This window comes from Phacochoerus africanus, chromosome 11, assembly GCF_016906955.1.
Source record: "Phacochoerus africanus isolate WHEZ1 chromosome 11, ROS_Pafr_v1, whole genome shotgun sequence".
Lineage (NCBI taxonomy): Eukaryota > Metazoa > Chordata > Mammalia > Artiodactyla > Suidae > Phacochoerus > Phacochoerus africanus.
Genome location: NC_062554.1, coordinates 120076758 through 120182517, shown reverse-complemented (window position 1 = coordinate 120182517; position 105760 = coordinate 120076758). Strand labels below are relative to the sequence as shown.

Below are 105760 nucleotides of genomic sequence, written 5' to 3'. Positions count from 1 at the left end.
GTGATGGTTTCTGCCATATTGGAGTTAGTTTTCCTGAGTCTCTCCCATGTATACATTTTATTAAGCTTTTGGTTTTTTCCTCTTAATCTTATGTCCATTTAATTATCAGGCCAGCCAAAGACCTCAGAAGGGGAAAAGGAACATTTTTCCTCCCAGCCCTGTTAAGCATAGGTTTATACACCTGTTTCACAGCAGGTCAGTCCTTTTCTCCCACCCATTTGTGGTTTGTCTAGGAAGTCTTGTTTCAGTCTTTGGAGGAGAACCTCCCATTGTTATCATCTCCCTCTTTGTATCACTTGGAACATTTTCCACACCTGAGGCTATGGCATTTGCCAAGGAAGTCATCTTAGATAAGAGCCTAAGAGCTGGAGGTGGACTGCCTGGGTTGAATTCTCCTCCACTGACTAGCTTTGTGACTTAATACAAGATATTTAGGGCCTAAATTAGAGCCTTAATTTTCTCATTCATTAAATGGTGATTAAATTGGTCCAGATCAGTGTTAAGGATTCCATGAGGTATCAGCTATAGAGTGCTTAGTATGGGTTATAGCTACCTGGTCCATTTTCAAATGTCTCCTGAAACAAGCCTCAACCAACCAGGGTTCCAGACTGGAGGGAAAGGCCCGGCTTGGGCTTTGAGTGTGGTGCCAAAACTGACAGCAGTTTTACAATTCTTAGGACACCTAAAGTTCTAATGTCTTGAATACTTTATAAAGATTAATTCATTTGATTCTCAAAATCCTATGAGGTGAGTACAGTTAGGCTTTCATAAAAACGGAAACCAAAGTTAAAACAAGCTAGTAGCTTTCCTGTGGTCTCACAGTGGTAAGTGGCTGAGCCGAGGCCCTTGGCTGGGGAGTCTGGCTCCAGAGAAGTGTTTGGAACCCCTGCAGCCTGCTGTTGTCTTGGTTTCCAAGGTGTGAGGTTCAGACCTGATGTTTATAGTATTAAACATGGCTGGCCAGTGCTAAAAACATGTCAGCTGTTCTGTGGCTCTGAGACCTAAAGCTATAGAATGTACCATTCATCTTTTTTTTTTTTTTTTTTAGGGCCCCACCCTTGGCATCCTTAACCCTCTGAGCAAGGCCAGGGACTGAACCTGCCTCCTCATGGATACTGGTCAGAGTCATTGAGGCTGAGCCACCATGGGAACTCCTAGAATGTACCATTTAAAGTATGTATTCATTCACAGTGTGGAGGGCTGGGTGTGTTAAAGGATTAGGTGGCTGCATAGGGTTGCTGAGACAGCAAGCCAGCAGCTCCTGTTTTATTGTGAGGTTAGGTCAGATTTACTTCTGTCCATGGGTTGTGTGATACTAAGTCCCTTTAGTTCATTTGAGTATTGATTGGGTATCTAATGTGGCTCAGGCTAGGTCCTCCCTCACCTTGAGGCAGTAATTTGAGTAAATGAATGTAATAAAGTGTTAAATGGGAGAGAAGCAGAAATGTTCCATTTTACCGAGGCTAGAGGCAAGCAGTTAGGAGGGCTTTCCATGAAAGGGAGGGCCACCTGAAGTGGTGCCACTTAGAAAAGAGCTGTGTGTAATTTCACAAGAGAAGCAAGAGAAGGGGGAAAAACATGTGTACCTTTCTGTGTTAGCGAGAGGCACAATGTCCACATTTATATGTGGCCATTCAGACCTCAAGGATGCCTGGTTTTCTTTTGAAAACTGGGAGAATGGGAGTGCTGGTTTCACATGTAAGGGCGATATGCTGTGGGTGCCTCTGCAGTAAGAGGTTGAAACACCCCAGCTCAGCTGAAGTGCTCGCAAAGCAAAATGCAGAGCTGGCAGCCCAGGCAACCTCCCTGTCAGCTCTCTGGGGGTGGCGCACACCCCCCGCCTCCACCAGTCCTCGTCTGTGTTACCTGGCATTTGAAATTTTGCTGAGTGAGCATGATTACTAGGTCTGAGTAAGAAAGTAAGGAAGCCGAGGTTTTAGAAAAATACAAAATTTTAATCTTTACTTATGACACAATGAAGGATTTAGATGTGCAGAGCAGAATCAGCATTAGCCTACACTGACTTGATTTAAAGTAAGTTTCCTCTGTGCACTCTCTCCTTCAGCCTTAGGCTCTTTGCTGACCTCACACAGCTTGCCTCTGGGAATAACAACTTGAAAGCTAACCCATCCAAGCCTGCAGACTTGATGTCTACTGCCAGCCACTGGTAAGCAGACCTTCATTTTTCTTTTCCCCGTCACCGAGGATACGCAGCCTCAGGCCCAACACCCAAGTCCAGGCAACCCAAGTCTAGGCAAGAGCTGATGAGCTAATAAATCCTTGGGATTCATCTCTCATGTGGCTTTCTCCAACCACCTGGGCCACATTTTGGAATGTGGCTCTCTAAGGCACCAAGTGATTTTAAGAGTTGGCTCTGCCTCTGATGTAAGGCCTCCCTTTTACACACCACTTGTGTACTTGTGACTGCTGGATGCTAGCCTGCCCCTCCCACCCCTTGCATCCTGGACTGTGCGCTAACAGGCCCTAGGGTCCTCTTAGGGGAAGGAAGGCAGCTTCAGGAAGTTTTCATCTAGCCTCAAGGCAGGAAATAGTTAATTCTCTGGGCAATAGATTTGCATCCCTGAGAAGAGAAGAGCTGTTCCTCCTTGGGGACATACACCATCATCTTGGCGATTTCATCCAGGGCCTCCTCCGTGTACAGGAGCTCCTGGCTCAGGAAGGCATCGCGGGCACACAGCCTCACGTGACGGTACTCCAGCGGCAGGAAGGGGATGAGGAAGTCCATGAGGTTCTCCTTCACAAGGCGGCTGTGCCCGAAGCCACTGTCTGAAATCAAGACCCAAGTTACAGGGAGTCTGACTGGGGTTGCACGGTGTCCTCCACCCTAAGGCCTGGGCAAGGTCTGATCTCATATGCCAACTCCAGGAGGGCAGTTGGACGTTGTGTTGGGAACTCGGCAGTGCGTCTCCTTTTAGGGAGAGGGCTGTGTTGAACTGGACGTGGGCTGCAGTGAAGCCGGAGTGACCCCACCTACGAGAGGAGGCTGAACCACCATGTTTCTCGAAGTGAGACTCTCTTGCTCGGGGTCCACGCACTCCGCAGACCACTGTCTGCATTGCCAGGGCAACTGCTCCCTTTCGAAGTATCTTTAGAAAAGGACTCTGGCTTTCCTGGCACTTTTCTCACACCTGCCTGAATTGGACAGCAAGAGGACGATACGGCAGATTCTGTGTCATGAGTCCCCCGGCTACCTCCTGAGCACAGCTTCCAGCGCACACACGTCACCCCCCACCTCCCCTCTCATCAGGGGCTTATCTTCGGCGAGGCTGGCCGTCTCCTACCTGTGGACTCCACAATCTCAGCCTGCAGGTGGGGCTCCAAATTTTCCATCCTGATGTCTTCCCGGGACTGTCCACCTTTAAGCAGATCCAGGACCACCTCATTGATGACACTGCCCCCAAGGTTACTGAAAGAGATTAAGTCCTTGTTAAGAGATTCTGTTTTTTGTTTAATTGAAGTAGAGGTGATTTACAGTATTGGGTTTCAGGTATATAGCAAAGTGATTCAGTTACATATATTTTTCAGATTGTTTTCCATTATAGGTTATTATAAGATATTGAATATTATCCCATGTTATACAGTAAATTTTGGTGGCTTATATATTAGTGGTGTGTATCTGTTAATCTCATACTCTTACTTTGCCCCCCTACCTTTCTCCCTTGGTAGCGATAACTTAGTTTTCCATATCTGTGGGTCTGTTTTGTTCATGGATTCTTTTTTTTTTTTTTTTTTGGGTCTTTTCTAGGGCCGCCCCTGCAGCGTATGGAGGTTCCCAGATTAGGAATCTAATCGGAGCTGTAGCCACCGGCCTGCGCCAGAGCCACAGCAACGCAGGATCCTTAACCCACAACCTCATGGTTCCTAGTCGGATTCATTAACCACTAAGCCATGACGGGAACTCCTCCTTTTTTATTCTACATATACTATTTGTCTTTCCTACTTCTCTAGGTCTATCCAGCAAATGAAAATATTTCATTCTTTTTTATGGCTAACATGCCACTGAGATGTGTACCCCATCTTCTTAAGCCACTTGTCTGTTGATGAACATGTGGGTTGCTTTCATGTCTTGGCTTTTGTATAGTGTGCTGCTGTGGATGTTGGGGTGTGTGTATCTTTTCAAATTAGAATTTTCATCTTTTTAGGATACATGCCTAGGAGTGGGATTGCTAGATCATAGGTAACTCTAGCTTTTTAAGGAAACTCCATGCTGTTTTCCATAGTGGCTGCACCAATTTATGTTCCCACCAACAATGCAGGAGGGTTCCCTTTCCTCCACACCCTCTCCAGCATTTATTATTTATAGACTTTTTGATAATGGCCATTATGACTAGTGTGAGGTGATAGCTCATTGTAGTTTTGATTTCTTTTTAGCTTTCATTTCTGTTAGTGGTGTTGAACATCTTTTCATTTACCTGTTGGCTCTCTGTGTGTCTTTGGAGAAATGTCTAGTTAGGTCTTTGGCTCATTTTTTGATTGGGTTCATTTTTTGTTACTGAGTTGTATGAGCTGTTTGTATGTTTCGGAACTTAATCCTTTATTGGTTGCATTGTTTACAAATATTTTCTTCCCTTCCATAGGTTGTCTTTTTGTTTTATTGATGGTTTCCTTTGCTGTGCAAAAAAGCTTTTGCATTTGATTAGGTGCCATTTGTTTATTTTTTAGCCATGCCCACAGCATGTGAAAGTTCCCAGGCCAGGGATCAAAGCCGTACCACAGTGGTGACCCAAGCCACAGCAGTGACAACGTGGGACCCTTAACCTGCTGAGCCACCAGGAAAGTTGTCCATTTGTTTATTTTTGCTTTTATTTTTTTTGCCTTGGGAGACTGATCCAAAAAAACACTGGTACAATTTATGTCAGAGGATGTATTGCCTATGCTTTCTTCTAGGAGTTTTACAGTGTCATGTCTTAGGTTTTATTATTTCTATATTTACTTTCTAAATGGATAGTCTGACCACTGAAGCCAACTGCATAGGTGAGTGGAAGAATGGAGGTTGAGAGACCTGTGCCTCCCCTCCTCCAGGAAATCTTGTCACAACACAAAAGTCTGTATGGAAAATACACTGTCCTGCCTTGCCATCCATCCTCCCTGTCTCAATCCCTTTCGACAAACACCGAGACTGTGCTCAGTGCAGAAAGCACAAAAAATGGCACGATGTTGTTCTTTTGACTTCAGTGTGGAAGGAGAGGCCCATGTAGTGTGATTCTGGACAGTGTGGCAAGGAGGCAGGAGACTCCAGAGAGAGGGCGTGGCTTCTGAGCAAATGCAGACCTCGTAGTGACCCTCAGACAGAAGGCAGGGAAGGGCATGTGTCCAGGTGCGGACCATCAGGGAGCTTGTGGGGTTCAGGGGCTGGAGAAACACAGGGCGAAAGGTAGGCTGAGGCTGGCCTCAGGCTTTTGTCAGCCATGCACGTGGGTTTTAGCTTATGCGCAATGGAGAACTGCTGGAGTTTCACTTAGGAGTATAGGGTAGTAGGGTGGCCTGATCAGCTTTACTTCCAAAGCAGATCATTTTTGGGCCACAGTGGTTGGACTGAAGAGAAAGCCAGCCAGAGAGCTTTTTACAACAGTCCTTGTTTAGAGGTGATGCAGGCAATGGAGGAGGAGTTGCAATCAGTGGAGGAGGCACAGTTGACTGGGCCAAGTGAGGGAAAGGAGGTCAACGAAGAAAACAAGTGTCATCCTTGAATGGCCTACAGCCCTCGGCAGAAGTAGCATTCAGAAGGGTGGAGATGCCCGCTTGGATTAACACACGTTTAAGTGTCATGTACTTGCCAATCACCTTGCCAGGGGTTGTGGTTTCCCTGGACAACTGGAATTATGGGTCTCAATCACAGGAGCTGAGAAGCTGGGAAGGCAGAAGCAGGGCCAGCAGCACCTGCTCCCGCCCCCGCGTATTCTTCTCCACTTTTCCCGCACCCATCTCCCCTCCCAGACCTTCTGCCAGCTCCTTAAATTAGCCATGCTCTCCCCTGCTTTCCCCTCAGGCCCAGCAGAGAGAGGAGTCTAACGACGGCAGGGGGCAAGCGAGGAGTGGGGTCCAGGCTCTCCGTGCTCACCACACTGGCTGGCTCTCTGACAGCAGGTACGTTAACTCAGCTGTGAGTACCCTGCTGGCCAGGCTTGGGACAGGAGGAGGAGCTGGGTGGTTCTCTCCCGCCTGCCTCCAGTGATGGGCAAGGAGAGGCAGGGCAGGCGTTCTTCCAGCCCCGTGAGCCAATCTTCCTTCCTATAGGGGCCCCTGTGCCCCTCAGCTAGATTTTAGTGATGCCCTGAGCCCCCAGATGGAGAGCCTGGCAGAGACAAGGGTAGTCCCCACCCCTTGTGCTCTGCTCCAGTTCGGCTGCTTTGCCAGACTTCCCCTGACACCTGCCTGCACGTGAGAAAGTTGCTTATGACATTTCCTCTGCTTCTCGAAGCTGCTGCCTTCCCCCCTCTGCTGCAGGGAGGCCTGCCAGGCAGGTCACCTGTGTACACACAAGACCACAGTTGCATCAGCTGAGGCAAGACCTGCCCACAGCCAGGGGACTGCCCCATCCTGCAATCCTCCCGGGAGGCAAAGGTGGTGTACATGTGCCTGGCCTGCAGGGCAGGCATCCAGGGTGAAGGGGAGAGGAGGAGGACTCGCTTCCTCAGCCCTGACACGAAGCTTCCGGAGAGCAGGTGCTTAGCGCCTCTCGGGTAGTCAAGGTTTATGAAATGTGTCTTGTGTGTGTCTTTTGTCCTTTTAGGGCTGCACCCATGGCATACGGAGGTTCCCAGGCTAGGGGTTGAATCAGAGCTGTAGCTGCCAGCCTACACCAGATCCGAGCCGCGTCTGCGACCTACACCACAGCTCACGGCAAGGCCAGGTCCTTAACCCACTGAGCGAGGCCAGGGATCGAACCCACAACCTCATGGTTTCTAGTCAGATTCGTTTCCGCTGCGCCACGATGGGAACTCCCAAGGTGTATTAAATGTTTTTTGAAGAAATGGCCATCTCTGCATGCTTGACTACACTATCTCCACCTCCCTTCTGAAGTTCTCTTCTTTGGTCCCACAGCCAACGTCTCCCTTCTTCTTGTATGTTATGGGCTTTATCTCACCCCTCGATCCATCACCTGGGTCCCTTTTCTATTCACCACTCACACCCCTGGGCTTGAGCTCCTCAGGCACAAACATTCCACCTTGAGCCAGAGGCTGCCTTCCTATGCGCCTCAATGCCCTTGCACCTCCTCCCAGCTCCCCTGCTGACTGGGAGGTCTGAAGGGACCAAGGGGCCGAAGGCATCTCTAGAGATGAGCCTCTCCCCTGGCTCTGGGACAGGACAGCATGTAATCTCACCAGCCCTACGAATGCCCCGGAAGGGCGCCTCAACGATCTCTCCAGACTGTGATAACAAACCACAACCTTCACTGCTAAGTCTGCCCTACAGAACAGATACAAACATGACTCAATCGTAATCTCTCTGGGCCTTAATGTCCTTCTTTGTAAAATGAGAGAACTGAATCAGAAGTCCGCCTTAGGGCCCCTTAGATGCACTGGTCCGTCAACACACTGACATTCCCACCAGCACGTTCTATGTGCTGGGGTACAAGGCCTTTGATTCTATGAACAATTTACATTGGTATAGTTCTTTGAATCTTTTCTCTACATTTTTCCCCTGACAAGAGCTCGAAAAGAACAGACATTAATTGTGCTTTTTGTCTTACAGCTTCTATGGGAAGAGGACAGCAGCCCTGATCACCTGAGTTCTGGGTCCTGTCTTGCACCATGACTCCCTCCGTTCGGTGGGGCCTTCTCTACTTGGTGGCAATAGGTGAAAGTCGTCAGTGTTAGTTTTCTGGTACCCAGCCAGGGATGCTGAATTCCTCAGGCTCAGATGAAGCACTGGTTCTGAGGGGTGGGGCACCACCACTTTGCAGGGTGAAGGGAGCAGCAAAGCCACTACCACTTTACTTCAAAGAGCAGGTTTAGGATTTTTTTCAGGGTTGCATTGCTGGCCTTACACGAGTGATTTTTCCACACCATCCTTTGAATCAGCTGTGCTTTTCTTTCAAACGTGAGTCCTCACACCACAGGGGAGGTTGCCGTAGAAATCAAGTTCAGAGGCCCTGTCTTCTCCCCCTGAAAGAATACCTGAAAACTCGGGTTGAGCGGTGCTGCTTTCTGGATGCCCAGGGCAGCAGCTCTGAGACCCTGTCAGCCTGTCAAGAACCCCTGCTCTTACAGGTCCAGCCCAGGCTCTATCAGACCCACTGGAGGCCAGGTCCTTGGTCCCTGTCCTGAGGGTACGTGCCCCTCTCCAGGGGGCTCAGAGGCTCCTCCAGGCCAACGCGGCCTCTGCATGCCATGCCAGGGCAGCTTCCGCCTGGTGGCTCTCTACCCCGGCCCTGCCTCCACCCCGCTGTCTGTCTGCTCTCTGGGACTGCCTGGTCTTGCTTGGACAGTGCACAGAGACCAGGTCACTGGGGGAAAAGGCAGGGCCTGGGGAAAGGGGAACAAGGGCCCTGCTGGAGGGTCAATGAGCAAACTACTACAAAGGCAAATGTTTGCCTAGAGACAGCAGGGTCACCGGGGTCACATTAGGAAATTCTGGCACCTGCGAGGGTGAGGTTTTCCAAGCTGAGAACTGGTGGGAAAGGTGACACCACAGCACCTTACGCTGCAGCCACAAGGCAGAGGTGGGCTGGGCCGGGTTAGAGGAAAGAGGCAGCAGATAGGGCAAGGACATCTGAGATAGCCAGGTACCAGGATTCCTTCCATTCCATGGGAAGACTGTGTCTGCAGGAATGGTTCTGAGGGTCACTGCCCCCACCCCCTGCCAGGGCTTGGGTGAAGAAGCCTTGGGGAGCCCAGATGATTCCTTGTTTGGCCGCCTCTGCATTTTGGAGCCCCTACCTCATTCTCTGCAATAGGAAGAGATTTCTAATTCTGGGCTGCCTCAGAAGGTGAAAAGTAATACGGAGCTGGGGAGGAGAGTTGTTACTTCAAAGAATTTACTGAGGGTTCAAATCACATCAAAATATCTTTCTCTGCTTTTCTCTTACAATCACCCTCTGGGGCTCCACTTCCCACCTTTGCAATGCAACCATAGTGTCCTGTTAGTCTGACTAATAGACCAGGAAGGACTTGCCCCGAACACACCAAAATCCTAACCCAACCACAGTTCAAACCTGTTACACCTTGTTCTTGTGGGTCCACAGTGAAACAAGATCTGCTCTCCACAGCTTGCTCCTTCACACTCACCAAGCCTGGATGAAAAACCAGAACCCTTACTTCTCACAGGGTGTACCCTAAAGCTGGAGAAGACCCCTTAGCATATACTGGCCTGTGGGAAGGGTGCAATGGAGAGGAGGGAACAACTGATTTGGCTTCCACTGAGTGCAAAAAGCTGCTTGTGAAGCATTCAAGTTGGGACAGCATGGGACCCCAACTTGACTTCACACAGATCTTGAGCAAGACTTGCCTTTTAGGGCTGCCATAAAAAGATAAGGCTGGACAAGTTGATGTCAAAATTCACTTTTTAAAAAGCTATTTTCAGAGCCTGTGGCACACAGTCAAGCCGAACAGGAAATGTAGTGCAGTGATTAGTTAAGTGATCAGTCCTGCAGGGTAGGGTTGCAGATCTCAGCATAGGAGCCAGAGAACTTTTCATTCAACACATTATACCCTGAATTCCAGGCCAGGGACTTCCTCTCATGAGCAGTGAAGAAAAAGACCTTTCAAGCCTAGAGAAAAGAACTGGCCATGCTGGACTTAGTGGGAAATTATCCTCCAACTGGGTACACCTTAGGGATTGATTTTTTTTTTCTGTCTTTTTGCCATTTATTGGGCTGCTTCCGTGGCATATGGAGGTTTCCAGGGTAGGGGTCGAATCGGAGCTGTAGCCACCGGCCTGCACCAGAGCCACAGCAACGCAGGATCCGAGCCACGTCTGCAACCTACACCACAGCTCACGGCAACGCCGCCAGATCGTTAACCCACTGAGCAAGGGCAGGGATTGAACCCGCAACCCCATGGTTCCTAGTCGGATTCGTTAACTACTGCACCACGACGGGAACTCCACCTTGGGAATTTTTAAGGGTGGTCTGTAATTTTCAACCAATGTGTTGCCTTGAAAACTTAATGTCCTTCTAAGAGGGGATTTCCCAGTGTGTGAGTTACATTTCAAACTTTATCAGAAAGCTTTCACAATCAAAGCAGTAATGATACAGGAATGAAAACATAAGTGGAACAGAATAGAAACGTGTGCATATATATATATATATATATATATATATGTATAGTCAATTTATGACAAAAGAGCTAAGAAGATGCAATGGGGAGAGGAGAGTTTCTTCGATAAATGGTATTGGGAAACTACATGCAAAATAATGAAACTAGACCACACCCGAAAATTAACTCAAAATGGATTAAAGACTTGAGCTGAAGACGCAAAACCACTAACCTAGAAGAAAACATAGGCAGTAGGATCATTGACACTGGTCTTTGCAATTAGTTTTTGGGTTTGACACCAAAAACAAAGGCAATGAAAGCAAAAATAGTAACTGGAATGACATCCAAAAAGCTTTTGCACAGCAAAGAAAACCATTAACAAAACAAAAAGGCAACCCTACTGAATGGGAGAAAATATTAGCAAATCACATATCTGTTAAGGGATCGAAAATAAAAATCACATAAAACACATCTAAACAATATCTGAATAGACATTTTTTCCAAAGAAGTCATACAAGTGGCCAACAACTACATGAAGAGGTGCTCACCATCACTAATCACAAGGCAAAGGCAAATTAAAACCATAATGAGCTACCACTTCATACCCGCCAGAATGGCTATCATCACAAAGACAGGAAATAACCAGTATTGGTGAGAATGTGGAGAAAAGGGAACCCTTGTGCATGGTTGGTGGGAATCTAAATTGGTGCAACCACTATGGAAAAGAATATGGAGGTTCCTCCAAAAAAATTAAAAATAGAACTACCATATGATCCAACAATTCCCCTTTGTTATTTATCCAAAGGTAATGAAAAACACTAAAAGATATCTGTACCCCCCTGTTCACTACAGCAGTATTCACAAAATAGCCAAGATAAAAAACAACCTAAGTGTTCAACAGATGAAAAGATAAAGAATGTGAAGGGTTTCCCTTCATGGTGCAGTAGAAATAAATCCCTGGCCTTGCTTAGTGGGTTAAGGATCTATAAAGCTTTTGGTGTCTCTATTGAATCTCAATGAGAGCCTTGCTGGGTACAGTATTCTTGGTTGTAGGTTTTTTCCCTTTCATCACTTTAAATATATTGTGCCACTTCGTTCTGGCCTGCACAGTTCCTGCCGAAAAATCAATTGATAACTTTGTGAGGATTCTCTTGTATGTTATTTGTTGCTTTTGCCTTGTTCCTTTTAATATTTTTGTCTTTAATCTTGGCCTGTTTAATATATGTTTGATTAATATAGCTAAGAGAATTTAGCACCACCAAACCAACTTTTACAAAAAATGCTAGAGGAACAGTTCTAGGAAGAAAGGAAAAGGCCACAACTAGAAACAAGAAAACTATGAAGGGGAAGGCTCATTGGCAAAGACAAACATATAGTAAAGGTAGGAAATCATCCGGAGACAAATATGCTATCAAGACTAGCTATCGTGAGGAGAGTACAAAAGCAGGATATTAGAAATGCACTTTAAAAGACCAGCAACTTAAAACAATCTTTTATATATTTATAGACAGCTATATGAAAACCTCATAAAAACTGCAAACCAAAAAGGTACAATAGATACACACAAAAGAAAAAACAATCTAAACACAACAGTAAAGAGATCAAAAGAGGAAAGGAAGGAAAAAAAAAAGACCTATAAAAACAAATCCAAAACAATTAACAAACGTCAGTAAGGACATACATATTGATAAGTACCTTAAATGTAAATGGATTAAAATGTTCAGTCTTTAGACCTAGACTGGCTGAATGGGTACAAAAACAAGAACTATATATATATACTATACAAGAGACCCACTTCAGATCTAGGCACACAGAGACTGAGTAGGAGATAGAAAAAGGTATCCCATGCAAATGGAAATCAAAAGAAAGCTCAAGAAGCAATTCTCAGATAAAATAGACTTTAAAGACTGATATAAGAGACAAAAAACACTACATAATAATCAAGGGAGCAATCCAAGAAGAAGATGAAACAATTGTAAATAATATAGGAGCACCTCAATATGTAAGGTAAATGCTAACAGCCATAGAAGTAACACAATAGTAGTGGGGGAACTTTAATATAACACCCCATTGACATCAATGGGCAGATCATCCAGACAGAAAATCAATAAGGAAATGCAGGTGTGAAATGACACTTTGGGCCAGATGGGCTTAACTGATACTTATAGAACATTCCATATGAAAGTAGCAGAATACACATTCTTCTCAAATGCACATGGAATAGTCTCCAGAATAGATCACATCCTAGGCCACAAAGCAAGCCTTGGTACATCTAAGAAAACTGGAATCATATCAAGTACCTTTTCTGACTACAATGCTATGACATTAGAAACCAACTACAAGGAAAAACAAACAAACAAAAAAACCCTGTAAAAAACACCAAAAGGTGGAGGATAAACAATATGCTCCTAGACAACCAATGGAGAAATTAAAGAGGAAATCAGAAAACATCTAGAGACAAATGAAAACAAAACATGATGATCCAAAACCTGAAGTTTAGATACAGGAGTCTATATATATATACAAGACTGTTTTATACAGTGTGTATATATATATATATATATATGACTATGTATGTGTATATATATATATGACTATGTGTATATATATATATGGCTATGTATGTGTGTATTTATATATATATGACTATGTATGTGTGTATATATATATATGACTATGTATGTGTATATATATGTATATATATATACACAAGACTGTTTATATATATATATACAAGACTGTTTTAAGTTTCTAGCGATACAAGCCCACCTCAGAAAACTAGAAAAAAGCTCAAACTAACCAACCTAAACTTACATGTAAAGCAACTAGAGAAAGAACAAACAGAATAAAAAATTAGTAGAAGGAAAGAAATCAGAAATATCAGAGCAGAAATAAATGAAGTAGAGACAAAGAAAACAATAGAAAAGATCAATGAAGTTAAAGGCTGGTTCTCTGAAAAAATAAAATGGATAAACCTTCAGCTAGAGTCATCAAAACAAAAAAACGGGGGCAAGGGGGAGGGCTCAAATCAATAAAATTAGAAATGAAAAAAGAAGTCACAACTAACACCATGGAAATACAAAGGATCATAAGAGACTACTATGAGCAACTATATGTCAATAAAATGGACAACCTAGAAGAAATGGACAAATTCTTAGAAGGGTACAACCCTTCCCAGACCAAACCAGGAAGAAACAGAAAATATGAGCACAAGAACTGAAATTGAAACTATGATTAAAAAACTTCCAACAAACAAAAGTCCAGGACCAGAAGGCTTCACAGGCAAATTCTATCAAACATTTTAGAAAATGCTTCCTTCTGAAATGCTTCCAGAAAGTTTCAGAGGAAGGAACACTCCCAAACTCATTCTATGAGGCCACCATCACTTTGATACCAAAACCAGACAAAGACACAACAAAAAAAGAAAATTACAAGCCAATATCATTGATGAACTGAGATGCAAAAATCCTCAACAAAACACAAGCAAATCAAATCCACCATGGATCATAAACCATGATCAAGTGGGATTTATCCCAGGAACACAAGATTCTTCAATATCCACAAATCAATCAGTAATACACCACATTAACAAATTGAAGAATAAACAACCATTATGATCATCTTAATAGATGCAGAAAAAGCTTTTAACAAAAATTCCAACACCCATTTATGATAAAAACTCTCCAGAAAGTGGGCAGAAAGCGACCCTGCCTCAACATGATAATGGTCATATATGACAAACCCGCAGCTAATATATTCAAAAGTGAAAGGCTTAAAGCATTTTCTCTAAGATAGATACAAAACAAGGATGTCCATGCTCACCACTTTTATTGAACAAAGTGTTGGAAGTCCTAGACATGGCAATCAGAAAAGAAAAATATGAGAATCCAAATTGGAAAAGAAATAAAACTGTTACTGTTTGCAGACAACATGATACTATACCTAGAAAATCCTAAAGATGCTACCAGTAAACAGAGCTCATCAATGCATTCAGTAAAGCTGCAGGATACCAAATTAATACACAGAAATTGCTTGCATTTGTATACACTAACAACAAAAATCAGAAAGAGAAATCAAGGAGACAATCCCATTTACCACTGCATCAAAAACAATAAAATACCTAGGAATAAACCCTACCAAAAAACAGGTGCTCTGAAAACTATAAGATACCAATGACAGAAATCAAAGATGACACAAACAAATGTAAAGATATACCATGCTCTTAGGAAGGGATTAAGAAAGCAGAGTAGAAGGACTAGAGGTCACCTTTCATTAAAACATCAAAATTACAACCATTTGCTGAATAACTTTCAACCAAATAGACTACAAACTATCAAAAAAAGATATCCTACTTCAGAAGACAAAGAGGAGGCCACATCAAGATGGTAGGAGGGTCGATTATGCGATATAACCAACTCCATACCCACTGAGTGGGTGGCCCACAGACTGGAAAGTAACTATCACAGAGACTCACCTATGGGGTGAGAGTTCTGAGCCCCACATCAGGTTCCCATGTCTGGGGATCTGGCATTGGGAGGAGTCCCTGGAGCACTTGACACTGAGGGACAGTGGAGCTTATGCACAGGAGCTCTAGAGGACAGGGGGAAACAGAGACTCCATTCTATTTACTTATTTATTTAGTCTTTTTAGGGCTGCATTCTTGGCATATGGAGGTTCCTAGGCTAGGGGTTGAACTGGAGCTGTAGCCACAGGCCTATGCCACAGCCATAGCAAAGCCAGATCCGAGCCACATCTGGGACCTACACCACAGCTCATGGCAATGCCGATCCTTAACCCAGGGTGAGGCCAGGGATCAAACATGCATTCTAATACTAGTCAGATTCATTTCCATTGAGCAATGACAGGAACTTCCTGGAGGCTCCATTCTTGAAAGGCACACACAGGCTTTCATATGCACTGCACTGGGTCCCAGGGCAAAGCAGAGACTCCACAGGAATTTGGGTCAGACCTGACTGCAGTTCTGGAGGATTTCCTGGGAAAAGAGGGGGTGACTGTAGCTCGTTGTGGGGGAAGGACACTGGAGGCAAAGTTCTTGGGAATAATCGTCCGCATGTGCTCCTCTGGACATGTGCTCCTCTGGACGTTGCCATTTTGGAAAAATCTGGCTGCACCCATCAGGGCTGAGAGGCCCCAGGTCAAACAATAATCTGGGTGGGAACAAAGCAAACAGGCTGCCTAAAGACCCCCCAGGGGTCTCTAAGAGACAAAGCCCCACCCAGCAGAAGGATAAAGTCAGCTCCACCTACCAGTGGGCAGGCACCAGTCCCTCCCATCAGGAAGCCACCGCAAGCCCATGTACCAACTTCAGCCACAAGGGAGGCAGACATCACAAGCAAGCGAGGCTAAAACTCTATTGTCTGCAAAAAGGGGACCACAGCAAAGCTCTGTACAAAATGAAAAGGCAAAGAATTATGACTCAGAAAAGGGAGCAAGAAAAGACCCCAGAAAAACAGCTAAGTGATCTGGAGATTATCAACCTCCATGAAGAAGACTTTAGACTAATGATAGTAAAGATGATTCATTATCTTGGAAATGAATTGGAGGCAAAGATTGATAAATTACAAGAAACACTGAGTAAAGAAATAGAAGATTTAAGGATTAAGCAAGCAGAGATGCAAAATGCAGTAATTGAAATAAAAAATTCACTAGAAGAAACCAACGGCAGAATAGGAGTCAGAAGAACAAATAAGTAAGGTGGAAGACAGACAAGTGGAAATCACTGATGGGGAATAGAAAAGAGAAAAAAGATTGAAAAGAAATGAAGACAAAGCTGAAACAATGTTAAATGCACCAACATGCCAAGGGGTGCCAAAAAGAGAAGAGAGAAAGAGCCAAAGAAAATAGGTGAAGAGATAACCAAAAGCATCACTAACATGGAAAAGAAATCACTCACTCAAATCCAGGAAGCACAACGAGTAGCATATAAATCAAGGAGGAACACTGCGAGACACATATTAATCAAACTGACCAAAATTAAAGACAAAGAGAAAAATACTGAAAGTGGCTGGGGAAAAAGAAACAACATACATGGGAACCCTGATAAGGTTATTGGCAGATTTTTCAGCAGAAACTCTGCAGGCCAGAAGGGAGTGGCACCATATACTTGAAATGATGAAAGGAAAAAACCTCCAACCAAGATTCTCTACCCAGCAAGGCTCTCATTCAGATCTGAAGGAGAAATCAAAAGCTTTATGGACAAGCAAAAGCTAAGATAATTCAGCACCACTAAACCAGCCTTACAACAAATACTAAAGGAACCTCTCTAGGTGGAAAAGAAAAGGTCACAACTAGAAACAAAAATATTACAGGAGTTCCCATCATGGCTCAGTGGTTAACGAATCCGATTAGGAACCATGAGGTTGTGGGTTTGATTCCTGGCTTCGCTCAGTGGGTTAAGGATCTGGCATTGCCATGAGGTGTGGTGTAGGTTGCAGACATGGCTTGATCTGGTGTTGCTGTGGCTGTGGTGTAGGCCGGTAGCTACAGCTCCAATTAGACCACTAGCCTGGGAACCTCCATATGCCACAGGTATGGCCCTAGAAAAGACAAAAAAAAAAAAAAGGAAGAAAAATATTGCAAATGACATAGCTCACTGGTAAAGGAACACATATAAGTAAAGGTAGGAAATCATCTACACACAAATATGCTACCAAAGTCAGAAATCATGAAAAGAAGAGAGTACAAATGCAGGGCACTGGAGATGTACTTGCAATTAAGAGACCAACAACTTAAAACAGTCTTGTGTGTGTGTGTATATATATATATATATATATATATATATATATACACACACACATACAGTCTTGTATGTATATATACTGTATAAAACAGTCTTGTATATATATATAGACTCCTGTATCTAAACTTCAGGGTAACTGCAAACCAAAAATCTACAGTAGATACACACACAAATAAGAAAAATGCAATCCAAATACAACTCTAAAATTAGTCATCAAACCACGAGAAGAGAACAAGAGAAGAAGGGAAGAAAAAAGACCAACAAAAACAAATCCAAAACAGTTAATAAAATGGCAGTAAGAACATACATATCAATAATTACCTTAAATGTAAATGGACTAAATGCCTCAAGCTTAAGACACAGCCTGGCTGAATGGATACAAAAACAAGACCCATGTATATGCTGTCTTCAAGAGACGCATTTCAGTTCTAGGGAAACATACAAATTGAAAGTGAGAGGATGGAAGAAAATATTCCATGCAACTGGAAATCAAAAGAAAGCTGGAATAGCAATACTCATATCAGACAAAATAGACTTTAAAATTAAGAATATAAGAGACTTGCCGTGGGAGCGGCCCAAGAAATAGCAACAACAACAACAACAACAAAAAAAGAATATAAGAGACAAAGCAGGACATTGCATAATGATCAAAGGATCCATCCAAGAAGAAGATACAACAATTGCAAATATATATGCATCCAACATAGGATCACCTCAATATATAAGGCAATTGCTAACAACCTTAAAAGGAGGAATTGATAATAACACAAATAATAGTGGGGGACTTTAACAGCCCACTTACAGCAATGGACAGATCATCCAGACAGAAAATAAAACAAGGAAACACATACATGCAAAAATCCTTAACAAAATACTAGCAAACCAAATCCGACAATACATTAAAAGGATTGTATACCATGATGAAGTAGGATTTATCCCAGGGATGCAAGGGTTCTTCAATATCCATAAATCAATCAGTGTGATATACCACACTAACAAACTGAAGAATAAAAACCATATGATCTCAACAGATGCAAAAATAGCTTTTGACAAAATCCAACATCGATTTCTGATAAAAACCCTCCAGAAAGTGGGTACAGAGGGAACCTACCTCAACATAATAAAGGCCATATATCACAAACCCACAGCTAACATCATTCTCAATGGTGAAAAGCTGAAAGAATATCTGCTGAGATCAGGAACAAGACAAGGATGTCCACTCTCACCACTTCTATTTGACATAGTTTTGGAAATCCTACCCACGGCAATCAGAGAAGAAAAAGAAATAAAAGGAATCCAAATTGGAAAGGAAGAAGCAAAACTATCACTGTTTGCAGATGACATGATACTATACCTAGAAAATTCTAAAGACACTCCTAGAAAAGTGTTAGAGCTCATCAATGAATTTGGCAAAGCTGAAGGGTACAAAATTAATACACAGAAATCAACAGCATTTCTATATACTAACAATGAAAGATCAGAAAGAGAAATTAGGGAAACAATCCCATTCACCATGGCATCAAAAAGAATAAAATAACTAGGAAATAAACCTACCTACAGAGACAAAAGACCTGTACTCTGAAAACTGTAAGCCACTGATGAAAGAAATCAAAGATGACACAAACAGATGGAAAGATATACCACACTCTTGGACTGGAAGAGTGAATATGATGGGGTTGATTCAAATGACTATACCACCCAAGGCAATCTACAGATTCAATGCAACCCCTATCAAATTACCAAGGACTTTTTTCATAGAACTAAAACAAAATATTTTAAAGTTTGTTTGGAAGCATAAAAGACCCAGAATAGCCAAAGCCATCCTGAGAAAGAAAAATGGAGCTGAAGGAATCAGGTTCCCTAACTTCAGACAGTACTACAAAGCTGCAGTCATCAAAACAGTATGGTACTGGCACAGAAACAGAAATATGGAACAGGATAGAAAACCCAGAGATAAACCCGCACACCTATAGTCAACTAACCTAAGATAAAGGAGGCAAGGATGCACAATGGAGAAAAGACAGTCCCTTCAATAACTGCAGCTGGAAAAACTGAACAGCTACTTGTAAAAAAATGAAATTAGGAGTTCCCATCGTGGCGCAGCAGAAACCAATCTGCTAGGAACCATGAGGTTGTGGGTTGGATCCCTGGCCTTGCTCAGTGGGTTAAGGATCCCGTGTTGCTATGGCTGTGATGTAGGCCAGCAGCAATAGCTTCAATTAGACCCCTAGACTGGGAACCTCCATATGTCGCGGGTAGAGCCCTAAAAGGACAAAAGACAAAAATAAAATAAATAAATAAAAGAATGAAAATAGAACACTTCCTAACACCATACACAAAAATAAACTCAAAATGGATTAAAGACCTAAATATAAGACTGGATACTATAAAAGTCTTGGAGGAAAACATAGGCTGAACACTTTGTGACAAAACCACAGCAGTATCTTCTCAGATCCACCTCCTAGAGTAATGACAATAAAAATAAAAATAAATGGGACCTAATTAAACTCCAAAGTTTTTGTACAGCAAAGGAAACTCTAACAAAAGGACAACCCACAGAATGGGAGAAAATATTTGCAAATGAAACGACTGACAAGGGATTAATCTTCAAAATGTATAAACACTTCCTGCAGCTCAATACCAATAAAAAACAACCCCATCAAAAAAAGGGCCCAAGATCTAAACAGACAATCCTCCAAAGACAGAGAGGTGGCCAAAAAACACATGAAAAGATGTTCAACACCACTAATTATTAGAGAAATGCTAATCAACAAAATTGTACCAGCTTATACCAGCCAGAATGGCCATCATCAGGAAGTCTGCAAACACTAAATGCTGGAGAGGGCATGGAGAAAAGGGAACCCTATTACACTTTTGGTGGGAATGCAAATTGGTGCAACCACTATGGAAAACAGTATGGAGATCCTTAAGAAACTAAAAACAGAATTACCATTTGATCCAGCAATCCCACTTCTGGGCATCTATCTGGAGAAAACTATGACTTGAAAAGATACATGTACTCCAGTGTTCATTGCAGCCCTATACACAATAGCCAAGACATAGGAGCAATGTAAATGTCCATCGACAGAGGAGTGGATAAAGAAGATGTAGTATGTATACATGATGGGATATTCAGCCATAAAAGGGAATGAAACAATGGCATCTGCAGCAACATGGATGGACTTAGAAATTATCATGCCAAGAAGTTACTCAGACAGTGAGACGCCAACATCATATATATGCTATCGCTTACATGTGGGATCTAAAAAAAAAAAGGATACAATGAGCTTCTCAGAAGAACAGAAACTGACTCACAAACTCTGAAAAACTTATGGCTTCCAAAGGAGACAGGTTGGTGGGGGGAGGGATGGGATGGGGCTTTGGGATGGAAATGCTGTAAAAGTGGGTTGTGATGATCGTTGTACAACTATTAATGTAATAAAAGTCATTCATTTAAAAAATTAAATGATTAAAAATATATATTATACTCTTAGACTGGAAGAATCAATATTGTCAAAATGATTATAGCACCCAAAGCAAACTTCAGATTCAATGCAATCCCTATCAAATGACCAATGGGATTTTTCACAGAACTGGAATTAAAATTTTTTAAATTTGTATGGAAACACAAAAGACTTCAAATAGCCAAAGCAATCCTGAGAAAGAAAAATGGGGAGTTCCTGTCATGGCACAGAGGAAACGAATCTGACTAGGAACCATGAGGTTGAGGGTTTGATCCCTGGCCTTGCTCAGTGGGTTAAGGATCTGGCATTGCCATGAGCTGTGGTGTAGGTTGCAGATGCTGCTTGGATCCTGCGTTGCTGTGGCGTAGGCTGGTGGGCTACAGCTCTGATTAGACCCCTAGCCTGGGAACTTCCACATGCTGTGGGTGTGGCCCTAAATAGACAAAAAAAAAAAAAAAAAAAGAAGAAGAAAAAGAAAAATGGAGCTGGAGGAATCAAGTTCCCTGACCTTAGATTATACTATAAAACCACAGTCATCAAACCAGTATGGTACTGGCACAAAAAGAGAAATATAGATGAGTGGAACAGGATGGAAAGCCCAGAGATAAACCATCTATGGTCAATTAATTTACAACAAAGGAGGCAGGAATATACAATGGAGAAAAGACAGTCTCTTCAATAAGTGGAGAAAACTGGACAGCTACATGTAAAGGAATGAAATTAGAACATTCTCTAACACCATACACAAAAATAATCTCAAAATGGATTAAAGACCTAAATATAAGACCAGATACTATAAAATCCTTAGTGGAAAATATTCGCAGAACACTCTTTTGACGTAATAGCCACCATTGGAGGTTCCTTAAAAGATTAAAAACAGAACTGCCAAAAAAAAAAAAGAAAAAGAAAAAGAAAAAGCAGTGAGTTGTGGTGTAGGTCGAAGACATGGCTTGGATCCCGTGTTGCTGTGGCTGTGGCATAGGCCAGCAGCTATGGCTCCGATTAGACCCCTAGCCTGGGAACCTCCATTTGCCATGGGTGTGGCCCTTAAAAAAAAAATGACAGAAAGACAAAAAATAAATAAATAAATAAAAACAGAACTGCCATATGATCCACCATTTCCACTCCTAGGCATACATCCGGAGAAAATCCTAATTTGAAAAGACACATGCACCTCAGTGTTCAACGTGGTGCTATTTTCAATAGCCAAGACACGGAAGCAACCTAAATGTCTATCAACAGGAATTGATAAATATGTGGTACATATACACAGAGGAATAATACTCAGCCATAAAAAAGAATGAAATGCCATTTGCAGCAACATACATGGAGGGACCTAGACATTATCCTATTAAATGAAGTCAGACAAAAACAATTACCTATGATATCACTAATGGAATCTTAAAACGTGATACAAATGAACTTATTCACAAAACAGAAACAGACTCACAGACTTAGAAAACAAGCTTACGGTTACCAAAGGGGAGAGACGTCGTCGTTTCATTTGGAAGGATAAATTAGGAGTTTGGGATTAGCATACACACACTACTACACATAAAATAATCAACAAGGACCTATTGGATAGCACAGGGAACACTCCTCAATATTCTGTAATAACTGTTTGCGAAAAGAATCTGAAGAGTGGATGTATGTATAAGCGAATCACTTGGCTATACACCTGAAACTATGCAACACTGTTAAGTCAAATACACTCCAATATAAAATGCAAATTAAACTGGAAAAATTAAGATTAAAAAAGAATGTTGTATATATATTTGGATACTATTCAGCCATAAAAAAAAAGTTAATCTTGCCATTTGCAACAACATGAATGGACCTTGAAGGCATTATATTAAGTTAAACAGGTCAAAGACAAGTAAGACACACAGTGTATAATCTCACTTATATGTCGAATCTTAAAAAACAAAACCAAACCAAAAATCCCAACTGGTAGGTACAGAGAATAGATTGGGTGCTTATTAGAGGGGAGGGGGGGGGCATGGGAAAAATGGGAAAAGGGGTCAAAAGGTACAAACTTCAAGTATCAAGTCATGGTGACGTAATATTCAACACGGTGGCTTTAGGAAATTACACTGTATTGCACATGTGGGAGCTGTAACTATGTATGTGACAGATGTTAACTAGACCTATTGTGATCCTCTCACAATAGAAACAAAATTATGCACACCTGAAACTAATACATGTCAGTTACACCTCAACTTAAAAAAACCCACATTGCCCTTCTAAGAGGGGACTCAGGAAGTTTCCTCAGGAGGCTACGTACTAACTGAGCCTCCCCACCCTAAGAGAACCACGGAAGAAGCTAGATGCGGGACAGCTGGTCTTCCCCAGGCTGGTCCTGGGAGTGAGTTAGGCGGACTGTGCTGGGGAGAGTGGGAAGCGGGTGTCAGAGTCCCTCACAAGTGCTTGGCAGAATCAGGGCAGGAGCAGGGAGACCTAAGACTCCCCACCTCTGCTGCCACCCAAGCAGCTGGGCTTCTGTCTCCTCTCCTGGAGTTTGTGTTGGTTTCCCTTGTGGACAAGGGTAGGTAGCCTAGGACAGCGTGGTCTCCCCCACCCCAGCTTACAGGCTGATTAAGAGCCCCCAGGACTGGCACCCACAGGGCCTGGGCAGGGCTTTTCCTCCCCTCACCCAGCTCTCCTGACTTGTTCCTCCGTCCTCACCTGAGAAAAAGAAAGATGCTTCTGGGGGACTTGGCCCTGTGGTTCTCCAGGGTCTGGCGGCCCAGCTGTGGCCCGAGGACCTCCAGCAGTTCCGGGTGCAGCTTCTCGGCCTCATCTAAAATGAACAGGGTCTGGTGGCAGCGCTCCTGCGTCTTCCTGATCTGGCCCGTCAGCTGCTCCTGCAGGGAATACAGGCAGCTGCTGGGGAGCAGCGGGAGGAGCCTGCCAGCCCCAAGGGCCCCCGATGAGGGGAGGCGTGGTTTCTCCAGAGCCTCTGCAGTGGATCACTTGGGGCTGGGTTCCGCCCTAGAACTGCCAGATCCAACCCCTGGGGGTGGAGTGAGGGCATCTGCCTTCCCGAGCTTCCCAGGTGATTCTCCAGCACCTTAAGGTTTGAAAGCCAACCAGGTGGAGCCAGCCTGGGGAGAGGGAGCGGGCCTGGCTGCCCTTGGGAAATGGCCACACCTGCTCCCTTCCTTTCTGGATGCGGTTCCACCCTAGAACGGACTGCTCATTCACCCTCCCCAGGGGCAAGAGTCAGGCTCTCACACGGGGTGACAAGCAGAGACAGGCCGGAGTGCCCTGAGGCAGCCAGTCCCGTCTTGAACTCCCAGGAGGAGAACACCCACGGGCGCCAGGCTAGGCTGGGGAGGACTTGTCTGGGACCCAGCTAATGCCAAACTGGAGTTCCCCATCCCAGGCAGGACAGTAAGCCCTCGACTGAAAAGAGGCTGCTTGGCAGGGTTCCCCCAGAGATCAGAGCCAGCTCCTGCCCCGGGTGGGGATTTGTGGAGAGCTTGCTCCCGCTGCCACCTCCAGCCACCTGGATTCTGACCTCAGCCCCCGCCCCCTGAGTGTGTGTGAGAGGATGTGCGGAGGGTGGGAGAGTGTGTACATGTCGGTCTTCCGAGTGGGGAAGCTGAGCTTCACAGCAGCTTTACTGCAAAGCCAGGCTGTTCTCTCGGGGGAGGCCTGTCTGACCAGATGCCTGCCCTTAGGAGCATTTGGCTGCCCCTGCCCTCCAAGGCCACACCAGAACTGCCAGGTGACTCGGGCAGTCTGCCCTCAAAGGCTTACATAATCTTCCCAAGTTAACACACTCCAAATATTGGAGCTGAAGGCCAAAGACAGACTCTGTCACCTCTGTCATGCTGCAGTGGGGCTTGGTCATCGTCTGGCTACATGTCTGATTGAACGAAACCCAGAAGAGTGTGGACTGGGAATCTGGGGTTGATGGATGCAGACTATTGCCTTTGGAACGGATTAGCAATGAGATCCTGTGTGTAGCACTGGGAACTATGTCTAGTCCCCTATGACGGAGCCGGATAATGGGAGAAAAAAGAATCTATACATGTATGTGTGACTGGGTCACCATGCTGTACCGCAGAGAATTGACAGAACACTGTAAACCAGCTATAATGGAAAAAAATAAGAATCATTATATATAGATAAAAAAAAAAAGAAAAATGAACACACGGATCCTCTGGTCCAGCTGGTGTCTGGCCCCCCTGTGCAGCCGGCAAGGACACAGCCCGGCAGTTTGGGACCTGTGCTTTCCTCCACACGTCCATGGCCTCATCTGGGTGTCGCGGATGCCTCTGCGGGTTACAGGTCCCTCCTCCTCCCCACACCCAGGGCTGGCCTGGGCCGCCCTCCCACCCAGAGGCCTGGGCCCGGGGCTGCACAAGCCTGTGTGAGGCCCAGCCCCACGCAGCCGGCCTCACCTTGTACTGGTCCACATACTTGGGGTGAGGGAAGTGCAGCGTGGCTATGAACACCTGGACGCAGTTGCTCCTCAGCCCATCCCGGAACAGGTTCTCCGCCAGCAGCCGAGCCACGAAGTTCTTGCCTGTGCCAGACGAGCCATGGAACGACAGAGCCAGGGCCTTGTCTGGCTGGGGCAGCTCTAGGTAGCCCCTTACTGCCGCCAAGACCAGCTCCTGGGCCAGGTGCTGGCCGTGCAGTCGCACGCGCAGGTCGGCCTCTAGGCCTAGGGGTGGGAACGAGGCCATTGTGAGAAGGGCCCACAAGCACTGTCCCCTCCAGGCTCCGCGATGGCCGAGAGATGGAGCAGTGAACATCTATCTCTGAGGTGAGAGCCATCCTGTTTGGTGGCCTCCAGACAAGAAGCCACCAGGCAGAACTTGCAATGGAAGAGATTCAGGGCTATTTGCTGAAGAGTTTGAGAAATCAAGACTGACATTAGGGAGAGAATGGAATCACTGCTCCGCCCCTTTTTGTCTTTTTAGGGCCGCACCTGCAGCATATGGAGGTTCCCAGGCTAGGGGTCTGATTGAAGCTGTAGCCACTAGCCTATGCCAGCACCACAGCAACGTGGGATTGAGCCACGTCTGCGACCTACACCATAGCTCAGGGCAATGACAGATCCTTAACCCACTGAGCAAGGCCAGGGATTGAACCCACAACCTCATGGTTCCTAATCAGATTCGTTAACTGCTGAGCCACGACGGGAACTCCTCATGTTATAATTTTCTTTTTCTTTTGGTCTTTTGCTTTTTTGAGGGCCGCACCTGCGGCATATGGAAGTTCTCAGGCTAGGGGTCTAATTGGAGCTGTAGCTGCCAACCTACGCCACAGCCACAGCCACACCAGATCTGAGTTGCATCTGAGACCTACACCACAGCTCATGCGATGCCTGATCCTTACCTCACTGAGCAAGACAAGGGATCGAATCTGCAACCTCATGGTTCACAGTAGGATTCGTTTCCGCTGCGCCACAACGGTAACTCCCTCATTTTACCATTTCAATTCAATCCAGCAAACACCTGCTGAAGGCAGCTAGTGTGTTCAAAGCCCTCTGCTAGGCCTTCCTTCCTCTCAGCTGTGAGGTTGCAGGGTTTGGATCATGGCCTCTGGGAGCCATGGTGGAGACAGGGAGGCTGCCAGCTGTGGGCAGAAAGAGGTGGGGGCCCTTCACCCTGACATTTCCCTGAATTGCTTCCCCTCCCTGAAGATTCCTGGCCCTTAGGGCCGTAAGATCCTACCCGTGAAGTTGTTGATGATCCTACAGTCCCCACTGTCGCAACAGTCCTGGAAGCTGCAGTACCACGTGGTCAGGATATCCAGGTACTGCTGGCCCAGCAGGGGAAGACTCCAGCCTGGAAAAGGAGGAGCTGTGAGACAGGGGCGGTGCCCAGAGTTGAGGAGAGGGAACACTACCTCCCTACCACCGCCCAGGCTCTTCCGTACTCCTGAGCGGTGCCTCAGCAGGGAGGGTGCAAGAGTGGGCGCCTCCAGCTCTGAGGAACTGGGTGGATGGTCTTGCTACAGATGCAGCTCTAGCTGCAGCAAAAGCTCAATTTACCCAACAAATCAGCCTTAAGCACTTTGTCCAGAAGTATAAGAAACCCAGGCCCTGCTGGTCCGGCAGGGAGACAAACAGTAACTGGTGATTATCCTTCTTCCTACTTGCTTTGGATTCCAGAATCATCTGATTATGGCCAACCCCAAGTGTCTCAATACTTTTATCAAATGTCAAGTTTGAATATACCTATCAGTAACAAAAACCAGAAACAAAAAAACCATTCACTGGAAAGACTAAAACAAAAGACTAAACAAAAACCATTCACTTGGAATTTAGAAGGCTTTGAATTTAAATGAGAGATATTTCTAGCACCATTACAGGGGGACCATTACAGCATTCCTATTCCAGGACCTAGAATTAACGACATAGATTGCAAAGGCGCCTCAGAGATCACCGAGTCCACGACAGTGATGTGACAACACTGCCACACCATTTGTCAGAGACAGAAATCAGAACTCGGTGCGGCGGACTCATAACCCAGGCCCCGGCTCCATAAGCAGCAGAGGAGGAGGAGGGGGAGGTATTTGAAGGGTGTCTGCAACCAGGAACTTTCCTTAAAGCCATGGAGAAGGTGGGCAAGAGCAGCAATTTGGAATGATGCTGCCGGGCCCTCAGTCTGGCCGGAACAGCAGCGCCGCAGGCTAAGGCGCCGGCCTGCGTCCTAGGGCAGGCGCGAGGCTCTGAACTGCACCCCGAAGCACTGTGCCCCGCGCTTCTGCCCGCGCGCCCCCGCCTTCCTGAGCCAGCGGGTCTTACCCAGGGGCCGCGCGGGCGCTTCCTCATCCTTCCCACAGGCCTCGGGCCACAGGCGGCAGCTGAAGAGGGCCCAGTAGCGTCTGGAGAGGGCGCCGGCCGCCCTCAGATGCTCCCGCAAGCGCTGGAAGGCCTTCCAGGCCCGACCCGAGTCCGCCTCTGCCGCCTCGTCCCTCGACCTCGCGTGGTCGCCGTGTCCCCGCGCGCGCGGGGGCGGCGGCAGCAGTAGAAGCAGCAGGAGCCAGAGCCAGAGGCAGAACGGATGCCGCCGGCCGCAAAGCATGGCCAGCCCTGCTGCCGCTCCCCTCCGCCGCCTGGCCCTCTCGGCCCTTTCGAGCCCGGGGCGGGCGGGCGGGCGCCGGCACTTCCGAGGCCCTGATTGGCTGGGGATTGGCGTTGCCCTGGGAACCGCAGGCAGCTGAACTCGCCTCCCACGTGACCTAGGGCGAACCTGGCGTCCGCCGGGAACCGAAACCGACTGGTGCCCGGGAGGGCATCCAGAGGCCGACTGTGGGTTCCGCCACCCAGCGGGGTCTCGCTGCCAGGCAGCAGTCTATCTGGACGACTGTGGTTGCGAAGAAGTCGAAGTCAGGCCTTGAGATGGCCACTGTCAATCACCCGTTGGTTTCGGGGTCTCTGGTGGCCCATCTGAAGCCCACCAAATTAGGGCACCCATTTTGCCTTGTTTCCTTGGCCGCAGATCATCTTCCGGTCAACCTGTTAGCAGAAACTAGGCAACCATCTCACCCTGGAGCTTGAGTTGCTGGGGAAGTCAGCCCTGGGCCTGGCTCCTCTACAAAGGGAAATGAGAGAAGCAAATGATCAGCGGGTTTCTGCTACAGCTGGGAGTCTATCAAAAGCAAGAGGAAGCTGGTGGGCTGCAGTCTGGAGGTATTTGGGTTTTAGAAACGCCCAGAATCATGGGAAAGTCCCAAGGTTTCATGTCAGTGTAACCATAGCCCTTTAAAAACAAGTTAGCTGAGTACTGGGTGCACTTCCTTGGCTAAATTTGCAGCATTGAAGTGCTTATGAAGGTGAGCAGCCTCTCAGATACCACTGGCAAGACCTGAGGGCCTTTTTCCAGGGACTCCCTTCTCCATAACATGTAAGGAGATTGCGAGATTTCTGAAGAGCTTATTGCATTTTTCAAGATCACCTGAAGCCACTGGCCTAAGCACCACCTTGTCCTAGGAAGAAACTTCTGTCTAGAAATCCTGAGACTTGACTAATTTCATAGGCTCAGTGGCCTTGAGGCTGGGCTCTCCTAGCACCACATCATGTCTCACAAATGTCACAGCCAAATTGATTTGTATGTTCACTCCAGTATTTTTTTTTTTTTTTGTCTTTTCTAGGGCCGCACCTGTGGCACATGGAGATTCCCAGGCTAGGGGTCTAATCGGAGCTGTGGCCATTGGCCTATGCCAGAGCCACAGCAACACAGGATCTGAGCTGCATCTGCGACCTACACCACAGCTCACACAACGCCAGATCCTTCACCCACTGAGTGAGGCCAGGAACCCGAAACCTCATGGTTCCTAGTTGGATTCTTTAACCGCTGAGCCACGATGGGAACTCCTCCAGTCTCTTAGATTACACTCAGTGCCGGCCAGGTCTGCTCCATCCTCAAGAGCTCACCAAATGTGCTCCTGCCTTGCATTCAAACAGCTATAGAGAGCAGATAAGCACCTGTGTGAGAATACCAACAGTTAAATTGAAAAGTAACATTATATCATGTCTTAGCCATTCCGAATAATGGCAGAATTGAACCCAAACCTTCCATAGAGCAGAGGCCACCACACCAGTGCTGTGTTATATGCAATGACACTCATGAAACCCTTCAAAGGACAGTTAACAAGGAACACACAATTATGCTTATTTGGAAATTGAAGCTATTAACTCATTCAGTAAATGCTGTTTGAGCATGAATGGCAGTCTAGTATAGTGAGTAAGCGAATGGCCCCTACTACTTTTTATGTGTCACCTTGGGTGTTAAGTAACTGTCATTTGCCTCCGTTTCTCCACCTATAAAATGGGGATAATAGTCACTTCATAGGGATGCTGTAAGGGTTAACCTTTATTAGTGTATATGCCCCACCCTGGAGGAGACTCTGGATGGTTTATACAGGAGGCTTTGGAAGACTTTATTTACACTAGTGGACTGTACCGGTGAATTAATTTATGGTGATAAAACGACTAGTATTTACACTAGTTTCTTTAGGAAAATCCAAGTTTTAAGACTGTGGAAATAATTATCTACTTGTAACTTTTATGTAGGGCTAACTGCTAATATTTGAGATGTTTTGATTTGGATTTAACATGTCATAGTACATAAAGCAGGTGGCTTGGAAGTTCTTGGACAAATGATTTGATCTCAAGACATCTTTTTCCTAAAAGAATAAACATTTTCTTTTCACCAGAGTCAGTCCCACAAAGAAACAGTGGACACAAATACCAGTTTTTAGATAAGCCTCTATTTTCAAGAAATTGCTAATATTTCAGTTCTCAGCACTTGGAGGCTCCTGGTTGTAACGCTAGGAGCAAGATCTCATGGATGATGGGGACACCTAGAGGCTCTTATGAAAACTACAGGCAGCTAGGATTCCTTAGCAAGCAAACTCAGCACTGCTCAGGAATGCTCCAAGGACGGGAGGCTTTGGCATTGCCCTGGAGCTTGTTAGACAAACAGAAACTTAGGCCCCAAACTTAATCAAATATGCATTTTGGGAAGTTTCCGTGTGGTACAGTGGGTTAAGGATCTGGCATTGCCACAGCTGTGGTGTAGTTCAATCTCATCTGCCTTTAAAACAATTTTTGGGTAAAAAAAAAAAAAAAAGTCTTTCTCTCTAAATAAATTTGGCATGTAAAAAGCAAACTCTGGGAGTTCCTGTCGTGCCTCAGCAGTTAATGAACCAGACTAGTATCCATGAGGATGCGGCTTCAATCCCTGGCCTTGTTCAGTGGGTTTAAGGTTCCAGCATTGCCGTGAGCTGTGGTGTAGGCTGCAGATTTGGCTCGGATCTGGCATTGCTGTGGCTGTGGTGTAGGCCAGCAGCTGTAGCTTCGATTAGACCCCTAGCCTGGGAACCTCCATATGCCATGAATGCAGCCCTAAAAAGACCAAAAACAAACAAAAAAGCAAACTCTGAAAACACAAATGAATGTTTCACAGCTCGTCTATGTGCCAGCGGCTCCTTTAACATCCCTGAAATAGAGTCACTGAAGCTTCACGGTGGACTGAGAATTCCTCTCCAGAGACAGCACAGCTGATGAAAACCAGAGGAAAGCCCTGCAGGGATATTTCTGCTGACCCAGGTACTGAAAACAGAGCACAGGCCCAGGGGACCCTGTATCTCCTGAGCATCCAGCTTGGTATTCCTGGAGTGGGTTCTATGCACAGCCCATGTCAAGCCTGGGCCCATCTCCCCTTCCCTCAGTGTAGGTCCTGCCTGCCTCTCTCAACCTCCGGTGAGTCTTTCCTGCTCCTCACTTCCACTCTAATTTACCCAATGCCTGAAGCATCTGGTACCCCATAAGCAGTCTCTTCTGCTAGGACTATGGCTCTTCGAGGGAAGAGACAGTCATTGTCGTCTCGACGGCACCGGGCACCAGGCCCAAGTGTCTAATGAAGGATGTGACGTCATCCTCCTATTCCTTGGGACTTCCACAGCAGTCCACCTACAAAACCCACCCGTGCTAATAAGCCAGTGGTTAGGACCATTCTTGTCTGTTTTACAACATGAGCCCACGACACACCCTCCCTACTCCAGCTGCCTTTTCAGGCTTCAACTCCAGTCTTTCTGGTATGTTTGAGAAACAGATGAAGCCTTAAGGGCTCCCGGGAGTAGCATCCCCACAGGCCTTGTTTACTATAGGGAGTGTACCTACGTCCAGATGGACATTAATCTCTAACCCCCTGTGACTCAGTTTATGGGAAGAAAAGGACAAAGACACCAGGAGACTTAAGGGACATTTCCACCCCAAGACCCTATTGGACAAGAACTGATACAGGTAATTGAGCAAGGCCAATGGGAGAAAACCACGTCTTTCTGGACCCACGCTAGCACCCCCCCCCCCATCTTTAATGGATAAAAACTCCTATAGGACAACAGAGAAAGGAGGCTCTTCTCCCTGCTCCCAGCAGCCCTGGGAGCTATTTGCTTTCCTTTAATAAAGACTTTGCTGCGGGAGTTCCCATTGTGGCACAGCGGAAAATGGTGTAGGTTGCAGATTTGGCTTGGATCTGGCGTTGCTGTGGCTGTGGTCTAGGCCAGCAGCTGTAGCTCCAATTAGACCCCTAGCCTGGGACCCTCCATATGCCGGGGGTGCGACTCTAAAAAAACGAAAGACAAAAACAAAAACAAAAAAAAAACTTTGCTTGCTTGCTGCCTTAAAAAAAAAAAAAAAGAAAGAAATGAAGCCTGAAATCTCTCCTGGAAAAGGATCCTCTGAGGTGAGTCAGGGAGTAACATGTACTCACCGCAGCCTCCCTTTGGCATTCAAATACGAGTGACGAAAACTGGCACCAACAAAAATGCCACAAAGCAAGTAAAAATCTTGAGAGTTTAGTTGTCGGGTTAAGATTTATGATGCTACATTTCCATTTCAAAAGTTTAAAGTCTGGGAGTTCCCGCTGTGGTGCAAAAGATTAAGGATCCGGTGTGTTTGCAGTGCTCAGGTAGCAGCTGAGGTGTAGGTTTGATCCTTGGCCCAGAGACTTCCACAGGCCTCGGATGCAGCTAAAAAATAAATAAATAAATAAAAGTTTAAAGTGTGGGTGTCCTTAAGAATTATAATCAGGCAACTGGTCTTTTCTTCAAGGCCTCTATGGTACTGTTCTGACAAGTGATTTGGGATTCATAATTCTCATCTCTCAAGAAGCTGCAAGAATGGAGTTAACTATGAAAATAAACAAAAAGCACTGAAGAATTATCCTTTTGAAAATCTTGGTTCAGTCACAACCTGACAGGGGCCTTTTGAAGACTAGTGAGAAGTGTAAATTCTGTCGATTCTGCCAGACAATCGCTGTGGACGTTTATGTGGATGCGGAAGGTGTAATCTTCTGCCCCCAACGAACAGGAACTCGGAACTGAAAACAAGGGAAATATCCTGAACGGGGGATGGGGCGTGGGGTCGAGAATGAGAGGAAAAGATGATACATCAGTACTTACTAAAATCTTTATTCATTTTCTCTTTTCAGATTGGAAACCATAGAACACATTAGAAATTTGGGTGCATATCTGTCTCATTGGGTGTCTTACCAAGCACAGCCTCTATTTGTGCAACAGCTCTGAGAGGAAGTCCTTGGCAGATCAAAACAGAAGGTGGCGGTTCCCACGCCTCCCTTGTGAGCAAATAAATTAACTTCCCAGTAAGTTATTCCCAGTCCCCCCCCAACCCCAACATCTTGTACTTGTGAGTTAATATCTCAGGTTCCTTAAAAACCTGCCGCAGTATAGTACCCGGCCCCTGCCTTTCCCCCCAGACTGGAGGAGCTGCAGGGAGGGCAGCTGGCCTCACGAAGCCGGCCAGGGGCGCCCCCTGCCCCAGGCCCTGGCTAGTGCGGGAGGGGTCTGCGCAACGGATGATCTCTGCGTCGCTTAGGTCCGCTCTCAAAAGAGAGAACCTTGTACTAGCCTCGAGTGCTTCAGCAACAGAAGTCAGTGTTTCCCTGTGTCAAAATAAATACATTTTTTCTTGCTAGAACACGTAGCCGACTATATACATACATATACCCTGACTCATGTTTCCTGAAGCCCAAGCTCACCAGACGACTCCTACAAAGACAGCGCACCGACAGAGGCTCTTCCCCACCATCAGAGGTGTGGTCACGTACTGGTCAAACAGGAATACGGAGACCGTGGAGAAGGGAGGGCGCAGGACCATGGGGGATGGGAGAGGAAGGCCAAAAGCCTTTTTTCCTTTAATAAAAGGCAAGAAACGATGGAGTTCCTTAGAACACATTGCCTGCCTTCAGGTGACACTGAAATTTTGCCATGTATAAGATTCATCTTTCCTGGAGTTCCCGTCGTGGCGCAGCAGAAACGAATCCAACCAGGAACCATGAGGTTGCAGGTTCAATCCCTGGCCCCACCCAGTGGGTTAAGGATCTGGTGTTGCCGTGAGCTGCGGTGTAAGTCACAGACGTGGCTCCGATCTGGCATTGCTGTGGCTGTGGCATAGGCCGGCAGCTACAGCTCCAATTAGACCCCTAGCCTGGGAACCTCCATATGCTGAGGGTGTGGCCCTAAGAAAAGACAAGAGACCAAAATGAAAAAAGAAAAAAAGAGATTCATCTTTCCTAAAATAATATGTGATAGATGTACTTGAATCCTTCCATTTCCTTATTAAACTTCATTTGACACATTAATCCAGAGTGCACCTAGGGAGAAATGCCTTATTAATACATTACTGAGCAATATTCTCAGTAAATCAGATCCTGTCGATTAATCTGTCCTGCACAGGAAATTATTTACCAAGCCCATAGGAGAGCCTTGTATTAAAAAACAATTTTAGAATGCCACCTCTATACACATACTCCCCAGATTCTGGGATAAATATATTTAAGAAGTGGGAGAAGGAGGGCAGGGAATGGCAGTCGGTTCTGATTTTCCCAGTCTTATAATATTCAGACGGATCCACGTCTGCCTTTGGGTGTTAGCCAGGCACATCCAACTTAGGACTGACCAAAAACTCTTCCAACGACCTGTTTGATTATAATAGTTCTCGATTCTAAAAGATAAACCACAAAGAGAACAGTGTTACAAAACTTTTAAAAGAGATATCTACTACCTCTTTTTTGAAACAGAATTTAGTGTTTGTGAATTTTAGGGCGATAAGCTTATGGTTGGTTTTCTCCAAGATCTGCCCACACGTACTTTCCCAGCTTAATCCGATGCTGACTGAGAGCATAAATTTTATATTCTAAGCATCAGGTCACACCACCCTAGTAGCATAAGTCTCCCTTTAATCACTACGGAGCCGAACACCTTTTAAGATCACGAATTTTAAACTAGGGAAAGGGAATGAAGTTATCCACTTGCTGCAATGTTTTGAAAAAAAAGGATGAGACCTTTCCAAAGCAGCTTCCCCTCCTGCTTTTTTCCTTAGCAGAACATTCGGAATCAAGCTCTCAGATGGAGAACAGCTCTTACTCATTTCCCTGGGACACACTGAAGGGACCATGTGATTGAAAGAATTTAGTCAACTAGCATTCACCAAGGACAGCAGTGCCGACTTCCTTCCCGCTGTCCCTCCAGGCTCACTGACGCTGCGAGGTGAGCACCAGCCAAGGTATTCTCAAGTTCAAATGTGACTCTCCCTGGATGCACACGGTAAGTGGCTTTAAAACTGGAATCAGTGTCTCCTTTTTAACACTATTGCACTGTTTCAGGCTAATATCCATCTTCTTCAGTGCCTTTCTGAAAATTACCCAGTCCATTTTGTGTACATGTCCAAAGGAACAAAGTATCAAGTACCCCCACTTCATGGTACTTTAAAGTTCACACAAAGGACTCGGTTATCTTTCAATTTGAGAAAATTGGGGGATAAATTCTAAACTCCTTTTGAAAGGGTGGCTGCCTAAAACGGGTCTCGAATGGCTGGCAGTAAATTGGTTCCACCACACTGTTTAAGTCCTAGTCTCTGCTTGACTGAAGAACAAAACTGGGACAGGCCCCAGATAAGATGCAGGGGAGAAGCACTCAGCTCTGAGGACACATGAGTAAGCCCACCAGGCCTGCTCTCCTCTGCCCTGTATTTTTGCGCAACTGCTTACAGGTCAAAATCGCTTTGCCAGCAGAACTCAACCTGTCTTAGCAACTTGAAGTTTGAAAGTGCTAACAGGAGATGGAAGAACAAAACTACATCATGGGTTCAGAACTCTATAAACAAGATTAAGTGACAAAATCAGGGTTTGACATAAATCAAAATCTTAAGGCTCTTCCTCATAACCACCTAGATTTTAAGGCTCAGAAGGCTTAAAAATCTTTGTTTCCAGCCTTCCAAAGGCCCAGATCACAAGATAGGTCCAGCCACCAGCAGCATATGAACTAGTATCTATAGGAGCAAGCTGGCTTTTCTCACAAGAAGGGCACAAGTAAGACTGCCAATCTCTTGGAAATAGCAGCTTCAGTGACTGAACGCCTTGAAGACAGCAGAGGAACTTCATTTTAGAAACCGTATGGCAGACATCACAGGCAAGCTCTTACGCAAGGTGTTACTTCACTTTGTCTTGTTCATTTGAAAAGGACTTGCCTGCTTTGGGTTGTAAATGTATGTTCTCTAGGGACGATTTTTTGGATTAATTTGGACACAACCTTGAGAATGCAGATCTTGCTTAGGTGTAAGTCATGCTTGCTTTTACATATGTTAAGAACTTAACTACAGGGGAACAGTTTTTTCACCAATTTAATCACCCCCCTGATTCTACTAAGTGGGTCTCTTTTCTTCTCTCTTCCAAGACTCATCAAAAGCACTACCACCTGCTCAAGTGAAAGCCTGAATCTCTTTCCTGCTTTTGTCCTTCCCTCTAATTCTATCTGAAAAACAGGGTCCCTCCAACAGAGCATGCTACTCTGGCTCCACAGATGCCGGGGGCTATTCGCTGCCACTCCTCAGGGAGCAGTAAGATTCCCAGTTGGACTAGAGTCCTGGTAAAAAAGGACTCAAGAGATCACAAAGTGTTCTCTGAAGATCCCCAGGTGTGGAGAGAGGACTCTAAGGATGAACTCGAAATACACACCCCAGAGGCAGCCCGGGCATTCACCTGTGCAAGCATCACACCTCTACCTGTCCCTTGGCGTGAGAATTAAGACTGAGCAACTGTGCCGCCCACCGCTAGACCTGGCAAACGCTGAAGAAGTCGGAAGGTGGCGCGGCAGGTACAGGTCCATAGTCTGAAACTTGCAGCCTTTGCTTTAGCTTCTGCTATAGAAAAACACCAAAGAAATCCAGGGCCACCCTGTCCCCTATCATCAGAACGTGTTGCTGGCCATTTCCAATCCATCTCATGCCGCTGAGAACTGATTGTGCTGTTTCTCTATCTTTGTAAAAAGAAGTCTCACTTATTTTGTGTGGAGAGTCACAAGTGGGAGAGAGGCATCCTGTCCTCCACCAGCACCGTGTCCATCCCAAACTGGTCAGTGCACTGCTTCACGGTGGCCAGGACACTCAGGAGCCGCTGGTCCAAAGCGTCCAGGTGCGGATCGGAGAGCACTGGGGAGATGGGGTCGTGGGCCATGGCAGATTTTAAGGCAGACTTCAGCACACCATTCTTCAGGGAGTTCAGTCTGTTCCAGGTAGAAACCCGAATGCTGGAAGAAAAAAGAGTTGGGACAGGTTACATAAAACCTCTCACCGGCCAACCTGGCCAACGGAGTTTAAAGCCTGCTTGGTAATGATTTTACCAATGAAAGAGGACTTTTTGTTTATCGTAGAAGAAAAGAACTTACTTCCTTGTGGGTGATATGCCATTTCTAGATATGTATTAAAGACTGACTCTGCACAAGGCAGGCAACCTGTTCTGCAACCGTTTGAAGATGAATCTTTGGATAAAGCATGGAAGGGATGGTCAAACATGGAGGCAGTGTGGTTTCACTATTCTAAAAACTACTACTGGGAGATCCCGTTGTGGCTCAGTGGGTTAAGAACCTGACTAGTATCCATGAGGATGTGGGTTCAATCCCTGGCCTCACTCAGTGGGCTAAGGATCTGGTGTTGCCCTGAGCTGTGGCGTAGGTCACAGACACGGCTCAGATCCGGCATTGCTGCAGCTGCAGTGCAGGCCAGCACCTGTAGCTCTGAATCAACCCCTAGCCTGGGAACTTCCATAGGCTGCAGGTGCGGCCCCAAAAAGAAAAAAAAGAAATACTACAAGTGCCGAACATCAGAGTTCCCCATGTGACTAAGCTATCACTTGACTGCCTCTCAGCTCTGAATCCACTCTTCACATATGCCCTGTTAAAATGGACAGAAGTCCTTTAAGCATCTCTCCTCTTTACTTTCCCGGTAAAGGGCACTAGAGGGAGACTGCAGAAGGAAGGGGCTCTCCTGATGCGTCTGGCTGCTGCACGCTGGTCAGTGGTGTGCGAGGAGGTCACTAAATGAAGCTCTGCTCTGGCCACATTCCCAGAATGACGGGCCCTCTGTGATCTTGCTGCAGCGGCCTGGCTTGGTGATCACTTTCCAAAGGCCCTATTGATGTGGAAACCGCAAAGGCCACCCCTGTGCTGGTGCCCCAGTTCCCCCTGCAGGCCCACAAACCAGCCCTGCCTGCAGCCCAGGGGGTTTCGACAGGGCCGTGGCCCCCTCGGTAGCCATGACAGCAGCTGCTGACCGCCTGCACCGCCTGCACTCAGGAGGGCTGCTCAGCGCCTGCAAACTAGCATACTTCTCTGCTATCCACTGCGCTGACCTGCACTTCTGCGCTGAGATCCAAACCCCAGGCTCTGGGTGTGGGGTCCCCTTCCAAGTCTGCCCTTCCTTGGGTACTCGCCCCTCAGCCCTAGTTTTCTTTCACAGTCACTATTCCATCAAAGAGTTTAATAGTTCTTTATATTCAACTTGCCTGTTTAACTCACCATGTCTATCTCCTGACTGGACCGGACTGATAGAAATGACTATTAATACTGGGAGTTCCCGTCGTGGCTCAGTGGTTAACGAATCCGACTAGGAACCATGAGGTTGCGGGTTCGATCCCTGGCCTTGCTCAGTGGGTTAACGATCCGGTGTTGCCGTGAGCTGTGGTGTAGGTTGCAGATGTGGCTTGGATCCTGCATTGCTGTGGCTCTGGCGTAGGCTGGCGGCTACTGCTCCGATTCGACCCCTAGCCTGGGAACCTCCATATGCTGCGGGAGCGGCCCAAGAAATGGCGAAAAAAAAAGAAAAGAAATGACTATTAATACCAAAACATCTTCCTTCACAGATACAGGTTTTTTGTTTTGGGGGTTTTTTGGAACTTTTAAGGGCCATACCCACAGCATACGGAAGTTGGGGTTGAATAGATACTAGTTGAGTTCATTACCACTGAGCCACAATGGGAACTCCCAAATACAGGTTTTGATTGGATTGTATCATTGCTTCTCTGTATTACTGAAGATAATTAAGGGTTGCCTAGGTAAACACTTTCCTATAGAATACTGCTGTTATTAAAAAAAGAAAGGAGGAGTTCCCGTTGTGGTTCAGTGGTTAACAAGTCCGACTAGGAACCATGAGGTTGCGGGTTCAATCCCTGGCCTTGCTCAGTGGGTTAGGGATCTGGCACTGCCGTGAGCTGTGGTGTAGATCGCAGATGCGGCTCGGATCCTGCGTTGCTGTGGCTCTGGCGTAGGCCAGCAGCTACAACTCAGATTAGACCCCTAGCCTGGGAACCCCCATATGCCATGGGTGCAGCCCTAGAAAAAGACAAAGGAAAAAAAAAAAAACAAAGGAGAGGTAAAATGGACCAGTTGCCAGATGGGGCAGCCTGTGTGGTCAGTGGGTCTCTGAAGCTGGCCAGTAGGAAGCAGGACTCCTGGACATGCATTTCTGTGCAGCCAAGCAAGGTGGATGCCAGTTGATTCTTGGCGTCATGCTTTAAAATCAGACCAGCAACGATGATCTGGTATGGAACAGGAGCTCCTCACAGGCCAGTCTTTATTCTCCTTTTCTTGATTTACTTTTTAATTTCTTTGTTCTCTAATATATAACTTTTTTCTTTTTCTTTCCTTTTTTCTTTTTCTCTCCTTCTCTCTCTCCCTCCCTCTCTCTCCCTCCCTCCCTCTCTCTCTCCATCTCTCTCTGTCTTTCTTTTTTGTCTTTTTAGGGCCACACTCTCGGCATAGGGAGGTTCCCAGGCCAGGGGTCGAATCGGACCTGTAGCTGCCGGCCTACACCACAGCCACAGCCACACCAGATCCGAGCCGAGTCTGCAACCTACACCACAGCTCACTGCAACGCCAGATCCTTAACCCACTGAGTGAGGCCAGGGACAGAACCTGTGTCCTCATGGATGCTAGTCAGATTCGTTCCTGCTGAGCCATGATGGGAACTCCTCTAATATAGACTCTTAAAAATTAATTACTAAATACCTATGGAGAAAGTTACGTACGGCAATCAGGGGCACAGATGGTATTAGATTTTTTTTGGGGGGAGGTGAAAACTATATTCTGGTAGGAAAACAAACATGGATATACATTATTGAATAAACTGAAAATTTCTCTTCATACAAAACTTGAAATGTATTCTGAGTTTTGGGCTACCTGCTGTGGAAACCTTCTCCCGATCCCCTACCTCTCAGAATTTCCAAGGGGCTCTGGGTTGGAAAAGCATAAGAAGCACTGCTCAGGTATTAGGAACCAAGACCAAGAAAATTGATGTGCTGCTACCTGAGCCTGGAAAGGAAGGCAATGCGGGCAAATCTATTTGAATGAGTAACTTACATGCAGCACTGGTACAGAGGTGCAAGAATGCTTCTCTCATCCAGCGAGGGGTTCCCAAAGCTGAAAATGAAATTAAAGCTTGGTGAATTAGGTGGAAGCACCAGTTCCTCTCTTAGCATCAAAGCAAAAACAAACTCTTTAAGAAACCCAAATGTGATCCTAGATAATTTCATGCTCCCACAGATCAAATCATTTAAATTAAAAATAAACAGGGCACGACCAATTAGACACAGGATTCCTAACAGCCTGTACTGCAGCACTAAACAACAGACATACTCATTTACAAGGATCCTTTCTCCTGCCAGGATACTGCAAGGTGCTGAAGCGTAACCATGGTAACATGGTAACATCCACAGACCAAGGGAGGACCTGAAGACCCTCAAACCTGAGACGGTTTTAAGGGAGGGTAGAGAAATAAAGGCTATCCATATTGGCCTCCCGCAGATAAGCACATGGTCACTACCTGAGAAAAGGTCCTACTTGGTCTATGACAGAATTACCAGTCAGGAAAGATTTAGATTATCCTGTTTCCTACAAGAAAGTATATGGTCAGATTCAACCAGAGGCTGAGAAAACAGTGATTCAAAGCAGATGTAAAAATGCTGCTGGCAGTAATTCAGAGTCAGAAAAGGAGAATCGATTCTGGAAAAACTGCCAACCTTCTACTCTTTTCCTGGAAGCTCACCTTAATAGCTACAGGGTCTGGTAGCCCTCAGCAAAGTGCAGGCCCTCAAATAAAAAATGGCAAAGGCAATTATTTCATTGTGTATTTCCACACCACACGCGATCATTTTTACAAGCAAGGATAAAGATTTTTCAGTAACTGAAGATATAAATGAAAATGAAGTTACAGCACCGGCCACTACCTGCTTTGCTGGCAGAGGGACAGGCCGGGTGTGCTGGCCTCGTGCTTTCTGTAGCTGTCACCACCTTTCACGGAGCACAAGCGTTAACGAGGCTCAGTGGGAGATGGTAGCCTCATTAGCAAGTGTTGCCCGAGCACTGTCTGCTGAGGACCCATGTCTCAGCCTATTCTTAGCAACCAACCTTAGCAGTAGTGACCTAGAGCCTGGACAATTCTGGCTCCAAGGAAGTGTTCTAGTCAGCAAACATTTATTGTGCGTAACTAAACGCGTGGCACTGACCCAGGTACCATGAAGCATGCAGAGCATGAACTGAAAATACAATGTTCTCTCCAAACAGATCAGACCTAAATGAGGACATATTCCATTTATCCAAAATTAATATAACTGTCTTATTCAAGATAAAAGCAACCTCTTTATGTATAACCACTAAGCAACTGCTCTCCTTCCCATGATAGCAAAAAGTCTGCACCTAGACTGCCATAAAAATAGCCAAAATAGCCTATCAAGTAAATGAATTTAAACTGCAGGAACCTTTGGACAGAATAAACTTAACGATAACTAAATTTCATGTTCTGTTAACTCTCTATTTCTCAAGATTCTACACATCCTTGTTCAGAAAGAACGCTGTAAACAGAAGACCTTGGTTTCCAGTCGTCCACAAAGAGAATCACAGTGTCTTTAACTTCTTGGGAAGAAACCGACTTTTCCATTTTTTAACGTCCTCAGATCCCTGTGGGTGCAAGGAGTCTGAAGTGTGAACGAGCTGAAAGGATAGAAGCCAAAGGCAAAGTCCCCGGGGGGGGAACAGGAGGACTCCTTCTGTCACATCTATTCCGGAGGTTCCCAGGACACCCTAGAAGGCGTCCTTCTTGTCTACCCAAGACCCCTACCAGACCAGGAGAGCCCTGCTGGTCCTACCTTTTGGCATTATCGAGAAGGATGAGCATGCTCGCGCCTTCATCGTCTTGAAAACTCTCGTAGTGATGCCGGTCGGCGTTGCCAATCAGGTAATCAAAGACCGCCGTGTCAATGATGTCCAAGAGGCGCGGGCCAGAATCGTAAGGGGATGTTTTCTTCACCGCGTCGCAGTAGCTCTCATCATACTCCCACCTCGAGGCAAAGCAGCACCAGGTTGCTGACTGAGTGCCAGCACCGCAAGTGGCATTGTTTAAAACACAGAGCGAGTCCCTGACTAGCAGCTTTCCCCCTGACTCCCACAGTCCTTTTTGGTCTTGGACTGAACCCCTGGCGCCTATACAGGGTGGGCACCTGACCAGGCACAGCAGAGAGTGAGGCAGTGGCTCACAGGAGCATTTACCTGGCCAGTTTGCCCTCTCGGTAAGTCCTGCCCCATGGGTGTCGGTGTTTCTGTAGAGGCCACACATCCGGGAGCCACAGTGTGACGGACCCCTCCATTGTGTCTCCATCGGCACAGGCTGGCTCTGTTTCTCGGCAATAGTAACACTTCCCGTAGAAACAAGTATTATTTCCTAAAGGAGAGAAGAGAACCAAATACAAATACGTGTAGGGAAAAAGGGTGGCTCCAAATCCTCCCCAAACAACGTAGAAGACAGCAGCTCTCTGTGAAAACAAAGATCTTGAACTTACATCTTGAGTACTTATTTCCTGTATAGGTAATAGAAGCACACAGTGTAAAAAATTCAAAAGCCGCCCCTTCCCTGTGTCCTTTCTACCCACTTTCCCTCCCAGAAGTCAACCACTGTCACAAGGATCTTCCTGAACCTGTAAGTAAAGCAATGTTCCTGGCCACAACACCCAAGGAAGGGACACAGGACGTGGGCAGGACCAAGCCGTGGGCCAGGACTTTGGTTGCATGTGGGGTGATGAGTGGGGTCTAACAAATAAGTAAACACACTGAGATTCCTGGGAAGCAAGTTTCTCATAGATGGAGAAGGGGGTTTAACATATAAAAAGGGAGACGGCCAGAGTAAATCCTACAGGGTTGAATTAGAATTGGAGATAATTGGTTTGAACTGATGGTTTTAATACACACAGAGATATAGGTAAAAGTACAAATGGAGTTCCCACTGTGGCAGAGTGGGTTAAGAATCTGACTACAGTGGCTGTGATCGCTGCAGAGACTCAACCCCCAGCCTGGGGCAGTGGGTTAAAGGATCCGTCATTGCTGTAGCTGCAGCGTTGGTTGCAGGTGCAGCTCAAATTCAATCCCTGGCCTGGGAACTTCTACATGCCGTGGCTGTGGCCATAAAAAAAAAAAAAAGTACTGAAGTTCCCATCGTGGCTCAGTGGCTAATGAACTCGACTAGCATCCATGAGGAGAATGGTTCGATCCCTGGTCTCTGCAGTGGGTTAAGGATCTAGTGTTGCTGTGAGCTGTGGTGCAGGTTGGAGATGAGGCTCGGATCTGGTGTTGCTGTGGCTGTGGTGTAGACTGGAAACTATAGCTCTGATTCGACCCCTAACCTAGGAACCTCCATATGCCACAGGTTCGGCCCTAAAAAGACAAGAACGACAAAAAGGTACAGATGTGTGTGTGTGTGTGTGTATGTCTGTAGACACACACACACGTAGTTATACACACACATTTCCTACTCTGCCCCTTTGGAAAACCTGGAAACAGTGATACTCAGGTAGTAAGAAGCATACCTGGCACTCACATTAGTAATTTCTAAATACCATTTTATTTTCTATTTATTTATTTTTTGCCTTTTTCTAGGGCTGCACCCACGGCCTATGGAGGTTCCCAGGCTAGGGGTCTAATCGGAGCTGTAGCTGCCCACCTATACCACAGCCACAGCATCATGGGATCCGAGCCGTGTCTGCGACCTACACCATAGCTCACGGCAATGCCAGATCCCTAACCCACTGAGCAACGCAAGGGATCGAACCCGCAACCTCATGGTTCTCAGTCGGGTTCGTTAACCACTGCGCCACAACGGGAACTCCCTAAATACCATTTTAATACTATATTAAAAGGAACCCAGGCTCCTTGGACAGACAGATGACCCTAGGGCAGGGGCAGGGAAAAGTACAAGATAAGCCTGCATTATACAGCTATGCCAACTGTAAGGAAGCCCACAGAGAAGGGTGGGGACATTCCAAATGGCACAAGCGAAGTTTTGTACTGGTTCCCACTGGTCAAAACTGGGACAGTTTGAGCATCGACATAAATAATAGTTGTAACGAACTTTAACTCTGATAAATTAAGGGTCTGAGTGTTTACAGTGATATAAATAAACAAGGAAATAAAAGTGGGGCTGGGTGAGGGAAGTTCTACTCTTCAATAGTATGGCAACAAGTCAGTCTAGAAAGAATGATTGATAGAATTAGCAGACCACCAACTGGCAGCTATCACAGTAGTAACTGATTCAGGAAAGAAGTATCAATGAATGCTGAAACTGACGGGCAAGAGTTGATGAGGATAGAATATTTAGATAGCTCTGAGTATCTCCCCACAAGGTATTCGGTAATTACTTAGTAGTAGGTATAAGGTACCAGAGAAACCCTGCAGACACCCACCATCTGAATCAAGTGGTAAGTGTACATCAGCAGTCATGGGACCAATAGCACGTGCCTCCTGATACGATGCACTGAGGAGTGGGTAACAGCACTTGGCTGGCCTTGCCACCCCAAATTTTCAATCATTAGGAAACATCAGACAAACCTAAATTAAGAGATATTCTAGAAAGTAACTGGCCTGCACTCTTGAAAAGTGTCAAGGTCTTGAAAAAATAATAAGAGAAAGGAATTATTCCAGCATGACGGAGGCCAAAAAGGCGTGACAGTTGAATGGAACTGAATACAATATCCAAGAGTGAATCCTGGATGTACACAAGACTGTACATGGAAAAGTGGCAAAATCTGAATGGGGCTATGGATTAGAGAATGATAATGGATCAGTGTTAATCTCTTGATTTTGATGGCTGAGTGGTGTTGTGTACGAGAGAGTCCTGGCAGTTGGGATATATATTCCCCACAGCCTTAAGGGAGCATATATTGCTGTAGTGGGTATTCATGTCTGCAACTTGTTCTCCAAATGATTCAGAATTATTAATAACTGAGGGATCTGTGGATCATTTCTGCAACTTTTATGAAAAATCTAAAATTTTAAAATAAAAAGTTAAGGTAAATAATGTTTTCCTTGCCCTCCATCTCTATGAAATAGATCTATAAAATGAGCTACTTTCCTACACTTAGAAAACCGCACATAGTCTCTTATGTTCTTGCATACTGGTGTTTGTTTTTTGTCTTTTTTTTTAAGGGCCGCACCAGAGGCATATGGTTGGTTCCCAGGCTAGGGGTCTAATTGGAGCTACAGCTGCCGGCCTACACCACAGCCACAGCAATGCCAGATCTGAGCCGAATCTGTGACCTAAACCACAGCTTATGGCAACGCCAGATCCTTAACCCACTGAGCGACGCCAAGGATCGAACCTGCATCCTCATGGATACCAGTTAGATTCTTTTTTTTTTTTTTTGTCTTTTTAGGGCCGCACCAGGGCATGTGGAAGTTCCCAGGCTAGCGGATGAATCGGAACTGCAGCTGCTGGCCTACACCACAGCCACAGCAATATAGGATCCTAGCTGTGTCTGTGACCTACACCATAGCCCACAGCAACACCATATCCTCAACCCACTGAGCGAGGCCAGGGATCAAACCCACGTTCTCATGGATACCAGTCAGGTTCTTAACCTGCTGAGTCACAACAGGAACTCCTTCTGTCTTTTTTTTTTCTCCATGGCCACACCTGTGGCAACTCCATATTCTTTAACCCATTGTGCTGGGCTGGGAATTGAAGCCACACCTCTGCAGCAACCCAAGCTGCTGCAGTCAGGTTCTTAACCTTCTATGCCACATCAGGAACTCCCAGACTCTTTAATAAATGCTATTGATATAAGTGATAGCCATCTGGGAATAAAAAATGAACAATGGAGCCATACTTCATTCCACATACCAGAATAAATCCCAACTATAAAAAACTTAAATGTGAAAAATGAAACTATAAAAGTAATAAAAAAACAGAATTCTTTCATAATGTTGGGGTGAGCAAGGCTGGCTGGCTATGACTCAAAAACAGAAACTCTATCAGAAAAGATGGATCACTTACACTGAAACCAAAAAAAAATTCGGTAAGTTAAAAAGTACTGAAGTTCCCGTCGTGGCTCAGTAGTTAACGAATCCAACTAGGAACCATGAGGTTGCGGGTTTGATCCCTGGCCGTGCTTAGTGGGTTAAGGATCTGGCGTTGCCATGAGCTGTGGTGTAGGTTGCAGATATGGCTCAGATCCCAAGTTGCTGTGGCGTAGGCTGGCAGCTACAGTTCCAATTGGACCCCTAGCCTGGGAACCTCCATATGCCGCGGGTGCAGCCCTAAAAAGACAAAAAAAAAAAAATCACTAATAGAGATTACCATTGGGAGGAGGGAGAGGGAATGGATGGATGAGAGGAAAGCTTTTCTGTAGTCCTTTTGATGTTTTTTAAAAAATTGTGAGTTGTGGGGATGTATTATAGATTCAAAAAACATAAAAAATAAAACATAGCATTGCTTGGTATAGGAAACCCACTGCCTATGTGACAAAATCCAAACTTTTGAGTTGGGTAAATAAGACCCTTTACAACTGAAAGGAGTCTGGTATAAGCGTGGGATTGAAGGTCGGGTTTCTGGGGTCAAAATAGACTATAATCACTACACTGCACGACATGGGGCGTGTCTGTGAAATGGAGATAATACAATCGGTCCTCCGCCATCGGGTTGTCAAGAGTGAATGAGATAATCCCCAGGAAAGCTCAGCACTGTGCCTGACACATTGTTGGAGACCAATCAATGGCAGCTGCTGTGAATATCTGGTTCCAATCTATCTTTCTAGATGTCAAGATCCTGATTTTATAGCCACGAACCTGAGGCTCTGAATCTCTCGCAATTTCCTGCATATGTCAAACTTTCAAAACTGGTCAAATTTCCATGCTCTCCTTGGAAGAAACGCCACCTGTGATAATAAAATCTCTACCTCCAGCCCACATTTCTCTCCTAAGCTGCAGACATTAGCTCCTAAATGATGAGTCAACATTTTCTCCTGGATATTCCTGTCAAGGTAAGATTCTGGAGCCAATTTCACTGTGTGTGTGGGTTTCCCCTCACGACTGAGCAATTCTTAGACACCAGCTGGGTGTCCTGGGAGTCAACTTAATTCTGACACTCTCCACCCAGAGGTTCAGGGCCCAGCCCCATAAGACTGTCTGTCATTTCAGATGCCAACTGCAAGTGCAGGCTGTCACATGTGCTTCTGACAAACTGGCCATAAATCAGAGATTCCTATGAGTCCCTGCTGGGGTCTGATTAATTTACTAAGGTAAAGAATAGGAGTTCCTGTCATGGCGCAGTGGTTAACAAATCCGACTAGGAACCATGAGGTTGCGGGTTCGATCCCTGCCCTTGCTCAGTGGGTTAACGATCTGGCGTTGCCGTGAGCTGTGGTGTAGGTTGCAGACGTGGCTCGGATCCCGCATTGCTGTGGCTCTGGCGTAGGCCAGTGGCTGCAGCTCCATTTCGACCCCTAGCCTGGAAACCTCCATATGCCGCGGGAGAGGCCCAAGAAATAGCAAAAAGACAAAAAAAAAAAAAAGAAACACAATGGGGAGAGAACAGTCTCCTCAATAAACAGTGTTGGGAAAACTGGACAGTAATATGCAAAAGAAGGAAGCCGGACAATCATTTTGTGTATAACATACACAAAAATTAACTCAAAATGAACCAAAGACTAAAACTTAGGATCTCAAACTATAAAACTCCTAGAAGAAAACATAGGCAGTAGGATCCTTGACACTGGTCTTGGCAATTAGTTTTTGGATTTGACACCCAAAGTGAAGGCAATGAGAACACAAATATTAATAAGTGGGACTACATCAAACCAAAAAGGTTTTGCACAGCAAAGGAAACCATCAACCGAAAACAAAAAAGGTAACCTACTGAATGGGAGAAAATATTAGGAAATCATATATCTGCTAAGGGGTTAGTATCCAAAATATATAAAGAACTCATAAAATTCAAAAGCAAACAAAAATCTAATTTAAAAAATAGGCAAGGAGTTCCCGTGGCGGCACAGCAGAAACTAATTTGACTGGTATCCACGAGGATGCAGGTTGGATCCCTGGCCTTGCTCAGTGGGTCAGGGATCTGGCATTGCTGTGAGATGTGGTGTAGGTCACAGATGTGGCTTGGATCCCAAGTTGCTGTGGTTGTAGTGTAGGCTGGCAGCTGCAGCTCTGATGAGACACCTAGCCTGGGAACTTCCATATGTCGTAGGTGCAGCCCTAAAAAGCAAAAAAAAAAACCCCAAAAAACAAAACAAAACAAGAAAATAGGCAGAAGATCTGAGTAGACATTCTTCCAAAGACGACATGCAAGTGGCCAACAGGTACATGAAGAGGTGCTCCACATCACTAATCACGAAGGAAATGCAATCAAAACCACAGTGAGAGATCACTTCATACCTGCTAGAAGGGCCATCGTCAAAAAGACAGGAAATAACCAGTGCTGGTGAGGATTTGGAGAAAAGGGAACCCTTGTGCCTGGTTGGTGGGAATCTAAGTTGGTGCAACCACTATGGAAAACAGAATGGAGGTTTCTCAAAAAATTAAATGCAGAACTACCATAGGATCTAGCAATTCTACTTCTGGGTATTTACCTGAAGAAAACAAAAACACTAATTTGATAAGATATCGATAAAATATCTGCACCCCCATGTTCAGTGCAGCATTACTTACAATATCCAATATGGAAACAACCAAAGTACGCCATCAATGGATGAATGGATAAAGAAAAAGATGTGATATATCATGGAATATTATTCAATCATAAAAAGAATAAAATCTTGCCATCTGCAACAACACTGATGGCCCTTGAGGGCATTTTGCTAAGTGAAATAAGCCAGAGAAAGATAAATAATGTTAGGCTCTCACTTAAATGTGGTGTCTATACAAAAACAAAATCAAGTTTACGGATACTGAGAACAGATCGGGGGCTGCCAGAGATGGGGCAACGGGGGTGGGGGTGGGGTAGGAGAAATGGGTGAAGGGAGTCAAAAGATCCAAACTTCCAGTTATAAAATAAAGGTCATCAGGATGCAGTGTCCAGCATGGCAACCACAGTAAATAAAACTGCGTTGCATGTCTCAAAGTTGCTAAGTGAACAGATCTCCAAAGTTCTCCTCACACACACACAAATTCTGTACCTATATGTGGTGATGGTTGTTACCTAGACTTATTGTAGTGGTCATTTCAGGATATATACAAACATTAAATCATTACGCTGTACATCTGAAACTAAAATAATGTTGTATGTCAATTATCCCGCAAAAAACATTTGCTAGGGCAGCTCACAGGATTCAGGAAACCAGTTCACTCTTCAGATCACTGGTTTATTACATAGGATACCAGTCCACAGCCAGATGAAGAGATACATAGGGCGAGGTCCCAAACAAAGGAGCTTCTGTCCTTGTGGAGTTTGGGGCCCTGGCATGGTGGCATATGGCAATTTCTGGTTCACCAACTGGTAAGTTCCTTGAACCCTGTACGATTGGGATTTTTATAGAAGCTTCCCTTCCTCACAGGGGCATGATCAATTATTAACTCTATTTCTAGCCACTCTCCCCTCTCTGGAGAAAGGGCAAAGGTGTGGCATTGAAAGTTCCAAGCTTCTAATTATGGCTTGGTCATCCAGGAGCCTGCCCAGAGTCACCTGAAAAGATTAAGACATACTCCTAATGTTCTTAATACTTAAGAATTTACAAGGGTTTTAGGAGCTGTGTGTCAGGAACTGGAGGCAGAGACCAACATATCTATTTCTTATTATGTCACACAAGGAAACAAAATATCCAAAATTAAATGATTTTCCTCTGCTCCAACTCCCAAAGCCTGCTCCCCGTTCTGTACATTCCTAAAATAATAGCTTCCTTATCCACTTAGTCATCCAATCTAGAAACTGGGGAGTCATTCATAATTTTTCCTCCCTCTTGACTGTCTCACCCAGCCCAAATGTTCACCAAATTCTTTCCGTTTTCTAATTCCTGAGTATCTCTTAAATCGTTCTTTACCCACCTTGTTTCAGTTCTGACTCACTGCATATGAATTTACCACAACAGCCCCCAAGGACTCATCTCATCTCAGCCCTTCCCAATTCATCCTCCATAAGGCTGCTACAATTAGTTTTCCGCAATACAAATCAGATGTTTCTGCATTCAAACTCTTTCAATGGCTTCCTGATGCCTACCCTACGGAGAAAGTCTACATGAGCTCAGCTACCCAGTCTCCTGCGCTTGGCATGGTCTTCTCTCATCTCTTGTCACTGTTGTCTCTGCTCTGTCCTCCACCTGGGATAAACCCAGGGAACCTGTGGACTGGATAGAAACAAAACTACACTCTTATTTTCACTAATTTCTACCTTAAACTTAGCATTTCCTTTAAATATAATGGTAGGGAGGAAACTATAGTAGCAGCAATCATTACCTGTGACTTGAATCACCAGAAGAAATCAACAGATTTTTCATATCATATTAGCGTTGCTGCAGATATTACAAAGTATCATTTATATTCATGGTCTGAAATCATGGTAATTACTAGATCACTCTAAATCGTGTTATTTGATGCATTCAATAGGAAAGCAAGTGTTACTTTATCACAAATTTGCTTTCTGTAATTTTAAGTGAAAAATATAACATCGGTTTTATTCATAAGTCTATGTATTTTGTGTATTTAAAAACATTATTTTGAGAAAGAATCCAGAAGCTTCTCTAGACTGCCAAAGTAGTGTCTTGCACAAAAAAGAGTCCTTTTACAAATCTAGGATATTCTTTCCCACTGTATTTTCCGGCAGGGTTGCTATTCTCTTTTTAAGACTTGGTTGAAATTATCACCTTAGCCCTAATTTCTAGACCCTCTCCTCCTCCTCTCCACATGCCCACAGGCCCTCTGTTCACGTCTGATTCCTCAATTAGACAAAGCTCCTTGAAAGCAGGAAGGTGTCATTCGTTTTTGTATAGTTAACACCTAGTTCAGAGCCTGCCATCGAAAGGAAATAAAATTTTGTTCAATGAATAAACAAATATAAAAGAATATGAGCAGATCAACTATTTTAGAGTCTTAAAATCTACGTTTGCATCTTGGCTAACAATTAGTAGCTTTGTGACTTTGGGAAAGTCATTTAACTCTTTGAAGCTTCTTTCTCAGGTCTGAAATGTGGAGAAATCTCTCCTACTTATTGCACTCTTTTGTCAAGAGGATTAAATAACGTTAACTGCGAACGTGCTTTGTCAAGCTGCAAGGGCTACAGAAAATTTGGTGATTATTATACCAAGTTTATCTAGTAATACATTTTTAAAAACTGTGGTAAGGCCAGCCCATTATTTAAAACCTATCTCTAGCCAAATCCCTCTACCTGCCTGCTATGGACTGAATGTTCGTGCCCCCACCCCCCCGCCCCAATGCACCACCTCTGAATTCACATGTCGAAGCCTCAATATGGTGGTATTTAGAGATGGGACTTCTGGGAGAAGTTCTTATGATGGGACTAGTGCCTTTATAAGAAGGGACAGAGGAGAGATGGTTCCCCTTTCATTCTCCCTTTGCCATGTGAAGATACAAGAGGAAGATCACTGGCTGTGAACCACTAAAAAGGCTCTTACCAGAACCCAACCACGGTGGCACTCTGATCTTGGACTTCCAGAACTGTGAGAAGTAAATCCGTGTTGTTTAGGGAGCTCCCTGGTGGCCTAGTTCCCTGGGTTAAGGATCTGGCATGGTCACTGCCGTGGCTCAGATCATTGCTGTGGACGGGTTTGATCCCCGGCCCAGGAACTTCCACATGCTGTAGGTGTGGCCAAAAGAAATCCCTATTATTTAAGCCACACAGTCTATGGTCTCTTGTTAGAGCAGCCACACTAAGACATTGCCCTATGCTGCAGGGTGTACCCAGAAGCTCGCCCCTGAATGTATCACTCCCGCATACTTTCAGGTCTTTGTGCCCTCATTTCTATTACACTTCTTGTTATTCTGACCAATCTCTTCCCTCCTACTGATTCGTCAGTACTAAGTGTTAACAACCTCTACAAACCCTTTTCTGGCCTCTCCCTGCCACAAAACCTTGCACAATATATGAAAGTTAACCTTCTGTGAATCTCTAGAGAGCAGATCTATTCTTCTTAACATCCTCTCATCCATCAGGAATGCAAGTTTGCCTGAGCATAAAATCGGACAAGCAAAACTCATTAGAAAATATATGAAATAAATCAGTGACACTGTATGCTTTTGGTTATGTGTAAGAAGAGCAGAGCCCTAGCCTTATAAGTTTAAATTCTAAATGATGAATCTGTCACAAGTCCTTTAAATATTCAGTTTCCACCTCATTTTAAATGTAAATCCATTCACTCTATCAAAGGAAGGTGAAGTTCATGCTGCAATGTCTATGGCAACAGCTGTATGGATGCAGAGCACTGAGTCACTGAAGATGTTACCATGAGGAGGCTCAGACAAGTGACCACAGCACCTCTGAATTCCTCCCACTCTCAGAGTGTGACAGCAGAACAGAGGCCAGAGGGATGGCAGTCGGTTCCGCACACAATGAGTTACAGGCTAAGCCTTGCAGAGTAGAGGAGGCAGTGGTGATCCTCCAGGCCCAAGTGCAACCCTACAAGGGAATTTCTGACCTTCTCACTGACTTGCCTTAATGTTTGCTCAATTCTAAGGAGATAGGACACAATTCCCAAGAAAGTATAGGACTACGGAAAAACAAACAAACAAAAAAAAACAACCCTAGGGAGGAGTTCCCTTCGTGGTGCAGCAGAAACGAATCAGACTAGGAACCATAAAGTTGTGGGTTCGACTCCTGGCCTCCATTAGTGGGTTAAGGATCCAACGTTGCTGTGAGCTGTGGTGTGGGTCACAGACATGGCTCCGATCTGGCGTTGCTGTGGCTGGGACACAGGCCGGCAGTTGTAGCTCTGATTCGACCCCTAGCCTGGGAACCTCCATATGCCTCGGGTGCGGCCCTAAACTGCAAAAAAAAAAAAACAAAAACAAAAAACCACAAGGCAATGATACACAGGTGATAACAGATTTAGGCCAAAATTTAAGTCTGAGATTTAGCTGAAGATCAAGCAGAAGGAAATAAAGAATTACACCGTCGTAAATGTCTCATTTCCTACTTCACAGACACACAAAGTTCACATTAGGGAAAACTTTCCATTTCCTGCCATCTACCTTCGGATCTATTTTCCCCAGTAATGTGCAAGAACAAATTGCCGGATTTGCTTTTACATTCCCTTGAGTTCTTCAATACCTAAAAGTCATGAACCAGCTTGCTCAATGAGGCCCCCTTTGATTTATTAACTAGTCCCCTAGCTAGACATCCTCTATAACCTCTTACCTACGGTGAGGAAGGTGCTCAAGAGCTGCTCCGTGGCAACAGGCTTGATCTCTGTTCGCAGATTAACAAATCTGCCAACCACCAAGGGGGCTCGGCGGAAACCCAGAATCCTAGTTTGGAAGGTTGAACAGAAGAGAAAAATCTTTGGGGATATATTTTAAACAGGAGTCTTAAAAATCATGTTAGATGTGTAAAGGTATTGTTGACCACTAGTAAATATTTTTTAAAGGTACAGATATTTATGAATTTAATATTAAGATAATTTATTTAAGGCATATCTGGCACACTGTGAATAACTGTTAAATCTAGGGAGTGGGTACACAGGTTCATTATCCTATTCTATTTTTGTTAGGAATGTTTCATAATATGATTTTTATTTATCTAAAGAAAATTTTTCTTTGTCTTTTCTAGGGCTGCACCCGTGGCATATGGAAGTTCCCAGGCTAGGGGTCTAATCGGAGCTATAGCCGCTGGCCTACACCACAGCCACAGCAACGCCGGATCCTTAACCCACTGAGCAAGGGCAGGGATCGAACCCGCAACCTCATGGTTCCTAGTCAGATTCGTTAACCACTGAGCCATGACAGGAACTCCCCATAATAAAATTTTTAGATAAAATTTAATAATGCATTCAAAAAAACTGTGCCTAAACTCAGGTGAGTTCAAACCTTTGGATAAAACAGTACCTTGAGAGAAAGCTATACAGATTAATCTAAAAGGATAAACACACAAGACTTAAATATAGATACATTTGAAGGTATTTCTAGCGGTCTAAAGTGCAACCTTATCATTGAGCACCACCATTTTTTTTAAAAAAGAAAATTTTCTGCCTAAAAAAAAATACGCTCACTGAATAAAACTTGGAGGGCCAAGATTTGGAACAAAGAAAATTTTTTGAAGAAAATAAAAAAACATTCATAATTCTATAACCCATAAATTTGGCATATGACCATTTTTTCTTCACATATATACATATATATACATACACACACAAACTCACTCTTGTATGTATATACACAAACATAACTATATGCAGTTTTGTCTCCTGCTGTTCATATTGTATCATGAACCTTTTCTCTATTAGAAAGCCTTTAAAAATGGATGCAAAAAGCAATCCATTGTTTAGGGCTGCTTACTCTCTATCCCATTTTAGCAAAGTCATAAAAGCAAGAAGATAAACAGATCTGTCAAAATAACATAAAAATCAGACACCCTTCTGAGGCCAATGAAGATGGTTAAATCCTAATGTAATAGAGAAATAACAACCCAGAGCAAAAAAGTGTCAGGAGCCACAGGTGGGAAAGAAAGTGCAGAAGTATTTCTTCTCCCCACTGACCCTTGCCAGACCTATAAACAGCAGCCACTTAGTCCTTGGAACTCACATCCAGTGGTACCTGAGCTTGGCTCAGGCAGTTAACAAAAGGGTAGGGGGCCTGGCCAGAGAATATCTTTCAGACTTTGAGAGAGAGAGAAGAATTTTTAAATATAAGAGCCCCCCCAAAGCTCAAGTCATAAACCGAAACATTATTATAATTAACATCAAAAGTAATAATTTCTGGGAGTTCCCGTGTTGGCGCAGTGGTTAACGAATCCGACTAGGAACTGTGAGGTTGTGAGTTCGATCCCTGGCCTCGCTCAGTGGCTTAAGAATCCGGCGTTGCCATGAGCTATGGTGTAGGTCACAGATGCAGCTTGGATCTGGTGTTGCTGTGGCTCTGGCATAGGCTGGCAGCTACAGCTCTGATTAGACCCCTAGCCTGGGAACCTCCATATGCTGTGGGAGCAGCCCCAGAAAAGACAAAAAAAATAAATAAATAAAAATAAAATAAAACAGAATGACAATGAAATACCATTTTCCATAGATTAGATTAAAAAAATTAGTATGTTGGATAATATGAAATATTGGCTTGGATGTGGGAAAAAGATATTCATGCACAGCTAGTGTCTATCAACAGGGAAACAGGAAGGGGTTTGGGAATGAAGAAAAGAGAGACATAACTGAGGTCTTGGAAAGACTGATGCTAATGTGCCATTAAGTGTGGAGTAGGATTTATCCAACCCTTACCTGCTAGGCCTTAAAAGTGAAAATTCAGAGTTCCCGTGGTGGCTCAGTGGTTAATGAATCCGACTAGGAACCATGAGGTTGCAGGTTTGATCCCTGGCCTTGCTCAGTGGGTTAAGGATCTGACATTGCCGTGAGCTGTGGTGTAGGTTGCAGACGTGGCTCGGATCCCGAGTTGCTGTGGCTGTGGTGTAGGCTGGGTGGCTACGGCTCCGATTAGACCCCTAGTCTGGGAACCTCCACATGCTGCAGGGAGCGGCTCTAGAAAAGACCAAAAAAAAAAAAAAATTTCATGGTATTGTGAATGAATTTACTTAACTCTTCTCTTTCGTTGGATGTTTAGAATGCTTCCAGATTTTCACCACTGAATATGCTACTAGCTAAGATCTTGGTATATATATATCTACAAATTTCTGATCTTCTAGGGTACTTACCAGAGATATCTTAGATGTCTGCATAAAAGGGAAGTTATTCAAAGGGTATGAACATTAAGGTTTTTGATATATAATGCCAGAGTTCTTAAAAGACAGACTGGTCCAATTAACAATGACACAAGCAGCATATGAACGTCAGTTCACTCCTGCCAATGACGTTGTCTTTTTTCTAATCTTTGCCATTTTCAGCAGGAGAAAATAGTATCCCATTGTTTCTTGCTTTTCTTTTCTTTTCTTTTTTTTTGGTCTTTTTAAAGCCGCACCTGTGGCATATGGAGATTCCCAGGCTAGGGGTCAAATTGGAGCTACAGCTGCTGGCCTACACCACAGCCACAGCAATTCAGAATCCGAGACGCGTCTGCGACCTACATCACAGCTCATGGCAATGTCAGAGCCTTAACCTACTAAGCGAGGCCAGGGATTGAACCTGCATCCTCATGGATTCTAGTCAGGTTCGTTAACCACTGAGCCATGACAGGAACTCCCCCATAGTTTCAAATGGATTTTTTTTTTTATTACTGGTGAAGATGAACTCCTCTGCTGTATTTATTAATAGATAATTTTAATTTATTCAACTGTGTTCTCAGACAATTTTCTACCAGCATTTCAAGTATGCATAAGACTTTGCAAACATCTATATATTAAAGTTATTAGATGCTTAGAGTATATTAGAGTCAAGAAATTTTCTCCTAAGTTTGTATGCTTTTAAATTTTGATGTTTCTTGACAGATAATTTTTTTTTTTTTAGGGCCACACCCAAGGCATATGGAAGCTCCTGGGCTAGGGGTTGAATCAGAGCTGCAGCTGTCAGCCTATGCCACAGCCACAGCAATGTGGGATCTGGCCTGCAATCTATGCCATACTTCACGGCAATGAGAGATCCTTAACTGACTGAGTGAGGCTAGGGATCAAACCCGAGCCTTCATGGATACTAGCTGGGTTCATTACTGCTGAGCCACTATGGGAACTCCATTTAAAAAAAAAGTTTTTTTTATTTAGTTGAGTCTATTGAGTTATTTCTTTGTGATGTTTAAATTACTGCTTTTATGCTTAGAAAAATCCTTCCCGATCCAGAAAACAAAACAAAAAATCGCCTTGGGAGTTCCCATTGTGGTGCAGCAGAAACGAATCTGACTAGGAACCATGAGGCTGCAGGTTTGATCCCTGGCCTCGCTCACTGGGATAAGGATCCGTTTGGTTTTATCTACCAAGAACATCCTCACTCATGCTAATGAGGCGGGGCATACCAGAATAAAGTCACCTAAAAAAGTTGAGATAGTCACTTTAGTGTTCCTAGGGCCACCCAAATCATGGGGGACTCATACAAATTCAATGGAATTAACCAGCTATCTAAAATAGTCACATCGGAGTTCCTGTCGTGGCGCAGTGGTTAACGAATCCGACTAGGAGCCATGAGGGTGTGGGTTGGATCTCTGCCCCTGCTCAGTGCGCTAAGGATCCGGCGTTGCCATGAGCTGTGGTGTAGGTCACAGACGAGGCTCGGATCCCGTGTTGCTGTGGCTCTGGTGTAGGCTGGTGGCTACAGCTCTGATTAGACCCCTAGCCTGGGAACCTCCATATGCTGCGGGAGCAGCCCTAGAAAAAAGGCAAAAAGATAATAAAATAAAATAAAATATTGACACATCAAAGTTATTAGACTTCTTTTTTTTATTAGACTCTTTTAAAGGAGCCCACAAGTTCTCTCCAAGATATTTTTAAAAGGAAACAAAACAAATGCAACCCACTGGGATTACACATACCTGTCTAAATGAAAGGCGGCGACCTCTGCATTGTGTCTGTCATAACCAGCATATGGTTCCCCTTCTACCACATAGTCTCGGTTATACCTGCAGAGTGAATACAAGCACAGATGCAGTCGTGAATTAACATTCGTACCAAAGGTGACCGCACAAGAGACAGAATAGAAACTCTGCAAGCCTGATTTTGCTCTATAGAGATCTTCTCTGTCAACCCTGAGAAGAGTCGTGGATTAGCTTAAAAAACTGGTAGATGCAGTGGAGATGAAGTGGAGAAGACAACGAGAATTATACATCTACCTCTGCAATCACTGTATGACTAGAATACAGATGTTATTTCCACCCCTCTAAACTACTTTCTTTTTTTCTTTTCTTTTGTCTTTTTGCCATTTCTTGGGCTGCTCCTGCAGCACATGGAGGTTCCCAGGCTAGGGGTTGAATCGGAGCTGTAGCTGCCAGCCTACGCCAGAGCCTCAGCAAAGTGGGATCCGAGCCGTGTCTGCGACCTACACCTCAGCTCACGGCAATGCCGGATCCTTAACCCACTGAGCAAGGGCAGGGATTGAACCCGCAACCTCATGGTTCCTAGTCGGATTCGTTACCCACTGAGCCACGACGGGAACTTCATCCTCTAAACTACTTTCAATGTAGCTTAAGGAAGACTCCAAGGCACTTTTCTGGAAGGTAAGGACCATCTTTGCTTCTTCAGCACAGTGCGTTTAAACCCATAATTGGTGCTTAATAGATGTCTACCAAAATGTTTACTAGACTAAACTAATGAAGGAAAAACATGTAATTAAAAGGTCTGATTACGAGAATAGCTATGGCAAGGCTTATTAGATAAGTTTAAATTTCTGGGGGGGAAATGGTATGTCTCAGTTTTTGTTAATGAGTATGCAAATGTACATTTAAGCAAGTTATCTGAATAACTATTCTAAGTTTATGATGATGTAGTGGAAGGAATACTGGACTGGAATGAGAGCTAGTCATTATCTGCCTGAGTAACCTTGAGTAAAATCCTTCTCTTCTCTGGGTCTTAGATTCCTTATCTATAATATATAGGGGCTGGGCCAGGAGGCAGGTTCTAAGATGCCTTTCATCTCAGATTCCATTCTGATGACCTGACATCACACGGATGACGTAAACAAAGGATAATGAGGACTAATCATGTAAAAAGATACAATTTAAACCTGTTAACGGGAAGAAACAGACACTTCATTCACCTGTGACCACTACTGTTCACCTGTATTTCCTGAATCACAAGGAGACCTATCAGGTGTTACAAGGGAACGATAAGAAAGAGCGAAGTTGAGGGCGACATGAAGAGGAGCCACTCCACGAAGGACACTTGGATCTGCAACGCTGGAAAGCCCTTGAGCCAGTGGGAACTGGCACTACAAAAGGCAGTGACCTTCAACATAAAGGACCACGGAATATAAAGTGAAACCATGTCCACAAAACTCATTGTCAAGTCAAAGTGATGGAACATTTATGTTACAAGACAGCCATGCCTCACCACCTGGTTGAACAGCAGTTTCTTCCTGGCATGGTCCAGACACTCAAATGCAATTTGTTGCTTCTAGCGGCAAAGCATCACTTAGGCTGCCTAGGACTACGCTGGTTGCCTCCAAATTAAAAGTCTCAGTTTTGAAGGAGGACTGCAGCAAAAGGTGACACCATTCAAGCACTTCTCTCTCCACTACAGCTGTAGGCTGTCTGTAAAGCTGGAGAACAGTCCTTGAATACCTTAGTTCTTAGGACTCTGGTGGAGCCACAGGAAGATTGGTGGTGATATGCAGTCCACTCCTTTCAGTGAAACGTTAGAGAACCTTCCAGTACATGGAAAGGCTGCTCAGAGTGAAATGTAAAACCCTAGAAAAATCCAGGAACCTTGGGGAAGGGCTGGAGAAACAGGGAGGGAAGGAAAAGGGAAAGGAAGAAGAATCAACATGAAAGAACTGCACTGGAGTCTGAAGGTCTGATTCCTCGCTCATGCTTTGGTTATGTGAAATACGGGAAGCCAGACCTCTGGATCTCATCTTCCCCAGCAGTAAAAGGAGGAGTTGGACTAGTTCATCTCCAAGGTCCCTCTGGGCACTGCCTAAGGTCGTTCACTGACTTCTACCCACTGCCAGGCCCCTGCCGTCTTGTTCCTTTCCCATCATAACTGTAGCTTTTGCCTGTGAAAATCAAGTTACTTCCAAAATGGACACAGCCACATTGAAAAAAAAAAAAATCTCTTGTATAATAATGCAAAGCAAAATTTGCAAATAAAAGCAATACTGTATTCCTATTTATTTCAGGTACTGTACATATGTTCCATCTCTGACAGGAGGACATGGACAACCAGACCCCAGAAGTGCTGAAATCCAAGTGGCTATTAAAGAAAGGTGCATGTCTTGACTTAGCGGGAGGACTTGGATCCTCCTCCTGACAGAGTGATCCATCTTAAGTCACTGACAGAGCAGCAAAATTCATACAGTGACTGCCAATAAATCACTCCTATCCTCCTGGTGCGGGACATCAGAATGTGACCAGGGACATTAATTTGCACTTACACTAGGACTAACTAAATAGCCTCAGAGGCGCCCAGGGTCAGAATAGCAATTTGCTGGCTGTTTTGAGACTGGAGGCAATTTCTTCAAGCACTTAAACGTGCACCCACTTTCCCCAGCGTGTCATAGTACCAGGTGTAAGCAGCCAGGTCAGTGTGGGCAGTGGCTAAGAGTGCTGTCATTCACTGCAGGGCCTGGACAGCTTGCAGGGGTCTGGGAGGAGCACGCCTGGAGCTGGACGTAGCCAAGGGCTATTAAGGAGGTGGAGGTGGTATTTCTCCTCCACCACCTCCTGCTGTATTGCCAAGAATAAAGAGCTGGGTGTAGAGAAGACCAGATTGTGAGGGGCTTGGCCATTCGGCTGGGAAGGCTGGGTTTTGTCTCGTGGGCAATGGGAATCCCTGGATTTTTTTTTTGTTTTTGTCTTTTGTCTTTTTAGGGCTGCACCCGTGGCACATGGAGGTTCCCAGGCTAGGGGTCCAATCGGAGCTACAGATGCCAGCCTACACCATAGCCACAGCAATGCCAGATCCAAGTTGCATCTTCAACCTACACCACAGCTCATGGCAATGCTGGATTCTTAACCCACTGAGCGAGGCCAGGGATCAAACCTGCAACCTCATGGTTCCTACTGGGATTTGTTTCTGCTGCACCATGACAGGAAATCCCCTGGATGTTTTAAAGCTGGGGAGCAGCAGTGATACTATGGGTATTTGGGGGAAGAATGAAAGTGGTTTTCAGAGTTCCTGTAGTGGCTCAGTGACAATGAACCTGACTAGTACCCATGAGGACACAGGTTCGATCCCTGGCCTTGCTCAGTTGGTTAAGGATCAGGCATTACCAGGAGTTGTGGTGTAGGCTGCAGACATGCTCAGATCCTGCGTTGCTGTGGCTGTGGTGTAGGCCTGCTGCTACTGCTCCAGTTCGACTCCTAGCCTGGGAACCTCCATATGCTGTGGGTGTGGCCCTAAAAAGATACAAAAGAAAAGAAAAAGAAAATGGTTTTCAGGATGGTCTGCAAGAGGAAAGTAGTGGGAAGGCTGCAATGGTGGTTAAGACATAAAGGATGAAGCAACAGTGACTAAGGTTAGCTTATGCATCTGTTTGCTGCCACTTCCCCTCGTTACCAGTCTGGCCTCTTCCTCCCTCCACTCATACCTTGTCTGAACACCCGAGGCCTATCTGCAAAGCACTGGACTAATACCAATGCTACTGCTGCACACCAGCAGGAACATCTGCCTTCTAACGCTCCCTGCTGTCCCTTCTCACCCTCAATTCTCCAGGGTACAAATAGTGGGGATGGAGAGGATATCCCCTTATTTAACCACAAAACGCCTGCAACTCACCTCTTTTTATACGAATTTCATTTCTGTTTTTAGTTTGCCTTCTTTCCATCACCCTGCTTACGCTGCTGGTCTCTCAGGCCACAAACCAAGAGGCAAGGACCACGTTTCAAAGGGAATCTAGCAAATTTTTGATGATGGGTCATCTATGCCATCTCATTTTCAGGAAGGCAAACGAATTTAAGAGAATCACATGTGTGTGGCAGAACACCAGCTGCTCACACTCTGACACATCCAAACGCCGGCTCTGTTAGTAATTGCAGGGTGACCTTGTCAACTCAGTTACTCTAAGCCTTAGTTTCTTATTCTGGAAATAAGAACTGTAGCTGCCCACGGTTGTGATGAAGGTTAAAAGCATTAACAGATAAAAAAGTTCTTCATGTCTAGCAAATGGTATGGAGTCAACAGGAATTAGATCCAAGGCCCACATAACCATACTTTTTCCACATTACCCGCCAATCCGACTTTCTAGCCTCCAAAAGTCTACTGCATTCTAAAACTTCCCTAATGTCCACATCTTCCACGCCCCACACTCCCCAGTTCCAGGCAGACACAGGTCCTTTCCATTTCCGGGAACCTGATACATGAGCTCTTGAGTTGCCCAGTATCTACTGACACTTGGGTCATGAAGGGAGCTGAGGCAGCTACTCTGTTCGCAGGTGGATTTCGTATATATCCTCACCCCATATTTCTTCTCCCACTCCAGCAAGAGACCCAAAGGTATGTGTTATAAGTCTCTCAAAAGCTCCATTTGGGGAATGAAAAAAAATGCTTAGTACACAGAAAACTTTAGATATCACAAATTTTGAGAACACCCACTGGTAACTAATTCCTGTCAAAAGAATATAAATCATGTTAACCTTTTTCAAATTAATACACACCCAGAAAGCTTAAAAAAACCCAATTATGCTATAGAATTGCCACACAAATTATAACTGGATGAGGCCCTTAGAGAAGTCCAAAAGGATCACTGTCTACCAACATATGATCCAGCCCGCTCTCTAGTTCAGAGTTGGACTGAGGCAACTAAAAATGACCCAGCTCTTGGCTTAAAAACAGGTAAAAGAAACAACAACGAGGTACCACTACACATATTAGAAGGGCCAAAATCCAAAAAACTGACAACACCAAATGTTGCTGAGGATGCGGAATTACAAGAACTTTCATTCACTGCTGATGGGAATATAAAATGGTACAGTCGCTTTGGGAGATAATTTGGCAGTTTCTTACAAAATTAAACATACTCTTACCATACAATCCAGCAACTGTCCTCCTTGGTATTTACCCAAATGAGTGGAAAACTTCTATCGACACGAAAAACTGAACACGAATGTTTAGAGCAGCTTTATTCAGAATTGCCAAAACTTGGAAGCAACCAGGAAGACCTTCAGGAGGTGAATGGATGAATTCCACACAATGGAATATTAGTCAGCAATATTACAAAAAGAGCTAGCATGTCACAGGAAGACATGGAGGAACCATAAGACATGGAGAGAAGCCAGTCTAAAAAGGTTACAAAAGCTATGATGCCAACCATATGGCATTCTGGAAAAGGCAAAACTGGAGACAGTAAAAAGATAAGTGGTTGCCAGGGGCTGGGGGAGAAAGGGAAGGATGAAGAGGTGGAACACCGGGGATGCTTAGGGCAGGGGAGCTATTCTGTATGATACTATCATGGTGAGTACTTGTCATTACGAGTTTATTAAAACTCACAGAATGGGAGTCCCCGTTGTGGCGCAGTGGTTAACGAATCCGACTAGGAATCACGAGGGTGCGGGTTCGATCCCTAGCCTTGCTCAGTGGGTTAAGGATCTGGCGTTGCCATGAGCTGTGGTGTAGGTCACAGAAGAGGCTCAGATCCTGAGTTGCTATGGCTCTGGTGTAGGCTGGCGGCCACAGCTCCAATTAGACCCCTAGCCTGGGAACCTCCATATGCTGCAGGAAGCGGCCCTAGAAAAGGCAAAAAGACAAAAAACAAAAAACAAACAAAAAAACCTCACAGAATGTACAGCAGAAAGACTTAATGTAAACTATGGACTTTAGTTAATAAATTAATATTGGCTCATCAGCTGTGACAAATGTACCACACTGATGGAAGATGCAAATAATAGAGTGAGGAGGAGAGGGAAAGAGATATATTGGAACTTCCTGTACTTCCCCCTCAATTTTTCTATAAACCTAAAATTGCTCAAAAAAAAAAGGAAAAAGAAAAAAAAAGCCTATTAATGAAAACAAACTAAATCTCAAGTGAAAGAATCATACCTTTAACACTAAAAAGGACTTAAGGCACCCATGCAAACCCACTCCCCCCCTACAGCATCCCTGACATGTGGTTACCCAGTCTTTAATTGCATACTTTTGGTGACAAGTTGCTTATTGCCTACCCAGCTCATTCTGTATCACTAACATGTGGCACATAGTAGATATTTGATAAATTTAGAAATCAAGGCTAGCTCTAACTATAAAAAGTTCAGTCTAATATGGAACCAAAACACATTGCTATAAATTTCCTTTACTCAAAGAATCATGGAACATTAAGAGCTAAAAAAGACTCGACAGTCTTCTCGTCTCCCCTTCCCATTTTACTGAAGAGAACACCAAGAGAGGGAGACGAACTCTCCCGTTAATCTCGTTACACGAATCAACCACACAGCACGATAACTTCCAAGATGAAGACTTACCGCTTAGGTTTGAAGACAACTTTCTGTCCTCCTTCAAGTATCAGTAAGGCTTTCAGTTGTGTCCCTTTATAACCCACATCGGCTTTAATGATTTTCTTGGTGGCCATGGCATGCATGATTGCTCCCAGCTCTGGTGTCTCTTCGGGGTACACTTCCCGGGGAACCACCCACTGGGCTGCAATCTCCCAGGGAGACTGCAAGGTGTGGTCCAGCTTGGGCACCAGCTCCACTCGCAAGCCAGCCATCATTCGGTGAAAGGCCCTCTGGTCCTCCCGGTTGGCAGCTGATGTATCTAAGTTGTCTATCAGGAAAACTTTGGTGAAGATAAAGATGACAAGGAGGATGGCTAACAGCACGACTCGCTGCTTGAGCTTCATGTTGACCTCCTGTCCTCCTCCCCTGACCCACTCTCTCTCGCTTATCAAGGAGAGCAGGTGGTGCTGGTCAGCAAGGAGATTCCATGATTATACACTCTGGTCCATTTCTTCACTGAAGCGCCTCCCACAATTCCTGCAAGCCCAAGTATAAAGCACAGTTCAGTCAGAAATCCTGTCCTTCCACCCCTGAATCTTTTGCAAGCCTCAAATATATCACTCACCCTTTTAGCCTTGCTAAATAACCCTATGCCTGAGAAGACCCGATAATTTAAAATGAGGTCCAAGGAAGGACTGAAGAGGTAAGAACCAGGTATGACGAAAATTGAAAAGGAAATACTTCTGTTTTAGTAGAGTGCAGAGCCATCTAGGAGCCAGCTAGGAGAAAAAGCACAAAAAAGTAAAACACTAAGATAGGCGTAACTCCTATCCCAAGCCACCAGGATTTAGTAACTTTCCAGTTCTTATCTTCTCCAGATGTAAGTTTTATGACACATTACAAGACAGGAACTCCTAAAAACGACAAAGAGGGGAGAGAGGAGAGTAATAACTTCCTCTCCAAATCCAAACACCCAGCAATCCTGGACAAATTGTATCTGCTGCTCATGTATTTGAATACAACAAACACTCAGACACACACCTCTACTCGATCAGTCTTCCACTAATTATTTTTCAAAATTAAAATCCCTGTGAAATATGGAAAATCAAATCTGGATAAATTAAGTAAAGGAAAAACATATCCCTATGCCATCTGGCTATTAGTAGAACATGACCAGAAAACTAGTGAAATCTGGTACTACAGCAATACTACTAAGTCTAGGTTGGTCAAGCACATAACAAAGATATCGATGCCACAGACATAAAGACATGCTGCTTTTTTTTGTTTGTTTGTTTGTTTGCCTTTTCTGGGGCTGCTCCCACAGCATATGGAGGTTCCCAGGCTAGGGGTCTAACCGGAGCTGCAGCTGCCTGCCTATGCCAGAGCCACAGCAACGCAGGATCCGAGCTGCGTCTGTGACCCACACCACAGCTCACGGCAATGCTGGATCCTTAACCCACTGAGCAAGGCCAGGGATCGAACTCACAACCTCATGGTTCCTAGTTGGATTCGTTAACCACTGAACCACGATGGGAACTCCCGAGACATGCTGCTTCTTGTGTGGGGCCCACCACACTGTGGTGCAGTCTCAAGGTGAAATATGGCAAATGTAAGATTTCTGCAAGGGGGTCCAGACCATACAACTGTTTCATGTGTCTGCTGCCAGGCTGCTTTCCACTCCACAGGGCCATTTAAAAACATGCACGGGCTTGCTCTGCTATATGCCTACAGGCAGTACAGGACTGGGCTGAGACAAAGATGATAAAAAGATAACAGGGTTTTGCTTCACTCTCCAATTCATTCAACAACTCAAACCATTAATTGAAGAAATAAACCCAATACAAAAGATAGGATGAACCATTCAGGTTCCACCCAACCTGGGGACTGCTCCCTTAACAACGGCTGGAAACACAGCCAAAAACAGTCTACTAGAGCAACAGTGTATTCTAAGGGCTACAGCCAGCGAGAGCCGGCTCACATGCAGTTCATCCTTGGCGATTAACCATGCTTCCCATTCATTTTCATGAAGAAGGGAAACTGAGAGTCAAACTCAGATTCCAATTCTCTCCAGCCACCTGTGTTGTTGCATTAGCATCTCCCATGGAGCACATAACACTATTACTTGAAACACAGGCAATTCAAGTGCATCCAAAATGTAATCGTGATGGTTATCAAATTTGGTGTGAAAGTCAGTAAAACAGTTTCCTGTGATTACTGACAGCAGCATGCTAAGAGAGCAGATGTCAGAGATTTTTTTTGCTAGTTCCAACACGACCTAAACCACACAACTTTAATTATTTGTTCCACAGTACACATCTCTAGCTGCAGCGCTAAAAGGTAACACGGAAAACTCACTGTGTCAGCACTCCTTTCCTCCAGCACCTCCAGCTCCAACTCGCTCCAGCTGTGGTATGTTTCTGGCACAAAGGGGTCAGCTGAACAGCCTTCAGGATGAGAGGCTGGTTAACCTGGGAACGTCTAATGATGCTGCTCATTTCCCTGAGAATGAAGAAATTCCTCCCTCATGCCATATAAGCATATCATATCTAAACATTCAGCACAAAGGTTAGGTACAGTGAGAGCTTTTTTTTTTTTAAAATTACCAATGCACTAGGAAGTTCTAGCAGCTCCCAAAATTCAGACAAAGCAAACTGAGTTTGGGTGCTTTCAGAGTTGTGAAATTTCATCACCTTTTGACGGGCCTCCGAAGAACACATTCATCAGTGCAGGGCTGCAAATAATTCATCTGCTCAACTTAAGACAGAAATTTCTATCAAGTGAACGGAAGAGTTCAACTGTGACATCACTATTTACTCGCGCAGATTAAGAGTGAGGGCAAGTTTAAAGAACAGGCTGAACAAGTTTTCGTGTTTGTGATTAGTCGCCACGTCCTGGTAAGACGAGACTGCCATGTGGCACTGTTCTCCACAGCCACCTAACTTTCACTCTAACTTGCAAGGGCCTTCTCCAAAGCCATTGGTGGCCCCTCCCTACACTCTCCAGTAACCTCTTGAGACTGGCACTTAACTCCATTCTACCTTGTCCAGCATCTTCTTGTATAGGGGTCTTAATTCCCCTCTGAGAATCCTGGCTCCTTCGTAATCTCACTGTCTACACGGTACCTAGCAGTAGTGAGGGCAGATGCCTTATGCATCCACACGGAATGACCTACTACAAACAAGGCTTTGCCTCAGGACTCTGGGGTTCATCTCCTTCCGTATGCAGGATCAAATGAGTATATATCACCCGGCACCTTCATGATGGCTATCCTTTTTGGGGCAACCTACTCCTCTATCAACACTCTACTCTTCTTCTTTTTTTTTTTTTTTTTACTTTTCTAGGGCTGCTCCCACAGCATATGGAGGTTCCCAGGCTAGGGGTCCAATTGGAGCTGCAGCTGCCGGCCTACGCCAGAGCCACAGCAACTCGGGATCCGAGCCTCGTCTGTGACCTACACAGCACACGGCAACGCTGGATCCTTAAGCCACTAAGCGAGGCCAGGGATCAAACCCACAACCTCATGGTTCCTACTCGGATTCATTAACCACTGAGCCACAACGGGAACTCCAACAGTCTACTCCTCTCTCAACGCTCTACTCCATTTAGTTAGCAGTTTAAGAGTATAGTGTCTTTTTCTGAGTAAATATTGACAGTTCAGAAAGAGGCTTTCCTTTAGCTGGAAAGCTGCTCCTATTTCGGCCCTCAGGGCAAACACAAAAGACACTTAAGAAGTCAACAATGTAGAAGTCTTAGTGGAATTTCTACAAAAAGTCTGAGTTCGCAAGACTCCTACTAGAGAAAAACGTATTAATGTGTGATACAGTAGAACTGCATCCTTTAACCGCGGTAATCTCTTTTACTCTATACAGTGACCCCCTTCTCTCAGGTATGCTGCAGAGGGAAGGGTACCCAAGACAGAGCTTTTTTCCTTATTTGAGCAGCAGTACACTATACACTCCGTAAACTGGGTTTCTAAGGGGATCCCGCCTTTCAGGTACTTAGGAAATGAAAGAAAGATCACCGAGTACATCCCAAACTATTCTTGAAAACTTCTCTTGCATTCCCAGGAGTCTGCCTGTTTTATTTCATTTATTTCTCATGTCCTTGTGTAAATGCCTCCAATGGTGTAACACTGTCTAGCTGTATTATGGTCATTTATTTTAATGTTTATGTTATGGAGAAAAGAACCTACCTCAAAGAAGACATAGATTCAAGGTAATAACATAACACAAAAAATATTAAATATTAAAAAAGGCAGGGCAAATGGCAGCCTTCACACTAAAAGCTGGCATAAACTCCCAGACTGGAGTTCTGGAAGGTAGAACTTTATAAGGAATTTTCCTACTGAACCCTGGTTTCACTTTCAGCTCCCTCAGCTAAATGAGGCTTGCTATGGAAGCTAATATTTCATCATTCAGACACACACAAACTTCTACACATTTGGTGAGTATTCTATAGGGATAAACATGACCACAAATTGTTTTGGGAGAAGAGATATAGGTTCTACCAAAAAAAGAAGTCTTAATAAGAAGGCCTCTGTTCAACAATCTGGCTGATCTCTAGAGGAACATACACAGAAATACACATCAGTGCAAAGGTCTCAAAGTCACTGTGTGGTAACATTCAATGTATGTGGCCGCCAAGGAACATGAGAAGACCTGGCCCTAACACTTACTACCTTACCAGGGGCTCCCACAGGCTACCAGTGAGGTTCCAAGCCTCATTAGTAGCAGTGCCACCTTGACTCTCTCCCTCTGATCAAGTGACAACCTCACATGACTTCTGAGGTCACAGAGAAGAAATCTCAAGCTTTGCTCATTGCAACTAAAAGTGAAGTACCTATCCCTTTTTTGTGTTTCCAATTTAATGGTCAAATCAAGTTCTTACCAATGAAGGGAATGTAACATGCCTTGTGAGTGTCAGGTACCGGGAGGAAAATATTCTGTATGAACATTTCATGCGGAGGGCTGTTAACAAGGGAGATGGTGAAAGCGGCAGGCTTTATTATATAACCAGCATATGATCCTAGTTCTCATGCAGTCGCCTTGCCCTCAATCCCGAGTAGAAATTACAAGGACACTTTCACAAACTTCTTCTTTGGTAATTGTCAGTTTCAGCGAACCTCTGAAGGTTTGGTGAGTATAAGAGGTAAGACCTGAATTTAATTAGGAGTTTTTGGTTGACTGTCTACAAAGATACAGACACCAACAATTCCTCCCAATGGGAAGTGGAATCTATTTTTCCTTCCCTTGAATCTGGGCTGGCTTTGTAACTTGCTTTGATCAACAAAACGTTCTGGAAGTGGTTGTGTGCCGGGTACCTTGAGAGACCTAGCAGCTTCCATTTGGGACCAAGCCACTAGGAGAGGCAGCTCAGGCCAGACCACTGGCCAGCTCCTAGTTATTCCGGCCACCCCAGCTGAGTGCCAGGCACAGACATGAAGCCGTTAAGGGCACTCCAGTTCCAGCTGAGGTCCCAGGTAAATACAGCCACCCATGCGATACCAGCCTAGACGATGTGGGCAGAGGAACCAATCAGCTGGGCCCAGCTGATTGACATAATTATAAGAAATAACAAAACATGTAGTCTTAAGATATTATGTTTGGGGTTAATTTGTAAAATCCAACGTTCTCACATCTATTCTATCAATATCAAATACTTGGGCAACATTAAATTTAACCATTAAATATAACTACTGGATTACAAATAATTAAGGTCCCTTAAAGGTAACATAAGAAAAAACAGAATCTCAAAGGGGTCATTTATTAAAGTCCATTTACATACTTTAGAGCAACCGAGGCTAACCTCATACACTCATACAACTAAACACACCCAGTTTATAAAGCCTAACCTTTCTACTTCAGCCAAAGCATAAATTAATAACAAAAATTAGGAGTTCCCGTTGTGGCTCAGTGGTTAATGAATCCGACTAGGAACCATGAGATTTCGGGTTCGATCCCTCACCTTGCTCAGTGGGTTAAGGATCTGGCATTGCCATGAGCTGTGGTGTAGGTCACAGACGTGGCTTGGATCTGGTGTTGCTGTGGCTGTGGTATAGGCCAGCAGCTACAGCTCTGATTAGACCCCTAGCCTGGGAACCTCCATATGCTACAGGAGCAAAGAGAAAAGGCCTAGAAAAGGCAAAGAGACAAAAAAAAAAAAAAAAAAAAGCAAAAATTACAACACTTTGATACAAAAAAAAAAAATTAAAAACACACACACTTTCACCCTACAGTAAGTCTGCCTTCTATTTTAATTGGCAGTGACATAAGAGCACTGTGCTACATTATTCATAGCTGCCCCCTAGAAACAAACAGTCTCTCCTGATGGTTGGTGACAATTATTTTAAGTAAAACAAAGAACATTCAGAAATCTTTCCACTTAACACCATGCGCTTCTAGCCAGGAAGCCAAAACCTGCAATACCAAATGGCACTGGCCTCGAGTGTTCACGGCCTAAGTCCCTGTCATCCCCCCAACCAGCCCACTCCTGCTCTGCCGCCGCTTCCCGCCACAACGGCATATTGTCTCTCACCTTCAATTAAAATAAAAACGCCAAATAGTATCATTCATCAGTATTTACACACAATTTCCCTTTCCCTGCTAATTCTCCACTTCAGAAATAGCTTCTTGACTCGCCTTCTTTCTAAACATAAACTCTTCTGTAACAGAAGGTTAAGAATGTGTGCTCTGGATTCAGAATACCTGGGCCTAAACACCTGCTCACCTCGCTGGGCCTCAGTTTCCTCATGTGAAAAATGAAATAAGAACACTATCACCAAACTCATGGACCTGTTAAAAACGAAAGGTATTACCACGTGTGCTAAAATGAGTGCTTGGATAACTCACAGTAATTGCTTGTTGCTCACTAATTCCATACCAAGAAGCCAAAGATGATTTCCTGAGGAGAAAGAATGACACAGAAAATAACCCTCATTGGTTATGCTGTCTCCTGAGGACCGGATAAACATGTTGCCTTACTGAGTTCTAGTAGTCTTATGTACCTGAACCAAATCCTTTCCTAAAGTTGAGGAGTACCTAAGACGGTAAGCAAGTAGGCATCTCCAGAGTGGGTACCACATGACACAGAAGACTGGGAGGCCGTGTCACTGATGTGGCCAGTCTGTTTCTCTTCGCTGTGAAGTTTAATTCTACCATATTCAAAGCAAGTGAAACAGATGGAAAGCATGAACTTTTTCTATTTCACGAAGACGGCTGAAGAGAATGCTCTTCATGATATTCTTCAGTTTGGAAAATCAAACCTGTGTTTTAAAGATGGCAGGTTTGCATGTTCTAAAGCTTTTTTTTTTTTGGTCTTTTTTTTCTTTTTCTAGGGCCACTTCCATGGCATATGGAGGTTCCCAGTCTGGGAGTCTAATCAGAGCTGTAGCCACCCGCCTATGCCAGAGCCATAGCAATGCGGGATCCAAGCCGCATCTGCAACCTACACCACAGCTCACGGCAACGCCGGATCCTTAACCCACTGAGCAAGGGCAGAGATCGAACCCGCAACCTCATGGTTCCTAGTTGGATTCGTTAACCACTGCGCGAGGTCGGGAACTCCTCCTAAAGCTCTTAAGATAAGCCTTGGAGTAACTTAAGTTACAGGCACAGAAAATCAAATTTCCATACAGTCCAAACTGGTTCAAGTGTTATATCTGCCTTACTGTTTTCACTTCCATTTACTCACATATGTAAGCTTATACAATATTAAATCCCCCAAGTTCCCTGTGAAAGAAGCCCACCAAAGCGATCACGAGGCATTAATGAAGCATTAAGGCAGCCTTTCTTCCTGGGTGTGAGGGTAAAAATGAAACAGGCAATTAAAAGTGTTTGTTCCCTCTTTGAAAAAAATTCAATTCCTGCAACCTGCCCCATTTAAACCTTGATTTAGGGCAACCCTCTAACACTCTTCCTTGAAAGATGAAGAGAAAAAAATCTTTAGCTCATACTGCTCGTGAGATTTGTTCTAAAAAAGCATCAGAAGCAGTGCTCACCGATCTAGAAACTCTGAGGAAATGCTCGAGAATTTGCATTCTGTTTCCAATGGGCCAGGTATAATGCACCTTCTGACGTTCAAGGTACTTCACTGCTCAATTAACAGTATCGAACAACCATTTAAGGCTATGTTACAGAATGTAATTACGATGTAGTATAGAAATACGGAATTTTGAATATGACATTTTCTTCAGATTTTCATAGATTTCCCATCTTTACTGTTCAGTTCACTACAGTTCTTGAAAAGGTATATGAGCTTTATTCAACAGTAACACCTCACACTTTTATTTATTTATTTTTGTCTTTTTGCTATTTCTTTGGGCCGCTCCCGCGGCATATGGAGGTTCCCAGGCTAGGGGTCAAATCGGAGCTGTAGCCACCGGCCTATGCCAGAGCCACAGCAACGCGGGATCCGAGCCGCGTCTGCAACCTACACCACAGCTCATGCCAACGCCGGTTCCTTAACCCACTGAGCAAGGGCAGGGACCGAACCCGCAACCTCATGGTTCCTAGTCGGATTTGTTAACCACTGCGCCACAACGGGAACTCCACACATCACACTTTTAACCTTGTGTTCTAGGGTAATCGGGCTGACAAGCCACGGATCACTTTAGAAACAGAACCCCTGGCAAGTCTGTGCTGAATTACAACGGAGTGGCTCCAGGCATGATCCCTTTGTGACACAGGAATATCAAGACACGTGCACACACACAGACACACGTGTATTTTTTGGCATGCCTGCTTCCTCTACTCTATTGTGAGTTTCTCTTTGCACTTCCAAAGAAGCTGGCACAGAACAGGGCACGTGAGAAGTACTCAATAAATGCTTATTGACTAGAAGGAGTGAAGAGCAAGGAAGAGAGACCTCTATGATTATAAGAATTTCTTCAGCTATTTGGTTTAAAGATGGCCTTTTTTTTTTTTTTAACAGACACAGGGAAACTAAGTCCTGTAATGAATTCAGATATACAGTAAAAACGCAGAAATATCCAGTTTACACACTCCGTTTTTTCATTGCTGCCTCTGTATACCTTGCTTTCACCTCTTAAGGCAACCGCTATTGCCACACTGGCATCTGGCACTGGTTGGGACTGGGAGTAAAGATGATGTGGAAATGCTAAGAGGAAGACTGGAGATAGTCCAAGACATTGCCCGAGAATGGTACGAGACAGGGCTGGAACCAGATCTGCAAGAATTACTGGCAATGCTCTCTGAAAGGAGAACCTCCACGGGTATCTCCATAGCATCTTCTTTTTTCCACAGAGAGAACTACAGGGACCTAAATGCATCGATAGAGAGGGCAAGTTCACTATCTAAACCAAGGAAAAGAAACAACAAATGAACAGAAGGTCTTTGGGCAGCCAAAATCATCATCTCCAAGTTCATCCACTCACAAAGAAGATCCAGGCAGACCCTCTCTAAGCCTATTCAGCTGTTTTGCTTTCAATTTCAGGAAGCAGAGTTCTGTGGGATGCGACTCCATGGGAGGTCAGATGCTGCAAAAATTTAAAAGAGGGCAGCAGGGACACGAACACCAGCAAAAGCACAGCTTTTCTACCGCGGAAAGAAACAGATTAACTAATGAAAGCAAATTCAAGACTCCAAAGAGCAGAGGGGCAAACAACTGCCATATTCCAGTCAGCTCAAAGCCCTTCAGGGTTAGTCTGCCATCATAGTCTTCAGTCAATAAAGGTTAAACTGTATTGTTTAAAAAACAAAACATACGCAACTGTACAAATACATTGGAAAATTTTTTTTCCAAAAAAAGTGTAGCTAAAATAAGAATTTTGGGGGAGTTCCCGTTGTGGCTCAGCAGATTACGAACCTGACTAGTAACCATGAGGATGCGGGTTTGATCCCTGGCCTCTCCCTCGGTGGGGTTAAAGATCCGGCGTTGCCAAGAGCTGTGGTGTAGGTTGTAGATGGTGGCTCAGATCTGGTGATGCTGTGCTGTAGGCTGGTAGCTGCAGCTGATTCGATCCCTAGCCTGGGAACTTCCATATGCTTCAGGTGTGGCCCTAAAAAATAAATAAGTAAATAAATAAATAAATAAAGGGATTTTTGCACATATCTTTATTTCCACACTACTCTACACCTAAAGCAGAAAGTCAGGAATTAAGAGCATGGAACGATCAAACGTCCCTGCCCCAACCTGTACTTGGTTCTGCTTCATATTCATCGTATCATATTCCTTGAGCTCCTTTTAAAAAATGTATCCAAATTAACACCTTTCCCTCCAAAGGGGAGTTACCTTGCCAGAAAGTACAGACTTCCAAACACACACCCAACAAAACTCAGTTTCTCTTTTCTGCATCTGCCTTCATTTCTTACCTCATACAGCGGAGAGAGATGCTCCCCCCAGCCCAGGCTCACTAGATCCAGAGCTAGGCCTTCCTTCTACCCATTTTGGTTAAGAATGACAACATCCCAAGTGAGAGCTCTGCATTATATTCTCCCTCGGATGGCTCTAGTAGTCACATTGACATTACAAATTGGCTGAAAGCTAGTTTCCGTTGCAAAGGAAGGTTTTCCTTCTGTTCTGTATCCCAGCTCTGTGCTAATGAATTCATTAGTTCTTGAAGGTTAGAGAGGCACTCAAGGAAGAGAAAGAGGGAGAGGTAGTCAGGTGTGGTGTGAGGACTTGCTGGAGAAGCACTCAGGGAGGGATAACTCACTTCTCCCACCCCCAATAGGAAGGACCAGGAGATGGACAGTCAGGATCCAGGATACTGGCGTGGCCAATACTAGGAGCTCCAGTACCCCAATATGAAGGACCAGAAGATGGACAGTCAGGATCCAGGACACTGGCATGGCCAACACCAAGAGCTCCAGTTCTACTGGTGCAAAAATATTGTCTACCAATCCAACTGCTCAGTGAGCCTAGCCAGGGAAGGCTGCAGGAGCAAGTCTGCGAAGCTGTACCTGAGTGGAGGACCATACGCTGATCCCAGGCTGCAAGTGGCTAGACCACCACACAGTCACACCATCAGATTTCAAAGCAGCTCCATCAAGTAACACCCTTTACAGACAGATACCCACCTCAAGGGAACTATTTTCAACAGGACTCTTACACACGCTTTCTTGGCTTTTTTCTTTTTCCTATAAGGAGGGACACAAACAAATTTAATATCTGCACTATAACATTTCCTCCTCTCTCATACTGTTTTCCATTCATTCATTCAACCACCAAATATTTCTTGGACACCTACTATGCACTGTGCCTACAGTGCAAAAAGAAAAGGACATCAATCATCGGCACTATAACAACAAAACTGTTGTGCCTCATTCCACTTGTGCTCCCCACCCCAAAACCACCTGGTACTTAGTCCCAGAGCGGACTTCAGCTTCAGAAGACAGTCTCCCTTTTACTGTTTGCAAAGAGGGCCATAGAATACAAAGAGCAGCCTACTGCTTCTATTCTAGGACGAGAGCAATCACCAAGAGGCAACCACGGAGGCTGCTATTTTTAAAAGTTATCAATTCAAGAGCTGAAGTATCTGGCTTCAGGGTCTGTACCATTGAAATGATGGTCACACAAAGTGAAGGAAGCTGAAGCCTGCCCTGCAAGTAAAGGAGAGGGGAAGTTTCATTTAGAAACTCAAAATTCAGAAAAGATAAAAAGCAGATGCTTTAACGTGGCGTGAAAGAGTTGGAGTCTACAGATGGACATCAAGAGAATGGACTAAAGGTCAAGGAATTATCAACTCAACATAAAATAACTCCATGCCATAAAGGATTAGATGACAGAAATTACTTTCCCTATTTCAAAGCACTCAGGGCATGTGTTCTCCAATTTTCTTTCCTTAACTAAATCATAGCTATTTTCCTACTAGTGCCAGAGAAACAAACAGAACAAATCGATGTCACATTATACCCATCATATTGAAGAAATGCTGTGAGCTCCAACATTTCCTGATCATCTTTTACCTCCATTCATTTTTATCACTGCGCTTTACTGTAAGTGAAGTTGAGAGTCTGAATTGCTTGCTTGTGTTTCTTTATCCTCTTTTGACAAGCACTTTCAAAGGGGAAAGGACTTCTTGTTGATTGATGCTACTATCTGGTTCTAAAGGCCAAAGTTCAACATCTTCACAAATTTCAGAAGTTATTAATTTAACACAAAACATTATTTTCTTTCTGGCCACATCCATGGCATGCAGAAGTTCCTGGACCAGGGATTGAACCTGTGCCACAGCAGTGACAATGCCAGATCCTTAAAAGGCTAGGCCACCAGGGAACTACAGGTTAATTTTAAATCCACCTTAGACTGACTCTAAGTCTAGGCAAATAATTTAGCTTTTTTTTTTTTGTCTTTTGTCTTTGTTGTTGTTGTTGTTGCTATTTCTTGGGCCGCTCCCGCGGCATATGGAGGTTCCCAGGCTAGGGGTTGAATCGGAGCTGTAGCCACCGGCCTAGCCAGAGCCACAGCAATGCGGGATCCGAGCCGCGTCTGCAACCTACACCACAGCTCATGGCAACGCCGGATTGTTAACCCACTGAGCAAGGGCAGGGACCGAACCCGCAACCTCATGGTTCCTAGTTGGATTCGTTAACCACTGCGCCACGACGGGAACTCCGAATTTAGCATTTTTAATATCTGTTTCTCAGAGACATGTCTTCTTTTTTAGTTTTTTGGGGGGTCTGCACTTGCAGCACATGGAAGTTCCCAGGCTAAGGACTGAATCAGAGCTGTGGCCTCCAGCCCACACCGCAGCCACAGCAAGGCAGGTTCCCAGCTGCATCTTTGACCTACACTGGAGCCTGGGGAACCGCCTGATCCTTAACCCACTGAGCGGGGCCTGGGACTGAACCCTCATCTTCATGGATACTAGTTGGGTTCGTTTCTGTTGAGCCACGATGGGAACTCCTCTCAGGGATATGTCTTGATGATAAATAACAGTATATGTGAAAGCACTCTGAGGCTTAGTTCAAAGCTCCTATATAATAAACTTTAGCCCTGTAATACATAAGCACCCTAAGGTCTCTGGACCAATTTAAAATAATCGACCCCAATGAAAGGTATGCATTTTACAACACCAGGAGAACACGAATACTTAGTAAACAGTAATCACAGTCACAGTTTACAGTTATAAAGTCCTACAATTTAAAAACGAAAAGATCCCACATTTCTATTCTTTTCAAAGTGCGAAACCACACCTGCAGAGGGAAAGTGGCTGCTGGAGATGATACTGATACTTGACCCCAGATTCAACTCTCTGTACCAAGCATCTCATTTCCCTGATTATAAACTAGCCCTATAAATGATAATATGGTCATTTAAAGGACTAACAATTCCCTAACGACCAATCATGCCTTGTCCCCTTCACTTTCCCTCCAACGTCCTTCTACCCTTTCTCTTCCTACCGGTTGACTTGTAGGTAACAGAAACCTGATGAGAATGAAACTCTTTATCAGTTTCCACAATCAAGGACGCAACTTGACAACTGCCTCACGCTCATCGTTGATGGCAACGTTTCGGTTCGCTTTCAATCGCCGGGCCAGCGAACCCGGAAATGAAATCTCAAGCGCAACCCACTTTGGACGGCCGTATCGTTTCCTTAAGTTGTGCCGGACTGCGAGCGCGGGATACACGACCCCGAGGAGACCCGGACCCCTAGGCACCGTTACCCCGCCTCCCGCCTCCGGCCTGGAGGTCACTCGCGCTTTTCGGCCACGAGGTGGGCCCGCGATCCCCTCCGCGCTGCTGCAGCGGGCACTCGGCGGGACACGAGGGCGGCACCGTGGGCCAGTCACCTCTGGGGACCGAGTCGGGGCGCAAGGGTGGGTCATTAAACAGACCCTGGGCAGCACGAGGCGCCCCCAGGTAAGGCCCGCGCCTCCGGCGGGCCGAAGAGACGGCGGCCTCGACCGAGTCACTTCGGCCGCGACGGCCCCGCATGAGCCCGCTCGGGGCCAGCGAGGCACCGTGCGCGGCCCGGGCCAGTCTCTGAGGCAGCGGCCGCTCCGGGACCGCTCAAGGCACCGGCGCCCAGCCCCTCAGGGAGGCGCCCCGCCCCCAGGCAGCCCCCGCCCGGCGCGCGCCACGCACCGCGCCCCGCCCGGGGGCCGGCCCGCACTTTCCCGCCCGCCGCGCCGGGGACTGGGGTCGCGCGCCCTCCCCCGCCCCCACACTGCTCACCTGCCGGGCCCTAGGCTCGCTCCATGGCCACCCTCGCGGTGCGGTGCGGCGCGGCCTCGGCCGCCCCCGCCGCCTCCGGGGAGGGGCAGCCCCACGCCGCGCTCACCGCCCCCAGCCGCCGCCACTGCGGCTCCCGCCTACCCCCAGCCCGGCCATTCCCTGGCCACCTCTCCCCGCGCGGAGCCGGCGGTCCCACACCCACCCCCCGCCTCCGCGGCTCGCGACTGTTGGTACCGTCCTAGCGTAACGCCTTCCCCGCGGCCAATCCAAGGGCTCCTTCCGCGAGGCCCCACCCCCACCCTCGGCGGGCGGGCCTACCGGACACGCTCCGGACCGCCCCCCTTTAACCCGTTGCGTCCCTGGAAGGCCCCGCTTAACTCTCTCCACGCCAGTACACGCCTCTCCGGCTTCTCCCTGCCGCCCCACCCCGCTTACATAAACTGGCCTCTCACTTCTCTCTAGCCTTTGCTTTTTCGATTCGGGTAGGCAGCCAGGATGCGGGACTGGAAGTAGTTGTCCCTTAGGTAAAGTTCTATTTGTGAGAAGCAATTTCCCTACTCCTTTTACCCTTTTCATTTGCCTCCACTTCTGCGTGTGCAAATCGCTCTTCCTTCGGATCGGATCGGAGAGCAAAGCTCCCTGCTACATTTTGTAGCATTTAACAAAAATGTGACTCGTTTGCTGTAATAGTTTCTTAACGTCTATCTCTTGCAATGGACTCTAAGCCCCATGAGGGCAGGGCGATCGTGTCTGGGTCTCCAATGCCTGACACTCAGTAGACTCTCTATAAATCATTTGAATATAAGATTCTCCTTTCCCTTAAAGTGTCTGCTTTCCACTGACTCCATACAGTCCATCCGCTATATAGCATATCCATTCATTTATTCATCATATGCTAAGCGGGGACCCGGGGTACCCGTCCCTGAAATGTTATAATGCACATTGATCCATGCGATGAGATGTGTGGTGGGAGAGACTGGGCTGAAACTTTTTTCAGGCTCCATACTTCATTTGAGAAGCAAAGCATAGTGGAAAGAACTCCTCCTTAAATTAGGAAATGTGTGGGGGAAGTACTCACAAATTATTTTAATGTTAGTTATTATTCATGTGTGTTATTGAGCACTTACTCTCAGGAGATCCTAGAGAAATAATTGGGCTTGATAGCTGCCGCAGCCCCTTTGCAGAAGACATTACATCACTGCAAGGAGTATATGGTCAGAAGGAGTTGTATCAGCCTTTTACTGGATGTATTTGAAAATGCTTAGAGGTTGTTATCTGATCATGGAACACGCAATTCGTGGGGAAATGAGCTGGATGATAATGAGAGTCTACCTTATGTCTCTACACAGGAACATTGGTCTGCCTGCAGTTGCTAATCCTCCTGAACCTTGCTCATTACCTCGGGAGATCAGAAAGCAAAGGGCAAATGAGGAGTTCCTGCTGTGGTGCAGCAGGTTAAAGATCCAGCATTGTCTCTTTGGCAGTGTGGGTTTAAGCCCTGGCCTGGCACGGTGGGTTAAGGATCCAGCATTGCCACAGCTGTGGTGTAGGTTGCAGCTATGGCTCGGATTCAATCCCTGGCCTGGGGATTTCCATATGTGTGAGTTTGGCCAAAAAAAAAAAAAAAATGGTGGAGTGGGGTGGGGGGCAAATCAACATTTCCTCTAAGACATCTTACCCCCAAAGTACTCTCCTTTCTTAGCTGTAACTCTGATAAAGGCAGTGAGCATGGGCTGTCTAATGCACTGCTCAGGAGAAGGCAGGTCAGTGCATCCTGCAGCTGTAGTTTCATGGTGAGGCGCCCTGCCCCCATCTTTACAGATGTTCAGAGAGAGGGGTTCCCGGCCTCTCTAGGCAACCCACTGCAGTACTTAATTTCATATCCTTCGAGTCCTTCCATCAATCCCACATGCTGAGAACGGACACAGTTTCTCTTTTTGTCCTCAGAGGGGAGTCATGGGTTTGGGGCCTCTGTGTCCAAGGCTTTCAGAGAGCAAAAGTGCATTGTCCCCCCATTTTCTTTCCGCTAGACCACGTTATGCAGGCTCTTTGCATGTGTTTGCACAGCCCTAGCACCGTGCCTGTCACTCCATTGTATGAGTTTCTGTGCCCTCCTCCTGTGAGGGGCCTTATTTCTCAACCAATCAACAGTCAATATACTCTAGGTACCGTGGGAGATGCAATGATTTAAGAAGGGGACTCTGCCTTCAAAGAGCTTACATGCCTAGCACATAGGAAAGAGGTGCAAGGACTATGGGGAACTTAAATTATGCAGCATAGACTATGTGATCACTGAAAGAATCAAGGTCCAGGAAGATAGCGTGGAAGGGAGGACTGAGGTGAGCAAAGTACAGGTGGCTAAAGAGAAGGAGAGTAGGTTTTCCCGTTGTGGCTCAGCAGTAAGGAACCTGACTAATATCCACGAGGATGCAGGTTCGATCCCTGGCCTCGCTCGGTGGGTGAAGGATCCGGTGTTGCTGTGGCTGTGGTGTAGGCTGGCAGATGCAGCTCCATTTTGATCCCCAGCTGGGAACTTCCATATGCTGCATGTGCGGTTCTAAAAAGCATATTAAAAAAAAAAAAAAGAGGGAGAGAGACGGAAAGTATGAAGTTAGGCGGTGTTATATGAATTTAAAGACAAACATCCTCAGAAAATGATTCACTATGGGAGAATTGTTCGTTCCTTTCCCCCTCCTATCCTCCCTTTTCCCTTTTTCCCTCCTTCCTTCCTTCAACGAGTATCTACCAAGTGCCACACACTGAGCTAGACCTCGGGCCCCACAAAGACGAAGAAGGCCTGGTCCTCACCCTTGAGAAGCGCACAGTCTCATATTGAGACATAGGATGGCCAGAGGCCACACTGATTCGGTCTCAGCACTTTGCCAAGGCTTCTATGATGCTTCTTTCCCAATTCCTGGGATAGCTTGTGGTTCTAGGTGTCTGGTCTAATCTCCCCCTTTGCCTCTCTCTTCCCTGTCCCTAAACTGCAAGGTTTTTTTTTTTTTTTTTTTTCCTTTTTGCCATTTCTAGGGCTGCTCCCACGGCACATGGAGGTTCCCAGACTAGGGGTCAAATCGGAGCTGTAGCCACCGGCCTATGCCAGAGCCACAGCAACTCGGGATCCGAGCTGCATCTGCAACCTACACCAGAGCTCATGGCAATGCCAGATCCTTAACCCACTGAGCAAGGGCAGGAATCGAACCCGAAACCTCATGGTTCCTAGTCGGATTCGTCAACCACTGAGCCACCACGGGAACTCCTAAACTGAAGGGCTTTTAAAGACATAGACGGACTTTATTTCATCGTTGTGTCCACCTGTGTCCTGCCTCAGGTAGGGTACGCGGGCCCCGTCCCTGATGAGTTGAAGTGCACTGAGTTGAAATCAGAGCAGGGATTTGCTTTTCCCCTCCAGCCAAGGGCAGTGCCCTTCCTGTGGGACCCCCACCTGCATAACTGTTACATCTTTCTCAGAGGCCCTTTGCTCAGGAAACCTCTCCTGACCTTTCTAACTGTGCGTGTTTTCCTGGGGAATTCTGCATCAAGAAAGTTGAAGGGACCCTGCAGGGGAGCTCGTGCTGGTCCAAGGTGCTGGGAGCCTGGGAAGGGCTGGTGGGAGGATTAGTGTGTAAAGGAGCACAAGCGGCCCTCTGTTCCCTGCTGGCTCTGGGGCAGGTTTTTTCCCTGCATGGGGCTCTCCGTGGACACTGCTTCTGCATCTCTTTCCCAACTGGGCAAACTCCTTTCTCTCATTTTTGCCCCGGGCTTGGTGGAGCCACTCCTAGCCTACCCTTGCTTATGGCATCGGGGTTTGCCCACTTAACCCTTCCCGCTGGGACCTCTGTCAATGCCATTTAAGTCTCAGGGACAGCATCTCTCTCTCTCTCTCTCTCTCACACACACACTCACTGCCACCGCCCCCCCAGCACCCAGCTTCTCTGCCAAGAGATTCAGAATGCATCTGCTCCAAGTGGTGGAAATCTTTCAGTTATTATTATTATTTTTTACCCTAGTATGATGCTTTGTTTTTTAAAAGAGCAGCTTTATTGAGCTATAGCTTATATACCATAAAACTCACATTTTAAGGTCCACAACTCAATGGTTTTTTATTACATTTACAGAATTGAGCAACCATCACCATAATCTAATTTTAGAGCATTTTCATCACCCCCAAAGTAATATGTGCTATTTTCTCTTTTGCTCTAAAAATATATTTATTTATTTAGTTTTTTTTTTAATCTGCTCATTAAAAGCAGAAAAAAGAAGACATCAAGGGGAAAGCGAAACTCCTAGAATTACTAAGGATGCAAAGGAGTTAACAGCTCACAAAGTGTGTATCATTTAACTGCCCTATGGATGGCTGAAATCATTTAATTAGCCAGGCCAAAATGCATGCTTTGTTGTGGTATATGCTCTCGAGTGCCCATCCATGGCCACGTCTTTGAACATTTTCCAGTTTGTTGTGCCTTTCTCTATTGTCAGAGGGCTCTTCACTAGGTTTGGCAGAGATAATACTGCAAATTCCAGATTGCTGATTCCCACAAGGCAGTCATTTTGTAATCTGTTTAGAATGGTACCATACGTACATAGGTATTTTGTACCCTTTTTTTTTCTTGCCGTGATGGAAGCTCTTTCTTTTTTATTAACTCAATTTAGTGCATGAAGTAATTGCATTTATTACTGCATGAGGTAACTGCAGCCACATGGAAGCTCTGGGCTCCTCAAACTCAGCTCCCATCACCCACAGGTAATGTGCTAAGGAGTTAAGCTGAAGACTCTTTGAGCCTCTCTTATGACTGACCCGGGGATGTATTAAAGCTGTGGTCCTTAATCTGGCTGCACAAGAGCTTTAAAAATATCCTTGTGCCCGTCCCCAGCCTCAAAGATTTGAGTGCAGTTGTCTTAGGGGGAGGTCCTAGCAAGGGTATTTTTAAAAAGCTCACAATGTGTCCCCATTTGCAACCCAGGCTGAGAACCACTGTTCTACTAGGGACTGAGCCAGGATCATGTTAAGTTGAACCCTGAGAAATTGCCATCCTTGGGGGCCAAAACTAGTTTAGTATCGATGATACCATACGATTCGGTCTAACATGATAGATAATAGATTTTTATTCTTTCGGAAGGCATTCTACAGGAAACCACTCATTTCTTTACAAACCCCTGTCCTAAGGGTGAGAGAGATGGGACAGGAAAGACAATGACCTATTCTGTCAAGATTCTGTCCCCTGATGGACCAGACCTGCTGCCTCTCCTCTTCTAGTGGAGCCTAAACATTCAGAAGCCTGAGGCTGCTGAGCAGGAAGGGAAATGAGAAGGGCAGACCAAGGGTGAAACCACCAGAGGTTTCAAGCGAACATGTGAGAATCTGAGTCCTTCCTTCAAACGTCTTTACATTTAAGAATATATAGATCTATAATATCCAGGGCAGGCCGAATAAAACATGTGGATGAGGGAAATCAGGTGCCTGCAGTTTGTGACCCTGTCCTGTTCTGGGAACAGAGGGGTGGCCCAGGACAATGGAGGAAAAGATCCTATGAGCCAAGGGAGAAAGGAGCCAAGAGCTCACTGCCAAGCCTGGTGTGTCCTGAGGGACCATGTGGGAGAAACAGCGAAGCAAGACACCCTGGCAAGGGGGCCCCTCAGGGAAGGCAGTTGCAGGGGGCCCATCAGGGCTGTGTGCAGGCATTTTCAAAGAGGTTAGCAAATCCCTGGCAGAGATGCCAAGACCGGGATAGCATTTCCTCCATGGCAATGCACAAGTAAGGGGGGGGGGAGAAAAACAGTTGAAGACAATGCCCAAGACAGCCTCTGACCTGTTTCTCTTGTGGTTTTCTGGTGTTTATTCACTATGGTGACCGCTCACCCAAACCCTAGATGCATGGTCCTCTTCCCACCTCCAGTCAGTGCCAAGTTCTGCCCACCCTGGCTCCTAAAGGCTCCTTGAGTCCAGCTCCTTCCCTCCAGCCTCCACCACTGCTCCCATTCAGGCTCCCTTTTCTGCCCCCTGGATTATGGCAGTGATCCCTCTTCTGGCTTCTCTGTCTCCAGCCTTTCCGCTTCCACCCCTTGCAATCCATTCTAGAACATGTATATGGAAAACTGTACCTGGAATGATCTTTCCAAAAGGAAATCTAAACCCCACGATACACCTGCTTATCACCCTTTAGTGACCCAAAGAATAGAGCCCAAGGTTCTCAGCAGAGCATACAAAACCTCCCAGGGCTGGGACCCACCTGCCCTTATGGCTTTCTCTGCCACACATTTTACATTCTGAAAATAGTGAACGGTGAGAAGCTCTCCTGCGTACCCCATGCTAGTTTGTGCCTATGTGTTCAAATTGTTCTCTGTCTGGAATTCCCTTCCCACCTTCCTCCAGCCTTACTCATCCTTTAAAATGTTATCTTTATGGAAAAGCTACGTATGCCATCTCTCAGCTCCCCTAGGTCTCGGCACATCCTTCTACCTTATAGTGATTTGAGATCTTTTTCTTTTTTGTCTTTTTTTTGGTCCCATTCATGGCATGGAAGTTCCCAGCCAGGGATCGAACCTGTACCACAGCAGTGAGCTGAGTCATGCCAGTGACCGTGCTGGCTCCTTAACCTGCTGAGCCACCAGCATGGGAACTCTGAGATCTTTAAAATATGAACATGTGCTATAAATTTCCCTCTCTATACTTTAGATACGCCCTACAAGTTTTGGTACCTTATGCTTTGTTTTCATTTTCTAATATCTCTTGTGGTTAATTCTTTGATCCACTGGTTATTTAGGAGTTGGTGGTTTAATTTCCACATATTTGCAAATTCCCCAAATTTCCTTCTGTTATTGATTTCTAATGTCATTCCATCGTGGTTATAAAACATACTTTGTACAACTTTAGTCTTGTAAAATCTATTGAGGCCTGTGTTAGAGGCTAACACATGAGCGATCCTGGAATGCTATTACACCTGAGAAGACTGCATATTTTGTTTGTGTCAGGTGGCATGTTCTATAGGTCTCTAAGTCTAGCTGGTTTATAGCGTTATTTAAGTCTGCTATTTCCTTGTTGATATTCTGCATACGTGTTCTAACCATTACTGAAAGTGGGAGTGTATTAAAGTCACCAACTATTATCGTTGAATTGTCTCTATTCCCTTCACTTCTGTCAGTTTTTGCTTCATGTATTTTGCCGCACCATTGTTAGGTGCCTATGTGTTTATAACAGTTATGACTTTTGGATAGACTGACCCTTTATCATTATAAAATGTCATTTTTTTGTCTCTAGCAAAATTTTTTAAAAGCCTGTTTTGTCTGATATTAGTAAAGCCATCCAAACTCTTTTTGGTTACACTTTGCATGGAATATCTTTTTTCATTTTTTTTCTTTCAACCTAAAGTATATCTTTTTTTTTTTGTCTTTTTGTCTTTCCTAGGGCTGCTCCCACAGCATATGGAGGTTCCCAGGGTAGGGGTCTAATCTGAGCTGTAGCCACTGGCCTACGCCAGAGCCACAGCAACGCAGGATCCGAGCTGCACCTGCGACCTACACCACAGCTCACGGCAATGCCGGATCCTTAACCCACTGAGCAAGGCCAGGGATCGAACCCACAACCTCACAGTTCCTAGTCGGATTCGTTAACCACTGAGCCACGACGGGAACTCCCCTAAAGTATATCTTTTGCACCTATGATATAGTTGGATTATGTTTTTTTTAATCCGTTCTACCAGTATCTGCTTTAAAACTTTTTTTTTTATCAAAGTGTTGGTGATATACCATGTTGTGCCAGTTTCTGCTGTACAGCAATTATCTGTCTTTTAATTGGAATGTTTAATCCAGTTAATATAACTACAGATAAGGTAGGATTTGTTTGTTATTTGCTATTTGTTATCTCTCTATGTTACAACATTTTCTTCCTTTCTTCCTCCATTAATGCCTTCTTTTGTGTGAAATCAGTATTTTCTAGTACATCATTTTAATTCCCTGGTTTCTTTTATTATCTATATCTTGAGTTATTTTCTTAGCGATTTCCCTGGTGATTGCAATTAACCTCTTAATTATAACAGTGTAGTTCAAATGAACGTCCATTTTATTTTAACAGGACACAAAGCTTTGCTTCTATATAGCTTCCTCCCCTCTCCTCTCCTTTGTCATGTCGTGCTGCTATTGCCATGTAAATTAAATCTTTATGCGTTGTGTGTCCATCCGTACAGATTTAGAATCATTTCTTTCCTCTCATTATATTGAAATCACCTGTTTCTCACACTGACTTAAAGCTCTTTGAGGGTGTGGACTGTCTTATTCATATTTGTATACGTAGAATCCGGTAGAGTGTCTAGTACACAGTAGTCGCTCAATACATGTTTGTTGACTGAAAATAAAATGGATTGAACACTGAACTGGCAAACTGAGACTGCAGAATTTTTACACATCACTGAATCAAGATGCACAGGTAGTTGAACTAACGTCACATCATTATTAATTGTGGTGCTTGTATAACTAGTAAAGTCAGTTATTATTAAGTTATTCTCAGGCAGGTATGTCTGTTTAGTTCTAGGAAAGTATTGGTTATATATATAAAAAGCCATCCGAGTGTGTTCTTGGCATCTACTTAGTACTTACGTGGTGTGGCGGGAGGGAAGTGGAGAAGGATTACTCCCTGTTTAGGTCTAGCAGGGAGAGGGGGAGAAAGGGGGGAGAGGGACAGAGAGAGAGAGAGAGAGAGAGGGAGAGAGAGAGTGAGGGAGCACAGAGGATGTCAGAAGGATGGAGAATTGTTATGAGAATGGTGCTTCCAAAAAGTGCTTATAGGAGTTCCTGTCGTGGTGCAGTGGTTAACAAATCTGACTAGGAACCATGAGGCTGTGGGTTCGATCCCTGGCCTCGCTCAGTGGGTTGAGGATCCGGCATTGCCGTGAGCTGAGGTGTAGGTCACAGACGCGGCTTGGATCTGGCATTGCTGTGGCTCTGGTGTAGGCTGGCAGCTACAGCTCCAATTCGACGACCCCTAGCCTGGGAACCTCCATGTGCCATGGGTGCAGCCCAGAAAAGACAAAAAAAAAAAAAAGTGCTTATAGAAGCAAGCAAACCAACCTCAAAAGCACTGAAAGGGAAAGCCTTTAATAATTACACTTGGGCAACATTACCTGATGTCAGCAACAAAAGCATTTCAATGTCTTCTTGGAAGAACCTCGAAGTAACACAAGTTCCATGCGAGGATGTGCTGCCTTTGGATGTGGCCCAGCCTCCTCATGATACCGATGTAGAAACAGGCCCAAAGGTGAAGTAAGTTGCCCACTGTTAACACAACTGGTTAGAGTCGAGTCAGGGCTAGAGACGGGATTCCAAGTCCAGTTCTCCCTGCTGGTACCCCCTGGACGTGACTCTCTGATAACCTAGGATCCTCTTCACACACCTGGCCCTGCCCTTCCTATCAGAAAGGAGCTATGTCTCTCTGGATCTGGCCAGTGATCAACTGGTTCAGCAACATGTATGACTCATTATACGGGGTAGACGCTATCGGTTACCCCTCTTATAATTATTTTTTCATGCTTTCTTCTCCTTCCAGCCTCTGGTAGGGGCTGGACATACCAGAAGGTGTCGTTCTAGCTTCCCATGCTCCTAGACCGTGGCCTTAGGACCAATCTCCATTGATGGGGTCTGAGGAGAAATGACCTGGGGGGGGGGCGGTTCTGGAAAAGGTTGCCCTCCTTCCTAAAAGGAGAATGATAAAAATGGCCAACTTCCTACCTTTGGATGCATCTTTATGAAGAAGTTTGTGTGCAATCTAGCCACAACTTTATAACCATGAAGGTAGAAGCCTACAAACAGGGTCAACCATCTGAAGAAGACAGAAAGGAAAAATGAAGTCCCAGACAATTTTCCCCCTAACTTCTGATGTATACCATATAAGAAGATTATAATTATACAGCTCTGTGAAATTGCATAGGTTGAACACACCTGGATAACTAGCATTTTCTAATCACCACCAAGGGCAGATACCACCCTGACATCTAATCTCATAGACAAGCTGGCCTGCTATGTGTGTCATACAGATGGAACCTGATTGGACGCTGACTGGGAAGTCATTTTTGTTGTTGTTGTTGGGAGCCACAGGGGAAGTCCTGAGAAGTCATCTTTTGAATGCACAGTATTCTTCCGTGTCTGGTGTCTTGCATTTAACATTCTGTTTGTGAGAGAGCGCCATGTGTTGTGTGTAGTTGTAGATCATTCATTCTCAGTGCGGAAGAGAATTTCACTGGGAGAATATGTTACAATGCATCCATTTTTATTCTTGATGGACATGGGGATGGTTTCTCGATTTGGACTATTACAAATAGTGCTACCATGAAGAGCACTGAAGACTGCTCAGTGCCATGAAGACGGTTTGGGTTACCTGGGAGTGGAGCTGCGGGGCAATCAGATAGGCTTATGCCCAGATGGAGCAGATAGTGCCAGTTTTCCAAAGGGTTGGTACCAATGTATGCTCACTTGTGCCAGCAGTGCGTGAATGGCAGGAGCTGCACATTCTTGCCATCCGGATCCTTTCTGAGCCACTGAAGTGACCCAACTGGAAACCATCTATTTCCAACTGCGTAAGTTTCTAAGCAATGACCAGTCACAATCTCTGTTACATACAGCCCAGAGCTTTCCAGCTAAGGCACTCTGTGTGGGTAGGTCCTGGGCTTTAAGGCCTCTTTCCTTAAAGGCCAACCGCTCTCTGACCATGGCTGAGGCCAGTCGGGCCAGCACCTTAGTGTTTCTTTAGGGAGGGGCACCACCCACGCATGCCCTCCTCATTTCTTTCCTAAACTCCTGCAATAGTCTGCAAGTGGGTTTTCTCATCTGAGTATCTCCCCACCCCGGTACATCCTCACATACCTCACAGTTGAACTCCTGTGGTCTCTTGGATGGTATAAGAGAAACCCTGAAACTGTGCCTTTAATAAGCCATTTATCTGCTCAAGAAGACCCAAAAAGCGCTCTTTGCTAACAGCCAATTAAACACCCGGTATAGGAACTACCATTAACTAAGAACTCCTATATTTTTTTTTTTTGCCAAGTTTTGTGCTGAGGGCATCCCATTATATTATCTCATTTCATTCCAACAATAATCTTAAAAAGATCTTTGTCCATGTTATCAATTTTTGGCCTCACAGCTCCAATCTACCCTTCATTGCCTGCTGTGCGAAAATCATGTTGGACCTTTTAAACATTTTTTCTCCGCTGGGTGGCACATGTTAAGCTCTGTCAGCAGAGGGCGCCAGAGAGACGCTGCAAGAAGGACGCGGGTTTTCCTCTGGGTTCCCAGATGCCCCTCTCTGATGGCTCCTGCAGTGCACAGCAGCAGGAGGGAACCCCGCAACCTCTGTTTGTCTCGAACAAGACACCTCTCCACAAATGGCTTCTTCTAGCACCCTAGAGGGTGGGTCCTAAACAAGTTTAGAGATTTCCAGCAAGTCCCTTCGTCCTGGCACCACTGAGACTTCTCTGCTACTCAGTGAGCTGGACCTCAGTCCAGGGAAGGGAGGGACATCCTTGGCTCTTCATCTCAACTGAAGCAGGTGGAGGCTGCCCCTGGGGCCTACTATTTGTATATTCATCTCACTTTTTACTAGCCAATCCCTCCCTTCTGAAATCCACTGTTATAGTTAATAGCCCTTCCAAATTACCATCTAGTTTCTCTTCCCTAATTGGACCCTGATGGATATACTCCATTTCTGATTACCTTTTTTTGTTTGTTTTGTTTTTTTCTTTTGAGTTAATGATTGTTTTTCTTTGTTATTGGTTTAGTTGTCCTTGTTATTATTTGAATCCAAACGTTTCGGCCAGCTGCCTATACCTCTTCTCTGTAAACTCAAACACATCAGTGATTCCAACACTTGTGCTTTCTTTAAGAAATCTTTTCCCTGGAGCCTTCTGACTTGTTCCCACTTAGACTTTTTGCCTACTTGTTTGCTTTCAGTATCATGTTGGGACTCTCCTTGGGCCCTCCTGGGTGGATCACTCATCCTGGGCGCTTCCAAGTTGTGTCACTTTCTTTCTTCCTCCCTGTTGTATGCCTTCGAAAACGCCCTCTGAGGCCCTAGTTACAGGCCCAGGTTTATGTTCCTTTAGTCTTGCTTTAAAGCAAATTTTCAATTACTTGTTATCCTTTTTAGAGAATCTGTGCTTATTCATATCATTGCTATGTTTCTAATAAAAAGCTTATTTTATTTAGGGAAAAAAAAAAAAAACCCTTGAGTGTTTTAGTAGGGTTTGGGGAGGAGCCAAAAAAGCACACACATGTGTTTATGCTACAGTCTTTACCCAGAATTTCCTATACACAGTCTTTGAAATCTACTTTTTCATTTTTAACTTAATCCTATATCATGAACACCTTTCCATGTTGCAAGGTCTTAAATTACTAAAACATCTGGAAAGATCTTTGGTATCCTCTGCTGCAGCTACGCTTTATTTAGCAGGTTTGCCCTTGTTGGACATTTAGGCTGTTTGCATTTGTCTGTTCCTGAGAAATTTTTATAAGGGTCGTGGGGTAGCAGGAGACGGGCGGATGCAACACAGAGACAGCTTGTCACATTCTCAGCACAGTTGTGCTCCCAGGGGCTCCAGAGAATCCATCAATGACCAGAATTATCTGCTCTGATGATCCGTCCAGCTGTCAAGGGCAAACATCCAGACCACCTCCTTAGCTGGCTGCCTGCTCATCAACAGCTGACCCTAGAAAAGGCACAGGTCACTATTTTCAACTTGTCTTCAGTTTTTTCTTCTCCCTTTTCTCCTCTGTTTTGCATTTAACTCCTAACTTGGCCTTTGATATATGAAATAAATCTGCTGTTGCCTTTCCTTGCGTGCAAATAAATAATGTGCCTCTAATTACTTTTCTGTCTCTGAGTTAGTAGGTGACACTATTACGTACAATGCTCCTTTCTGTGCTCATTGTCCTGGATAAATTTGATGTGCTCATCCAGGGCCAGCTACCGTGGATAAATGAGGCCCCGTCGAACTTCTGGTGGGTCTGAGTTCTGTGCTGCCATCCTGGCTCATCTGACTTCCCACAGAAAGCTGGGAAGAGCAGCTTTTAGCACCTCTGCTTATAAGAGGCACCGTATAATGACCTAATGACACAGAAATAAATATAAGATGCTCACTGCAAAGCTGAGCTCTGGAGAAATGCACAAGGAAAATGAAAATAGTTTTGAACCTCCATGTCTTTACATAAACACAGACTGGCAATTCACAGGTAAATGCAAGGTTTTCAATAGCCAACAGCTTGGAGTAACGAAAAAAAAAAAAAAAAAAAGAAGTAAAACACTTTACACAGTGCCCTTCCTTGTCCTTTTTAAAACTCAAAAGAGCCTCAAGCAACAACATTCTCCTTCTAAGTTGAAACCCACAGGGGCTGAGGCTGCCCCGGGACAGGGCTCCTTTCATGAACTGAGAGTGAAGACTGGGCTTATTCATAGAAGGTTTTGGGCAGTTAGACCACACCCTTCCCAGGCTGCTGCTTTTGAACCAGTCCAGGGCGTAGGCTGGGCGTTGGTGGCGTCGCTGACCTCCTGAGGCCAATAGGGGTCCGCTTCTGCAGCAGGCTCCCTTGGTGGAAGCGTGCTGAGGGGGTGAGGGGGGACCTTTTTTGTTTTAATCTTTTTAGGGTCACACCTAAGGCATAGGGATGTTCCTGGGCTAGGGGTCGAACCAGAGCTGTAGCTACTGGCCTACACCACAGGGACGGCTACGCCAGATCCGAGCCGCCTCTGCAACCTACATCACACTGGATCCCTAACCCACTGAGTGATGCCAGGGATGGAACCCGCATCTCATGGATGCCAGTTGGGTTTGGTACTGCTGAGGCACAATGGGAACTCCTGAGGGGGGAGCTTCAAGGTCAGGTCTGATTCGTTGCTCTTGATAGGCAGGCTTTCAACCTGCATTTCCGAGTTGCCACTGCATGCAGGGCCTGGGAACAATACAGAGCACCCAGTCTGGTGGGGAGACAGACACCCCCCCCCCATCTCTTCATACCCTTTGCTCAAACAACAAACTCCTACCCTCCAGCTATTCAGCCGGCTCCACAGTTCCAATAGGGGAGAGGTTTAGGGCAGCTGGTCTGGCTGGGAGCAGACGTCCAGGGAACTGGACGGAATGGTTTCTCCTTAGACTGCACACCAATAAAAATGCAACGTTTTGCAAAGATGCTTTGATTCCTGCATATGAGATTGAGAAAATATCAGTTTTCCGTATTATGTATTTCACTACATTTAGAAATGTTTTTCTTGTTTTGTTATGATGCAGGGAGGTGCGGGAGGAAATGGTAGGAGGGCAGCTAAAGCCCCCAGGCCCCCCGTGGGACACCTCTGGGCCCTGCATTAGGCCCAAAGGGTGCCACCCAGCACTGTCCCCACTGTAGAGGAGGTTACTGTGTCCAGGAGACTCTATGCAAATAAAAAGATGCAATAGAGGAGTTCCCATTGTGGCTCAGTGGTTAATGAACCCAACTAGTATACATGAGGATGTGGGTTTGATCCCTGGCCTCTCTCAGTGGATTAAGGATCTGGCATTGCTATGAGCTGTGGTGTAGGTTTCAGACGCGGCTCAGATCCTGTGTTGCTGTGGCTGTGGTGTAGGCCAGCAGCTACAGCTCTGATTTGACCCCTAGTCTAGGAACATCCATATGCCGTGGGGGGTGCGGCCCTAAAAAAAAAATACAACCCAAAATGCAGTAGAGGGTAATGAGTGCTGTTGCTCAGTCTTCCATTGTTTGTTGAGTACCTCCTATGAGCCAGACACGGTGCAGGGCCCAGAGGGTATGGGAGTACCTGTTCCCTGAAATGATGGGGCAGGAAGACCCTGCGTGTAGGGGTGTCTAATTCAACATGGGATAGCCGGTTAAACTGGAATTTCAGATGAACAAAGCACAGTCTTTTTGTGTAAATATGTGCCATGCCATATTTTGATTTGCCAAATCAGGCAGCAGGTAGGACAGACCATGGAGAATGTAAAATGCTCAAGAACACAGGAGAAGCACTTCCTTGAGGTCCCTGCCTATGTGGCCTCTCCTTGGTGAGGCCACCATGACCGGCCCTGCCACCTTGGTGACTCTGAAACTACCCTCCGCGTGGGTGTGTTTATCCTCAGCCTCGCCCAGGAGGATGGACGCTCCCCCAGGGCAGCGGCCTTATCCAGTCTACTCACTGCTCTGATTTCCAGCAAGTGGGGGGCTCAGGAAACACTGGTTGAATTGAGGAGTGTTCCCCGGGGAGATGGAAGGAGGGAGGGTGGTCACAGGAGGTGGCTTTGGAGGAGGGTCTTTCCTAAATAGACAGGGGGGTCGGAAGGGCATTCTGGGTGGGGATGTGGAGGCGCAGAAGAGCAGGAGGCTGGGTTTTACGGGCGTGTAAGGGACACGTCAGGGAAGAAGGTGGAGGTGAGAAGAGAAGCAGTGGTCTGGCCTGGCAGGTTCTTGTGTGCCCACCGCACGGAGGGGGGTTCAAGGGAGGTTTTCAGTTTTAAGGGAGCATTGGAGAAGTGGGAGGTCAGGGCAGAGAAGGTGGCCTGTAACAGCTTAGCCACTCGCTGTTGCAAGGGTCCAGGTGAGGCGTCTGCACTGAAGTGGAGGGCAGGGGATGAGGTGCTGGTGGAGAGGTGGGGACCACTGGGGAAGAATCAACAGAACTTGAGGGTGCAAAGTGCCAGAAGACAAGGTAATATATTCTGCCTGGGTTGGGGGAGAGGGTGACACCTCAGCAGGGTCCCGAACACTCCAGGGGCCAGGTCTTGGGTGGGGAGGAGGGCATTCTAAGCAGAGCAGCCGTCATGAGTACACACACTAGGGAGTGATGGGGCTCGAGCTTGTGGGGAACGGAGGCCACTCGGTACAACCAAGGTTTACTGACTGTGAAGACCCTGGCCTGCCTTTCTCTCCAGGGGATGGGTAACAGCTCACACCCCCGCCTCACCAGCTGGGAGGAGCGCTGGGTGATGGGTAAGATGGAGCTAGCGGGTGATAAATTTTCCTCTGTGTCCCCAGCGTGACTCTGCGTTGGCCATGACCTCTGAGGACAAAGTCTCCCTTGGGGAGTCCTGCGGGCCGCTCAGCTGTTTCTGAGCGGTGAGGTCTAAGGATTAAGAGGCAAACACATGGATATGGACAGTGAGCTAATGGCATTTCACAGGGCAGTGATGATTCTAAAGCCCTCTGAACAGAAGGACAGGAAATTAAGCCCATGCTTTTCTGCACTGAGCCAAGCCCTGCCCTCGTCCTTGAGGACTCTGCCAACTGCCCTTCCTGTTTGAGCTCAGGGGAGCAACGGCTGGGGCCCATGAAGAGAGGGCAGAGTGTTATGATGGATCTGTGTTTTAAGGGTTTTGTTTTTGTTTTTATTAAATTGCTCTTTATTTGCATACAGTAAAAAAATCACGTTTTGAGGTGTATAGTCTATGCATGGTTACATATTCATAAACTCTTGTAGCCTCAGGATACAGAATAATTCCAACACCCCCAAAGAGTTCTCCTGTGCTGCTTCTTTTGTAGTCAGACCTTTCCCTGTCCCTAAACTCTGGCCACTACTGCTCTGTTGTCCATTCCTCCAATTTTGTCTTTTCCAGAATGTTACAGAAATGAAGTCATATAGGATGTGTCCTTTTGAGATTGGGTTTTACTTAGCACAATGCCGTTGAGATCCATCCCTGCTGCTGCATATGTCATAGTCTATTCCTTTTCACTGCTCAGTAGTTTTCCATGTATATATGTAACAGTTTACCCACTCATGGTTGAAAGACATTGGGTTATTTCTAGTTTGGGGCCATTATGAATCATGCTGGTATAAATATTCATATACAGGTTTTTGTATAAAATACATTTTCATTTTTCTAGGATTAATACCTAAAGGTGGATTGTTTGGTCCCATGGAGGTGAAGGCTGAACTATTTAAGAAATTTCCTGTTTTTGGAGTTCCCGACAAGGCTCAGTGGTTAACAAATCTGACTAGGATTGGGGGTTTGATCCCTGGCTGTGCTCAGTGGGTTAAGGATCCGGCGTTGCCATAAGCTGTGGTGTAGGTTGCCGTGAGCTGTGGTGTTGGATCCCACGTTGCTGGGCTCTGGCCTAGGCTGGTGGCTACAGCTCTGATTAGACCCCTAGCCTGGGAACCTCCATATGCTGCAGAAGTGGCCTAAGAAAATGGCAAAAAAGACAAAAAAAAAATTGTCTGTTTTCTAGAATGATGGTATCATATTGCTATGAGAGGGGAAAAATTTGTTGTTGATTTCTCATCTGTCCCTTCCTTTCTTTGTTTCTTCTTTCTTTCCAGTTTTTGTTGAAGTATAGCTTACATTCCATCTTAAGTGCAACGTCGTATGTGTAAAACGAGGTGAATTTGTATATAGATATAGACCCACGTAATTACCACCCAGATCAAAATGTAGGACATTCCCTGCACCTCCTCCCAGTAAATACTCCACAGTCCAACAGAGGAATTGCTATCCTGACTTCTATCCTTCTAGATTGCTGTTGCCTGTTTTAGAGCTGCATTTATACGGAATCACATGGTATGTAATCTTGCACCTGCCTTTTCTTTGTCAACATCGTGTAAAATCCATCTAGGTGGATGTGTTCACAACATCTTGGTCTCCTTTGTATTGCTCAGTAGCGTTGTAATGCATGACTGTGCCTCGATATTCAACTCGACATTTGGGTTGGACCCAGTTTTGTGGGTGTTTGGAATAAAGCTTCGCTGAATATTCTTGCGTGTTTCTGTACATTTTTTGTGGTCACAAGAGCTCATTTCTGTTGGGTATACACCCTTAAGTAGAATTACTGGGTATGTGTAGCATTAGCAGAAATTTGCGGAACAGTTTTACAGTGGTGGGCCCATTTACAGTCCCAGGAGCAAGGTAGATAACTGCCCTGCACCCAGCACTTGGTATTGCCAGGTCTTTTCATTGTAGTCATTCCAGTGGAAGTATATCTCATTGTGGCTTTACTCTCACTTCCCTGATGACTAATGATATTGAGCATCTTTTTACATGTTTCTTGGCCATTGGTATATCCTTTTGGCCATTTTTAATATTGGGTTATCTTGCTGACTTTTCTTTTAAGGAGATTAGAGGCCATACGCATATGCATGCACTTCACTTGGGCAGGTACCGGCTATGGAATTGTTGGCTTAGGAGGTGTATGTGTGTTCGCCTTTAGTAAATACTGCCCAAAGTGGCTGTACTAATTCATACTCTCAGCAGCAGTGCTTGAGAGTTTCTGTTGATCCTTTTGCTACTGTCAAGTTCTAAACTTTAGCCATTCTGCAATAAGTACATATGTATCAACATTACCTTAAATGTCTATGGAATGACTGCTCCCATCAAAAGACATAGAGTGGCAGACTGGATAAAAAAAACAAGAGCCTACAATATGCTGCCTACAAGAGACCCACTTCAGGGCAAAGGACACATATGGATTGAAGATGAGGTGATGGAAAAAGATATTTCATGTAAATGGAAATGACAAAATTGTGGGAGTTGCTATACTCATAACAGACAAAATAGACTTTAAAACCAAGGCCATAAAGAAAGATGGAAAAGACACTATATAATGATAAAAAGACCTACAAGAAGAGAATTTTACACTTGTCAACATATCTACACCTAACACAGAAGCACCCACATACACAATACAAAAGTAACAGACATAAAGGGAGAAAGTGATGAGAATACAAAAATAGTAGAAGATTTTAATACTCAACACATGTCAATGGACAGATCTTCTGGACAGAAAATCAATGAGGCAACAGAGATCCTAAATGACACAATAGAATAGTTAGACTTAATTGAAATTTTCAGGACCTTATACCCCCATAAAACAGAATATATATTCTTTTCAAGGGCACATGGAACATTTTCTGAGATACTCCATGTAACTATGGCACAAAACTATCCTCAACAAATTTAAGAGTACAGAAATTATTTCAAGCAGCTTCTCTTACCACAATGGCATGAAACTATAAATCAACCGCAGGAGTAAAAAATGACTGCATGGAGACTAAACAACCTGCTACTAAAAAAACAATGGGCCAATTATGGAAGTTAAAAATTCCCTTGAGACAGATGACAATGAAAACACAACTACACAAAATCTATGGGATGCGACAAAAGCAGCTCTTAGAGGGAAATTCATAGCAATACTGGCCTTCCTCAAAAAACAAGAAAAAAATCTCAAATAAACAACCTAAACTACCACTTAAACTTTAGCCATTCTGATGGGAATCATTGCTTTGAAAGAGTTTAATGACGATAACTAGCAAGGAGAGGAGCCAGAACTCCAACCCAGGTACATCTACATAATGTTTCCTGAGAGGGGGGCTCAAGAAGAGGCAGCTGGAACTATTTTAAAAGCCACTCCCATGGTTCCTATCTCCTTGGTCCTCTCCTCTCTGCAGCTGTGGGATGGTCAACTTATTAAGTACTATCTAGCAATTCCATCTACCATTGAGCAGTGGCCTTGAAATTGCAATTGAATTATAAATTAAGCACAAGCATATGTGCATATGGAAGTTCCCAGACAAGGGGTCGCATTAGAGCTGTAGCTGTTGGCCTACACCACATTCACAGCAATGCAAGATCCTTAAACCCCTGAGAAAGGCCAGGGATCAAACCCATGTCCTCATGGATACTAGTTGGGTTTATTACTGCTGAGACATAATGACTCCTCTCTTGAACGTTTTAAAGTTGAGTTGACCTTTCCCAAAGACAATACATAATTCATATATATGTGTTGTGTTGTTTTTTTTTTCTGTGTCCACAGCATATGAAAGTTCCTTGGCCAAAGACTGAACCTGCACCACTGCAGTGACCCAAGCTGCTGCAGTGACAACCCCGGATCCTTAACCCACTGCAACACAAGAGAACTATCATCATTCATATTTCAATGGACCCAGCACGGTGACTTGAACATAGTAAATGCTCAGTGTTAGTTTCTACTAATAAAAATAGCATTTGGATATTCTAGAAGGGATATAATAGCTGCTTCAAGTAACTAACACTGGCCTTACAAGTGTCACTAAGCATAGCTGTCCTACTGATGTGCCCATCAGATAGTCACCAAGTGCCCTCCCCTCTTCCCAGCTTCAGGAACAAGGATCAGCAAGGACCGTGGAGATAGAAAGGGTGCTGGCCATGAGCTCTGGGTGAAAGGCTCAAGGAACATGTGTGCTTTCATGTGTGCACTTGAGCTTCTGTACACACACACACACGGTTTAGGATGGAGGGAAATGACTCCATTCGTCTTTGCTCACTCCCCTCAAAAACTTTTCTTTCACCACTTCCTTTTCTGTCCCTGGAAAGTGCAGCAGGAGTGCAAAATACGTGAGTGCTGCCTCCAAATTGCTTAGGTTCAAATCCCAGTTCTGCCTAATCACAGGTATGTGAAGGTGGCCATGTTATCCAATCTCTCTTAGCCTCTGCTACCTTGTCTGTAGAACGGTCTGACACTAGTGACAGGATGGTTGTGAGGAGTAAAGATGATGGTTCACATGAAGAACTTGCCCTGTGCTCAGTGCACAGAAAGCCCATCCGTCAGCGTTACCATCGTTGTGGTGGCTACTATTACAGTGGCTCGCGTGGGTCAGGCTTTACCTGTTTAAAGCTGTTGGACAATGAGAGGGTTGTTGGAATAAATTCTCTCTTACGGATGCACCTCCAGGTATATACTATTTCAGAAAGTTCTGGGCATCTTCTTTGTTTAGTAGTATTATAGCATTCCTGCCCTTGGAACATAAGCCACACGAGGAGTTTCTGCCGTGGCTCATTGATTAAAGAATCCAACTAGGAACCATGAGGTTGCGGGTTCAATCCCTGGCCTTGCTCAGTGGGTTAAGGATCCAGTGTTGCTGTGAGCTGTGGTGTAGGTTGCAGACATGGCCCGGATCCCGCATTGCTGTGGCTCTGGCGTAGGCTGGTGGCTACGGCTCCAATTAGACCCCTAGCCTGGGAACCTCCCTATGCCACGGGAGTGGCCCAAGAAATCGCAAAAACAAAAACAAAACCAAAAAAGCAGCCACATGAGGTCAGGAATTTTGTCTGTCTTGTTTACTGTCTTGTTTACTCCCACTGCCTAGAATAGTGCTTGATACATACTGCAGGCTCGATAACTATTTGCTGAATGAATGAGCATCGTTGAGAGGGTACCAGTCTGTCAGTGCTCAAGTCCATAGACCTGGATGTGGAGGGGAAGGAATGTGGTTGGGGGCTAGAGAAGCAGCGAAGTCCAGAGATGGATGGGGATGAGGCAGGACCAGAGACTCAGGTGGGAGGGGAAAGGGAGAATGGAGTCGCTGGTGAGATAGTCTCATGCCTACATCGGATGGGTCACAGAGAAGCGAGACCTCCAAGGTAAAATTTACACCGAATATCCTCTCTTCCTCCTAGCCCCAGGGTCTCCCCTCATTCTGGAAATAGCCTAAGCCAAACATCGGAAACTCTCTGCTCTGCTTATTTTGCCAAAGTCTGCTATGTCTACCTAAGATCAAGCCCTAACCAGACAGACAGTCTAGAGGAGACAAAACTTCCTCTTAATGGAAAGACAGGGAGGACTGTTGCCCTAAGGTCTGGATCTGGCAGGCTGAGGAATACAAAATCCCTTTAGCAATGAGAACATCCTGAACGCCCCCAGATATAGCTGAGATTGACCTCCCACCAAAAACAATCAAGAGAAAATTTCCCCCATTACCGAAGCTTCAATTTCCCTGAAATTTGGGAGAACAAAGGAGTTAAAAAGTGCTGTACTGGAGTTCCCGTCGTGGCTCAGTGGTTAACGAATCCGACTAGGAACCATGAGGTTGTGGGTTCGATCCCTGGCCTCGCTCAGTGGGTCAAGGATTTGGCTTTGCCGTGAGCTGTGGTGTAGGTTGCAGACATGGCTCAGATCCCACATTGCTGTGGCTCTGGCGAAGGCCGGCAGCTATAGCTCCAATTCGACCCCTAGCCTGGGAACCTCCATATGCTGAGGGTGCAGCCCTAGAAAAGGCAAAGGAAAAAAAAAAGTGCTGTACGATCCTACAGTGATGGGAGATGATATGTAAAGAAGGGATGACTGGGTTGCTTTGCTGTACAGCAGAAATGGGCACAACATCGTAAATCAACTATATTTTCATAAAGCATTTTAAAAAATGCTTTATGAACATAGTGACCAACAGAATAATAACAGAATGGAGTAAGAGCGAGCTGGAGTCATCATCCTAGTTTGGGGGCAGAGCAAAAATCCACACCATTCCAAGCACATTCATTTCATTCATGGCTTTTTCAAACATTGGCTCAGCACCTACTTTGAGTTGGACTCCGTACCGGGGCTCATTGTACAAAAATAAATAAGGTGTTGGGTCTGTCCCCAAATTTTATGGGTTAGTGGAAGCCGGCCAGCTTCTGCACACGAGATCATATGTGTGCTTTGCCATCTGGGTCAAAGGCATGCTGTCAAAGCACTCCAGTGTCTTTCTTGCTGTCAACCTCAGAAGTTTTGGACTTGCCATGATGCCCCCTAGTTCCCCTATGCTCTGTCTCTCCTGACTCTTGGACCCACCTGCCCATTGTGATTCTGTCTGTAGTTCCTGGCTCTAATCCTGCCCTGGGGTAACAGGTCCTGGAAGCTTGTTGCCTATTGGGGAAACCAGGGGACTCCCTCTCACACACATTAAGGGGGATTCTTTAGTGAACTGTCTCCACATGTGAACTTATCATATTTCCTTCAAGCTTCCGTTCTCCACCGTACTTCTCACGCCTTTGAATGGCATCACCAGTCACCCCATCCTTCAAGCCAGAAAACCCAGGTGATGCTCTCTCCTCCTGTCCCCCACTGCTCACGGCCACCATATGGTCTCAGAGTGTTAAAGCAGCACTGGGTCTGAGCAGATGAGGGTAGGCAATGGAGTGGAGAAATGGTTTATTGGCTCTGCTGATGCCCAGGGTCTTACAAAGACTCCTCTGTATCCTCTGGCCTTAATCTGCTCCTTTAGTTCAGCTGGGATGGGACCCAAAAAGCTCATCATGCCATTTCTGCCCCATTCTCTCCTCTTTCTTATTTAGGTGCCTTGCACAAAACAAAACAGTACCCCCTCCCACTCCAAAAAGCCACTTCCATCTCTTTCATTTGGCCAACAGACACAAGCTTCTGTTAAAAACAAGACAACAGGCCCCAAATGGAGTAGCTTATGCTAAACCAACGTCATCAAATCGAGGCTTCATTACAGCTTTGCTCTCCCAGAAATGGAATCTTAAACCAGTTAATCAGGAATTGCCTATTCAGCACTAGTTAGGTCCCTGCTATCCACAAAAGGAAAGTTTGCAATAACCAACCTACTGTTTTGCATAGGATAACTTCCTGGTTCCTGCTCCCTTCTGCCTATAAAACTCTCACTTGGTAAACACTTGGAGCTCCTTTCTATCTGCTAGATTGTTCTGAAGGTTGTACTTTCTTTTTATGGCCACACCTGTGGCATATGGAATTTCCCAGGCTAGTGGTCAAATTGGAGCCACAGCTGTCTGCCTACATCATGGCCACAGCATCATGGGATCCAGAATCTGAGCTGCATCTGTGACCTGTATCACACCTTGCAGCAATGCCAGATCCTTAACCCACTGAGCAAGGGCAGGGATCAAACCCACATGCTCATGGACACTATGTCGCTTCTTAACCCACTGAGCTACAACGGGAACTCTGGGGGTTTTTTTTGGCCACACCCACGGCATGTGGGATTTCCCAGGTCAGGGATCAAACCAGAGCTACAGCAGCGACAACGCTGGATCCCTAACCACTAGACCACCAGGGAACTCCTCTATCTGCTAGACTGGATGCTATCCAATCCACGACTCATTGAATAAAGACAGTAAGATCTTTAAAATTCACTCAGTTGTGTTTGTTTTTTTAACACTGCTATTCATATAAGCTCATGCAAATAGCTGTTCTAGAGAAGAGGTGCCTCTAACACGCCAGACAAATCTTACTCTCAGATACTGAACTAATACTTGGCGAGTAAACGAATCAATCTATACTATTTATGCTCCAACAGTTTTGAATTGCACACCCAGTCACTCCTCTCTTAAACTCCTCTTCCAGGATCTAAATTTTCTTTCTTCTTCACCATGTAAATGTATTCTTCCAAGTGCCATAAATCCCTCCTGGGACACAGTGGCCTTCATTGAGGATTCCAGGGGCAGACAGAGCCCGGCTCTACCAAAGGCGGAATGATATGCCTTGTTTTGTGTCGACATATATTTTCAGAGATTTGCTTCTTTTCTGTCACCTAATACAACCTGGCAAAATTTTCATTCAATCATTTAACAAAAATATGTTGAGAATTCACTCTGTGCTGATTAACACGCTAGAGGCTGGTGAACAAAACACAGCACAATCTCAGCCCTTGAAAGATTATGCAGGAGTTCCCGCTGTGGTGCAGTGGGTTAAGGATCCAGCATTGTCTCTGCAGCAGCATGGGTTTGATTCCCAGCCTGGTGCCATGGGTTAAGGATCTGGCACTGCCATCGCAGGAGCATAGGTTGCAGCTGTGGCTTGAATTCTATCTCTGGTGCAGGCAGGGACAGGAGCTAAGGAGGCACATGGGAAAGTCTTTGTTTTTTAAAGCATTTTCTTTTGGAAACTTCCAAAGGTATACAAATGTTAAGAGCACAATGGACCCTCACGTGTCCCTCACCCAACTTCAACAATTATCAGGACAGGGAACTCTATCCAATCTCCTGGCATAGAACATGATGGAAGATAATATGAGAAAAAGAATGCATATATTTGTATGACTGGGTCACTTTGCTATACAGCAGAAATGGACAGACCATTATAAATCAACTATAATAAAAAATTTAAAAAACCCAATTATCAATATTTGGCCACTCTTATCTCATCTACTTCCTGATTCTACTTTCTTTCTTGAGCATTTTAAAACCAGTCCCAGCTGTCATATCCTTTCTCCCATTTCAGATTTCTGCTTGCAGCTCTAACAGGTAGGGTGTGCCCAAACCCATCTCAAAGTCGGCAGGAAGGCTTCCTGGAGGCAGCAGCATCTAAACTGAGGCCTGGAGAAGGAGGATGATTAGCAGCCAGGTATAAGTGACAGGGGAGGAGGAGGAGAGCAAGAAGGGGGAAATGGGAGTTCCTGTCGTGGCGCAGTGGTTAATGAATCTGACTAGGAACCATGAGGTTGCGGGTTCGATCCCTGCCCTTGCTCAGTGGGTTAACGATCCCGCGTTGCCGTGAGCTGTGGTGTAGGTTGCAGACGCGGCTCGGATCCCGTGTTGCTGTGGCTCTGGTGTAGGCTGATGGCTACAGCTCCGATTAGACCCCTAGCCTGGGAACCTCCATATGCCGCGGGAGCAGCCCAAGAAATGGCAAAAAGACAAAAAAAGAAAAAAAAAAAAAGAAGGGGAAATGTTTTAGGCTAAAGGAAGAGTTTGTGCAGAGGTCAAAGGAGAGTGGAACATGACAGGTTTAGCTCTTTGTCACTCACCAGTGGTTTGTGGACTAGCGCAACTGGCAGCATGATGGGAGCTTGTTAGAACTTTAGAAGCCAGAGCCCCACCCGTGGTCTAGTAACATCAGAATCTGCAAAATCCCCAGGCGACATCCAGGTCCGAGAGGTAGTGGGTTGGGGGATGGCCTAAGGGTCAGTGCAGCTGGAAATAAGAACGGTGTCGAGAAAGGGGCAAAGCTTACGAAGGGCCGTAAAGCTAAGACAAAGGCTGGGGCTTTACCCTGACGCCAGGGGGGAGCCACTGTCTGTGTCGAGCAGGGGGTGATGCCATCAGATTGGCCTTTTAGGCAGCAAATCTGTGGATGGAGGTGGGGGAGGTAAGGGCCTCGGAAACCAGTTAAGCTTTTGTTCCCTTAGAAGCTCCAGGGTGCCGCGGGCTGGGCATGGACCCTGGAGCCCTGCAGTCTTGCCTGTGTTGTATTTTCACCGTAATGTTCAAACCTCAGCCTGGCTCCTGACAAACAAGTGGCTTTGACTCGAGACACAGCTATTTCATTTCTCTGAGCCTCTCTTTCCTCACCTGTGCCAAGCATGGCAACTTCTGTTTATGGGACCTTGATCACAGGGTCAGTGAAGAGTGAATGTCTAGAATGGAATTCAAATGGCATCAGAAAGGCTACCACTGCTTGGCTCGGTACCCACCCCTCCCTGAGCCCAGACGGAAAGCCCGGTGGGCAGGGAGAGAGCAGAATTGGGACCGGGGGCTCCACTTCTGGAGAAGTCAATTCAGCGCTCCCCACACCCCAGAACCTTCGCTGAGCAGCAGCTGCCCTGGCCAGTCCTCCATGCCTGTTCTCATACTTGCCTGCCCGCCGGGCTCAGGCCACTTCTCCCACCTGTAGTGCAGGTGTATGGGCTTCTGTTTACTCCTCAGTACTAAGTGCCACTATGTTCGGGACTCTCCTCCCCTCAGCCTCTCAAAATCCTTCCTGTTCTTTGAGCCGATGCCCACCCCCTCCGTGGCACCTCTCCTGCTCAGGTTGAGCTCAAATGGCCAGTGAAGATAGACCCCAATAATGATAGCAGAGTTGAGTGTCTGCTGGGGACACGGCACCAGAGGAAACCAGTCAGCAGGCCGCAGAGGGCCAGGTCCTCCCCCTCGCGGGGGGTCCTGTGCTGTGAGTGGAGGCTAAGCTCAGCTCATCAGGGAGGGACCTGAAGGAGTCATGTGCCTGAGGCCAAAGGGCCAAGGAGCCTGACTCTTTCCCGCTTTCCTGGAGCTGCACCTCCACGAGAGGCCACATGGGGTCAGTGTCCTTTCACGCTTGGGTTGGCACATCTGGATGGGGCCGGCCTGGGACCCCACAGCTCCCCGCAGGGTCCTTGCTGCAGAAAGTGCTGACCGATTGTGACTAAAACGTCCCTAAGGCTTGGAGCAACGTGGCCAGAGGGACTCAATGGTCCGGGCAAGGAAGAGGAGCAGCGGATTACGTCCACAGTCCTGTTTCACAGACAGGAGCCACGGGGCCCGGCTCAGGTGCCCTGTCTAGGCTGGCTCTGTGCTCTGACCAATGTAAAAAGAGTAGGCACTCAGGTGGGCCGACATGGGGTGGGCAGGAAGGTGCCAGAACAGAGAAGAAGCCTGAATCATGCAGGTTTAGGAAGATGGAGTGTCAGCAGCAAACCACCTCTGCTGGTCTATTTTTTTTTTTTATAAAAAAACTCAAGTATAGTTGATTTACAATGTTGTGCCAATTTCTGCTGTACACAAAGTTACCCAGCCATATATGTATATGTATGTGTGTACATGTGTGCACACATGTGTGTATATGTGTATATGTGTGTATACGTGTGCATATATGTGTGTGTATGTGTGTATATGTGTGTGAGAATGTGTGTGTATATGTGTATATGCGTGTGTATGTGTGTGCAAATGTGTATATGTGTGTGTGTATACGTGTATGTATTGTGTATGTGTGTATACGTGGATGTACATGTGTGTATACATGTGTGTATGTGTGTGTGTGTATATGTGTGTGTGTGTGTACAGTTTGTGTATATGTGTATGTGTGTGTATATATATATGTGTGTATAGTTTGTGTATATGTGTATGTGTGTGTATATATATATGTGTGTACAGTTTGTTTGTGTGTATATATACGTGTGTGTATACAATTTGTGTGTATGTGTGTGTGTGTATACAGTTTGTGTATGTGTGTGTGTGTGTATATGTATATACACACACATTCCCTTTCTTACACTGTTGCTGGTCCTATTTTTAACAACTACAGTCCACCTTGCCTCAGGGAGAGCTGGTGGTTGGGGTCTCAGACCAAAGCCACAACTCCCGGGAAGGGGCTCCTCCACGCCAGGGGGATGGCGTGTACCGACACAAGGGCCAACCGCCCTGCCAGACAGGGCTCTCTGAGGGCAAGTCCCCAGAGGCCTAAGCCAGCAGAGGCATGTGTCACCGGCTGGCAGAACCTCCTGC

At 45.4% G+C, this 105760-nt stretch overlaps 3 protein-coding genes across 9 annotated transcripts; 1 reads left to right on the top strand and 2 right to left on the bottom strand.

The window, feature by feature from the left end:
- Nucleotides 1–1934: 1934 nt before the first annotated feature.
- On the bottom strand, nucleotides 1935–27759 carry TOR3A (torsin family 3 member A). 2 transcript variants are annotated; one of them, XM_047753931.1, is made up of 6 exons: nucleotides 27211–27759; nucleotides 26135–26248; nucleotides 24854–25119; nucleotides 23130–23308; nucleotides 3303–3427; nucleotides 1935–2787 (listed from the first exon to the last, which is right to left on the bottom strand). In XM_047753931.1, exons 1-6 carry the CDS (start codon nucleotides 27488–27490, stop codon nucleotides 2537–2539), a joined length of 1215 nt encoding a protein of 404 aa, XP_047609887.1. In that variant the 5' UTR covers nucleotides 27491–27759; the 3' UTR covers nucleotides 1935–2536. The 2 variants fall into 2 exon arrangements, with proteins under 2 accessions (XP_047609887.1, XP_047609886.1); XM_047753930.1 differs by having other exon boundaries at nucleotides 24854–24978; nucleotides 27211–27558.
- A 4609-nt stretch (nucleotides 27760–32368) lies between these two features.
- Nucleotides 32369–78031, bottom strand: FAM20B (FAM20B glycosaminoglycan xylosylkinase). Of its 6 annotated transcripts, XM_047752159.1 has the most exons (10): nucleotides 77832–78002; nucleotides 74732–74791; nucleotides 66051–66139; nucleotides 63723–64232; nucleotides 57147–57233; nucleotides 52891–53000; nucleotides 41808–41979; nucleotides 41408–41599; nucleotides 39624–39683; nucleotides 32369–36518 (listed from the first exon to the last, which is right to left on the bottom strand). In XM_047752159.1, the coding sequence occupies exons 4-10, from the start codon at nucleotides 64097–64099 to the stop codon at nucleotides 36287–36289; spliced, it is 1230 nt and encodes a 409-aa protein (XP_047608115.1). In that variant the 5' UTR covers nucleotides 64100–64232; nucleotides 66051–66139; nucleotides 74732–74791; nucleotides 77832–78002; the 3' UTR covers nucleotides 32369–36286. The 6 variants fall into 6 exon arrangements, with proteins under 6 accessions (XP_047608115.1, XP_047608116.1, XP_047608118.1 ...); XM_047752160.1 differs by lacking the exon at nucleotides 66051–66139; XM_047752162.1 differs by lacking the exons at nucleotides 74732–74791; nucleotides 77832–78002 and having other exon boundaries at nucleotides 32369–33936; nucleotides 36270–36518; nucleotides 66051–66377.
- On the top strand, nucleotides 77157–78293 carry LOC125112187 (basic salivary proline-rich protein 1-like). Its single transcript, XM_047754405.1, has one exon. The coding sequence runs from the start codon at nucleotides 77157–77159 to the stop codon at nucleotides 78291–78293; it is 1137 nt and encodes a 378-aa protein (XP_047610361.1).
- Nucleotides 78294–105760: the final 27467 nt, after the last annotated feature.

Excerpts from the sequence above, each read along its gene's own strand:
- TOR3A (XM_047753931.1), bottom strand. The coding sequence starts at position 27,490 with ATGCTTTGCGGCCGGCGGCATCCGTTCTGCCTCTGGCTCTGGCTCCTG. Across the intron at positions 26,249-27,210 it reads AGCGCCCGCGCGGCCCCTGG|GCTGGAGTCTTCCCCTGCTG; the intron begins GTAAGACCCGCT and ends CTCCTTTTCCAG. Across the intron at positions 23,309-24,853 it reads AGTATGTGGACCAGTACAAG|GAGCAGCTGACGGGCCAGAT; the intron begins GTGAGGCCGGCT and ends TATTCCCTGCAG.
- FAM20B (XM_047752158.1), bottom strand. The coding sequence starts at position 64,099 with ATGAAGCTCAAGCAGCGAGTCGTGCTGTTAGCCATCCTCCTTGTCATC. Across the intron at positions 39,684-41,407 it reads CTTCTCGATAATGCCAAAAG|CTTTGGGAACCCCTCGCTGG; the intron begins GTAGGACCAGCA and ends TTTCATTTTCAG. Across the intron at positions 36,519-39,623 it reads CCTCTGTACCAGTGCTGCAT|CATTCGGGTTTCTACCTGGA; the intron begins GTAAGTTACTCA and ends TTTTTCTTCCAG.
- LOC125112187 (XM_047754405.1), top strand. The coding sequence starts at position 77,157 with ATGGCAACGTTTCGGTTCGCTTTCAATCGCCGGGCCAGCGAACCCGGA.